Genomic DNA, 144,179 nt, shown 5'->3' with positions numbered 1-144,179 from the left:
ACACTCTGACCTTTCTGTTGTCTTTCACATGAGATGGCAGAGGGAGGTGTGGGACAAACAGCAGGACATTGCTTACATGTAGACTTTAGTAGCCCAGATGGCACAATAATGGAGCGTTACGGTTAATTATTGTGAAACAAGAGTCTCCCATTCACTCTGTCTTAACTCTGGGACTTCTGTTTGTGTATTTTCTATAAATCTGAAGCACCGATCTACCTTCTAACAGGTAAACTTTTGACAGCACATTCTTTGACTTTATCAGGAAAAATATTTGCTTTTGTACTGACATTTTGTGCAAAATAAGGATAATCGATTAAAACCATGAAGACACTCAAAATAAATCTCCTGTGGTGGGAAACTATTGTTACACCCCGGCCTAGGCAACCGGCGTGCAACGCAGGAAAATAAAAATAAGGAAAAAACACACGACAAAAAACCCCACAAAGGCTCTCCACCAAATTCCCAAAACGGAAGTGTCTCAAAATGAAAGTATTGACAAAACCCATTTACAGCTATTTACAACAAACTATTTATTTACAACACGGGAGGAGATCGCGACCATGACATACTGAAACACAAGGCTTAAATACATAGAAGGAGCAATCAGGGAATGGACCACAGGAGGGAAACACAGCTGGGGCAAATTAGACCTGACGAGACAAGGAAACGTAAACTGAACACACTGAGATAACACAGACTTTCAAAGTAAAGCAGGAAATACATGACAGTCACGCAAAAAAACAAAAAACTGACAACACCGAAACGTATCACTATTTTGTGCAACTTTTTTGTATTTACAGTTTTGAGGGATAAACCTCTAACTAAAAATATATGTTAAAAAAACAAAAACGATTTTCAATTTTCTTGTAGTTTATTGCACTTTTTTGTAATTTATGTAATTACTATGCACTTAATGCATACATATTATTAAAATCTGGGCTATAATGGTTGTATTGATGTATAGCAACTTGAAATGCTCCCAAAAATGGCACTACAACATGTAAAAATATAATATAATCTCTGGCGGATGTGGTAGGTCTTAAAGAGTTAAAGTGTCTATATTCACCTGGAAATTGTTGATTTTACACAAAAGAAATTTTAAATGTATTCCAACTTGTTATTAATATACATTTTTAGCCCACATTAGTTTTATTAGTTGAGTATTTAATGAACACTTGATGATTTTCGGCTGTCAACAACCAAGGAAGACAGAAAAGCTGATGAAACAGAAAGTCCAGAGGTTTAGTACGAAGGAAGTGAAGACAGATATCAAAAGGACAAAGAGTGAAAAGGCAGTTTGTCCAGATGACATACAGTGGGGCAAAAAAGTATTTAGTCAGCCACCGATTGTGCAAGTTCCCCCACTTAAAATGATGACAGAGGTCAGTAAGTTGCACCAGAGGTACACTTCAACTGTGAGAGACAGAATGTGAAAAAAAAATTCATGAATCCACATGGTAGGATTTGTAAAGAATTTATTCGTAAATCAGGGTGGAAAATAAGTATTTGGTCAATAACAAAAATACAACTCAATACTTTGTAACATAACCTTTGTTGGCAATAACAGAGGTCAAACGTTTACTATAGGTCTTTACCAGGTTTGCACACACAGTAGCTGGTATTTTGGCCCATTCCTCCATGCAGATCTTCTCGAGAGCAGTGATGTTTTGGGGCTGTCACCAGCCTATTAATCAACAAAAGACCCAGACAGACTTTTAATTCATTTGAAAGCCTGATGCTTAGCCTCGTCCACCCCAGCTGTGAAACTCAGAAACCAGTCTTACTTGTTATCATCTATCGTCCACCTGGGCCTTACACAGAGTTTCTGTCTGATTTCTCAGGCTTTTTATCTGATTTAGTTCTGAGCTCAGATAAAATAATTATTGTGCGTGATTTTAACATTCATGTAGATGCTAAAAGTGACAGCCTCAACATGGCATTTAATCTGTTATTAGACTCAATTGGCTTCTGTCGAAATGTAAAAGAACCCACCCACCACTTTAATCACACTCTAGATCTTGTTTTAACATATGGCATAGAAACTGAACATTTAACAGTGTTTCCTGAAAGCCCTCTCCTGTCTGATCATTTCCTGATGACATTTACATTTACAATAATTGATTACACAGCAGTGGAGAGTAGACTTTATCACAGTAGACGTTTTTCTGAAAGCGCCATAACTAAGTTTAAGAATATAATCCACCCACTGTTATCATCTTCAATGCCCTGTACCAACACAGAGCAGAGCAGCTACCTGAACGCTACTCCAACAGAGGTCAATTATCTTGTTAATAATTTTACCTCCTCACTACGTACGACTCTGGATACTGTAGCATATTTCTCCTGTTTCGGCTTCCCTTCACTGGCTCCCTGTTAAATCCAGAATTTAATTCAAAATCCTGCTCCTCACATACAAGGTCTCAAATAATCAGGCCCCATCTTATCTTAATGGTAAATGGCCTGTATTTGTATAGCGCTTTTCTAGTCCCTAAGGACCCCAAAGGACTTTACACATTCAGTCATCCACCCATTCACACACTGGTGATGGCAGCTACATTGTAGCCACAGCTGCCCTGGGGCGCACTGACAGAGGCGAGGCTGCCGGACACTGGTGCCACCAGGCCCTCTGACCACCACCTGTAGGCAACGGGTGAAGTGTCTTGCCCGGGGGGACCCGGAGGGGCTGACCAAGGACAAGTTTAGCCAAGGAAACCCAGAGGTCTTCTTTAACCGCGCAGCGCAACCCCAGTAAAACCCACGGAAGGCGGTCAACCCAGTTGCAATCTGTGAGAGAAGCACGGAGCACGGCCTTAAGCAACCAGTGGAAACGCTCGCACATCCCGTTGGTCTGCGGGTGGTACGCAGTGGTTCGGTAGACCTTGACCCCCAGGCCGTCAGCCATGGCAGACCAAAGCTCTGAAACGAACTGGGGGTTCCTGTCTGAGGTGATGTCGGCAGGGGGGCCAAAACGCGAAACCCACGTTGACAAAAATGTCACTTCACGGGTCAGAGAAATCTCAAACGTCAAGGGTTTATGATCGACGTATGCGGTAAAGCTACGACCCTCGAGAAAAAAACGAAAATGCCATGTTGTGAGGTGCAGGGCCAGCAACTCCCTGTCAAAAACACTATATTTGCGCTCACTGTGCCTGAACGTGCGACTGAAAAAGGCGAGTGGTTGCCAGACCGGAGACCCGCTGTCCTAACACTGCGCCCACCGCCACTTCTGACGTGTCACTGGTCAATGCAATCTCTGCCAACGGAAACGGGTGCGCCAGCAGGGCAGCGTTAGCCAGCGCGGCCTTGGCCCCAGAAAATGCCTGATGCGTTCAGGGAGCCAATCAACCAAGTCCTTAGCTGTTTTACCCTTCAAGGCAGCATAGAGTGGCTGCAGCAGGTCCGCAGCTCTGGGGAGAAAGCGGCTGTAGAAATTGATCATCCCCAAGAACTCCTGCAGCACTTTAACCGACGTGGGATGCTGAAAAGCCGAAACGGCCCGGACCTTGTCTGACAAAGGAGCCACACCGTCAGCGGAAATGTGGTGGCCCAAGAAATCCAGAACCGGCAACCCGAACTGGCAGGCTGGTTTTTTTTACGTGGTAGAAATCTGCTGCAAGGACCGAGCGGTGCCATCTAAGGACTGGATGCCACTGGAGGTGCCTAGAAAGGACGTTCTCAATCTGAAGGCCACCTGTTTCCTTGGAGGGTGGTAGGATACAACGATTTGCAATTTTTTTTTTGGATTAACGCTTTTTCTGAGATCTCAGGACACTTTATGTTGTTACTTTTTTCTTTTTTTGGGTCAGATCTGATTCCACTTAACACAAAAAACTGATGCATCAAAAAAGCAAACCAGTGACTAAAGACAATTAACACTTACTAAGAACACTGAATACTAAGTGCACTGAACTGAAATGGACAGCCTACCTAATACATTTACGGACGCTTTAAGTGATATATTGTACATTGTTGAGATTTACATGTTTGAAATGGTCTAAATGTTTTGTTCATATCTATGTTTTGGAGCATTTAAATATTGAATACACTCAAATCACTTTTCTCCCTTTAAGTTGTTGTCAGTGTCTCATTCTGAGTGGAGGGATATTCCTTCTTTAAGTTGAGTTACCACTGCCAGTCTCCTTATGATCCTAACTGAACCCAACAAGAGTAGATTCTCAAATATTGTTTTTTTTCCTTGACTTTGTATGACAGATTACTGTGGATTTGACTGATTTTGGACTACTCAGTTAAAAAGGGTGACAACTAGTGGCGAGCCAGCCAGGAGATTGGCATAGTGGTTTTACCTCCAACTCATATGACACACTGAGTGATACGTTTATTTTCGAAAATGGCACTTGAGCTTTGTGAACGCTTTAGAGTTGATAGCCAGAAAACCCTGCTTATTACAGGTATTGAAAGACATCGCAGTGAACATGATATAACTAATGTTTTTGAAGTCAATGGTAAGATCTCTAACATTGTCAGGGTCCCTGATGAGCCACATCAGCCCGAAGGCAGAACACTTATAGTGTATGAGTCTGAACAGGCTATCTTAAAGATAGACCCTTCCACCTTAGGGGAAGTTGTCAGCCCTGTAGTCCCTACAGTGAAATGGGTTTCCAAAACCGTCAGAGATATCACCCAAGAAGAAATGGGCAAGGAAGTGGCCCATAGATACCTGAAGGAACTTGAGTTTATGGGGGGCAGTGGGAGGGCAGGCTTCCTCAGTATTTTCCAAGGCGAGTTGCAGGCCAGCCCTACCCCCCAGACTGAGACACGATCACCCGTTGACCATAACGTTAATACGACAGCTGACATCATTCCCAATACTGATTCAAGTGAACCCATAGAACCCACAAGTGCTTTCAGCCCACATACTGACACTTTTGCTGGTCCAGTACATGTAGACGAGAGCATCTACAACCCTTCGCATATTCAGAAAGTAGTGGTTGAACATGTTATTCGTAATGAGCCAAGTCACGCACCCCTTGCTCATGCTAAGATACGTACCTTCTCAGGCCGACTTCCACGGACCAACGGTGAAGTCGACTATGAGACATGGCGTACCCAAGTCGATCTTCTAGTCAGTGACCCTTTTCTGACTGATGCCCTCAAAGTGAGGAAGATACTTGAGAGCTTACTTAGCCCTGCATCTGAAATTGTAAAGCCTCTGGGGGTCACTGCGACACCAAGCACTTATGTCACTCAGCTTGATTCAGCCTTTGGAGTTGTTGAGGAAGGTGAAGAGCTTTACATTGCCTTTCTTGGCTCGAATCAAAACAGCGGAGAAAACCCATCTGCCTTCTTGAACCGTCTTCAAAGCCTTCTCACACGAGTCATTTCTAGAGGGGGAGCCCCTCCTACAAATGTAAATGAACTGCTTCTTAAGCAATTCATTAGAGGTTGCTGGGACCAAAGCTTGATAATAAGTCTCCAGCTTGAAGCAAAAAAGAGCTTTCCACCCTCATTTTCGGAGCTTCTCCTCATGTTAAGGACTGAGGAAGAGCGTTGTTTCACCAAGTTGGACCGCATGAAGAAACATTTGGGTGCAACAAAAGCTGCTGCACATGCACACTCAGTTTTTAGTATGCCCACCTTTGGCCAAAGCGCCACTTGCGACTCCTACTCCAACCGACAGTGAAGCTGTGAAACTCGAACAAAAAGTTAATGAGCTCACAAAGCAAGTTGAACAGTTAACTTTAACTCAAAGGCCAAGGAGCACTGCCCCAAGTACTGAACCTCTTGTAAGCGCTAAATCCAAATCTGTGGACCCAAAACCGAATGAAACTGCCAAGCTTGAAAGTCAAATAGCCGAGTTGACCAAACAAGTCCAAATGCTTGTCCAAAGCCAAAGACATTCAACCAAACCTGAGAAATATGAGCCCAAAAATTCTCTAGCTGTCAACACCAGAAACTCACAGGCATTTGCTAAAGTTCCTGGCACACCTAGGGCATGGTTTTGCTTTAAGTGTGGGGAAGACAATCATATTGCAGTAAGCTGCACAAATGACGCTAATCCCACACTTGTCCGAGAAAAGCATGCAGAGTTAAGAAAGAAACAGGCTGATTTTGCTGCACGACAGGCCACAGCCCCGTTTGCTTTAAACTAGTGGCAGCTCCTGTCGTGGGACACCCAGGAGCTGAAACCCTTGATTCCCCCAGTCCCGAGACATTAGCTTGTGGTCCTGAAGTGCAAATCACAGAACCCACTCAACCCATAGACAGCCTAGATCCTAACTTCCTCTTCCCTCAAGGTCTCATAGGCCCACGCTGTGCAGCCTCAGTACTTGTTGACGGGGTACCCTGTGAATCCATAATGGACTCAGGCTCACAGGTTACGACCATTTCTGAGTCTTTTCACAAGATGCACCTTTCCCACCTTCCCATCCAGCCAATACATGCTCTTCTTGAAATTGAAGGAGCAGGAGGGCAAAACGTGCCATACTTAGGTTATGTTCAGACTTGCATTACATTTCCCGAAAACATTGCAGGCAAAGAACAACAATTAGCTGTCTTGGCCCTTGTTGTTCCTGAGTGTCACTTTAACAGTAGAATTCTGCTGTTGATAGGGACAAATGTGCTTTTACGGGTTTATGGACAGTTAGTACATCAAGATGGTCCCAAGTTCATTCGTAAGCTACACTCTAAGCAGTTTGCAACGATTCTTCAACATGTTGCCCAAGTACAAAGAAATGATACTCATTCCTGCCCTGTCATGTTGCATAGCAAAGGGGCAGTGACAATCCCTCCAAGACACAAACAATGCCTAATGGGAAATGTGAGGTTAAGAAAGAACAACCGGAACACAAGTTTTGTTCTTGAGTCGCATGAGCAGTACAAGTTACCAGGTGGATTACTTCTTGAATCGGCTTTAGTAGACATTCCTTTTAATTCCAGCAGTAAAGTGCCTGTCATTGTACACAATGTTAGTGAACATGCTGTTACGTTGCAGTCAAATAGCATTGTCGCTCAAGCTTGTGCAGCCCAATACGTTTCCTCACTAGCATCGAGTCAAACTCGGAATCCTCCAAGTCAAAATGAACCAGACAGCGACAACCTCACATTCAACCTTGATGATTCTCCAATCCCAGAGCAATGGAAAGAGCGAATTCTGGGAAAACTGAGATCCATCCCTGAAGTTTTTGCTCTCGATGACATGTCCCATGGCCACACCACAGCTGTGAAGCACCAAATCAAATTGAACAATGAAACACCTTTCAAAGAGCGGCCAAGGCCCATACACCCAAGTGACAGAGAAGCTGTCAAACAACATTTAAGAGAATTACTGGATGCAGGCATCATTCGAGAGTCACAAAGTCCTTTCGCCTCACCAATTGTTTTGGTAAGGAAAAAGAATGGCTCGATAAGGCTATGCATAGATTACCGTAAACTAAATCTAAGAACTATTCGAGATGCATATGCCCTGCCAAATATTGAGGAGACATTCACAGCTCTGAGTGGAGCTAAATGGTTTTCGGTCATGGACCTTAAGTCCGGTTACTATCAGGTGGAGGTAGCTGAGGAGGACAAGCCTAAGACAGCCTTTGTGTGTCCTCTTGGCTTCTATGAATTTAATAGGATGCCACAGGGTGTTACAAATGCCCCAAGCACCTTCCAACGCCTGATGGAGAGGTGTGTGGGTGACCTCCACCTCACCGAAGTGCTTGTCTTTTTAGATGACCTGATTGTGTTCTCAGACACATTAGAAGAGCACGAATCCAGGCTAATGAAAGTTCTTACTCGCTTGAGAGACTACGGTCTTAAATTATCCCCAGAAAAATGCCACTTCTTCAAAACATCTGTGAAGTATTTAGGGCATGTTGTGGATGCTCACGGAGTCCACACCGATCCCGAAAAGATCTCTGCTCTGAAATGTTGGCCGCGTCCATCTAATTTCAAAGAGCTTAAATGTGTTTTAGGCTTCGCTGGATACTATAGGCGTTTCGTTGAAGGGTACTCCAAGATAGCCAAACCGTTGAATCGTCTCACTGCCGGTTACCGGCCACCGAAGAAGAGAGGCAAGATTTACAAGAAAGAACCACCCAGACTTTCTTACAGTCCCACTCAGCCTCTCGGGGAACAATGGACTCATGAGTGTGAAACCTCCTTCCGAACAATAATCGAAAAGCTGACTTCTGCACCAGTTCTTGCTTTTGCTAACCCACAACTCCCCTATGTATTGCACACGGATGCTTGTCGGGATGGGTTGGGAGCTGCGCTCTATCAGGAGCAAGAGGGGAGGCTGAGAGCAGTTGCTTACGCTAGCAGAGGGCTTTCTAAGAGTGAACAGAACTATCCCACACACAAACTTGAATTCTTAGCCCTCAAGTGGGCTGTGTGTGAAAAGTTCAATGACTACCTTTACGGTTCTAGCTTCACAGTCCTGACCGACAATAATCCGCTAACTTGTGTTTTGACAACTGCGAAATTAGATGCGGCAGGACACAGGTGGCTGGCTGCCTTGTCTACTTACAATTTCAATATTAAGTACAGGGCAGGTCAAGCAAACAAAGATGCTGATGGGTTGTCACGGCGGCCTCAAGAGCCTCCTCATGAAGATGAGGCATTTGTCAAAGAAAAAGCTCGCATTGATGACATGAAAGAACGTCTCATTAACATGCCAAACAATCTTGACCATGAAACGTTTTCTGCCTTGTGTCAGCGTCACTCAGTGTCATGCCATTCAGAAACCCTCTCAGTTGTCGAGAGTCTTGCTATTGACCCCAGCTCAGTCACTGAGGTTTATGGAGAAGACATCTTACCCTCAATGACAGATGCTGATTGGTGCGCTGCACAAAAGGATGATCCTTCTCTCGCTCGTGTTATAGCCCTGTTGAGAAGAGGCTTGAAACCCAGCCCCAAAGAAACAAATCTTGAATCGTCAGATGTTAAACTCCTTCTGAAACAATGGAACAAACTCGAGCTCAGTAATGGAGTGCTTTACAGGAAATTCAATGACAAGAGATTCCCTTGTGTACCAGTTAGTACTGCCCCAAAAGTACCGTGACAGAGCCCTGAAAGGTGTACATGACGAGGTTGGTCACCTCGGGGTTGAGCGTGCCTTACATCTCGCTCGGGCAAGGTTCTACTGGCCACGAATGGCTCAGTCCATTGAAGAGAAGTGTAAGAAATGCTCACGTTGTCTCATGAGGAAGGCCCTTCCCCAAAAGGCTGCTCCACTACAGATATCCAGGCAACTTACCCTCTTGAGCTAGTGTGCATTGATTACTTGTGTATTGAGCCCGATAGTCGAGACACCAGAAATGTGTTAGTATTGACGGACCATTTCACAAAATTTGCAGTCGCGGTCCCGACAAAAGATCAAAAGGCTAAGACAATAGCCAGGGCTCTTTGGGATCACCTTATCATCCCCTATGGTATCCCTAGCTGTCTGCTTAGTGACCAAGGCAAAGATTTTGAATCTAAGCTTGTTAAAGAGCTCTGCACATTGATTGGGACAAGCAAAATTCGCACAACGCCCTATCATCCACGAGGAAACCCGGTGGAAAGGTACAATAGGACTCTCTTAGACATGTTAGGCACACTGGAGGACAAAGACAAGTACCATTGGAGAGACTTTGTTAGGCCATTAACACATGCCTACAACTGTACACGAAATGACACAACAGGGTACTGTCCATACGAACTTATGTTCGGCAGACAGCCGAGGTTGCCTATTGATCTTGTCCTTGGTACTCACCCGGGCAAAACCAGTCCAAAGTCTTACTCTGACTATGTTAAAGGCCTTCGCCAAAACCTCCAAGAGAGTTACACCCTTGCCAGCGAACATTCACAAAAGATGGGTGAGAAGAATAAAATGAGGTTTGATAAAAAGATCAAAGCTGCAGAACTGTTTCCAGGTGACAGAGTTTTAGTAAGGAACGTGAATGTTAGAGGGAAGCACAAACTTGCTAACCGTTGGGAACAAAATATTCACATTGTTGTCAAATGGGTCAAAGACAGCCCAGTGTATGTTGTCAAACCGGAAAACGGAGACGGCCCCCAGCGTACATTGCACAGGGATTTGCTTCTCCCTGTTGAAGATCAGGTTGGATCGGACTCTCAAAATGGGAATCAGAGGAAAAAAAGGACCAGGAGTAAACCAAACTGCACAAAAGGCAACGACAAGGATAATGGAGGAGAGTACAGTGATGAGGATGAGATGAGTGATGAAGAGGAATTATGTATTGGCACATGGAATCCACAAATCATCACAAAAGCTCCTTACATTCAAACTGAGGCAGCTCATCCTAAAGCCCAACAGCAATTGGACAGTCATCCCCCCCCTGTATCATCCCCTGACACTGCTGTACCGGAAACATCCTTACCTGATATTGGAAAACCTGCCTTGACACAACCTGAAGTCTCTAACACAAGTCATGTGGACTATGTTCCTTCCGATGCTAGGTCTTCAGACCATGTGATTGACATTCCCGAACCCAACTTGACACCTACCATGACTGATGCAGATCTCACTCCACCTGAGCCTGCAGTCATTAATGATGATGTTGTTAGTACTGATGCTGGCGCTACAGAACCAGTGAGGTTGAGGCACTCTGACAGAGAAAGACGCCCACCTCAGAAGTTCACTTATGATGAGTTAGGAGAGCCGCTGACCTTGGCTATTAGCTCCTTTTTCCAAACCTTAGGTGTTGCATTCTCCAAAACTGTCATGTCACCTTTACCAGGCCCCAGTTGGTCAACGATGCATGAAGGGACTCATGCCGGTTAGAGGGGGAGAGTGTAACCCATGGTTATTTTATTGCCAATTGTATTCTGTTTTTATTCTAATTTGAAGTGTTACTGTTTTGTTAAATGCTGAGTTTTCCCATGTACCATGAATGCACCATAGCGCGTGCGTGGTGACTTTCTTTCACTGCATCCGCCTGCACGGAGCTAGATGTGCAAAGCTGTGTGGATATTCAGTCCTGTAACGTGTTGCGCTACGGAATTAATGTTTCTTTGAAGAATATCCTGGTGAGTCTCACAGTTGCAGTTTCAGTTGTGATTCATAGTCTAGTTTTTGAACATAAAACCAGTCAGGATACAATGCTTGTCGGAAATGTGATATTTGTCTTAGAACCTGCTAACGATTGCTTAGCTGTGTTAGCCTGTGGAAAGTATGCTAGCGTACCCACATGTGCTCCCTGGGCTAATGCGCTTACATGTGAAGTTTTAGCTAACACACCACGGAGACAATTCTCATGCTTCATGATTTGCAGTGAAATGTATTTTTGTTGTTGATAAATTGTTATTGGCCAATAAGAACTGTATAGATGTGTGAGGAACAAAAGGGATAACACTAGAGAAACACATGTTTTATTTTACAAGTGAGTGATTGCACTGCAAGTTGTGTGCAGTGCAATCACTTTTTTTTTTACGTGGTAGAAATCTGCTGCAAGGACCGAGCGGTGCCATCTAAGGACTGGATGCCACTGGAGGTGCCTAGAAAGGACGTTCTCAATCTGAAGGCCACCTGTTTCCTTGGAGGATGGTAGGATACAACGATTTGCAATTTGTTTTTTTAGATTAACGCTTTTTCTGAGATCTCAGGACACTTTATGTTGTTACTTTTTTCTTTTTTTGGGTCAGATCTGATTCCACTTAACACAAAAAACTGATGCATCAAAAAAGCAAACCAGTGACTAAAGACAATTAACACTTACTAAGAACACTGAATACTAAGTGCACTGAACTGAAATGGACAGCCTACCTAATACATTTACGGACGCTTTAAGTGATATATTGTACATTGTTGAGATTTACATGTTTGAAATGGTCTAAATGTTTTGTTCATGTCTATGTTTTGGAGCATTTAAATATTGAATACACTCAAATCACTTTTCTCCCTTTAAGTTGTTGTCAGTGTCTCATTCTGAGTGGAGGGATATTCCTTCTTTAAGTTGAGTTACCACTGCCAATCTCCTTATGATCCTAACTGAACCCAACAAGAGTAGATTCTCAAATATTGTTTTTTTTCCTTGACTTTGTATGACAGATTACTGTGGATTTGACTGATTTTGGACTACTCAGTTAAAAAGGGTGACACCCGCACCAAGTCAATTTTAGAAAAAATCGAGGTGCCGGCAAGGTGGGCGGAAAAATCCTGGATGTGGGGAATGGGGTAACGGTCGTTCTCCGTGATATTATTCAAACGGCGGAAATCCCCACACGGCGGCCACCATCTGATTTGGGCATCATGTGTAGCGGAGAGGCCCAAGCACTATTCGAGCGCTATACAATGCTGAGGCGCTCCATAGCGGCAAACTCTTCCCGAGCGATGGAGAGTTTCGCAGGGTCGAGGCGGTGTGCGCGAGCAAACACCGGGGGACCGACCGTCGAGATATAATGTTCAACGGGGGACTGTGTAGAAAGGGTGGCAAGCTTCCGCTTCCTGGGAGTCAATATAGAGGAGAACCTTTCCTGGAGTGTGAACACCTCCGAGCTGCTGAAAAAGGCCCAACAGAGACTGTACTTCCTGAGAATTCTCAGGAGGAATAACATCACACAGAAACTGCTGGTGTCCTTCTACAGAGCCACCATTGAGAGTGTTCTAACTTACTGCATATGTATTTGGTACACTAGTTGCACAGGGGCTCAGAGGAAAGCACTCCAAGGGATCATTAACACCGCCCAAAAGATCACTGGCTGCCCTCTCCCCACACTGGAAGTTCTACACAATGCCCACTGTTTTAAAAAGGCCCAAAACATCATAAAAGACACCTCACATCCTGGCCACTCCCTGTTCGAACTGTTGCCCTCAGGCAGACGGTACAGGGCAATCAGAGCAAGGACTAATAGACTCAAACACAGCTGTTATCCAACTGCAATAACACATCTGAATACTACAAAAAAATGTCCATCACGCCACTATTGTGTTAATCTATGCACGGCCTGAAGCATGTGTGTGGGAATGTATGTGAATGTTTTACTGTTACATCTTATTAGTATTTTAAGTATTCTATCTATTTTATTTATTGAATTTTATTGTTTTATTTATATTTTGATATTGCTAGGGATGATGCAATGATCGGGGACCATTCTTCATTTCGTTGTTCTCGTGACAATGACAATAAAGTTTCTGATTCTGATTCTGATTCTGAACCCTGTGCTTCATTGCCGTGTTCCAGAAATTAGGAACAGTCAGTGAAGGGAACTCCAAGAGAAAACGCTGAAAAACATTCCCCGAAGTCACTAAATTAGCCAGATTCAGGGGCTCGATGGCCCAAGTTAAACAGGGTATTGAAGAAAAGGACAGGGCATCGATTAAGCATCTGTTAGCGACATCGACCAGCAGTCCGTGGGCATAAAGAAAATTGGTGCCCAAAATAGGCACAGAGCTAGCGGCAACAACAAAGTTCCACTGGAAATCCCGACCACGAAAACAAGCCGACATTTCCCCAAACGTAACGATGGGAGAGCCATTAGCTGCAATAAGCGGTTTGCAGCCCGCTGCTAAACTGTTGGGGGAAGAAGGCTCTTCTGGGAGCGGGAGTCGACCAGGAAACGTCTCCCGGAGTGCGTGTCTTCTATGAAGAACAGTTTTTCTTTGTCACCAGCGGTCGCGGCCGCTTCTGCGCGCTGGCGGGGCTGTGTCCCAGGGCCAGAAAAGCACAAGGCAGCAGGCAGCGCCGTGCTCGGGCGCCAAAACACTTATGGTAGAAACAGAGGTCCTGTGCTGCTGTGCCGCTGTGCTGGGATCTTTGCCATCAGTGAAGGATGGGATACTTCGGGGCAGGTCGGCGGGGAAGTGGAAGGTGCCGCCGGCAAGGCTGGAACTAGGTCGTAATCATGGAAAGTGAGGGTAGCCAAGAGAATACGATCGCTTCCTCAACCAGGGAGCGATAATCCTCCGCGTCTAGAAGCGGAGAGTTGGCGAGGCCAGCTCTCACGACCACCGGCAGCTGTTGGAGGATGATGTGGACGAACAGAATCCCCCGTCGTCCGGTCTGAGGAAGGATAGCAAGTGCTCCATCACTTCGAGAGGCGTACTGCCACCCAGGCCTGAGAGGGAGAGGAGCTTTTCGGCTCGCTCTGCGTCGGAGAGGGCATAGCACCGAAGAAGCAGCTTCTTAAGGGCGACGTATTTCCCTTGGGTGGGTGGGTCCCGGAGAAGAGTCAACGCACGACGGGTGGCTAGCGGATCAAGAGAGGCCACCACATGGTGATATTTCGTGTCGTCAGCCGAGATGCCGCGAAGGGCGAACTGAGCCTCCACATGCAAGAACCACGATGGGGGATCGTGAATCGTGAAAAGTCCGGCAGCTCAAGTGCCACAGCAAACACAGCTGCAGCAGGAGGCAGAGGGCTGGCAGCCGCTGATGCATCCAGAGCGGAGCCGGTGCCACCATCGGACTGCACCATGTTCGAGTCAGAGTTCACCAATGTGGAGGTAAACACAGACGACACGAGAGCTCTCGATTAACTATCCTCGTTTATTACTCATCACGACACAACTGAATACTTTTCCCTCCACAACACAGCAATAACGCTTCCTGAGAACTGGGTGTGAGTGGAGCCCTCCAGTGGTCCACCACAACAGAACACAAAACATTTATAGAGCTCATCTCGTGACAATACCACAGCGAAGAGTGTAACAGATAAGCTGTCCACCATGTCCACTTCACGCTTTGCTGCTATAAGGCATGAAATGGACCCGTATGCAGAGGTTGCAGTACCGCCTGCAGAAGTTGCAGTACCGCCTGCAGAGGTTGCAGTACCAGCAGATGGAGATAATATATTTATAGCCAAGAAGTTGGTACTAACCAAGGAAGGTATGAAGTACATTCCAGGTTCCTTCTATACCACAAATGATTATTCTAGGTGGCTCTTTAATTGCTTTCTCGTAATTATTTTCATGTTTGGCTTGAAATAAAATATCTCCCTCTGCTGGTACTCCAGATTACTGCAACTTCTGCATGTGTGACCATTTCACGCTTCGGAGAGGCAAAGTATGAAATGGACACGGTGGACTGGTGATACTGGGCAGTAATAGCACTGTCAAGACACCCTTAACAATTTTGACTTTTGTTACGACAGAGACTGCTCTACATAAACCACTCTAGTCTTTCTCTCCTGCTCTGAATAAAACTAAGAACTTATCATTAAATTCCTTGCAGTGCAGCTTAACTGAACATTAATTGTATTAAAGAGCATGAAGAGGTGTGATACTTTATTTCCCATAAGGTATAAGCCTTTTGTTTCAAAGACAAATGATTACAAATGACCATGCAGAGACTCATAATGAGCACATATCATTCATGAGCTCAGTTCACAAAATGACAAATACTGAATTCATGTGCAAACTGACTGCTCTTCTTTTCCTCTTTATGTAATATGTATTGCTGAAATTAAATTTGCAGGTTATTTAATAAGGTGAGATATAACCTCATTCAGGTACTGACACTGAAACAAATTCTTCTTGGCACATCAACGTTTCTAAGCTTAAACATATTCAGTGTGTTTAATCACGGAGCAGTGAATATTATTAACTTTTGGGCACTTATATATTACAGTGGTGTGTGTGTGTGTGTGCGTTTGTGTGTGTGTGTACAGCTTGTGTATCCCCCTCTCACTTTTCCTTCTCCTTTGTTTGATTAATAAGGAAAAGCATGTCCCTCTGCAGCCAGCATTTTTTCTTTGTCTTCCTTTAATGCTTTACATTTACATAAAGTCATTAAAGTCATTAAAACAATGACTGTGATTAGAAATTAAAGGAGCAAATGACCTCTGGCATACACTTTTTGGTTGAATTGAGACAGGAAACTGCAAATTGCTCATTCAAATAATTGCTCAACTACAGTTTTATTATTTAGCATTTCCACAGAACAGTAGTCAGACAAACACCTTTTTCCGGTTCAAAGAGCAAGAAGAGGAAGTTAGAAAAACATCCAACTAGCTGATAAAAACGAAGTTGTCTTCCATGTTGGTTCGATTCAGTCACAGCGTTTTGTTATGCCTGCCTCTGATTGTGAGCTATAACAAAATATTACACTGTTAGAGAAGAAAGTAAAATGTGAATTGTTTGTTGAATGAATAATACAGCCATGCGGTGTGAATTTTGATTCCAATTGCAATGTTAGCACAATGAGAACTGGCTGGTCTGCTTTCCATTTGATTTATTCTTATTGTGTATCCAGTTCCATTCAGAGACTGCTGATTGAAAAGTTGCTGCATCCTTTCGAAACCCAAGAAACTTCATGAGTGACTTAAATGAGCTCCCCTGTAGAAATCCAGGTTAACCCAAACCTGTATCGACTCATCGAACATTAGTTCAGAGCAGTCACACAGCCAAGTGTATTTGCCATCTGAGCAGATGAGCAGATCTCAGTGCCTTCCCACATCAGCTGTTGGCTCATCTGATGTTGCAAATCTCACATATGGTAAGCTATTAAAATTGCTTTAATAACTTACAGTTGATGAACATGTGCTGCTTTGCAACTTGCCTCCATTCTTTTTTCATGCTATGACGAACTTAATCAGTCCCATGTCTACTGTTACTGATGCCTGTTTTGTTCTGTGATGGATCTTGCTGTTGCGCTCCCTGCTAATGGATTTGGACATCACCACTCTTGTCTGTAAGCACATGGGTGAGCGGTGAGGTCCCAGAACAAAGCAATCACACCAAATTACCTTTGATGATCTTTAGATAACAGATGATCTGTGCTGTGCTTATAATTTTGTATTTATAATACAAATAAATCTGTTCAATGGAAACATAAATCACAATCCTGACTGAATACTACACACCGGCTGGGCACATGGACTAAAGGCAGATTTCATAATGTGGATACCATTTTATCTAACCGTTTATGCCAATGACCAAGAATAAGGTAACCCTCAATAGGGTGTTCTTTAAAGCATCTGTAGTCTCTGCAAAACATTAGGTTTTTAGCACTGAATGACACTTTAATTTTAACAATATAATGGACGCATGATATAGCAGAGAGAATTTTTAAAACATGTAAAATTGGGGAAAAAAGGATTTCATCCGCATCATTGATGCACCTCCAGCTGTGTTACTGCCTGGCCTGTCTTCTCCTAAAACTGCCCTGAATGAATCACTTCTGTAGTGGATATGTGGAACATTTGGGAAGGCCATGACAAACCACACATTGAGAAAACATTGAGCAAAATAGTGACACCAGCAGAGACAGTTACTCTCTGGTATTCTGTTATAAATCATTCTGAAATCTTAATTGTTTTCAGCCTTTAATCTTGTTTGAATGCATTTTTGCCTATCAAGTGATTTAGTCAATCTTTTTCCTTAAAGGATGATGATCTGGAAAGCAAAGGCAATGCAGAAGTGCCGAACACCTATATTCTTTTGGATCTACTTACAAAATGACTTAGTCCATAGAAATCTTTCATGATGAATTTATGGTCTTAGTTGTGTCAAATCTTACAGCTCATGACATAAAACTGAACTGGGACCTTATTTGACCAAAAACAGTCAGAAAGTAGGACACCTCACCTAATGCTCATCGAGTGGGAGAAGATACGCGAGAGAAGAGAGAGAGGAGCAGAAAAGTGGAAGAAAAAAAAAGAAGCAAACAAACGGGAGAGCATATAACGAGGATAAAGGAGACTATCCATTAGAGAGGGGGCTGATCATTATGGCAAAAGCCATAATCGCAATTATTTTATTGTAATCTCAGTTATTAACATGATTAGTCATTAACTTTACCAGCATCACACATTTATAGAAGACAAAAAAAGACTTTCTTCAGGGGATTTCCTTTAACTTCACACTGGGTAGTCTAGTAGTGAGTTAGACCTAGATTAGAGGATGTTTTTGACCATAAAGCTTGCAAGGGCAACCGCTCCACAGCAGGACACATTAGGAAACAAAGAGAGGCCAAGACTCCTACTCTGTGGTAGCAGCATGAGATTAGTAATGGGGAGTATGCCACCAAAAGGGACCAGGTGAGAGATTCTCAGAGAATGTCTGTTCAGGAAATGTTAATTATCCTTTCACATGTTCAGCTGATTGTTATTTCTACTAAAACAGTTTTGCAAGAAAAGACTTTGGTGTCTTAGCTTAGTCTTAGCTTAAGATGAATTTACATGTGAGTGGGTTTGGGCTTTATTTCTGTTGTGCAGCCCAGAATGGTGTGCTGCTGAAACCACCTGACAGGTTCTCACATGTCTGCTGAGGGCTTTGGGCATCCCTGTGTGTCTATAGTAAAGCTCCTGTTGGTTGCATAATAGTTTTTCTTTTCAGAATTATTGAGGCCAATGTGATCCTGGGATCACTCTGTAGTTATAAAATCATTTACAAAATCAATTCATTTTGCCACAGATGAACTTCCATTAAGAACTTGACATCTATCTTGTATAAGTAACACAGATAAGTTCCAACTTAGTATAGTGGATGGTGTCCAGGGGGATCGCCTCCCAGATCTAAACCACAGCATCACTTAGCACCTGGTCAGTCTTAGGTGAAACCTGGCAGCGTCGGATGGACAAAAGATAATGTCACTGAGGTGTTTTACTAGATTTAGGTCAGATGAGGTATCGATTCCTTCATCCTTCGGGAGCTGCTGCATACTTTCGTCACATGAGACTGGATATTCTTGAGCACATGGAGGAGGCCAGGACCCACTGCATCAGTGGTGAGTCTGACAGTGGCTCCAAGGATTCATCCGAACATCTATTGGTAGTCAGGGTGCCGTTGCCTAGCCTGTAGAGGTCCTCCTTGCACAAAGGAGCAGATATTGGTCCCGCTGCTGGGTTAACGATCTTCTGTGGCTCTGTCCGGCTTTCCTACAGCTCTCTTGTCTCTTGGATTCTCCTTCATGCACTTAAGACTGTAAGACTGTGCTGAGAGACACAGCAAACCTTTTGGAGATAGCATGTATTCATTTGCCATCCTAGAGGAGTAGGACTACCTGTGCAACCTCTGTAGGGTCCAGGTATCATCTCGTGCTATGAATAGCAATAACACTGACCCTAGCCAAATCCAAGCTAATGGGAAAAAAGTGTCAGGAAAAATGAGGAGGGAAAAATTAACAAAATAGTCTGGGTATGGCTCTGAACTGTGGTCCACCTATGGGTGACTGAAGATCTACAGAAAGCATATGATAGATGCCCAAGGTCAAACTTTAGTACTGTATGGGGAAATCAGAAGTGGCAAAGAAGTATGTGAGGCCGGTCCAGGACATGTATGAGGACAGCAAAACATGGTGAGGTCTGTGGTAGGAGTTGTAGATGGGTTCAAGAAGGGGGTGGGAATACATCAGGGATTGGTTCAGAGCCAATCTTTTGTGCTATGGTCAATCACAGGCTGACAGATGAGATGAGCCAGGAGTCTATGTGGACTATCCGGATTATTCGTCCAGAATTGCTGTGCGTTGCTGACCTACAGCAGACAAGAGCTTCTGGACATCTGGACTCATAACTCCAACAGTTTTATCGCCGATCTCCGACTCATCCCAGAGATCTCCAGAACACCGGAGGCTGCCCACTCTCCCCGGCCAGGCGGAAGTGCACGCAGACGGCGCCGAGATCGTAAACAAAGGCGAGGTAGGCGCGGAGGGCTACGGGCTAAGCTAAAGCTAACACCACACCGGCTGCCTTTACCCAGTATTTTCCTCGCCAATGTCCGTTCTCTGGCAAACAAAATGGATGAGATACGGCTCTCCATCACTAACAACAGACGGATTATGGACTCAAATGTCATGTTTTTCACCGAAACATGGTTGAACAACAGCTGCCCGGACAATGCTATCGAGTTAGCAGGACACACACCGAGCCGACAGGCTAGCAGATGACTCCGGCAAGACCAGAGGTGGAGGTTTGTGCATTTATATTAACAATGCTTGGTGTATGAACTCCACTACTACTGAGAGTCACTGCTCACCTAATGCGGAGTTTTTATGGTTAAATGCAGACCTTATTATCTCCCCAGAGAACCCACTTCGATCATACTCACTGCCGTGTATATACCCCCGACGCTAATGCTAGGTTGGCCATGAAAGAACTTTCTGCAGCCATTAACAAACACCAGAATAAACACCCCGAGGCTGCTTTTATTGTTGCTGGCGACTTCAACCACACCAACTTAAAGACAGTCCTCCCCAGATTCCACCAACATGTCTCCTGCCACACCAGAGGAGACAAGACTTTAGACCATGTGTATTCCAACGTGGCTGGAGCCTACAAAGCCACACCCCTCCCCCACATTGGACAATCGGACCATCTCTCCCTGTTCCTCACACCTAGGTATTCACCACTAATCCAACGTGTGAAACCTGCTGTGAGGACAATTAAAGTGTGGCCATAGATGCACACGCCTACAGCACAGCCAGGGCTAATCTAAAGAAGGGCATCAAAAAAGCCAAACACCATTACAAAAAGAAGGTAGAAGAACACTTCTCCAACTCCAACCCCCGACGCATGTGGCAAAGACTCCAGACCATTACAGACTACAGGACCACCAAACCCTCCCCCACATCCTCTGATGTCTCCTTCCTCAACGAGCTCAACAACTTTTATGCTCGTTTTGAGCGAGGGAACCCCACAACCACAACCAAAGCAGACGTGACACCAGACCACCAACCTCTGACTCTCTCCCCCACCGATGTAGGAGCAGTGCTGAGCAGGATCAATGTCCACAAGGCTGCAGGTCCTGATGGCATCCCCGGGCGTGTTCTCAGAGCATGTTCTGGGGAGCTTGCAGGAGTGCTCACAGACATATTCAATCTGTCCTTGGCCCACATTGTGGTACCGGCCTGCTTCAAATCCACCTCCATCGTCCCGATACCCAAAAACTCCAACCCATCTTGCCTCAATGACTACCGCCCAGTAGTACTCACCCCCATCATCACTAAGTGCTTAGAGCAGCTGGTCCTAGCACACTTCAAATCCTGTCTCCCCCCCACCCTGGACCCCCACCAATTCGCATACCGCCAGAACAGGAGCACAGAGGATGCAGTCTCCATCGCACTGCACTCTGTCCTCTCACACCTGGACAGCAACAACACCTACGCTAGAATGCTGTTTATAGACTTCAGTTCAGCATTCAATACAATCCTCCCCTCACAACTCATCAGGAAACTGACAGACCTGGGCATCAGTTCCCTCATCTGCAAATGGTTACTGGACTTCCTGACCAACCGCCCCCAACATGTCCGGCTGGATAACCACTGTTCATCTACAATCACGATGAACACCGGTGTACCACAAGGCTGTGTGATGAGCCCTTTCCTCTACTCCCTCTTCACCCACGACTGCAGACCTGCTGATGGTTCCAACACCATCATTAAGTTTGCAGATGACACCACGGTGATTGGCCTCATCAGTGACAACGATGAGGCCGCCTACAGGGAGGAGGTGGATCGTCTGGCTGAGTGGTCCGACAGAAACAACCTGCTGCTTAACACCGAGAAGACCAAGGAGCTCATCGTGGACTACAGGAGGAATGCTGACCCACATCCACCCATCCACATTAAGGGGAGGGCTGTGGAGCGTGTGAGCAGCTTCAAGTTCCTGGGAGTCCACATCTCCGAGGATCTCACCTGGACGACCAACTGCTCCAAGCTGGTCAAGAAGGCTCACCAGCGCCTCTTCTTCTTGAGGACTCTGAGGAAGAACCACCTGTCCTCAGACATCCTGGTGAACTTCTATCGTTGCACCATCGAGAGCATCCTGACCAACTGTATAACAGTCTGGTACGGGAACTGCTCTGCCTCGGACCGGAAGGCGTTGCAGAGGGTCGTGAAAACTGCCCAGCGCATCACCGGAGCACCACTTCCTGCCATAAAAGACATCTACAGGAAGCAGTGTCTGAAAAGGGCTGGGAAATCATCAAAGACCCCAGTCACCCATCACATGGACTCTTCACCCTCCTGCCCTCTGGGAGGCGCTACAGGAGCCTCCGGACTAAGACCACCAGGTACCGGAACAGCTTCTTCCCCACAGCTGTCAGACTCCTGAACTCTGCCTCCTGACATCTGACCCACGTTAACACATGGACTGAACATACACACACCCACAATGGACAACTGTACCCTCAAACACACAATAATAACATGGACTGAACCACCACTCACAACCACCAGCACTTTATATAGCCTCTGTAGGAATTATATCTCACTTATCTTAACTGCACTACTGTATAGCTCTGTGTAAATAATCATTCTGTACATTTGATAATTTTTAATCCTACAACTGTTTACAACTTGCATAGTTCCCATTTCTGTATAGCTGTATATCTCAGATTCTGTAAAGTTATTTATTTCATATTCTGTATAGTTTTTCATATTTATATCCTGTTCATAGCCTGTACATAGCTTGTACTCACTACAGCCTGTACATACTTATAGTTATAGAATATTCACAACATACTTCATACCGTGTACATTATAACATACCATAATAGACCCATTTCTGTAATATACTCACATATCTATATTATTGCTAATATATATTTTAATATATATATATATATATATCACTAAAGCACTTCTGGATGGATGCAAACTGCATTTCATTGCCCTGTACCTGTGCATGTGCAATGACAATAAAGTTGAATTTTATTCTATTCTATTCTATTCTATTCTATGATGTTTGCAGACAATATTGTGATCTGCAGTTAGAGTAGTGAGCAAGTGGAAGAGAGCCTGGAGAGTTGGTGTTATGCTCCAGAGAAAACTGAAAGTTAGGAGAACGGCCAGACAGACAAGACTAGCAAGACACAATACATGTTTGTGAATGAGAAATCAAATCAAATCAAATCAAATCACTTTTTATTGTCACATCACATGTGCAGGCACACTGGCACAGCACATGCGAGTGAAATTCTTGTGTGCGAGCCCCACAAGCAACAGAGATGTGCAAACACAACAACACAAACGAGCAAAATACAAGAATGGCCAACCTGAAACTAATAAATATATGTACAATATATAATAGTGTATGCATTTCTGGATGTGTATACTAAATATTTTCCTACGTGTGTGTGTGTGTGTGTGTGTGTGTGTGTATACACATTTTTACAAATTAAATAGTAAAAAAATAAAATAAAATAATAATAATAATAATAATAATAATAAAATATATAAAATATACAGAGTTGAATATGTGCAAAACAAGTGGCATTTATATACAGCGTGGAGTGCATAATGTTGAAGTTCCAGTAGTGAAGCTGAGGTGTCTATGACGTGTTCAGCAGTCTGATGGCCTGATGGAAGAAGCTGTCTCTCAGTCTGCTGGTTCAGGACCGGATGCTGCAGAACCTCCTTCCTGATGGAAGCAGTCTGAACAGTTTATGGCTGGGGTGACTGGAGTCCTTGATGATCCTCCCCGCTTTCCTCAGGCACCGCTTCCTGTAGATGTCTTGGAGGGAGGGAAGCTCACCTCCAATTATCCGTTCAGAGCACCGCACTACTCGCTGGAGAGCTTTGCAGTTGTAGGCGGTGCTGTTGCCATACCAGGTGGTGATGCATCCAGTGAGGATGCTCTCAGAAGGTGTCAGGTGTAACAATGAAGCTGGAAGAAGCACAGATAGTAACGGTAGATGAGTTTAAATACCTGGGGTCAACCATCCGAAGCTGAAGAAGAGATTGCAAGCAGAGTGGAGTTGGTGGAGACGAGTGTCAGGGGTAAGTTGTGACAGAAGAATACCAGCAAGACAGAAAGACAAGGTTTACAAGATAGTTATGAGACCTGCTATGATGTATGGTTTGGAGATGGTGGAACTGGCAAAAAGGCAGGAGGGTGGCAAAGTTGAACCTCCTACAACTTTCACTGAAAGTGACCACGAAGTATAAGGTTAGAAATGAATACATTAGAGGGACAGCTCAAGCTGAGCAGTTTGGAGACAAAGTTACAGAGGCAAGGCTGGCATGACTTGGACACGTGCAGAGGAGGATAGTGGAAATATTGGATAAAGGATTTTAAATAGGGAGCTGCAAGGAAGAAAAAAGGAAGACCACAAAGAAGACGTATGGAAATATGTGGAGGGCTGGCATGACAGAGGACAATGCTACGGACAAGGTAAGATGGAGTTACCTATCTATCTGTTTATTTCTAAAAGTGGGGTTCATCGGCTCCTCTATGTAGCCTTTTTAATAAATATCTAGTGAAAAGCTGTCTTTTCACGAGGCCCTGAGACCTATTACATACTCCTGTGACAGTCAATTAGCCTGCCTCTCTCTGCCAGTGTTTCTTCCCACAGACACATCCATGGATGGGCTTCTGAAATGCACACACCTCGGGCAATGTTGACATGATATAATCAAAAGATTTTCAAGATATAAATACACTTCAGCAGACATCACCTTATAGCTATAAGGTAAAAAACATAAATAAATAAAATAATTCTGTGTCAGTAAATAGCAGGGCTGCATTTGTAATTGACACATGTGATGAGACTAATAAGCTCCCCTGTGAACTCATCAAAGAACAAGAGGAAGATAATGAGACTGTTTCTCTTTTTTTATAGCTCAATCAGTTTGCCTTTTTATGTATTTTTTCCCTTTTGTTCTGTAACCTTCAGGCTCTCCTTTCATTTTCTTTGTAGGCACAGGTGCATCAAACATGTTGACTAAAAAATTACTCATAGTTTCTATATTTGTGTAGTTCATACATGCAAGTCTTTTATGTGACTGCCTTGCTCACCAGTGACCTGCTTAGGATTATGTTCTGATCTATACCTTTATAAGTTTTAATCATTTGGCAAACCCAGAGGGAATTGTTATAACAAAAGGTCAGTAGGGATAAAATGCATGTAAGCTGGTCACTTTAACAGGTAGTGAAGCCATGCTTGTGTTGTGGCTAAAATGGAACAAAACCACAACTCTATTTAAATTTAACACTTCACAGTCCCAGAAATCAGCCAGGAGGTAAATGGTCCACTTTCTGTGCAACAAACCAAGCCGAGTTCAGGTGACCAACTCCCTGAAGAAAAGCAAAAAATATTTTTCATAGACAGTATCTGTGGCTTCAAGTGGCTTGGCTTCAACTATCTGTGCAATGAAAATAAAGAGGCACTTGGGAATCAAACATCACTTTGGAAACCATTTCCGGAGAGTGAATGTTCTAGACCAAAGGAGGCAAGACTGCTGGATTGTTTTAAAGTGTTAATAAGATGGTGGAGTCAAGTTCTGTAGTAGTGAAGTTGACTCGAAGCTAGAAGAAACTTCACAAGATAGTGATGTCTCTTGACTTTTTCAAATTCAATGACAATAGACTGAGGTGATGGTTTTTGGTAGCCCCACAGAGACCCCCAATGTGCATTTAGATACCTTGGCGCAGTATAATAAGCCAAGTTTTGCAATGCTGGGGTTCAAAGTGGACTCTGAACTGAAGCTTGACAGTCATAAAATCAAGTTTCTTTCAGCTCAGGCAGTTGGCTAATGTAGCTGGTCTGGCTTGAAACTCTGATTGCCGTGTTCTCTGCGTTGTGTTGTGTGAATGATAAGAGGAGTTGACTCTCGCTTTGCCAGCTGGGGGCGTGTTTATTCTCCCAAAATTGTTCAAAAATAAAAATAAATTCAGTACAGCAACTGCATATTACTGGGCTTCTGCATGAACACCTCTCCTCAGCAGGGCCTTTAGGCGACTAAGGTGCAACACAGTAACAAATCTCATCATCAAATCGAGCTACTAAAATACTCTAAAAATATCTATAAATATATATAAGAAATTCAAATGCTATTGCAAAAAAACTTCCAGGTGTTAAAAAATACTTTTGTCTTATAACGCCATGGCCCTCCAGTGCTTACCCATTTTCTTTCTCTCTCTTCTTCATGCTGTGTCTAAGGTGAGCAGCTTGGTCTTCAAAAGCTACAAACATTATTAGCTATAGCCTCTGTAGTTTGTATACAGTGGTCCCTCGTTTATCGCGGGGATAAGTTCCAAAAATAACCCGCTATAAGTTGCCAACTATATTTTGTACAGTTATTTTAGATGTTTTGATTGATTGATTGATTGAATCTTTATTTTTAAGGCTGTAAAAACCCTTCCTAGACGCTTTATACACTTTTCTCAGACATGCACGAACATTTTCACACTTTTCTCTCTTGTTTAAACTCTCAAAGTTCAAACCTTCATAGAAAAATAAGTCCAGTATTATAGAATGAAACCAAAGACACCCGCGGTTGCCTTTGACGGTGCAAAACGTTTCGTCGCCATTGTTGTGTTTGTTGGGGAGAAAACAAACATACATGTGGCACGGCTGCAGGAGAAGCTTGTTGTTGTGGGTGATGTGTGCGGCTGGTAGCAGGAGGGCTGCAGCCGAGTGTGTGGTGAAATAATAAAGTATGCTGAAAAGCATTAAAATATTGTTGGGTCTGCCGTGGATGTGTTGCAGTACAGTACAGCACTTCCGAGTCACTGCTAGCGATCAAAGATTTATGTAAATTTGACAAGCCGAAATCATTCTGTACTGTACAGGAGACACGGCACGAGATTAATTGACACTGGTCTGCAGCCAATCAGGACGCAGAACACAATGCACTGTTTAAAAAAAAAAAAAAGCATGCAAAATTGCACCCCAAAAAAAATCCGCGAAAGAGCGAGGCCAGAAAAGTGAACCACGATTTAGCAAGGGACCACTGTACAAGAAAACGTGGTGCCAAATGCGAGCCATATGGTGCAATAGGGCATGCTGCTTTGGAGAGAAGACACGTTGTTCTCACTTTAGCAAAAATAAATTAATTTTAAAAAATCATCAGTTTCTTTGAAAACTCAGTAGAGAAATGAAATATTGCTATTGCCCTATTTTGTTTATCCTGGTTGATCAACACTGAGGAAAGCAGCTATAATAGAATTGATTATTATCGGGTATATACACAATCTACAAATGGCTGCAGTCCCACGTTCCTGACGTAACCCTGAAGGAAATGTGTCTATCTGGCTGGAATTGAACCAGCGCTTGCCAAGTGAATGTGTAAACCACTACACTATGATATCACCACAAATTTTTCCCTTTATGATGTTTTTTTCTCCGAGCACACCACAGCATGTCATTTACAAAGCAGATGTGTCTGTAGTTGTCTTAAAATGCAGTTTGATTTCAGCTCTGTAGTTTGATTGGTTTTCAGATCCAGTCACTGTCAAACAGGAACACTTGACTGCTTTCTTTGACAAAGAGCAGACTGCTGTGATGTTTTCCTACCTGTTTGAGTCAAACGGAAACGCTTAGAATGATTCAAACAGAGACTCTGGTACCAACATGGTGGATACTCCATTTCAGAATGTTTGAACAGAAAACTAAGAGAAAATAACAAACTGCTAACTGCAATGCAGTTGCATAAGGCTAGCTGCTAAATAGGGCTTTCTTAAATTTTGTGCAGTCAAATCTTAAATATAGTGTTACCTTGGCTAAACTCTGTGCTGCGGCAACCCACTCTAAAGACACTCATTTTTAGTTGCATTAATTTCTTTTCATTTCATATGGTTGTCATTTGATTTATTTAAATAAAAAAAAAACACAAGAGTGTCTGCTTTGCGAGTACTGTTGCAGTTTCATGCTTTCACAGGCAGCTCTCTGTGCTTGGAGGTGAATCCTGCACATGCAAGGTCAAAAGTCGAAACTGACTTTTGATGCTTAAGAATTCTTTAAAATTGGAGGATTTTATCCTGAAGCCTCTACACTCCTGCCCCAATAATCTGTTGCACAAAATTACACAACTTTTATTATTTAAAAAAACAAACAAACAAACAAAAAGCCATCAACTAGGAAAGAAAGCGTGCATTAAACTTGCCAATAAAAAGTTGCTCAGTCTGCAGCAAACTCATGTAACACCACAAACCAAGACTGGATGGGAGTGCTTCAAATTCTGTTGTTTTTAAGATTTTTTCAGTATCAAAGTGAAGCCAGTGATAAATCAGTGCATTCACTGGTACACGGTAAAAACAGCTGCAGTTAAACTGGCAAATATCCCTTTCAATAAATACAAAATACTCAAATTAACTCTTTCATGAAGAACATAATGATTATTCATAAAAAGACAAACCAAGGCAAATATTTTACTTTTTCACTCCATTAAATCTCCTATCCTATATAAGAAAATCAGATTAATAAAATATGTATTAAATATATATTAGAATATAAATAAACAATAAATTGTGATGTGATTTAGCTAAAGTGAATTAGCGCTGTCTGTGGTGTTCACTTTAATGATTGGACAATTATATAGAGTTTGAAGCATATTTTAATGCACAACATTAATACTATTACTCTAATAAAAGTTTCTGTGTGCAGAATGTAAATATACAATATAATGTATTACTAATTTCATATCAGTATAGGACTTAGGACAGGGAACTTTTTCCATATTTGCAAAAAGTTGAAAGGCAACATTTAATCAGAGCATTTTTTTCACTGTTTATCAAAACAGTCAAATTGGCCTAAAATTTAAAAGCACGCATTTATCACTCTATTTTTCACCTTGGCTATTTCCATTTGTTCAAAATTTTCAACCATAAGTAACAGATTACATATGTAGATAAAAGCAGAGACCCCGATTTACATCAGAATCCGTGTGGTCACATGACACACAGACTTCAAATGGTTGTGGCAGCGCTTAGCAGCAAATTTAAATTAAGAGAGAGACCGTCACTTTTTGCTAAGTAATTAATCTATAAATGCATTGATTTACAATATTTTAGAATTGTGTGGTTAAAACTATTTATTCATTTCATCAGTAATATATATGAGTATTTGTCTGAAAAGTTACTGTTACCGAGCCATTGAATGGAATGTATTTACCAAATTTTAAAATAAAAGAATATTCAAACAAGAGACTGTGACTGTAGTCGTGTCCTGTTAACAGGATCCTAATCTATATATTTTTAAAGCAGCTAAATCTCTATGATCTATTGGTAGATAACCTACCAATACATTAGGCATGCGTTACAGTTAATTTTATCTGGGTGTACTGATAGCATAGTTTAAGCTTAAATACCTTACTTTAAAAAGTTCTCCCAATCTCAGTCTTCTGTGATGCTATATCTCTATAGCACAGTTAGCGTATGCTCACATGTTCGTATTGCTAACTTTGAGATCTATTGTGAGTTTCCATGATCTGAGCATTATATTATTATAAATGGCATCAGGATCAATGTGAACTTGACTTAGCTATTATTTTCCCCATGTTCACAAACTATTGATTAAACTTAACCAGAAATGTGTGATTCTTTCATATGCTACTGAGGCCCGTGTTAATATACAAATTGTTAAGTCGCAAATATGCCTTGTTTCTTTTGAGCTCAAACATCCAATCCAATAAACAACGTCAAACATTTTCTAACACCCGTCAGTGTTATTTTTTTCACTCCAATTCTTTTGTATGCTTTATGACACACTCAACTTTGATATATACTGTGTAAAGCTAACTTTTGCAGGGCTTTAAATAAGCACTTTTCTACACATACAGCGGGGCAAAAAAGTATTTAGTCAGCCACCGATTGTGCAAGTTCCCCCACCTAAAATGATGACAGAGGTCAGTAATTTGCACCAGAGGTACACTTCAACTGTGAGAGACAGAATGTGAAAAAAAAAATCCATGAATCCACATGGTAGGATTTGTAAAGAATTTATTCGTAAATCAGGGTGGAAAATAAGTATTTGGTCAATAACAGAAATACAACTCAATACTTTGTAACATAACCTTTGTTGGCAATAACAGAGGTCAAACGTTTACTATAGGTCTTTACCAGGTTTGCACACACAGTAGCTGGTATTTTGGCCCATTCCTCCATGCAGATCTTCTCGAGGGCAGTGATGTTTTGGGGCTGTCGCCGAGCAACGCGGACTTTCAACTCCCGCCACAGATTTTCTATGGGGTTGAGGTCTGGAGACTGGCTAGGCCACTCCAGGACTTTCAAATGCTTCTTACGGAGCCACTCCTTTGTTGCCCGGGCGGTGTGTTTTGGATCATTGTCATGTTGGAAGACCCAGCCTCGTTTCATCTTCAAAGTTCTCACTGATGGAAGGAGGTTTTGGCTCAAAATCTCACGATACATGGCCCCATTCATTCTGTCCTTAACACGGATCAGTCGTCCTGTCCCCTTGGCAGAAAAACAGCCCCATAGCATGATGTTTCCACCCCCATGCTTCACAGTAGGTATGGTGTTCTTGGGATGCAACTCAGTATTCTTCTTCCTCCAAACACGACGAGTTGAGTTTATAGCAAAAAGTTCTACTTTGGTTTCATCTGACCACATGACATTCTCCCAATCCTCTGCTGTATCATCCATGTGCTCTCTGGCAAACTTCAGACGGGCCTGGACATGCACTGGCTTCAGCAGCGGAACACGTCTGGCACTGCGGGATTTGATTCCCTGCCGTTGTAGTGTGTTACTGATGGTGACCTTTGTTACTTTGGTCCCAGCTCTCTGCAGGTCATTCACCAGGTCCCCCCGTGTGGTTCTGGGATCTTTGCTCACCGTTCTCATGATCATTTTGACCCCACGGGATGAGATCTTGCGTGGAGCCCCAGATCGAGGGAGATTATCAGTGGTCTTGTATGTCTTCCATTTTCTGATGATTGCTCCCACAGTTGATTTTTTCACACCAAGCTGCTTGCCTATTGTAGATTCACTCTTCCCAGTCTGGTGCAGGTCTACAATACTTTTCCTGGTGTCCTTCGAAAGCTCTTTGGTCTTGGCCATGGCGGAGTTTGGAGTCTGACAGTTTGAGGCTGTGGACAGGTGTCTTTTATACAGATGATGAGTTCAAACAGGTGCCATTCATACAGGTAACGAGTGGGGGACAGAAAAGCTTCTTACAGAAGACGTTACAGGTCTGTGAGAGCCAGAGATTTTCCTTGTTTGAGGTGACCAAATACTTATTTTCCACCCTGATTTACGAATAAATTCTTTACAAATCCTACCATGTGAATTCATGGATTTTTTTTTTCACATTCTGTCTCTCACAGTTGAAGTGTACCTCTGGTGCAAATTACTGACCTCTGTCATCATTTGCACATTGCATCATTGAACTTGCACAATCGGTGGCTGACTAAATACTTTTTTTGCCCCACTGTACAGTATATTAATACTTAGGGCAGGGAAGCCGAAGTCTTCAGTTTACCAAACAGTCTGTTCCACACTGTTAAACCTAAACACAGTTCTAACAGTCTGAAAAGGTTACAGCCTCTTTTACTTGAAGGAGCTATAAAGCTGCTTTGGTGTCTTAAAGTGCAGGTATAATCACTACAGATTCAGAACAGTACATGCAAAGTAGCAAATAGTTTGTCAGTTACCATTTTATGTGGAAAAAAAAAACCCTTACATCTTTGTGCTTTTTAACATGTTTTAAATTCATAATGCTTCCAGGTCCAGAGATGTGGTCTGATATTTAGTGTTGGAGTTTGCTTCTACTTTGTTCTTACTTTTAATTCCCTCTTGCTGACACTCTCTCTGTGCCTTATTTTCCCTCTCTCTGGGCTTGGTCTGTGGGGTTTAGGCCTTTCTAGCCTGTTAAAAATTGAATCGTTTCCAAGGAGGCACTTGGCTCTCTGGTGAACCACAACTTTGCAGTGAAAGAAGAAATAGGACTTAAAAATGTGTACTGGGTGCCTCCAAAGACACATCTATAAACATGATGCAGTCTCATGTTGCCCAAATTTTCTTGCTTCAATGTTTTTGGGAGTGATGGTAGAAAAAAAACTGCTGCTTCTGTAAAATCCAATGGAGGCTTCTGTTCTGCAATGCGCTACAAGTCCAGTGTGAAACAATGATGAATATTTAGTAAAGAAGTTTGCATTCAAACTGTCTTTTCTGCAAAAACAACAATTTCATGCCATTTTGAACACTTCTTGATAAAGGTTGCTTATCAGTTACAACACCTTAGCAATTTACTCATTTCTGTAACTTCTTTTGACAAAATAACCTGATTGAACATGAAGCAGAAAAGGACATCTTCAGCCTGTTTAGCATTCCATGGTTATTTTGTTTCAGCACTCCTTCCATCATTCTGATCCTTGCAGACAACTTGTAGGGTTAATATGTTAACCAGTACCTATACATTTAATACCCTTCTCATAATCATAATTATGAGAATTCAGCTTATCCCTACCAGGGTTCGCTGGGGGATTGAGCCTATCTCAACTGCCATAGGGCAAGAGGTGGGGTTACCCTGGACAGGTCACCAGTCTGTCGCAGGGCTCACTAATCCCATTAACTGCATGTCTTTGGACTGTGGGAATCCAGAGTACCAGGACAGAACATGCAAACTCCACACAGAAAGGCCGCGGCCAGGTGATGGAAGTCAGACTCAGGACCTTCTTGCTCTGAGGTGCAACAAGGCCTTGTAATTTTCAGCCATTGTTTTCTTTTGTGAAACATTTTGTCAGTACACATCTGCTGTATACAAACAGGACTGTATTCACATCACTGCCCTAGAGCGTTACCAGTGCTTTGAATAAACGATCTGTTCAAAGATCAAGGTGTGCTTCCAAATGCAAAGGAATAACAGCACAAAGGAGATCCAGACATGAGGCTGCCCAACACTGAAAGGATATTTTGGAAAATTAGGTCACGTTGTGTCGCATAATAACAACAACAACTAGTAGACAAATGGGAACTCTTCAACATTAAAATCCATAATACCTGTGGAAGAGAGCCTCCCTAAAGAATAAGTGTTTCTCAGTTAACATAAGTCGGATGATAAGGAGGAAGAAACTGGGGCCACTTCATGAGACGTATCAGAGAGACATCAAGGAATTCTGCCGGGTCTACAAAAGGTCATGAAGGTGATCAACATAATAAAGGTCATTGGTATAAAGGTCAGAACACAGTCTCTTATCATATCAGCAGAAGATCACGTCCTGAACACAATTAAAAAATTATTTTAGGAGTATTAAAAAGAATATTGTTAAAATTTGGTTTAAATGTAAACACCTATCTACCCTGCACTGATTTGTTGTAGCCAACATGATTTTTTTCTCATATTAAGTTGGTGATAAATAGAGCAACAAATCATACTAACAGGACCTTTGTTTCAATCAGACGTCTTTGATGTGATGGTGCTTGCATTCATGCTGCGACCCTCAACCTGGTGAAGCTATAAAGGCTGTTTGCTATGACCGGTTTAGTCAAATCCTATAAAAGGACAAGTAACCAGGTGCCTCACAGTATAAATATAAAAAGCACATAAGCCACTTTGCGGCAAATTAAGGAAGAAACTGTGACTTTTGTTCTACGCAGCTACATACTGCAAACTCAAACAAACTATGAGAAAGTCAAATATTTGAAGAGAGGGTCCCTACTGAGGAGACTTAACTACAAAGCTCCAAGTTAACAGAGTCATTATTAATATTCGGGTATGTTTTATCAGGATTCCCCCTCCTACGCACTGTGTTCACTGATATCATATTATGCTGCAAGTTGTTATGCTTCAACATTCACCAGTTAGATGATCAGACAAAGTGTTGGATAAGGACAAAATGGAAAACATAACAATACTAGCCCAATCAGAACTTATGTTCTATACACTAGCTACAGACACAGTTAAATTTATAAGTATTTGTTTAATGATAACTTTTGTAATTTTGCCTTAAAGTAAAAATACCAAAAGTATTGCATTGACTTCTTTAGGAAGGATGACCAGTTCATACACAGTGGTATGAAAACATGTTTGCCCAATTCCTGATTTCCTCATTTTTTTTGTATGTTTGTCACACATGTGTGGGGATCAAAAGTAATTAGAAAGAAATTTAATTCTAAATATAAAGATTATTTTTAAAATTTGCACTTAAATATTTTTCAGTGAATATGTGCTAAAGTCCAGAACCCATGGCCATTATCATATGCTGTGTCTCTCCCTTGAGATTCTCTACCTTTCACATACACCTTCAGCTGCCTTCAGTGTTGTCTGAACTACATCCGGTTTATTTGCATTGAGAAACTCTTGGGTTGCTTTTGGTTCGTTACCAAGTTCCACTATGAAGGGCTGTCTGATCAGTTTTGCACTTGGTTGTACTTGACTGGAGCTCTTTGCTGCATTAATGCCGTTGTGGTACTGCAGAGGTTTTATGTATTTTTATGTCAGGTGGCTTCCTCTTGACCTGAGGAGACACTTGAGAAACTGGGATGATTGGAAAGGGCTGCAGCTAAAGTCTACTCTGATCAGTAAAAGTTGTCTTGATGCATCTTCAATCATCCAGGTAAGAAAGTCCCTAAAGGTTGATTGAAGAAGTCCCTTGGATGAGTGACGAAATGTTTCTCCCACTGAAAACGCTACGTCCAGATAAACAGAATCAACCTTTTGGAGTATTTACAAGTTCATTCATATCTATTCAATTCAATTCAATTCAATTTTATTTACTGTATATAGCGCCAAATCACAACAAAAGTCGCCTCAAGGTGCTTCATAGGCACAGAGAAAAACCCAACAATCATATGACCCCCTATGAGCAAGCACTTTGGCAACAGTGGGAAGGAAAAACTCCCTTTTAACAGGAAGAAACCTCCGGCAGAACCAGGCTCAGGGAGGGGCGGCCATCTGCTGCGACCGGTTGGGGTGAGAGAAGGAAGACAGGATAAAAGACATGCTGTGGAAGAGAGACAGAGGTTAATAACAGATATGATTCAATGCAGAGAGGTCTATTAATACATAGTGAGTGAGAAAGGAGACTGGAAAGGAAAAACTCAATGCATCAGGGGAAGTTTTAAGCTTAATCTTAAAAGTAGAGATGGTGTCTGTCTCCCGAATCCAAACTGGAAGCTGGTTCCACAGAAGAGGGGCCTGAAAACTGAAGGCTCTCCCTCCCATTCTACTTTTAAATACTCTAGGAACAACAAGTAGGCCTGCAGAGCGAGAGCGAAGTGCTCTAATAGGGTGATATGGTACTACAAGGTCATTAAGATAAGATGGGGCCTGATTATTTAAGACCTTGTATGTGAGGAGCAGGATTTTGAATTCAATTCTGGATTTAACAGGAAGCCAATGAAGGGAAGCCAAAACAGGAGAAATATGCTCTCTCTTTCTAGTCCCTGTCAGGACTCTTGCTGCAGCATTTTGGATTAGCTGAAGGCTTTTCAGTGAGTTTTTTGGACATGCTGATAATAATGAATTACAGTCGTCCAGCCTGGAAGTAATAAATGCATGAACTAGTTTTTCAGCGTCACTCTGAGACAGGATATTTCTAATTTTAGAGATGTTGCGCAAATGGAAGAACGCAGTCTTACATATTTGTTTAATATGTGCGTTGAAGGACATGTCCTGGTCAAAAATGACTCCAAGGTTCCTCACAGCATTACTGGAGGCCAAGGTAATGCCATCCAGAGTAAGAATCTGGTTAGATACCATATTTCTAAGTTTTTCAGGGCCGAGTACAATAACCTCAGTTTTTGTTTTTTTTGTTTTTTTTTGCCTGTCCCGTTTGGCTCTTTTGCCATCAGAATTGTTGTCTAAAGGCAAAGAAAGATGCCCAACGGATTTACTTTACCAAACTGACCATCCCAGCCTTGCCGTAATGGTCCATTTGATTCACCTTTTATTGTTTATTTTATTTTCACTTACTGAATACGGGACAGACTTGACTGGGGGAAAGAAGGGGAGAAAGAAAGAGGGAAAGAGAAACAGCTGAGAAGAGGGACGGGGGAGAAGGGCAAAAGACAAAAACCAACAGAACAGGCAGAGAAAAAAAATGCATATATCGATCACCTGGATCACCTGCTGAGAAAGAAAAAAGAAAGCAAGCAGAAGAGAACAAGAGTAATAGAATAAACAACATCACAAGGATATATGGGAATATGACAGTAAATACTAAATGTTAAACATTATTGTGCAGCACATAAGATCAACAGAACACAGTGTGCTTTGAGGTAGGAGCCAAAAAGGGTGTAGTTTGTGGGTGTGATCACCCGTGTGTACACCTGTGAGCATGGACGCGCTTGTTTTTTGTTTTTTAAAAGGTTCCTTCATGTAATAATCTGCTAGAGGGTGTGGGGGGGCCACAGCCCCGTCCTCCAGGGCATGAAGCAGGTATGGAGGAGATCAAAACTCCAGACATCCAGAGGCCCCCAGAACACAAGAGACCAAGGAAGACCAACAGAGGGGCAGCTGCGCCACTGTCCCGGAAAGAGCTGAGGAGAGTCCCAGATGAGGGCTCACTCAGCAGCCGCGGAGCAGAAGCCAGGGGGAGTTGCAGTGACGCGCCCGTGAGCTCCGCCGGCAGCCAGCTGCGCCTGAGTGACCGAGCCCCAGGCCGAGAGGCCGGGGGCACCCCACCTCCGAAGTGGCCCGAGCGAGCCCCAGGCTCCAGGCCCCGATAAGCGGCCACCAAGGAGTGAGCCGGTGTGTACCTGGACGCCCATCCCCGGACACAAAGAACCACCAACGCACCGATGTCTGAGGGGGTCCGCCACTGGCAGGGGAAGTGGTGGTAGGGGGAGATAGGCCTCCAAACCTTGGAGGGCCTGAGATGTCCCCAGAGAGGTGGCGCCTGACACCCAACCTGACATATAGACACAGACATACAGGCACACACAGATACAAACATCCATTCCCACCCTCATGCTCTCATATGCACTTACTCCACACTCAACCAACGTGGAGACAGACATAAAGAGACTTTGTACACACGATCACACTCCCCAAGCGTACTCTACAAACCGGGTCTAGGTGCCCCTGCCCCTGGAGGGGGGAACTGCACCCAGACCCAGGTGGTGTTTCCCTTTTCCCTGCGGTGGGGGGAGGCAGACCGCCCCGACTCCGCAGCAGCAGGAAGGCTCCACACTCCAGACCGCAGTCGGACGGCCAACTCCTCCTCCTAGTCCTAGCCCCCCTGCTCCAGCAGGTCGCAGAGAATGGGGGTGAGAGAAGACTCCAAACCTCCCTCCACCCGCTCATTGTAATGTTGATGCATGTGTGTTCTAAGGTGCATTTAAAACACAGGAGGGCTTGGAGCTACCTGGCAGAGAGCAGCAGGTAAGTGCATGGTCCCTCCTGCTAGCCCTCAATGTCTACGTGTATTTAAAATTGAGAGGTGGGCAACGGTGCCAGGGGTGGGGTGTACACCCTGATGGTACTTTGGACTCCGTGTATCGTGCCCACCCCCCAAGATCCTCAGTTTTATCTGAATTAAGAAGCAGAAAGTTAGCAGCCATCCAGGTCTTTATGTCTTTAAGACATTCCTGCAGTTTAACTAATTGGTGTGTGTTATCTGGCTTCATGGACAGATAGAGCTGACTGTCATCAGCATAGCAGTGTAAATGTATGCTATGTCTTCTAATGATGCTGCCTAAGTGAAGCATGTATAATGTAAACAGAATTGGTCCTAGCACTGAACCCTGTGGAACTCCATAATTAACCTCAGTGTGTGAAGAGGACTCCCCATTTACATGCACAAATTGGAGTCTATTAGATAGATATGATACAAACCACTGCAGTGCAGTACCTGTAATACCTACAGCATGTTCTAATCGCTCTAATAGGATATTATGGTCGACAGTATCGAATGCTGCACTAAGGTCTAGCAGGACAAGCACAGAGATGAGTCCACTGTCAGAGGCCATAAGAAGATCATTTGTAACCTTCACTAAAGCTGTTTCTGTGCTGTGATGAGCTCTGAAACCTGACTGAAACTCTTCAAATAAACCATTCCTCTGCAGATGATCTGTTAGCTGTTTGACAACTACTCTTTCAAGGATTTTTGATATGAAAGGAAGGTTGGAGATTGGCCTATAATTAGCTAAGACTGCTGGGTCTAGAGATGCTTTTTGAGTAAAGGTTTAACTACAGCCAGCTTGAAGGCCTGTGGTACATAGCCGATCATTAGAGATAGGTTGATCATATTTAAGATCAAAGAATGAATTAATGGCAGGACTTCTTTGAGCAGTTTTGTAGGAATGGGGTCTAAAAGACACGTTGATGGCTTGGAGGAAGTAATTATTGAAGTTAACTCAGAAAGATCAATTAGAGAAAAAGAGTCTAACTTAACATCAATGGTACTAAGAGTAGCTGTAGATAATATTACATCTGTGGGATGATTGTTGGTAATTTTTTCTCTAATGATAAAAATTTTATTTGTGAAGAAGTTCATGAAGTCATTACTAGTTAACGTTAAAGGGATTGTTGGCTCAAAAGAGCTCTGACTGTTTGTCAGCCTGGCTACAGTGCTGAAGAGAAACCTGGGGTTGTTCTTATTTTCTTCAATCAGTGATGAATAGTAAGATGTTCTGGCTTTGCGGAGGGCTTTCTTATAAAGCAGCAAACTATTTCTCCAGGCTAAATGATGATCCTCTAAATTTGTGACACGCCATTTCCTCTCCAGATTACGAGTCATCTGCTTTAGGGTACGTGTTTGAGAATTATACCACGGAGTCAGGTACTTCTGATTAGAGACCTTAGTTTTCACAGGAGCTACAGTATCCAGAGTCGTACGTAGTGAGGAGGTGAAATTATTAACAAGATAATCGACCTCAGATAGCTGCTCTGCTCTATGTTGGTACAGGGCATTGAAGATGATAACAGTGGGTGGATTATATTCTTAAACTTAGTTACAGCGCTTTCAGAAAGACATCTACTTTGATAAAGTCTACTCTCCACTGCTGTGTAATCAATTATTGTAAATGTAAATGTTATCAGGAAATGATCAGACAGGAGAGGGCTTTCAGGAAACACTGTTAAATGTTCAGTTTCTATGCCATATGTTAAAACAAGATCTAGAGTGTGATTAAAGTGGTGGGTGGGTTCTTTTACATTTTGAGAGAAACCAATTGAGTCTAATAACAGATTAAATGCCAGGTTGAGGCTGTCATTTTTAGCATCTACATGGATGTTAAAATCACCCACAATAATTATTTTATCTGAGCTCAGAACTAAATTAGATATAAAGTCTGAGAAATCAGACAGAAACTCTGTGTAAGGCCCAGGTGGACGATAGATGATAACAAGTAAGACTGGTTTCTGAGTTTCACAGCTGGGGTGGACAATGTTAAGCATCAGGCTTTCAAATGAATTAAAAGTCTGTCTTGGTCTTTCATTAATTAATAGGCTGGTGTGAAAAATTGCTGCCACACCGCCCCCTCGGCCTGTGCTTCGAGGTTTCTGGTAGTTAGAATGACTCGGGGGTGTTGATTCATTTAAACTAACATAATCATCCTGCTGCAACCAGGTTTCTGTAAGACAGAGTAAATCAATTTGTTGATCAATTATTAAGTCATGTACTAACAGAAACTTGGAGGAGAGAGACCTAATATTTAATAATCCACATTTCACTGTTTTACTCTTTGGTTCAGATGTGGATACTTTATTGTTCTTTCTTTGTAATTGTTTATGTTTAAGTTGTTTGTTGCTGGTTTTTAGTTTGTTATTTGTCTTTTTTGAAGCTGACACAGTCTCTATCACTACTTTGCCAAATTGTCACTCTTACATGAAAGGATATTGGTTAGGATATTCAAGAACAGCCCAAGAACTACTAATTTGCCAACACAGAATACAGATAAACCAAATACCTTCTGGATGCTTCAACAGAACACTGATCCCAAACACATATTAAAACTGGTTTTGATAAAGCAAGCTAACATTAAGCTTCTGAAATGGCATTCCCAAAGCCCTGACCAAAATCCTTTATGTTTAAACCTGGGTCTGTGCCAGAAACCAGCTAATTTCAATGAACTCTACTAGGTCTGCCAAAGAACAGTAGTCCAACATCCAGCCACAATTATGCCATAAAAGTTTTGATATTGGTGGTTACCAATAATCTTCTGGCGTCATCAAGATGCAATCTCATAACTTGCAATTTACTTTAATAGCTCAAAGAAATCAATAAAAGTCCAAATGACCATATCACTCATGTCCATGTAAATGTCTGACTACAAATGTATAGCTTCTTCTTCCTTTGTTGGTTTATAGGGATATTTCCTGCATCACTCGCTGCCACAACGTTTGGATAATGACTTTTTGATGATGTGGTAGGTACGGTTTCCCCTCATTCCATGAATACACAGCTTATGTGTTGCATAGCTGATCCTTTTTGTACTCCTTAAAAGTCATTGGAATTTTGTCATGGTCTGGTTGAGTGCCTGTATTTTTCCATAGAGTCGGTGGTTCCACCTCTGGGAGGAGCCACCGCATTCCTGCGTGCTGTCCACACCAAGCAGTTGGCGTATAAGTGCAGCGCTCTCAATGACTCTTCCCCAGATCTTCAGCTAACCTGTTTAGTGTAGGCCGTCATAGCTCTTGCTAGATTAATCATAGTGTATTATTGCTACTCACCTGGTGCTCTCTTTGTTCTCAGTTACCCACCTGAGCATCATGCTCCAACAGTAATCACCTTCATTAGGATGCTGGACCCCTCGACAGCTACTCAGCCACAGCTCTTGTTCACTCTACTCACCTGCCTGCCTCCCTGCCTCAATATTTGGATACCTTGGATCACCACTGCTTGGATTCACCTCCGCTCACCCTGACCACCTACCCCTCCACCCCATTATTCCACCTGCAGCAATGACCCTGAATCTACCCGTCCTGTCTGTCTACCCCTTTGCCTCCACGTCACAAAGTTTTTTAGTTTCACTGCTTCATAGTATTTAGTTATGCTTCACGTTACTTCATAGTTCTTGGTTATATTCTAGTTCACGATCGTGGGGCGATCGTGGCTCAAGAGTTGGGAGTTCGCCTTGTAATCGGAAGGTTGCCGGTTCGAGCCCCGGCTTGGACAGTCTCGGTCGTTGTGTCCTTGGGCAAGACACTTCACCCGTTGCCTACTGGTGGTGGTCAGAGGGCCCGGTGGCGCCAGTGTCCGGCAGCCTCGCCTCTGTCAGTCCGCCCCAGGGTGGCTGTGGCTACAATGTAGCTTGCCATCACCAGTGTGTGAATGGGTGGATGACTGGATATGTAAAGCGCTTTGGGGTCCTTAGGGACTAGTAAAGCGCTATATAAATACAGGCCATTTACCATTCACAGTACATCATTGACTTTTCAAGTGTTTCCCCACAGTTTGTAAATAAGCATTGTTGTCACGTTTATCAGTGCCTCCATCTTTTTCTGCGTTTGAGTCCGTTTGCCTAATTTGGCCTTCCGGCCATGACGTTTTCTTTCTGTTCCAGAGCTTGTCTTGACTTCCACATGCCACAATTATGGTGTCACCACATACTCCTGCTAGAACACTCAGATCTGCCACTTATCTACTTCTGACCCAACCCAGATCTCGACTGAAGTCCCGGGGTGACCGTGCGTTTGCTCTGGCTGCCCCGGTACTGTGGAATACCCTTCCTCTCGACCTCCGCGCATCTGATTCCATTGCACTGTTCAAATCACGATTACAAACCCACTTATTCAATCTTGCCTTTCCCTCTAGTTAATATTTCTTTTATGATTTTATATCACGCACTTTTATGCTCATTTAAATTCTTGTTTGCTCTGTACCTGTTGCTTTCCTATGTATCAGTGACAGTTATCTGCTTGCATACTTAGTACTTGCTTTGGTCCTATTTCTATTATCCTTCTCCTATTCTCTATCTTACTTGTTAAGCACCTTGGCATACCCTTGGTTTTTAAGTGTGCTTTATAAATAAAGTTTATTATTATTATTATTATTATTATTATTATTATCATTTAAGGTCACGAATATAAGAAAAACATATACAGTATGAAAATGATTAAAGGCTATCAAATCTATGCTCAGCTTGAAGTGAAAATAAATAGTTGCTTGATACATCATGCATGCAGGTGCACACCTCTTTTAGATACAAGATTAATGTGTTCCTGACTTCTGCAGTGTTAACATGTGTTGCAAATCCCTCTCGACTCGGTATTTGGCTGCACTAGGCTAAAATCAATGCTTTTATATTGTCAGTTGTGTTGTGAAGAAACTATGTGTTTAGCTGTGTTTGTTTTGTCTTCAGAGGCTGAGTTTGAGTAAAGCATAAACATTGTGCCAGTGTCTTGCCTTTAAAGGTCATCCTGCAGAGATGGCGTGCAGCAACTCTTACATCTACAACAATCTGCAGTGATATTGTAGAGAAAATCTATTTTTCTCTTTTTTCTATTATTAAATTAGTGTTCTAAGGGAAAAAATCACAGAAATAGTTTTAGAAGCTCACAGCGGACAATTAATTGTTTACAATGTTTTCTGGTCAAGTAGACCATTCCCTAGAATGTCATAGGACGATATTACAAGACTTGCTTTGCTTATGTGACTGTTTCTCTCCCAGAAAAGGTTTAGACCATTTGGCTAACCACAGCACAAAAGCATCAGACTATCCATATAACAAATTATTAACTAGATGGCAAAAGATGAAAAATTGTTTGTAAGGACTCCTCTCTGCAACTGAACCGAGGGAGCAAAAATAAATGGGGCAATAACAATAGTGGAAAGGCCAAAGGCATCATGGTTTACACCGGAGACTTTAATCAGCTACTGGCAATGTGTACTTTATTAACAACTTGACAGTATCTTGTTGGACCCCCTTAAGGGGTCATTTTGCCTTCAAAACTGATTTAATTTTTCATGGCTGTTACATCCTGTGAGGCTGTGGGAGTGTGTGGGCGTGGTGTTGTCTTCTCCCTCTCCTCCTCCTTCTTTCTTGCCCCTCCCCTTGTCTCTCTCTGCCCCTGCCTTCTCCTTTAGGACACACCTGCTGCTCATCTGCCCTCGTTTACCACCAATTACCCTCAGAGGTGATATAAGCTGGAGAAGAGCAGCGTGGAGGTAGGAGAGGCTTCTGGTGGATGTCCTCTGTGCTGGTCAGTGTGTGATACTGGTTTAGGTATGGAAATGGCCTGCTGCGTGTGACCAGCCCCACTGTGTGTGGCTCTTTGTGAGTAGTAGCAGCGGTGGTTTCCCATAAGTGACGGCGGCCTCCATTAGTTTGCTAATGAGGTAGCACGTTGCCAGCGATCCCTACACGTCTTCACAAAATCTGCCACGTTAGTTTTTGGAACACCCCCACTAAGGAACCTCTCTTTCAACATCTTTAGCGGGCCCCGCACCTCGCGGCCAAACACAAGGGTAGCTGGGCTGAACCCTAAGGACTCCTGCTTAACATTGCGTGTCGCAAATAGTACAAAGGGGACACCCTCATCCCAACTTCTGCCTGTGTCATGGCAGTACTTTTTCAGCATGGCCTTAAGTGTTTGGTGCCAACGCTCAAGTGCACCCTGCGACTCTGGGTGATAAGCACTGGACACAGAATGAGAAATGCCAAGGGAAGTTAAAGTCTGTTTAAATGCTCGGGATAAGAAATTAGTTCCCTGGTCTGTTTGCACTGTTTTTGGGAGACTAAAGGTGGTAAAAAATTTGATTAGCGCCTTAGTAATGTTTGCAGTGGTGATCCTCCGCAGAGGAATTGCTTCGGGGAACCGCGTGGACAAGCACATTATGGTCAATAAAAACTGATTACCTGCTCATATTCTTGGCAACGGACCAACACAATCGACCAAAACATGCTCAAATGGCTCACCAACAGCAGGTATTGGACATAGTGGGGCGGGGGGCACAGTTTGGTTTGGTTTGCCCACCAGTTGACACGTATGACAAGTATTACAATTCTTCACAACATCTGCCTTCATTGCCGGCCAGAAGAAGTGCTGCAGAATACGGTCATATGTTTTAGTTATCCCCAAATGTCCTGACCATGAATGGTCATGGGCTAATTGTAGAGGCCAATGCTGACGACGATCTGCATACAGTATGCTTTCTGAGGGACAACAGTGTGGTTGGCGGTTGGCGAATTCAGCTTACTTAGCTGAGGTAACGGCCCACTTGTCTCATCTGTCCCCTTCACAATGCGAAGATGTGCTTAGCCTACTGCACTCTTACCCTTCCCTCTTTGGTGATGTGCCCTCGCGTACTAGTGTTTGTGAACATGATATCAATGTTGGTGACGCAACCCCAATCAAACAGCACGCGTACCGCTGCCCCATGGGAAAGCGCGAGGTGATGAGGAAGGAAGTCAGTTATTTAGTAGAGAATGGTTTGGCCACAGCCCTTGGAGCTCCCCATGTTTGCTTACGCCCAAGTCTGATGGCACCCCACGTTTCTGCACCGACTACCGAAAGGTTTATGCAGTGACTGTCTCCGATTCTTTTCCACTTCCTCGTATGGAGGATTGCGTTGATAATATAGGTCCTGCCACATTTATTTCCAAACTGGACCTTCTTAAAGGGTATTGGCAGGTGCCTTTGACCCCCAGAGCCTCTGACATTTCTGCATTTGTCACACCCGACCATTTCATGCAGTACACCGTGATGGCGTTTGGCATGAAAAACGCTCCGGCCACATTTCAGCGTTTGATGCAGCTGGTGTTGGGAGATGTGCCTCGGTGTAATGTGTACTTTGTTAAGATTTGTTAGAGATTTTGTTGTGTGGGAAAATCCAAATAGATTAGCACTTTCTGCAAAACTTTGACCAGCCCATCTAGAACAAAGGAATCAGGCCAAGTCACATCTAAATGCATTGAGTTTCTGTCATGATTACCTAATAAAGTGGCTGGTGATAAGCATTTGCAACAGTTTTGGTTTTTCAGTTTTGCCCAGTTCAGTTCGATAGTATAAAGGTGCTTTGTACTGCAAGGTAAGGACCCTACAATGTAAGAGAGAAAACACCAACAATAAGGAAATAATATGGAAAAGGAGCCTTTTAACAGGAAGAGAACTCCAGCAGAAGCAGGCTCAGAGATGGGTAGCCATGACATGGCAGTGGGGAGTGGAAAGATGCAAGTGGAGTGGAAATACTCAGCAGCCTGAGCAGCATCATTAAGAGATAGGCACGGATTAGCCCTTTATTGTCATTGTACATGTACAACAAAATTATGACACCAAAGATGTGACAGAACAGGGCATTACACAGTCATGTCTTCTAGACTGAAACATTCATCTTAATATAAGGTTATAATCTCCACCCTGCATCAGTGTTGTTTGACCTATGCATGTGAAGGCACGTGTTGAATTTTGCATGTAGATGCTGCACATCAGATGCAGCGTTCATATATGCTCAGTGTCCTACACCAAAAATCATGCTACTAAAATGCTGTTTTGGAAAGAAGGATTTTTTTTTATTCATTCATTCTTTGTGTGGCTCGTACATTTGTCACTGTCCACGCGCTCCCTCGCAGTCATTTTTAAGCGAGGTTGTATGTTATGATTAGACTGTAATCACACTGGCAGGGAATTCATTACGGCCTCTCAAGTAAACAATTGTTACTTCAGAATCCAATTAACTAAAGCAAACACACTGCACCAGTTACCATCAGCATGCTGTCTCTGCTCAGTCCACACTCTGAGAAATAATGCGCGCTCCACATGGAGGAGGCTAAAAAGAGCAGTGTGTGACAAGCACTTCAGCACCAATCACATGGGCTGACTCTGCTTTGATGTTTATGCTGCATGCGTGCAAAAGCCTCCATGCAGAGAGAGATACAAGGGAGGGAGTTAAGGATGAGTTTATTTGGCAATCATCCCATTTACTCATAAACAGTAACAATTTTTTCGACTTTGGTTCCTCCGAGACGAGTCTCATGTTGCTCTCAGGGAGTTCATTTGAAATAAGATTTGATTTTAGAATTGACTGTGCAGTCAGAATAAACAAAACATTCACAAAGGTCATCCTGCTTTAACATTTCCTGGTGTGACTGTACACCGGGTAACCCGTGGGGTGCCGTAAATTATAACAATAATAACTGTATAAGATCAAGGTGTGTAAATGTCTCTTACTTTTCTCACAGAATGTATATTTGATAATATGTTTTTCATTTTCCTGTTTTAGTATAACATTTGTTTTTAAATAGTATTTTCTTGCTTATTTTCACCTTGGAATTGCAGAGGGGGGCGGGTTTGTGCACAGTGGAGTAGTGGAGGCTTTAACTGGCTGTGGACTCAAACAGTTTTCTTACCGTGTCTGGCAAAACCAGGGACATTCAGGCTGATTCTGTGAATTCAGCATTGTGGAAATAAATGATGTTTTTAACTACAAGCGGACAAGTGGATTTTTTCAACTGCACAAGGATGCATGTACGGCCAGACTACCAGCTAGTACTTCCACTGTAACAATAATTATAATATTAATAATAAAATGTGCATTTGAGTTCTCTTCTTGTGGCAATCAGAAGTAATGTTTACCGATTTAAATGACCATAAATAACCATATTTATGGTTCTAATGCTTGATTTTAAAACTTTTTAGCTCAGTTAGCACACTTATCCCATCATGACCTAGTTTATAAATTGGTGTGGTGAATATATTTACTGGTGAAAAAAAGGGAAAAAATTTCAGCATATCTGCCTTGCATTTTTCCACCTATTCAACATGTCAACTGCTTTTCCTTTTAGCCAGGCCTGTTGAAGTGCTTAAGGATGGAGGAACTGTCACTTTACAGCCCTGGATGACCAGCTCGTCTCTGTAGTTGTGGACAATGGCTTCGGGGTTCGTTACCTTATGCTTACGCCTTATGCCTACCTTATGCTTCATTACATACTGCCTAGCAGGTGTCACTTCACTGACATTTGCCAATTGGAGAAACAGTCTAACAGTACTGCACTCACACACCTCTCGGAAAAAAAAACAAAAAAAAACTAGAAGTGTCACAAATTATATGGAATTAAAGTTATGCTGTCTGAGACCAGCTGACTTATTTCTTCCCCATCTGGGGTTCAGCAGCGCAGGCTGTAAACACAACACTGGCACACTGCCCTTAAATAAAGTTGGGGTGGCTAAACAGTAAGCAATATGTTGCTAATTTTTAAATTTGACTCACAATTTTGGACTCCAGTCATTATGGAAATAAGATAAAATTGATAAAAACTACTTTATTTTCTACAGTATTTAGTTGGGCTGAGCTTCTTTGGTTAACACGATCTGCTTAGAGAGATTAAAAGGCTTCAGCAGGTAAAATTTTGGAGGGATCATCAGCTATTGCAGGTGCTTTCAATGGGTTCTCACCCAGTTTTCCCCTTGTGGGACAATTAAAGGATTATTCTATTCTATTCTATTCTTGTTTACAGTGACCAAGTTTTCAGTCAGATGTTGTCACACCGTTGCTTTCTGTGTGGCTACTGTGTGGGGTACAGTAGTGCTGTTCTGGACCTCTCATCAACCCTGTCTGCCACTGCAGATATCCTGCAGGGGAAGCTGCAGAGTGGTAAAAACTACTAGTTAGGCTAGCGAGACCAGCAAGGATATCTAGGGTTACACCCCTACCAGATGAATCTGTGCTCTCTGTGTATCCCTTTTCCACTCTATTTTATTTTATTTTTTTAAATTTATACTATATTAACGTTGAAGAAAACAAAAAATAATAAACTGTATAATAAATAAAGTTGTATAAAGTTCAATTAATGCATGTTTGTTATTAATCATTAACTATTACAATATTCAATATTATATTTATTGAGCAAAGGTATTTTGATAATGCTTTTTTCCCCATAACATGGTCCAATTTTGAATCCTTGAATCTTAACACTGTAAAGCAATAGCCATATCATGTTCTGGAGCTATTCTACAGCGTGGCCCATTTATATGGATACACCATAATAACATGGGAATGGTTGGTGATATTAAAGTCCTGTTTGTGGCACATTAGTATATGTGAGGGGGCAAACTCCTCAAGATGGGTGGTGACCATGGTGGCCATTCAGAAGTGGGCCATCCTGGATACAACTTTTGTTTTTTCAATAGGAAGAGGGCTATGTGACACATTACCATCACCTTATTTTTTTGTTTTACTGGAGTCCTCTTCAGTATGAGGGGATCTTGGGTGTTTTTTGTTGTTGTTTTTTTGGTTTTCCAGTAGCTACATACAGCAATCAACCCTCAGAACTGCAAACACAACTATATATGGACTGTTTTGGAAATATTTTTTGCATTAGATTTTCTTGCTGTTCTTTCATTTCTTGATGGAAAAGCAAACACAGTCCTCTCCAGAGCTGCAGATTTGAGACAGATAAGTCCTATAAGTTGCATGCGCTTGCACCTTCTTACACTCCATCACTTACCAGATGATGTCAGTTAAATCTGTGAAGGCTTAAGCTACGTCCACACTAGCCTGTATAAATTTGAAAACGGCACTTTCATCTGAAAACACTTCACGTCCACACTATCTTTTTCAGTATTGAAATGGCCAAAAACGCTTACGTTCCAGTACTGCACATGCGTGAAACACAAGACGATTCAACCTGCCTCATTTCTGTCTGCCACTTATTTACTTTCCGGCTCTTTGAAACATTGCGGCAAAATGTCGAGGAAAAGCACCAAGTTTTTTAAATGGACTAACAATGACGTGGAGTTGTTGCTGCGAGTAACACAAAAGTACAAAGTTGCAAAAGCGAGTGAGAATTAAAGAATTTGAAGAAAAGCTATCTGGAGCATGTACAGACTGATATTAATCTTTAATAGGGCTGTCAAAATTGAGCGCAAACAAAACAACTGCTGTGTAATGCTCTCCGCTATCTTAGTTTAATTGGTCACATGAGTGCATCACATGACTAAAATGTGTCATTGTTTTTGAAAAGTCTCCAGGTTCGCTGTCCACACTGCACGCGAAAACGGCATTTTCAAATGTATCCGAAAACGCCGTCTCGAAGGCCAAAACGGAGAGAAAGCGATGTGTTTTCAAAAGAAAACGTATTAGTATGGACGTAGCCTTAGTCATTCAGGGTTGACAGTTGGACTGGGTCTGTAACACATCTTTGTTTAGGCATTAAAATAGTAAGACATCACTGCTCAGCAGGGCTATATTGAGGCCTACAATGCCCACTACTTCTTGTATCTAGCATACAAACCCTTACATCTATACAAGGAAGATTAAGATTTGATTGGTATTGAGCACATCCTTCCTGCCAAAAGAAAAAAATAGTTTTCATTCCAAAACTTAGTATTGCATTCTCAAAGGGTTACGGTAGGAGCTTACAGCTTACGATAGGAGCAATGCAATGCCTTTTTAGTAGCGAGGTTGAAACTTTCTGTCTGCTGTTGTAGCCCTTAGTGTGGAAGAGTGCTCTAAGTATGTCAAGTTGATACATCTTCCACTCTATGAAGCAATGTGAAGCTTAAGCTACTCTTCATATATATATAATGGCATTTCATTTATGGCAGGTCCTTTATTGGTGTAGATTATTTGCTTTTTGCCATTTCATCCCATGAACAATAACCATTACATTAACCCTACATTGTGATGTGTCATTTAATGTGTTATAAATACACAATTCTGTGATTTTCAGAAACTGTTGGAATTTTGCGATTGCGGCAATGGTTCAAGAGTTCGAGTAGTTTGAGCTAAAAGTTTGGCCTAAAACACGAGTGCAGACGAACAATAGTCTCAGCTGTTTGCCGACTGACATATCTACACATAACAAGAACAGCTATTACAACAATCATATGACCCCCTATGAGCAAGTTAACCACATTATTATTAACACCATCTGTAATATGCTTGCTTCTAGATGGATTTTGTTTTTAGGACTTCATCTACAATTAGGTGGTTTGGTTTTGTCAATACAATTATCAGGGTTGAAACCATGGTCACAAGTTCAAATCAAAGGTCAATTAATAAATACGCTTTGGTCTCTTTGGTCTCTTGTGTTCTGGGGGCCTCTGGATGTCTGGAGTTTTGATCTCCTCCATACCTGCTTCATGCCCTGGAGGACGGGGCTGTGGCCCCCCCACACCCTCTAGCAGATCATTACATGAAGGAACCTTTTAAAAAAACAAGCGCGTCCATGCTCACAGGTGTACACACGGGTGATCACACCCACAAACTACACCTTTTTGGCTCCTACCTCAAAGCACACTGTGTTCTGTTGATCTTATGTGCTGCACAATAATGTTTAATATTTAGTATTTACTGTCATATTCCCATATATCATTGTGATATTGTTTATTCTATTACTCTTGTTCTCTTCTGCTTGTTTTCTTTTTTCTTTCTCAGCAGGTGATCCAGGTGATCGATATATGCATTTTTTTTCTTTTTCTAAAAAATAAAAAATAAATATAAAAAAATAAAATAAATGCGCAATGTTAGCAACCAGCGTTTGAATGATGTGTGATGTTAAAAATACCTTTGGAGTATTTGTAGGGCAGCCTTAAATGGAAATATTCACATACATCTATTCTCTTTCAGTTGTCCTTGTCAGGGTCGAGGACAGAGGCGATATATAATTATAATAATTATTATAGACTGGAGTGTATGTATTGGAATTTAATTTGAAAAATCCAAGTGAAATAGAAAAGTATTTTACTAAATAATAGCCTTTTTAGGCATGTGCACTCTCACAATTCATGCCATTCTGCAATGTGTTTGCCGCCTTGGAAGCAAAGCAGGTTTTGACCCTCTTAATCTGGCTGTTTCATGAGGGTTTGTCTCCTCTGAATAAATTATTCTGACTGAAAACATTAAGAAAAAAAAATAATGACAAAGGGTTTTATTGCGTTTGTTCGAGATGTTATATATCTCTCTTGTGTATCCATTGTGTTGCTCTTCATTTCCTCCTGAAAAAACAACAGCGCACGCATCTGAGTTCACTTTAATTAGATTTAACATGTGTTCGGACAAAGAACAATAGATCTTACAACATTTGCATGACAATGCCCTCTAATTGTTCTTTTGCTTAATTTCTTTTTAATAGCTAAAGCAGCAGTTCCTGATTATATTCAAAATGGATCACTGTCACCAAGCACACTCCTCTCTCCTTCTTGTCTCTTTTCTTTCCCAGTCTCCCTGAAAATTCAACCCCAAATGGCCCACATAGAGAGTTATTCACAAGTATCATTAACCCTCCTGACTCTTCATTGTGTTGTTTTCCCTTGGGGAAATCGAATCCGTACTTGTTTTGATGAAGAACTGCAGCGGTTCCTTTGTTTGGGCCCCAGATGGAGAGAAGCCGATACTTGATTGTGTGAATTTGGTTGTGCCCTGAACTCTGAAGTAAATAGCACTGGATAATGGTCACTTCTCTTCAGCTCTCTAAAGCCTTCTTCTCTCTCCTTTTGCCACTAAACCTAAATAAGGAGCACCAATTTATTGTGGAGTGAGGAACTTGACACAAACTTGATGCTTGTGGCTGAAGGACTGAACCTAAACCCTTCAGCCCGCTGATAGCTGTAGACTAACAGCCACTTCTGCTGTGGACGTGTACTTAGTTTTATGCCCCCAAAAGCTGTTGTAACTTCTAACATGTTCATTTTGTGCAGTTAATGGTGAGGTGTGCAATGGTGTGAGAGTACACACAGCTACTCCCAAGAGCTTGGGTTATGACTGTTATGAAGTTTGCAATGTTTTAAGAACAAAGAAGGAAGGAAGGTAGTGAGTGAGAACTTGCCAGTCTGTTCTACTTCATTATTAATGCCTGTAGAGTTCATGTCAGCTGACAGGAGTGCTCATGTAATGGATGCTGTGAGAACAGTTGATCTCTGGTATTATTTTGGTGTTTTTTTGGAGTCAGATGGCACCATATCGCAGCGATGCTACAGTCACACTTAAAATAGTCAGAGGCCGATAATTATTGCAGCTTGTTGGCAGTGCAATGAATTAGATGGAAATTATTTGCAAATGTTTGCCATTCTGTCTGAGACTGATAGCAGTCAGCTTGTAGACAGGTTGCCTCCGACCACGTGACCTGTGCAATCCTGTTGTGATCAAAAGTGGTCACTGCACCTGCCGTTCACCACAAAATAAAGAAATCAGTGCAATCACTGGGAAACCACCAATTTTCCTTAGTCACATAGAAGTTTGTATCTCATTTTTCTCTACTGTGAATGAGCCACGAGAGAGCAAAGCATCCAGCTATCAGCTAATACAAGCCAGTTTGGTTAGCAGGCCCTACGTATAACTTTACAAGTATTCAATTCAATTCAATTTTATTTATATAGCGCCAAATCACAACATAAGTCACCTCAAGACGCTTCATAGATACAGAGAAAAACCCAACAATCATATGACCCCCTATGAGCAAGCACTTTGGCGACAGTGGGAAGGAAAAACTCCCTTTTAACAGGAAGAAACCTCCGGCAGAACCAGGCTCAGGGAGGGGCGGGGCCATCTGCTGCAACCGGTTGGGGTGAGAGAAGGAAGACAGGATAAAAGACATGCTGTGGAAGAGAGACAGAGGTTAATAACAGATATGATTCAATGCAGAGAGGTCTGTTAATACATAGTGAGTGAGAAAGGTGACTGGAAAGGAAAAACTCAATGCATCAGGGGAATCCCCGGCAGCCTATGTCTATTGCAGCATAACTAAGGGAGGATTCAGGGTCACCTGGTCCAGCCCTAACTATATGCTTTAGCAAAAAGGAAAGTTTGAAGCCTAATCTTGAAAGTAGAGATAGTGTCTGTCTCCTGAATCCAAACTGGAAGCTGGTTCCACAGAAGAGGGGCCTGAAAACTGAAGGCTCTGCCTCCCATTCTACTTTTAAATACTCTAGGAACAACAAGTAGGCCTGCAGAGCGAGAGCGAAGTGCTCTAATAGGGTGATATGGTACTACAAGGTCATTAAGATAAGATGGGGCCTGATTATTTAAGACCTTGTATGTGAGGAGCAGGATTTTGAATTCAATTCTGGATTTAACAGGAAGCCAATGAAGGGAAGCCAAAACAGGAGAAATATGCTCTCTCTTTCTAGTCCCTGTCAGGACTCTTGCTGCAGCATTTTGGATTAGCTGAAGGCTTTTCAGTGAGTTTTTTGGACATCCTGATAATAATGAATTACAGTCGTCCAGCCTGGAAGTAATAAATGCATGAACTAGTTTTTCAGCGTCACTCTGAGACAGGATATTTCTAATTTTAGAGATGTTGCGCAAATGGAAGAACGCAGTCTTACATATTTGTTTAATATGTGCATCGAAGGACATATCCTGGTGAAAAATGACTCCAATTTTCCTCACAGCGTTACTGGAGGCCAAGGTAATGCCGAGTACAATAACCTCAGTTTGATCTGAATTAAGAAGTAGAAAGTTAGCGGCCATTCAGTTCTTTACAGTGGGGCAAAAAAGTATTTAGTCAGCCACCGATTGTGCAAGTTCCCCCACCTAAAATGATGACAGAGGTACACTTCAGCTGTGAGAGACAGAATGTGAAATAAAAATCCATGAATCCACATGGTAGGATTTGTAAAGAATTTATTCGTAAATCAGGGTGGAAAATAAGTATTTGGTCAATAACAAAAATACAACTCAATACTTTGTAACATAACCTTCGTTGGCAATAACAGAGGTCAAACGTTTACTATAGGTCTTTACCAGGTTTGCACACACAGTAGCTGGTATTTTGGCCCATTCCTCCATGCAGATCTTCTCGAGAGCAGTGATGTTTTGGGGCTGTCGCCGAGCAACACGGACTTTCAACTCCCGCCACAGATTTTCTATGGGGTTGAGGTCTGGAGACTGGCTAGGCCACTCCAGGACTTTCAAATGCTTCTTACGGAGCCACTCCTTTGTTGCCCGGGCGGTGTGTTTTGGATCATTGTCATGTTGGAAGACCCAGCCTCGTTTCATCTTCAAAGTTCTCACTGATGGAAGGAGGTTTTGGCTCAAAATCTCACGATACATGGCCCCATTCATTCTGTCCTTAACACGGATCAGTCGTCCTGTCCCCTTGGCAGAAAAACAGCCCCATAGCATGATGTTTCCACCCCCATGCTTCACAGTAGGTATGGTGTTCTTGGGATGCAACTCAGTATTCTTCTTCCTCCAAACACGACGAGTTGAGTTTATAGCAAAAAGTTCTACTTTGGTTTCATCTGACCACATGACATTCTCCCAATCCTCTGCTGTATCATCCATGTGCTCTCTGGCAAACTTCAGACGGGCCTGGACATGCACTGGCTTCAGCAGCGGAACACGTCTGGCACTGCGGGATTTGATTCCCTGCCGTTGTAGTGTGTTACTGATGGTGACCTTTGTTACTTTGGTCCCAGCTCTCTGCAGGTCATTCACCAGGTCCCCCCGTGTGGTTCTGGGATCTTTGCTCACCGTTCTCATGATCATTTTGACCCCACGGGATGAGATCTTGCGTGGAGCCCCAGATCGAGGGAGATTATCAGTGGTCTTGTATGTCTTCCATTTTCTGATGATTGCTCCCACAGTTGATTTTTTCACACCAAGCTGCTTGCCTATTGTAGATTCACTCTTCCCAGTCTGGTGCAGGTCTACAATACTTTTCCTGGTGTCCTTCGAAAGCTCTTTGGTCTTGGCCATGGTGGAGTTTGGAGTCTGACTGTTTGAGGCTGTGGACAGGTGTCTTTTATACAGATGATGAGTTCAAACAGGTGCCATTCATACAGGTAACGAGTGGGGGACAGAAAAGCTTCTTACAGAAGACGTTACAGGTCTGTGAGAGCCAGAGATTTTCCTTGTTTGAGGTGACCAAATACTTATTTTCCACCCTGATTTACGAATAAATTCTTTACAAATCCTACCATGTGAATTCATGGATTTTTTTTCACATTCTGTCTCTCACAGTTGAAGTGTACCTCTGGTGCAAAATCCTGACCTCTGTCATCATTTTAAGTGGGGGAACTTGCACAATCGGTGGCTGACTAAATACTTTTTTGCCCCACAGTATGTCTTGAAGACATTGTGTGTGTTATCTGGCTTCATGGACATATAGAGCTGACTGTCATCAGCATAGCAGTGTAAATGTATGCTATGTCTTCTAATGATGCTGCCTAAGGGAAGCATGTATAATGTAAACAGAATTGGTCCTAGCACTGAACCCTGTGGAACTCCATAATTAACCTCAGTGTGTGAAGAGGACTCTCCATTTACATGCACAAATTGGAGTCTATTAGATAGATATGATACAAACCACTGCAGCACAGTACCTGTAATACCTACAGCATGTTCTAATCGCTCTAATAGGATATTATGGTCGACAGTATCGAACGCTGCACTGAGGTCTAGCAGGATAAGCACAGAGATGAGTCCACTGTCAGAGGCCATAAGAAGATCATTTGTAACCTTCACTAAAGCTGTTTCTGTGCTGTGATGAGCTCTGAAACCTGACTGAAACTCTTCAAATAAACCATTCCTCTGCAGATGATCTGTTAGCTGTTTGACAACTACTCTTTCAAGGATTTTTGATATGAAAGGAAGGTTGGAGATTGGCCTATAATTAGCTAAGACTGCTGGGTCTAGAGATGCTTTTTGAGTAAAGGTTTAACTACAGCCAGCTTGAAGGCCTGTGGTACATAGCCGATCATTAGAGATAGGTTGATCATATTTATGATCAAAGAATGAATTAATGGCAGGACTTCTTTGAGCAGTTTTGTAGGAATGGGGTCTAAAAGACACGTTGATGGCTTGGAGGAAGTAATTATTGAAGTTAACTCAGAAAGATCAATTAGAGAAAAAGAGTCTAACTTAACATCAATGGTACTAAGAGTAGCTGTAGATAATATTACATCTGTGGGATGATTGTTGGTAATTTTTTCTCTAATGATAAAAATTTTATTTGTGAAGAAGTTCATGAAGTCATTACTAGTTAACGTTAAAGGGATTGTTGGCTCAAAAGAGCTCTGACTTTTTGTCAGCCTGGCTACAGTGCTGAAGAGAAACCTGGGGTTGTTCTTATTTTCTTCAATCAGTGATGAATAGTAAGATGTTCTGGCTTTGCGGAGGGCTTTCTTATAAAGCAGCAAACTATTTCTCCAGGCTAAATGATGATCCTCTAAATTTGTGACACGCCATTTCCTCTCCAGATTACGAGTCATCTGCTTTAGGGTACGTGTTTGAGAATTATACCACGGAGTCAGGTACTTCTGATTAGAGACCTTAGTTTTCACAGGAGCTACAGTATCCAGAGTATTACGTAGTGAGGAGGTGAAATTATTAACAAGATAATCGACCTCTGTTGGGGTAGCGTTCAGTGGGTGGATTATATTCTTAAACTTAGTTACAGCGCTTTCAGAAAGACATCTACTTTGATAAAGTCTACTCTCCACTGCTGTGTAATCAATTATTGTAAATGTAAATGTTATCAGGAAATGATCAGACAGGAGAGGGCTTTCAGGAAACACTGTTAAATGTTCAGTTTCTATGCCATATGTTAAAACAAGATCTAGAGTGTGATTAAAGTGGTGGGTGGGTTCTTTTACATTTTGAGAGAAACCAATTGAGTCTAATAACAGATTAAATGCCATGTTGTGGCTGTCATTTTTAGCATCTACATGGATGTTAAAATCACCCACAACAATTATTTTATCTGAGCTCAGAACTAAATTAGATATAAAGTCTGAGAAATCAGACAGAAACTCTGTGTAAGGCCCAGGTGGACGATAGATGATAACAAGTAAGACTGGATTCTGAGTTTCACAGCTGGGGTGGACGAGGCTAAGCATCAGGCTTTCAAATGAATTAAAAGTCTGTCTTGGTCTTTCATTAATTAATAGGCTGGTGTGAAAAATTGCTGCCACACCGCCCCCTCGGCCTGTGCTTCGAGATTTCTGGTAGTTAGAATGACTCGGGGGTGTTGATTCATTTAAACTAACATAATCATCCTGCTGCAACCAGGTTTCTGAAAGGCATAGTAGATCAATTTGTTGATCAATTATTAAGTCATGTACTAACAGAGACTTGGAGGAGAGAGACCTAATATTTAATAATCCACATTTCACTGTTTTACTCTTTGGTTCAGATGTGGATACTTTATTGTTCTTTCTTTGTAATTGTTTATGTTTAAGTTGTTTGTTGCTGGTTTTTAGTTTGTTTTTTGTCTGTTTGGGAGCTGACACAGTCTCTGTGGAGATGGGTTTTTGGGGGGGTAGCAGGAGGAGAGAAGCTGCAGAAAGGCGAGGTAACTCTGCAACTCTGCTTCCTGGTCCCAACTCTGGATAGTCATATTTTGGGGGGTTTAATAAATTTGTCAATATTTCTAGAAATGAGAGCTGCTCCATCCAAAGTGGGATGGATGCCATCTCTCCTAACAAGACCAGGTTTCCTCCAGAAGGTTTGCCAATTATCTATGAAGCCCACATCGTTTCTGGGACACCACTCAGACAGCCAGCAATTTAAGGAGAACATGCGGCTAAACATGTCACTCCTGGTCTGATTGGGAAGGGGACCAGAGAAAACTACAGAGTCCGACATTGTTTTGGCAAAGTTGCACACCGATTCAATATTGATTTTAGTGACCTCCGATTGGTGTAACCGGGTGTCATTACTGCCGACGTGAATTATGATCTTACTGAATTTACGTTTACCCTTAGCCAGCAGTTTTAAATTTCCTTCAATGTCGCCTGCTCTGGCCCCTGGAAGACAATTGAATATGGTTGCCGGTGTCTCTAGCTTCACATGTCTGAGAACAGAATCACCAATTGCCAGAGTTTGACCCCCGGCGGGTGTGTCGCCGAGTGGGGAAAAACGGTTAGACACATGAACGGGTTGGTGGTGTACCTGGGGCTTCTGTTTAGGACTATGCTTCCTCCTCACCGTGACCCAGCCGCCCTCTTTCCCCAGCTGCTTGGGGTCTGCCGGGGAACAGCTAGCGGGGCCTACGCTATCTTCGGCTGCACCAGCTACAGGGGCCTGGCTAGCTATGGGTGAATGAAGGGTGCGAAGCCGAGTCTCCAATTCAGTAATCCTGGCCTCCAGCGCTGCAAATATGCTACATTTGTTACAGATATCATTATTGCTAAAGGAGGCCGAGGAGTAACTAAACATCTGACACAATGAGTAAGAAAGTGCAGGAGGGACAGGTGAAGTAGCCATGGTGCTAACGAGTCGGCTACGAGCTAAGCTAAGCTAGCGAAACAGTACAGAGACAGTGAGTGAATACTTTGGCTATAACTTAGGTAGTGAGTACACAGAAAGTGTGCTTCGGATGAAGCACGTGAAGATTATACTATAAAAAAGAATGTATTTAAAAGTTGTTAATTAAATTGCTAAGCAAATAAGCTACTCAGAAACACCACTGTGTTTGAGCAGGAACAGGAAGTGATACTCTACCGGAGAGCGAGCGAACACCAAGTGACAGCGCCACCAAGAGTCAGGAGTCTGTCTTGGTCTTTCATTAATTAACAGGTATTTCTGTCAGTGTGTTGTACTGACAGAAAGTGTTAAAAAAAACCAACTAATGCAATAATAGAATTGATTTTACCAACACTGAAGCAAAAACGTCTTTCAGATAATTCCATTTATAATGATTTAAATGGCATCAGATTCAAATTAGCTTAGGGAAAACCTAGCAGATAATGAATGGTTACAACTGCCTCTGTCAAAGCGCCCAGACTCCTCAAACCTTACTGGTATCCAAATAGATGAGTTTTGTACCAGGCTGTAAACATGCTTTCTAATATTGATAAGATGACATGAGTCAGCAGAGACTGACTTATTTTAGGACCCAGATGCAAGAGACTGTTTGAGGAACTGCAGCTTGTCTGTGATGGCTTCATTCACCTTGAAAAAGTAGTTAACATTAAAGATTTAAAGTTTAGAATCCTTATTCACCATTTAACATTTTGTTAATCTTTAACAACTTCTCATATGGCTCTTCAGAGCCTCTCTCTATCGACTGGGTCTGCTTATATTCATTTATTTTCTGTTGCATCTACACAAAAGTACAGGAGCCAGTGCAGATGATGGCAGGTTAAGTTGCACAGGCACTATCATTGCAAACGAAAGAAATAACACAATATGAAAGGCCTTGTACAGAGACTGATAGTGCTGACAGATTTAATCTCCGTATCCAAGGCTTCTTAACACTATAGTCAAGAATTAACCAAGAAAATTACATTTTGAGTTTTTAAATGTCATTAATTATGTTTCTTTCCAGGAAGGGCAACGCTTCAGGCAGTAACTAGGTGTTTGAAAGTTTAGTGAACTTTCCAAATTTCCAGCAAATTATGTAAAGTGATGTGGTAACCGTACTTTTTTACAACCCTTTTCTGAGACTGACAGCAGCATAAGAGGATCCTACAGGAGTGCAATTGTCCTTTTTTGCTCTTGTTCAGTAAATGGTCATTATCAGCTGTTATCACACCCGTGGATATCACCATTAAATATCTCTTACACCAAGTAGTAGTAGGCTCTGTAGGCACTTATCAACTCATTTAAAAGTAGTTGCTGAGGCATACAGTATGGTTTGAGTGTTTTCAGACTGAAAGGGCAACAAAAGTCTGCATGAAGAGGGTGGGGGGACATAAATCAGATTCACCCACCAAAATAGATTTGAGTCAGAATAAGGGATGCTCCTGGCAACTCATTTCCTATCTAATTAAACTGTAGGGAAAAAATAACTCTGTAAAAGTCAAAGAACACTCAGGAAATTATGAAAACTGAGCACAATCTAATGCATGACATTGTCCATACAAATGTTTCATGTGTGTTTAAGACTTGCCCTTTGAAACTGTTAATCACGTTATTCGCTAATCAAACCCTATTTTGCACACTTTGCACCATGGATAACATTACCCACACAATGTCAGATAAGTGCTCTGACTGTGGGTAACCAGCAGTTTAATGAAGCTTTGGCCACCAGCTTTTTTGTCAAGGATAACTTGTGTTAAGAATTTGGTTGCACACTGCTGTGGTCTAGCCATTGTGCATCAGTTTATTATGTCAGAGCTTAGATACAGCTGGTGTCTAGATCAAAATCCTGCTGGATTGGGATGGTTTGCGAGGCTATCATTTCTCTTATGTTCCACATTGCTTGTTTACAACTTCCAATCACAGAGACAGAGGGAGGTCCTGCTGTCTGCTAGGACGGCACATTGAATAGCGGTGGGTGGGTTGCTGTGTAATAATATTTCTGTTCCTGACAAGTTTGTTTTTCTCTATCTGTTTGATTAGGTTTAGCGTTATATCCCAGGTCATAATTTTATCCCAGGTCTTTGTTTTCAACTGATTCTCACTATCGTGCTCCTCTGGTTCTTTCACGTTCAGGCTTTTTTTACTATTTGAAGCTGTGTTGCATTAGACAGAGCTGTGCTGTTCACACATCCAGTTCCTACCCTCTTAGGGAAAAGAAGATTTCACTGGAAAGGTCACTATTGCAACAAGGCTATATACTAGTTATTTTGCATTAAGGCTGGACTTTGGGGCATGCACTTTAATTTTAGGTGTCATGAAAACGGGCATGCAGTTGGCAGAGACTGGACCCTGAATGAAAGATTCGGGTGAAAGACAAGCTTGTTTCACACCTGCAGTGTTTAGCCCATTTACCCTTGGCATGGCTTGTTCGTGCTGATGTGAACACAGTAATCGCACTTGGGTGAGGACCAAAACAACTGCACAGAGACCCTTTGGAGGACGAATAATTATAATTCTGTTAGCAGGTCAAACGTTTAGTTTGTAGGAGCTAGAAATTCATTGAATATTACCAACCCCAGGGAAACCATCGTGTCCAAGCATGTCCGAAGTGCCTCAGCAGTTTTATATCTTTCCAGGAATAATTTTATGCTGAATATTTCCATCATTTAGTGGTAAAATAACACATATCTAATGTATTTCAATGTACAAGGGAGGGATAAACTGATCAAAATGTTTTTGAAGGTGCCTGGGTGCAGCTATTCACCCTCTGTTCTAACAAGTCAAATGTTCTTTATTTTATTTTTGTGACATCCTAAAAGGTTTTTATTCATCGTGTGTGGGATGATATTAGTCAGTAGTTAAAGCAAAGTCTGTGTTATAGAAAAAAAGTCATTAAAGGAAGAATTTACTCTTCCATGTCTGAAGAATTACTGATAATTACTGAAGCACAGGCAGAAGTTTTAGTAGTTAAAACATGAGTAAAAATATTTCGTGGTTTATTTTTTTAATATTGTAATTTCAGTGAGGTTCTGTTTGTCCATTAACAATAGTACCTCAAAGATGGAGTAAGGCTTGAGACTGCTGCTGCACGCTAGTACCACATTTGTCCTTTTATTGATGCATCTTCAAATGTTTAGACTTTGGCAATCGTGGGCGATCGTGGCTCAAGAGTTGGGAGTTCGCCTTGTAATCGGAAGGTTGCCGGTTTGAGCCCCGGCTTGGACAGTCTTGGTCGTTGTGTCCTTGGGCAAGACACTTCACCCGTTGCCTACTGGTGGTGGTCAGAGGGCCCGGTGGCGCCAGTGTCCGGCAGCCTCGCCTCTGTCAGTGCGCCCCAGGGTGGCTGTGGCTACAATATGTGTGAATGTGTGTGTGAATGGGTGGATGACTGGATATGTAAAGCGCTTTGGGGTCCTTAGGGACTAGTAAAGCGCTATATAAATACAGGCCATTTACCAATATTTGTACAGTATTAAAGTACAGCAGTGGTTGGACTTGTGATGCCATCACCTGTGCCATTTATTTATTGTGTGTGTGTGTGTGTGTGTGTGTGTGTGTGTGTGTGTGTGTGTGTGTGTGTGTGTGTGTGTTTTAATGTTTGTTCACTTGGTTGATCTTGGTTTCCATAGCAACAGACACAACACAAATGTTGAAACATCTTGAGAGTAGCAGTGATAATGTTTCTGTCTACTGATAAGAGTGGATTAGGGATAGCAATTTGTAATGTCACTGATCTTTTAAAAAATGCCACATGACAGGAAATCAAGTAAAACTCAAACTGTATCTCATCCCATTCTTTTGAGCTTAATTTTTTTTCAACCGTTTCCATTATTAAAATGTAGATTCTTAAAGTTGCATGGATCGAATTTATGTTGCTGACAGAGAAACTAACTCAAGTTATTATTCATAATCTATTATACATTAGAGGTTTATTTTAGCACACTAATTTAGGCTAAACAGGTCAGTCGTGGCCTGTTAGAGTTTTTTGTTTAAATTAGTTTTAATCCCATTTCAATTTTTAGTGTTACGGTTCAAATAAAGTCTTGTAGAATCCAGCAGCTCTTTTTTCAGTTATCTTTGTGGATGTCAGAAGGACTTGGATAACAAGAGTGAAACTTCAGGCGATGAGTTATTAGGGTATTAACAATTAAATTATATTTATGTTCAAATAAATAGAACCAAGAACATGTTTAAAGAACTTTCACAGCAGCTGTTTAACATGGGGATTCAGTCAAGAGTAAATCTGATTTAAATGAAGAACTCTGTGTCATTGAGTTGATGTGACCATAGAGCAGACCTGGTACCAACTAAAAGGTTACGGCTTAGGAGCTCGTGGGTATCCCTGTAGTTGAACTGTCGACAATGGCTGAGGACAGTAACTGTCACGGGCTGCAGAGAATGAAAACCAAGCACTATAAGATATATAAGATAATTTCACAAGTTTATTATCCAGGTAAGCTGGCAGCTGAGCAAAAACAAAAAACAGGATCAAACAGCAGGAGTTGCAGTGACTGGGCAAGCAGATCTTCAGAGGTGATGGAGAGGTTCGTCCACAGATGAGTCCACAGTGGGATACTCTCTACAAGGAAGGACACAAGCTTTAGACAGGTCGTCACTGGACTCTGTGCAATGAAATGGTGTTGACTAGAGGATGCTGACAGCCTTAAGAATGCTTGGAGAAAGGTACGGTAACTGATTAATCACAAGCAGTGTTGGTCAAGTTACTTGAAAAAAGTAATCAGTAACTAATTACTGATTACTTCCCCAAAAAAGTAATCCCGTTACTTTACTGATTACTTATTTTCAAAAGTAATTAATTACTTAATTACTTAGTAACTTTTTAAAAACACGATTTACAACCTGAAGAGGTGATAAAGCGATATATCTTTCAGCCCAATTCTACTTTTTCTGCATAATCCATCATACAAAATGTAATCAAATGGAAAAGTATCTTTTTTTAACTTGTTTTATCAGTTTTAATCTTTTAACTTTATGCATCAAGCAAAAATTTAATTATATGCAACATTCTCTGAGTTGAATAAATGAGTTTAACATTTAAATCTATTTTCTGCACATTCCAGCACATAAAATAAAATATTTTTTTGTTTACACTCAGTCTTTCAAATAGATGCAAGTAAAACACAGCAGAAAATAAATAAAGTCAAAGACTCAGCGGTCCTGTTGCTCTATTTTCACCTGTAAAGCAGGACTGCGGTAGGTGGAGGTTTACCCTGGTGCAGGTGTGCAGCGGTCAGTGGAAGGATACGGCAGTGTCTCTGTGAGTTTCCCATCACGTCGTAGCTACTCGGTGCTTGCTTGGAAGTTTAGGGTTTTTTTTCGCTGTAAAAAGAAGTTTTCTTCCCACGCACGATGGACGCTAATGTTTTTGTCACTTTTTATGGAATCAAACTCAAAGTAAGGTCAGTACTTCCACGCTTTAAATGCTGCACGCTCATACTCTCTACTGCGGTAAAGTGAGCCGTCATTTGTGAGCCGCGGTCAAGCCAGCCGCCTCCTATCCGCCGCATAAATTTCCTTGCGCGTTTACACCAGTCTTTACGGTAGCGCCTTTTCGCTTTATATCCTGATTGAAAGCCTAGACTCGCGCACACGTGCACGCGCGTGAACAGTCACACGCACGCGCGCACACAAATTACAATGGAACAGCCCAATACAGCCATCGTGACAGTCTGGTTGCATATTCAAAAATTCATTAAAAATCATTCTTAAAAGTTGATGCCAAGCTTTCAACACAATCCTCTTCTCGGACACCTACTTTACCTCTGGGCCAGGTTTTACCCAGATTTACTGTAATATTACTCAAAAATCACAGTAAACTCATATTCAGTGCAATACAGTCAATGCACTACAATTATGTTTATTTCAAAAATTCATTAAAAGTCATCCTGAATAGTTGAGGTCCAACTTTCAACACATCCCCCCTCTGGGACACCTACTGTACCTGTGTGCCAGGTTTCAGCCAGATTTACTGTAGAATTCCTCAGAAATTAATGGAAACATTTATTCAATCTAATACAGTCAGTACAATAGAATTATGTCAATTTTCAAAAATTCATTAAAAATCATCCTGAGTAGTTGATGTACAACTTTCAACAGATTCCTTCTCTGGGACACCTACTGTACCTGTGTGCCAGGTTTCAGCCAGATTTACTGTAGAATTCCTCAGAAATTAAAGTGTACTTGTATTCAATGCAATACAGCCAATACACTACAATTATGGCAATTTTCAAAAATTCATTAAAAATCATCCTGAGTAGTTGATGTCCAACTTTCAACAGATTCCTTCTCTAGGACACCTACTGTACCTGTGTGCCAAGTTTCAGCCAGATTTACTGTAGAATTCCTCAGAAATTAATGGAAACATTTATTCAATCTAATACAGTCAGTACAATAGAATTATGTCAATTTTCAAAAATTCATTAAAAATCATACATAATAGTTGATGTCCAACTTTCAACACTTTCTTACTCTGGGCGTCCTACCGTACCTCTGGGCCAAGTTACATCTCAATTCACTGTAATCTTTATCAAAAATTGAAAGAACAATTATATGTCAATGCTGGATGTGTGTCCTTTCAAAGTGACACTAAATAACAGAACTCAGGCACTTAGTGCAGCTGCCGTACCCTACTGTGATGCAGCAAGTTAGTAGGCTCTCAATGGGCGAGTGAGCTGTAGTCCACAAAGAGCATTCTGGCGTAGCTCTGCCGCTGTTCTAGGTGACTCAGCACCGAGTGGAGGGTGATGGCATCTTCTGTGAATCTGTTTGCACGGTATGCAAACTGGTGGGGGTCGAATTCTGGGGGGAGGTAATCCTTGGTGGTGCTGAAGGACTAGTCTCTCAAAGCATTTCATGATTACCGGTGTGAGGGCCACGGGGCAATAATAGTTCAGGCTGGTGATGGGAGACTTCTTTGGTACTGGGATGATTGTGGCTGATTTTAGACAGGATGGGATGGCTGCTTCATCCAGTGAGAGGTTGAAGATTCTGGTGGAGATGAGGGTGAGCTGGTGGGCACATGGTCTTAGCACTTTACCACGTATTCCGTCTGGACCGGCCGCCTTCCTGTGGTTCACTGCTAGGAACACACATCTGACATCTGCTGTCCACTTTTAAATCACGTCTTAAAACCCACTTTTATTCCTTGGCTTTTAACCTCAGTGAGACTTAGTTTCTTTTTTAATGCAGTAGTTATTTAATTAATGATTTCACTCTTCTTTTATTTGTTTTTTATTTATATCTCATGTAATTTTATTTTACAGTTCCAATGTACAGCACTTTGTGTCAGCTGTGGTTGTTTTAAAGTGCTTTATAAATAAAGTTGATGATGATGATGATGATGACGACATCGTGCTCCGTTACAGTGAATGGAGCGGTGCAGGAACCAGGTGAGGATGAGGATGGGAGCAGGGCTGAGGCAGATGAATGCTGCTGTTGTGGTGTTTCAAAGCGGGCGAAGAAGCTGTTTATTTCCTCTGCTATCTGCACACTCAGGTTTTCTGTTTTCACAGTTCTGCCTCTGTGGTTTATGATGTCTATTATTCCATGCCACACCTCTCGTGTGTTGTTGCTGGACAGGTGGGACCCCTTTTCAGGTCAGCTCGAGCAGACCTGTACAGAGATCTGTCAACAGACCTACAGGGAGTGCAGAATTATTAGGCAAGTTGTATTTTTGTGGAATAATTTTATTATTGAACAACAACCATGTTCTCAATGAACCCAAAAAACTCATTTATATCAAAGATGAATGTTTTTGGAAGTAGTTTTTAGTTTGTTTTTAGTTTTAGCTATTTTAGGGGGATATCTGTGTGTGCAGGTGATTATTACTGTGCATAATTATTAGGCAACTTAACAAAAAACAGATATATACCCATTTCAATTATTTTTTTTTACCAGTGACACCAATATAACATCTCCACATTCACAAATATACATTTCTGACATTCAAAAACAAATCAGCAACCAATATAGCCACCTTTCTTTGCAAGGACACTCAAAAGCCTGCCATCCATGGATTCTGTCAGTGTTTTGATCTGTTCACCATCAACCTTGCGTGCAGCAGCAACCACAGCCTCCCAGACACTGTTCAGAGAGGTGTACTGTTTTACCTCCTTGTAAATCTCACATTTGATGATGGACCACAGGTTCTCAATGGGGTTCAGATCAGGTGAACAAGGAGGCCATGTCATTAGTTTTTCTTCTTTTATACCCTTTCTTGCCAGCCACGCTGTGGAGTACTTGGACGTGTGTGATGGAGCATTGTCCTGCATGAAAATCATGTTTTTCTTGAAGGATGCAGACTTCTTCCTGTACCACTGCTTGAAGAAGGTGTCTTCCAGAAACTGGCAGTAGGACTGGGAGTTGAGCTTGACTCCATCCTCAACCCGAAAAGGCCCCACAAGCTCATCTTTGATGATACCAGCCCAAACCAGTACTCCACCTCCACCTTGCTGGCGTCTGAGTCGGACTGGAGCTCTCTGCCCTTTACCAATCCAGCCACGGGCCCATCCATCTGGCCCATCAAGACTCACTCTCATTACATCAGTCCATAAAACCTTAGAAAAACCAGTCTTGAGATTTTTCTTGGCCCAGTCTTGACGTTTCAGCTTGTGTGTCTTGTTCAGTGGTGGTCGTCTTTCAGCCTTTCTTACCTTGGCCATGTCTCTGAGTATTGCACACCTTGTGCTTTTGGGCACTCCAGTGATGTTGCAGCTCTGAAATATGGCCAAACTGGTGGCAAGTGGCATCTTGGCAGCTGCACGCTTGACTTTTCTCAGTTCATGGGCAGTTATTTTGCTCCTTGGTTTTTCCACACGCTTCTTGCGACCCTGTTGACTATTTTGAATGAAACGCTTGATTGTTCGATGATCACGCTTCAGAAGCTTTGCAATTTTGAGACTGCTGCATCCCTCTGCAAGATATCTCACTATTTTTGACTTTTCTGAGCCTGTCAAGTCCTTCTTTTGACCCATTTTGCCAAAGGAAAGGACGTTGCCTAATAATTATGCACACCTGATATAGGGTGTTGATATCATTAGACCACACCCCTTCTCATTACAGAGATGCACATCACCTAATATGCTTAATTGGTAGTAGGCTTTCGAGCCTATACAGCTTGGAGTAAGGCAACATGCATGAAGAGGATGATGTGGACAAAATACTCATTTGCCTGATAATTCTGCACTCCCTGTAAAGTCAGCATTGTGGGGTTTGAGGAGTGTGCAGACGTCGCTGGTCATCCGGTGTTTTTGGTTTGGGAAAACCCGAATGCTTTTGTCCACAGTCACATTTGCAATACAGAACTTGATATAGTCCAGTACTGATCCTGTGAAAGTTTATAATGCAATATATTATACTTTACCAATGTAATGCTGCATGCCAAATCAATTTTGAAAATATCTGTGAATTTTGTATTGAAAAATGCAGGTATCTTTCAGATTTATTTTTATGGTAAATGGCCTGTATTTGTATAGCGCTTTACTAGTCCCTAAGGACCCCAAAGCGCTTTACACGTCCAGTCATCCACCCATTCACACACACATTCACACACTGGTGATGGCAGCTACATTGTAGCCACAGCCACCCTGGGGCGCACTGACAGAGGCGAGGCTGCCCGACACTGGCGCCACCGGGCCCTCTGACCACCACCAGTAGGCAACGGGTGAAGTGTCTTGCCCAAGGACACAACGACCGAGACTGTCCGAGGCGGGGCTCGAACCGGCAACCTTCCAATTACAAGGCGAACTCCCAACTTTTGAGCCACGATCGCCCCGTTTATGTTATCAAAAATGTATTAAAAGTATAAGCATGAAAAATTACAAGAGTGCAATAAAAATATAACCAAACAAGCTTAATTTACAGTTTGAAATACAGAAGATAATGAAAAAATATAAATAACTACCTATTAATCCCCATATCCAAGTATCTTGACGTGTAAAAACAAATTACATTCTTTCCTCAGTTTCTATTAATAAGACTTAAATTTACATGAAATTATTCAAAATTATATACATTATTCATAAGGTGACAAAGAATTCAGAAACAACATGGAGAATGTCTTGATGCATGCTCAATCATCCAGGTAATTAAATCCCTAAAGGTTGATTCTGTTCATCTGGACGTAGCGTTTTCAATGGGAGAAAAGTTTTGTCACTCATCCAAGTGACTTCTGCAGTCTCAGCTGACTGCAGGTTTCCCTAATCTTATAATAATAATAATAATAATAATAATGGATTCCATTTATATAGTGCTTTTCGAGACCCTCAGAGCGCTTTACAAATCCACTATTCATTTACACACGGGTGGAGGCAGCTACAGTTGTAGCCACAGCTGCCCTGGGGCAGACTGACAGAAGTGAGGCTGCCATATCGCGCCATCGGCCCCTGTGGCCAACACCAGTAGGTTTTAGATGAAGTGTCTTGCCCAAGGACACAACGACCGAGACTGTGGGAGCCGGGGCTCAAACCGGCAACCTTCCAATTACAAGACGAATTGCCAACTCTCATTATGCAATGTACTGTTTAAAAGAAAAAACTTTTTTTTTGCCTTGACAACATACATTCATCTTCATTTCAAATAAGTAGTTATTTTTCACACAGAGAGCAATACCATTCTCCAGCCTCTGCTGTCCAAAACTACTCTGTATTCATCTGGAGGCACTGTGTGTGAAACCACTTTAAATAGCTCTCATGCAGGAACAAAGCAATTGTATAAAATGAAGTGAGGGAATGGAGCTATAAATAGATTAATATAGATATATGAAAATAAACTTATATATAGACATAGGAGCACAAGTTTTAACATTAATGTTTCTGGGATATAATAAACAATATAAGCATACAGGTGTCTAAGCAAACATTGTGGCATACAAAGTGATAGTGCAGTGAGTCATGTTTATTCCTGTTCAGTATGTGTCGGACACAAGTGGATGAATTTAAAAGTCTGACAGCAGCAGCAACAACAGACTATGCCTTCCTAATGACTTTCTATCTGTTTACATCTTTTTCTTTGATGCCTGTATCCCAGCTTGAAGAGTCCTGGACCCTTTTTCTAGTCAGTGGGTGTGTGGGCAGACAACTCTGGCTTGTCACCGAGTTGGATTTCCTGGTATTTGTAAGATGGCACTATCTACAAATCAGGACACATTAACTATGATATTAAAAAATGACATGATGACATAGTTCTTGGTCAGTTTAACAAGCATTTCTCAGTTTTGTTCTTTATAGTTCTGTTCATCATATCATTGCTTGTGAGTCCTGGATTATTTGATGATATGTTTACATTATGTATTCTTTTGTTTTCAGTTCCATGTTGCTTTTAAGTGTAGTTCTTCTTCAGCGTTCCACAAGTGGATGGAACACTTGTGAAAACACTCTAGTGTTAAAGCCAGTCTTGTCTTCATGTCTGTTTATGCTTTTGTCTGTGTCAAGCTCGTGTGTCTTAGTCTGTGTTTTAGTTGGGTGGCCTCTTGTCTCTTGTGTTGAGTCTTACTTCCACTGTCTTCTTATTCCCAATGTATCCCTGCTGTGTTACACAGCCGTCTCCAATTCCCCTAATCGCCATCCTATTTATACATTTTGCCAATCTCCCGGTCTGAAGTACATTATTCTATTCTATTCTATTCTATTCTATTTATACAGCACCAAATCGCAACAACAGTCACCTAAAGACACTTTATGTTGCTGGGTAAAAACACAACAATAATACAAAGAAAACCCCAACAATTTAAGTACCCCATATGAGCTAACATTTAGTGTGAGTGGGAAGGAAAAACTCCATTTGAAGAGGTAGAAACATCTGGCAGAAACAGGCTCAAGGAGAGACACCCATAGGACAACATATACACTGTGCAAGAGATACATACTAACTAATGATTAAATGCAGAGAGGTGTATAAACACAGAACGAGCAAAGAAGGAAAAAATTCATACATGATGGGAAGTCAGCAAGAGCCTAGGCTTATTGCAGCACAAATAAGGGAAGATTCAGGGTCACCTGATCCACTATAACTGTATTATTTGTCAAAACTGAGGGTTTTAATGCTAATCTCAAAAGCAGAGACGGGTGTTTGTCTTCTGAATTAATTTAGAATAGAATAGAATAGAATTCAACTTTATTGTCATTGCACATGTCACAGGTACAAGGCAACGAAATGCAGTTTGCATCCATCAAGAAGTATATATTGTAATAGATGTATTACAATATATATTAGCAATAATATAGGTATGTAAGTATATTACAGAAATGGGTCTATTATGGTATGTTACAATGTACACAGTATGAAGTAAGTTATGAATATGCTATAACTATAAGTATGTACAGGCTGTAGTGAGTACAAGCTATGAACAGGATATAAATATGAAAAACTATACAGAATATGAAATAAAAAAAAAACTATACAGAAGTATGAGATATACAGCTATACAGAAATGTGAACTATGCAGGTTATAAACCGTTGCAGAATTAAAAATTATCGTTTTGTACAGAATGATGTGAGCTGCATCCACAGAAGAGAGGTCTAAGAGATGAAGACTCTGATTCCTGTTCAACATTAAAATTCTATACAAACCACAAGTACACCTAATATTCTAAAATTAAAATCTGGATTTCAAAGCTAGTCAGTGAAGACAAGCAAATATGCTGTCTCTTTATAGTCCCTGTCATGACTCTCTCCGCAGCACTTTTGATCCATCAATATTAAACAATTATTGATGCATCGGATTGAGATGAAACCTAGCCCACAGGTACAGTAGGTGTTCCAGAAGAGAAATGTGTTGAAAGTTGGACATCAACTACTCAGGATGATTTTTAATGAATTTTCGAAAATTGACATAATTCTACTGTATTGGCTGACTGCATTGGATACAAGTAACCTTTAATTTTTGAGGAATTCTACAGTAAATCTGGCTGAAACCTGGCACACAGGTACAGTAGGTGTCCCAGAGGGGGGATGTGTTGAAAGTTGGACATCAACTACTCAGGATGATTTTTAATGAATTTTCGAAAATTGACATAATTCTACTGTATTGGCCGACTGCATTGGATACAAGTACCCATTAATTTCTGAGGAATTCTACAGTAAATCAGGCTGAAACCTGGCACACAGGTACAGTAGGTGTCCCAGAGAAGGAATCTGTTGAAAGTTGGACATCAACTACTCAGGATGATTTTTAATGAATTTTTGAAAATTGACATAATTCTATTGTACTGACTGTATTAGATTGAATAAATGTTTCCATTAATTTCTGAGGAATTCTACAGTAAATCTGGCTGAAACTTGGCACACAGGTACAGTAGGTGTCCCAGAGAAGGAATCTGTTGAAAGTTGGACATCAACTACTCAGGATGATTTTTAATGAATTTTTGAAAATTGACATAATTCTATTGTACTGACTGTATTAGATTGAATAAATGTTTCCATTAATTTCAGAGGAATTCTACAGTAAATCTGGATGAAACTTGGCACACAGGTACAGTAGGTGTCCTAGAGAAGGAATCTGTTGAAAGTTGGACATCAACTACTCAGGATGATTTTTAATGAATTTTTGAAAATTGACATAATTGTAGTGTATTGGCTGTATTGCATTGAATACAAGTACCCTTTAATTTCTGAGGAATTCTACAGTAAATCTGGATGAAACTTGGCACACAGGTACAGTAGGTGTCCCAGAGGGGGGATGTGTTGAAAGTTGGACATCAACTACTCAGGATGATTTTTAATGAATTTTTGAAAATTGACATAATTCTACTGTACTGACTGTATTAGATTGAATAAATGTTTCCATTAATTTCAGAGGAATTCTACAGTAAATCTGGATGAAACTTGGCACACAGGTACAGTAGGTGTCCTAGAGAAGGAATCTGTTGAAAGTTGGACATCAACTACTCAGGATGATTTTTAATGAATTTTTGAAAATTGACATAATTGTAGTGTATTGGCTGTATTGCATTGGATACAAGTACCCTTTAATTTCTGAGGCATTCTACAGTAAATCTGGCTGAAACCTGGCACACAGGTACAGTAGGTGTCCCAGAGGGGGGATGTGTTGAAAGTTGGACATCAACTACTCAGGATGATTTTTAATGAATTTTCGAAAATTGACATAATTCTACTGTATTGGCCGACTGCATTGGATACAAGTACCCTTTAATTTCTGAGGAATTCTACAGTAAATCTGGCTGAAACTTGGCACACAGGTACAGTAGGTGTCCCAGAGAAGGAATCTGTTGAAAATTGGACATCAACTACTCAGGATGAGTTTTCATGAATTTTTGAAAATTGACATAATTGTAGTGTATTGGCTGTATTGCATTGAATACAAGTACACTTTAATTTCTGAGGAATTCTACAGTAAATCTGGCTGAAACTTGGCACACAGGTACAGTAGGTGTCCCAGAGGGGGGATGTGTTGAAAGTTGGACATCAACTACTCAGGATGATTTTTAATGAATTTTTGAAAATTGCCATAATTGTAGTGTATTGGCTGTATTGCATTGAACACAAGTTTCCTTTAATTTCTGAGGAATTCTACAGTAAATCTGGCTGAAACCTGGCACACAGGTACAGTAGGTGTCCCAGAGGGGGGATGTGTTGAAAGTTGGACATCAACTACTCAGGATGATTTTTAATGAATTTTCGAAAATTGACATAATTCTACTGTATTGGCCGACTGCATTGGATACAAGTACCCTTTAATTTCTGAGGAATTCTACAGTAAATCTGGCTGAAACCTGGCACACAGGTACAGTAGGTGTCCTAGAGAAGGAATCTGTTGAAAGTTGGACATCAACTACTCAGGATGATTTTTAATGAATTTTTGAAAATTGACATAATTGTAGTGTATTGGCTGTATTGCATTGAACACAAGTTTCCTTTAATTTCTGAGGAATTCTACAGTAAATCTGGATGAAACCTGGCACACAGGTACAGTAGGTGTCCCAGAGGGGGGATGTGTTGAAAGTTGGACCTCAACTACTCAGGATGATTTTTAATGAATTTCTGACATTTCCATAATTGTATTGACTGTATCGGGCTGTTACATTGTAATTTGTGCTCGCGCATGCACGTGTGCGCGGGTATAGGCTTTCAATCGGTACGTAAAGCGAAAAGGCGCTACCGTAAAGACTGGTGTAAAAGCGCAAGGAAATTTATGCGGCGGATAGGAGGCGGCTGGCTTGACCGCAGCTCACAAATGACGGCTCACTTTACCGCGGTTACTCTCTCCCACAGTCGATATGTTATCCATTGTTGATATGCACACAGCTGTTGTCACTAACGGCGCACTCGCTTACCACCTGGAGTCCCAGGCTTCTACCGTTCTACCTTTAAAAGCCGGAGAGCAGTCAAATGCTGGAAGTGGAAGATACGTATATTAGGTTGTTACCTAGGAATTCTGGAGGGAGGGGAGTGGGGGTGTGTGATTGAGGGGGTGGGGGAGCTGCTAAAAGCTGTGAACTTCCCTTTTGTGTTTCATCTTGATGCATTCTCAATCATCCAGGGAAATAAATCTCCAAAAGTCACCAACTTGGAGTGTTTCAGTTTGCCATCTTAGGGAGAAATCAACACACATGGGTGTATTTCCTTTGTTGCTGAGATTTTTTGATAAAAACAGTACAAAAAACCAACCATTTGTACACATATTTACAAATAATAATAAAAAGCGAGTGAGTACATTACAACATTTTCAGCAATCACTCACAATCCTGGCATCCATCACATCCACGCCACACTTTGTTTTGTTGTAAAGGGTGACAGTGTTTGGCTTCCTTTTGGTAGTGTTATCAGTCTGAACCACGCTGTGCATGCTGCTTGACCTTCCCATTGCTCACAATTTGAATTTGTTCACACTGCAGAAGAGGAGACTGCTTCTCCACCGAAAAAGAGAGCTTGTTTGGGGACTGAGACAGCGAAAGATGGCACAGTGTGGCGTGACTGTCACTGTCGTAAGACATTCTCGCAAAAAATCACGGTTTTAGTAACGCAGTAACGCAGCGTTCCTACGGGAAAGTAACGGTAATCTAATTACCGCTTTTGCAATAGTAATCCCTTACTTTACTCGTTACTCGAAAAAAAGTAATCAGATTACAGTAACGCGTTACTGTAATCTCTGATCACAAGTCAGTCAATCAGAGATCGGCTACCAGGTATGTCCGATAAAGGTGAAGACAGCAGATTATGAGGAACTGCCTCCTGAGATGGCTAAACAAAGACAAACACAATAAAAGCCAAAGCTCGGCAGGGCCGTTCAGGAGGACAGAGGGACTTTGACAGTAACATCTGCTCAGACTGCTACCCTGGCAAATCAAACGAGGTTAGTCACAGAAATTGGATAGATGCATAATATTGATTATGAGGCATAAATCAAAGTTCCCAGGAGCACAGTAGCCTCAGTAATGGCAAGATAAACAAATGAAAAGCAAGACTGTAAACTCATTGTTGACTCTAGCAAAGTTTCAGAAGACATCTGCTAGGCTGGGAGACCCTGTCAAAAGCCACAACATTGCAGAAGCAGCATATTAATTAGTGCTTCATATCAGAGCAGCTAAAAGTTTCCCAAACCGCATTTAAAAGATTCTGGCCTCATGAGAGAAAACTTGAACTCTCTTGGCAGAACTCACAATATCTGATGAGATCCATTTAATATTTCTCAGTCCTTGCATGGCTCAACTAAAGCCCAGACTTAATTATCATACAACATCTGTATGCAATCTGAAGACAGCAGCTCACAGATGTTGCCCATGTGATCTTGAAAGTGTCTGTCAGAGAAAAATGGGATACACTTCCAAAATCCAGCGCCTGTGCAAAAATCATACTTTGCAACTGGGATGTGAATGAGAGTTCCATATTTTTCCAGGTTTTAGAAATTTGCAGAAAGATGTTAATACCTGCTGTCACTTTGACTCATTTTCACTACTGCTTGGTGTGGACTGATGTGAAAAATATGTAAACACAAACTAAAGAAAGAGAAATCCATGACAAAAAAGCTCTTAGATTATATTTTTCCCCTCCCTTTTTTAATTTCTAATTTCAGTTTCATGGTATTTATTTTTACTAAACCATAGCAAACAGTTTCAGTGAAGTCTCGTCACAGCATGAATGGCTATCAAGGTTTTCTGTTGTGGTTTTAAACTGCAGCAACTGCTGATAACTTATCATCATTCATATTAAGCAGGTTAGAAACTTGGGATTATCCAAATCATCACTAAGATCACTGTAACAAATTTTGAATGCAGCAGCCAGAATCCTTACACATAAACAAACTGTATTACTCCAATACTGAAGACACTTCTTTGACTTCCACGTCAATACAGAAATTACTTTTAATATCAACCAGTTTGTTCATCAAGCTCTCAATTATTTGGCCCCTAATACATTTCTCACTGACTCACTGTCTATAACCTAGTCAGACTTCTTAGGTCATCAGATGCGTATCTTTGAACTATTCCCAGATTTAGATCTAAGTGTAGTGAGGCTGTTTTCAGTTACTGTGGTCTTTGGAAAAGGCTGCCTGTTGACCTGAGATCAGTTGCATCTGTGCATACATATAGAAACACACAAAAAATGTGTGTGTGTTCTACTACACTCTACACCTATACAGGTTTTAATGTTTTAAATGTTTTTCCATATTGATTTATAGTATAATTAAATATGCTGTATAAATAAAATTGATATTCAGCGCTGCAATGAAGCTCTTTGTGATGCCTAAATGAACAGACCCAAACCTTAGTCTGAGTCTCAGAGAAGTGGGGATTGGGTTGATATGGGCAGGTACAATGCTGCTTAATGTGCTGATCTGAATGACTGGTTTCCCTGTGAATCCGCCACATGGCTCCAGGAATAATGCTTTATTTCCTGATCTCCAATCACTGTTCTCAGCCATAAAAACATATGAGCAGCAATCAAGGACCAAATAGCATGAGTGGAATAATGATAACACCCATACTAACACAGCAATTAAACTTGGGCTTTTAAAGGCCCTTAAATCTTTGTGCTCTCTGGAGCAAAACTGTGTACAGCCCAAACCAACAACAATACATTGTCTGATTCATCTTCTTTATCAGCTGTTTCCCTGACAGGAAAGATGATGTAACTCTTTAGTTTGAAATATTTATGGCAGTTGCCAGCAATTATATTATTATTTAAAATGAATGGGGGTATTTAGGGGATTGTGTCAACATGCGCTCTATATATAACTACATATCAAATTTATTTGTGAGAATAGTAAAAAAAAGTTTATTGTAATTTGTAAACTACATTGGTACACATGTAGTATGTTGTATCACAATGATGGTACAGGGATTGCATAAATAATAAGGCATTTGTTCATCTTACGGTTAATCTGATTAGGAAGAGCTCTGCTGTACAAATAACCAAAGCACTGTCACTAATTCAGAAGGTGTTACATATAGTGCGTAAGCTACTTAATTAGCTGAATACACTTTACCTTTAACAAACTGAATAATTACTCAGATTGTAATTTCTTACTGGTATTATGTGGAAAGGCTGGGGATTTTTCCATGTTTTTCCCACTTCCCTGTGGTTCTCAACCCAGGAAGTGCAAAACATATTTTCTGCCCTTGGGTGGAGTCTTCTTCTCCCAGGTTTCCCCCCTCCACCCGTTTCTCTCCATCTAATGGGTTCATGATGTTAAAGGTCCTTACAGCTATTATGTTGCTACCAGCCAAATTATAACGACTATTGATCTTCTACCTGGAACCATTACCAATACAAACCAGCCACCTGTATAACCACTCTCAACCAGATAGGGAGGCCATAGAGAAATAAATAAAAGACTCACTCAAGATTTCCTGAACACTTTGTGTATGTTTATCTAGATGAAATCCTGATCTTCTCCAAGAGCTTAGAACAAGATTGTATATGTCAACGTTATGTGAAAACTGAGAAATATTAATTCCATGCCTCATCAGTGTCCTTATTGAGCTACATTCTTGAGAATGAATGAAGCCCAATGGGCTTTGCAAACTTGTATCAGAGAATCATTTAAATTACTGTCAAGTTGCAGCATTTTTTACAAACTTGCATCCAGAGCTTTTGCGCCATCTCCAGAAGCAGATCATATCTTCTAGAAAAAAAACCGTTGGTTTGGTTCAGCCAGGTTAGGTGGTCAGTATTCTTCAGCTAGTTTAACTTCACTATATCTAACAATTGATGGTCACAAAATGTAAGACCTTCATCAGTTTCATCAAACTGAGCCACTTGGAGCTCCCATCTGCCCTGAATCGAGTATGCACATGATAGCAACTGGTTCTCTAACCTTTTAATATTTCTCTTTGGTTGCCAACAAAAAACAGCTACAATCTGGGTTTGGAGTTTTGTTGCTGTTCCTTTTTTTCTTTGTCTCTTTTTTTCTTAGGCCTGCTTTTCCAGGCCTAAGAATCTCTGCACCATCAGTCTAACACTATCTATGCCACTGCCACCATGTGTGGAAGCAGGCTAAGGTAGGTAGTCAGAACTGTCAGAATCGACATTTGGTTAAACTTTCATTCCACTTTTGCAATAAACCGTTTAACAGTTGTGTCATTGGCTCCAGTTTGCAGTTAGCTATGACACTTACCAGCTCATCTGTATCTGTAGAGAATGTTCCTGTGTGGCCGCTGCATACACAATCATTGTGATCACATACCTTTATGTTATCAGAACAACAATGATGGATCAAGTAGAACTATTTATACAGATAAATTAAATATTCTGCCTATGTTAGCTTCATTTTCTTGCAACAGTGTAACCTATACAAGCTATAACAACAATTAACATCACTTTTTGCATACTACTTCAGAAAAGAATGGTATCATAATTTGATTTAATTTAATCATAGTGGATTTAGATCTATAGTACTTGATAGGGGAACAGAATGTGAAGTACTTTGTAATTACAATCTGCCTACAACTTCATATGGCGACAACAGAAAAGAGTAAGTTGGGATCAGATCTAATAAGAAGCAAAGCCTCTGAGTATTGCACACTGGCTATCACAACCATATGGCGTGTGTGTGAATTATCACAGGTCAACCGGGAGTCGAGAGCCTCATGAAGTCAGTAATAAGTGAATCCACCAGATGCTCTCAAAAACCTAGCTGAGCATGTCCGCTTCAGTCAACAGATATATCCCACAGCTTGGGCTTTGGCTGGTGCATGTGAAAGTGGTCGATGCACACTTTCCTGTTCTTGAAATACTTGTACCCCGTTTGTTGTTCAGACACATTGCCCTCATAAACTCAGAGTAAAATTCAGTGGCTAGTGCAAGACTTTCGTTGACAGAAGACGCATGTAGCGAAAATCCCTTGGATATATCAGAATTATATTTTTGGTAATATTTTTAAAGGAAGGTGGTATTTGAAGCCCTGTGAGTATTGGCAAAGCCCAGCATTTTTCCTTTATTACATTACATCTCCTCGTATTGATCCTGTAAAACAACTTGAGCTCCTTGACCTTATTTCGCAAACATACGCTGTGACATTGTGCTGGCAAATTAAAATTCAAATCAATCTCCTCGGTGTAAAAAAGAAAAGAGCCGAGAGAGAATGGGAGACCTTAAATAAAAGGTGTCATCTTACCCTGTGAATTTTAATGAAGTGAATTCATCGTCTCTTTCCACAGGGAAAGAAACAAATAGCAGCTGCAATTTATCAGCAAACCTGAATCAAATGTCCCCGGCGAGAGGACGAGGCCTCTCATCAGCACCTTTAAAAACAGCAGCAGCAGGCCGCATGGTGGTGGTGCAGCAGTTGGCACTGTTGCTTCACAAAGGTACTGGGTTTGACTCCATCTGTGCTCTTTCTGTGTGGCGTTAGCATGCTTGGTTTCCCTCTGGATTATTTTCAGTGTTCTGAGGTTAGGCTCAAGCCCCCCGTGATGTTCATTTGGAAGCAAAAGCCTGGATGGATGGGTATATGAAAGAAGGGTTTTATTTACTTATTTTCTTATTTATTAGGAAAGCTGTAGCCCAGGCCTTGAGTGACTATGGCAAATGAGTAAAAAGCTAAAAGCTAATTAAATATTTAATGTTTTAAAGTTCATTATGTGTTAAAACTAGTCATGCGTGAATCATGAACGAATCGTTCAATACTCAAGAATCCCTTTAATGACTCGTGAATCATGATTCACAAGCCCAACTGACTCACTAACTCATCCCCGTTGCTGTTAGCAAACTAATTTCATTAGTAGAAATATATCTAGCTTAATTAAAATTGTGTGGAAAAAAAACAACAGCCAGTTTCTCAACAAAAACATTTCTGCTCTGAACTAGAAGAAAAAACCCCGAGTAGAAGCTCACATCAAGACAATAGCTCCTCACTTCACAGTAGCATCGCTCTGCTAACATGCTAACAGCACATTAGGTCACTAACCCCTCCCTCCTGTGCTGAATCATAGAGCGAACGAATCACTCACTTGTCGTGTCCAAATTCATGGGCTGCATCCTCCTGAGGCCGCATTTGTAGACCGATTACGTCACAGCGACGTGCCGAAGGCTGTCCAAATTCGTAGACTCCTCCGAATGCAGCCGACAAATGCGTCCTCCTTTTCCCCGAATTTGAAGGATGGGTCGGGTGTGTCCTTTGTGGCCCACCATATCCCAGAATTCATAGCGCGGCCCAGCCAAACTCCAGTTTCCGGCAATGGTGGCCACTACTAAGTTTTAAAATTACTCTTACTAATCTTTCTGGGTCACAAAATAAACTTTTAGCATATTTTCAGGTGAGAATGTAGCTGTGTAAACTTCAAATATCTGCTCGGTTTATCAAGGTATCGCATATTTGCAAAAGTGCTTCGACATTTTCGGAGATGTCTGTTACCCACCAGCTCGATAGCTATCCGAGAGCTCGAGGGTCACTGAAGCCGCCGAGAACGGCACAACTCCCGGCACATCATTTTCAGATCACCGCGGACTTTCGCTACTCAGGTTAAACATAATATATAAGCCACTTAGACAACCTAAAAATGTTATTGTTGGGCTTTTTTCAGTGTTTTGTTTGTTCGTGAGTAAATCGGTTTGGCTGAGATTAAAGTTGTTAGATTAGATTAGATAAAATAAAACTTTGTTAATCCTCCGGGTGGGTTCCTTCTTGGTTTTCACACAGCTGAATAAACGTCAAACAGAAAACCGATTAAACAGAAGTGTGAGATGGTCGAGAATTTACGCCAGTGTCCTGTTATATTTTAGATAGCAAGAAGCAGATGGCCGAGTTTATTAAACTCCAACGAGACAGCGGTGACGCTAATCAGAAGGCTAGAGCGTCCAATTTCACAGCCGTTTACTTCCGGCCTACACGAACTTCTGAGGACCCGGCCCACGTAGACCGCGAAGGCCGGGTCCTCAGGAGGATGCTCCCCATGAATTTGGACACGACCACTCACTCACCCCCTCCCTCCTGGCTCACAGCTTCTTCTTCTTCTTGGTTGGCAGCCAGTGTTAAGAAGCATTACTGCCCACTGGCTCACAGCTCAGTGGACATTTAGATGAGAAAATATATATTTGACACATTTGAGGAAAATCCTAATAAAATAAAATAAAAATAAATAAAATAAATGTTCCCTTTAGAAATCTTTTTTTTGCTCTTTTTTGCTCTATAAAATAGTTGTTGTTGTTTTTTCTCAATCACTCATCTTAGCAGCAGGATTTGCATGAAAAGAGAAACAAATTAAGTTTGAGTGAAAATGTACATTTTTTGCACTCTCTGGTCAACTGACTAAGTGACTCAAATGACTCAAAAAACCCGATTCACTTTGGTGAGTGACTCATTCAAACTCGATTCAGTAAAAAGAATCGAATTTACCATCACTAGTTAAAACAGTAGTTGACAAGATGATTTGTTACACGTTAATAAAATGGAATAAAATGTACTTGAGAATGACGCGCACAGCAAAGTCTACTACCCACCCTGCTGAGCATCAGACTGTCAGCCTTGATTTTTTTGTTTGGCATTGGTTGTCAGTGAATTTTGGACCAATCAAGGAATTATGAGGGTGGTGTTTGAGGTTGACCTCCTAGAGAGGTAGATATGGAGAGAGAGCAAACGCGCAGGGTGCCAACTGATAACAATACCAAAGAATAAGTTCTTATTACCTTGGTGAATGCAGAGTTTGCTGTTAGGTTAAGAACTTTGAAGATATCTAGAGGTAAATAATCTGAAATTTGTTTTGAACTGTTTTATCTGTTTGTTCTGCTAATAGCAGATAGCATATTAGCAGCTCACAGTGTGTAATTTGTGTGAGTTACTATGTTAATGTGTATACAGGGTGGGCCATTTATATGGATACACCATAATAACATGGGAATGGTTGGTGATATTAAAGTCCTGTTTGTGGCACATTAGTATATGTGAGGGGGCAAACTCCTCAGGATGGGTGGTGACCATGGTGGCCATTTAGAAGTCGGCCATCTAGGATACAACTTTTGTTTTTTCAATAGGAAGAGGGCCATGTGACACATCAAACATATTGGTAATGTCACAAGAAAAACAATGGTGTGCTTGGTTTCAACGTAACTTTATTCTTTCATGAGTTATTTACAAGTTTCTGACCACTTATAAAATGTGTTCAATGTGCTGCCCATTGTGTTGGATTGTCAATGCAACCCTCTTCTCCCACTCTTCACACACTGATAGCAACACCGCAGAAGAAATGCCAGCACAGGCATCCAATATCTGTAGTTTCAGGTGCTGCACATCTCGTATCTTCACACCATAGACAATTGCCTTCAGATGACCCCAAAGATAAAAGTCTAAGGGGGTCAGATCGGGAGACCTTGGGGGCCATTCAACTGGCCCATGGCGACCAATCCACTTTCCAGGAAATTGTTTATCTAGGAATGCTTGGACCTGGCACCCATAATGTGGTGGTGCACCATCTTGCTGGAAAAACTCAGGGAACGTGCCAGCTTCAGTGCATAAAGAGGGAAACACATCATCATGTAGCAATTTCAAATATCCAGTGGCCTTGAGGTTTCCATTGATGAAGAATGGACCCACTATCGTTGTACCCCATATACCACACCAAACCATCACTTTTGTTGGTCCAACAGTCTTGGAGGGATCCATCCAATGTGGGTTAGTGTCAGACCAATAGCGGTGGTTTTGTTTGTTAACGTCACCATTCACATAAAAGTTTGCCTCATCACTGAACAAAATCTTCTGCGTGAACTGAGGGTCCTGTTCCAATTTTTGTTTTGCCCATTCTGCAAATTCTGTGCGCCGATCTGGGTCATCCTCGTTGAGATGCTGCAGTAGCTGGAGTTTGTAAGGGTGCCATTTGTGAGTAGCTAATATCCACCGAAGGCATGTTCGACTAATGCCACTCTCCAGTGACATGTGGCGAGTGCTACGCTGTGGGCTCTTGCTGAATGAAGCTAGGACAGCCACTGATGTTTCTTCATTAGTGACAGTTTTCTTGTGTCCACATTTTGGCAAATCCAACACTGAACCAGTTTCACGAAACTTAGCAAGCAGTTTGCTAACTGTAGCATGGGAGATGGGTGGTCTCGTAGGGTGTCTTGCATTGAAATCTGCTGCAATGACCCGGTTACTGCGTTCACCAGATATCAACACAATTTCGATCCTCATGAAAGAATAAAGTTACGTTGAAACCAACTCTTTTACCATGTTCAGTTCGGGCAAATGGAACAGAAAGCAACAAGTAGCCATGCGGACGAAGAGAATACCGACCAGCATGTTTCATTACAAGCAGGGAACATATATAAGAAGGCAGCAACCCAAGTATTGCCTTGTATATAAAACTGTATAAATGAGAGTTCCTCCGAATTACCAAAGCAGGCCATCCTACCTGAGAGTATAACTCACAGTGGTGAGTCTGAAATTTACAGTTAGTGATGAACCTCAGAGAAATCAAATCACAGAAGAAAGCCGTTGCTTGGGGGAGCTCGCGACGAGGCTGCCATACTCGGCGCCATCTTGATCACAACATGATACACAGAATTAACTATTCGAAGACATTGAGCAGAAGCATTCATATATAGAATATCACCATAATCCAGCACAGGCAAGAATGTTGCAGCAACAAGCCGCTTCTTTGTATTAAAAGAGAAACACAACTTATTTTGAAAATAAAATCTCAATTTTAACTTCAGGTTTTTCACAAGATTCTCTACATGTGATTTGAAGGTAAGCGAGTCATCAATTAAGATTCCCAGATATTTATAGGTGTGAACCAACTCTATTTTATTACCTTCAAGAGTGGTTACTGATGGGATTGTTTGGGCTCGTCTCCTTGATTTAGAAAACAACACGAGCTTTGTTTTGTCTGCGTTGAGAACAAGTTTAAGCTGAAGTAATGAGTGCTGGACAGCAGAAAAGGCTTTCTGCAAGGAGTCAATGGCTTGGACAAGAGTTGAACCACAGCTGTAAATAACTATCATCAGCATAGAAGTGCAAGTTTGCATCTGGCACATGTAGACTAAGATTGTTTACGTAAATGCTGCTGTCCTACTATGGAAGCATAGCATGAGTAGGGATCTCTTTTTTTCCTCTTGTACTTTCCCCATTGTAGTGTACATTTCAGTGTTTTTTTTTTTCTCTAATGATACCAATCTCCGACCTGTATCCCCATGTAATGTCTGTGCTATATGTGTAAGGTCGGGGGGGGGGGGGTGTCCCATTTCTCTGCAGGGCAACCTGCATGTGACGAATAAAGCTTTGATTGATTGATTGATTGATTGATTGATTGATTGATAAATGATAAATAGAAGGGGACCTAATACAGAACCCTGTGGCACTCCGTTGTGCACTGTAAGAAAGTCAGAAGCACACCATTGTTTTTCTTGTGACATTACATGCATGCTCAATCACCCAGGTAAGTAAGTCCCAAAAGGCTGATTCTGTTTCATAATTCACCCAAGTGACTTCTTCAGTCTCAGCTGACTGCAGGTTCCCCCACCTTATAAACAATACATTTGCACAATAACTGAACTGATGAGTGACAAAATGTTTCTCCCACTGAAAACGCTACGTCCAGATGAACAGCCTTTCGGGAGGTACCCTTTCATCATTATGTTCAATGGTTTCCATCATCAATTCACTATCAGGCTGTGACAACAGACTGCTCTGAAGGTTGTGAGTAAAACTACTGCATGTGCTGACTCTCATTTTGTTTTCCTGCTTGCTTTGCAAGTGAAATTAGTTGGGTGCTACAAAGCTATTAAAGCACCCAAAATCTGGTTTGGCTTTTTTTTCATGTGGTAGAAAATTTATGAAAGGATAAGACAAACATAGCCACTCTATTCATTAATTAATTCTAATCCATTAATTTCTGACTTTGCATTTTGGACAATTTATAATAATACAATTTATACATCAAAAATGACCAAAGGCACAAATGGCTCAAACATAACAGTCATTAGCAGTGCAGTGCCTCAAGTTAGCAGAGGTGAGGCCTAGCAGACAGATGCGCCAGTGAAGGAGGAAACTATCCACAGTGACCATAAATTCTTTTTTTCTTTTTTAAATTTTTAAATGCTCACAAGATGGACATTTTTGAACAGGAAAAACACATTTTTATAGCTGTGGAGGAATCTTTGGTTCTTCCATGTTGGCGTTAATTTTGAGTCAAAGAGAGAGAGAGATACAGTAAGCAGTTTTCAAAAACTGTCAAACTCAGAGTGAATATGGAGACGTGACAAAAAGCCCTTCAGAAATTACTGATTCTTCCTGTTTATTTAATGTGTGCTTGCAATATTGGAAAAAATAAAATGACTTAAAAAAAATCCCACCTCATCGTTCAGTTAAAGTATCCAACTTGGTTCTCATTAATGACAAGACAACTTGACTAATTAATAAGGAATTAAGGTATCCTGTGAGTGTTATCACTGTATGTGTGTGTGTGTGTGTGTGTGTGTGTGTCCCTAGCCAGTTCCTCTAGCACTCCTGCACACGTTTGGACTTTATACAAGCTTGTCTGACAAAATACGGCCCATTTATTAGGTGCTAAGGCTCAACTCTGCCAGCCTAAAATATTTGCACACAATACGAAGTATATTATTACCCACCTGTGCCAAAAGTGAGTGTGTTAGGACTGAAAGTGGCCCAGACATATATCTGGGATTAGTATAAGCAGCATAGTTCAAAAAACAGAAAGATAAAGAAATGGTAACAAACTGACACACAGGGTCAAATGTAAATGGGTTGAAAAGATTAATAGAGTGAGAGGGGTTAGGCATTTGGTCACTGCAGTGAATACTGAAACTGAAGCAAAAGTGATTTCCAGTCAGCGCTCAGGAGGTCTCCTACCACATGCTGACTCCATCACACCCCCCAACAACACATTGATCATTTCGTACTGAAAATGTGTATAGACTTGGTGTTGAATGAGAATAATCCAGTTTTCTTTTTAATGATCCATATAATGTACACTGAACCAAACATTTCCTACTTGTTTGTATTATAGACAAATTTTGTCCAATAAACAGCAGGTACAGCAGATAGAGCAGTATCTCAAATACACCCCAGAAGCAGTAGACAGATGGCAGCATGTTTGTTTTTTACAACTGGTTGTAATTGAGGAGGAAAACTTTCACAAACTCTTTTGGTTTGTTGCCTTGTGAGGCTTGAAAATACTTGGAGAGTGAAAACCTTAAGGCCTGACAACCCAATTAATGATACAAAGTGATGGAAAAGTTACCATTAAAGTCTAAATCATCATCACCTGATATAATGTTCACTGTATCAAATTAGGGAGTTATAGACCAGTAATTGTGAGGAGGGAACCTGTGACCACCAGGACTGTTAGGAGGTGGTCAGAGGAGGCAATAGTGGAACTACAGGGCTGTTTCGAGGTGACCAACTGGGAAACACTCTGTGAGCCTCACGCCGAGGACATCAATGAGCTTACTGAGTGTATCACAGGCTACATAACTTTCTGCACCGACTCCATTGTTCCAGCTCAGACTGTTCATTGTTTCCCAAATAACAAGCCGTGGGTGACTAAGGACATCAAAGCCCTCCTCAACAACAAGAAGAGGGCTTTCAGAGGGGGCAACAAAGAGGAGGTGAGGAAGGTCCAGGTGTTACTAAAGGACAAGATCAGAGAGGCTAAGGACAATTACAGGAGGAAGCTGGAGTGGAAACTCCAGCAGAACAGCATGAGAGAGGTGTGGAGGGGCATGAAGACCATCACTGGATTCAGGCCAACCAACAGCAGGGGAGCTGAGGGAGGTGAGAACAGAGCTAACGAGTTGAATCTGTTTTTCAATAGATTCGACACTACAGTGTCTGCTCCCACCCCCACAACCTCACCTGTAGTCAGCCTGGAATCCAGAGCCACACCACTGTGCCAGCCTCTCTCTTCTCTTGGCGCTGTTGCTTCCTGTGAGATTCCTGACACCCCTCCCCCACCCATCACCTTCACTCAATAGAGATTGAAAATGTGACGTCACTCAGGGGTAAAACCGCAAAGAATTCTGGGAACTCGTGGCAAGAGGTACTAGCGCACGCAGGCTTTCAATTGAAATCAGTTATACAGCGATAAAAAGAAACCCAAAAAATGGCAAGAAGCTGTTGTATTATTAACTGCAATAGCCAGTCGCATGACAGCCACGGAAAGCCGACGGGTAAAGACGTAATCCGATAACAACCGGATTACGTCGTTGAAGAGAAATTGTTCGAGCCATGTTTCCGAAGTAACAAAGAGGCGACGGGTGGCCTGGATTGCAGCCATTCAAAGACAAAATATAACGTCCCAGAACCCTCCAGCTCACAGGTTAGTCTGCTCCAAGCATTTACACGAAGATCAGTCTGCTGTTGTAGTTAATGCGTCATTTTTCTTAACATAATTGGTGAAATAGGTTACAAGCAAGTCTGGCGCTGAACAGAAATTGTCGCGCTATGCTCCTTTGTTTATTGTGCATAAATAGTGAATTGTCCTGACACAATATTGTGTTTCGCTTCTGTTATTACCATGGTACACTGACAAAAACATATACTTTTATTCACAGGATAAAACAGTTGTTTTCTATCACTAATTGCCCAGTACGATTACAGCATACAATATTATTGTCACTGCTACATTTCTGTGATGCGTACCAGAAATTATTTCCACTACTAATTAATTACCGTTGAGCTTAAAGGTCCTATTAATAAACGGTTAACGAATGTGTATTTATGAAGACGATTTGTGAGACTGGTAAACTTATGATACGTACGATGGTCTTTACTTTCTACACGGTGCATTTCAAGGTCCTGTACCCATCCGTCGGTAAACTGTACCTGGGCTTGTTGCAGTGACCTGAAGTTACCAAACTTCACGAGTGTATGCACTCACTCCAAGAACCGTATGGTTATAAATATGAGCGTGGTGAAGTTGGGCAGCACGCTAACGTATTTTGTCCCTCTGTGTGCTCGTAAGGATCTAACACTTTCACTGGTTTGACTTTTCATTAAGTCTGTCTTTGTACGGACCGGCATTGTTCTCCTTCGTTTTGTACATACCTTTTTGGGGGGCAAAGAAAAAGCAAGAATTTATTGGAACTGAAGAATGAACGTTTTGCGGTGCTGAAAATGCTTGCATTTGATGCAGGTACTTGGATTGTTTTGCCACGAGTTACCGGCATGCAATGCGCGAAAGTTACGTGGTCTGTCAATCTCTATACCAGGTTGAGATGCAAATGAGGAGACTTCACTCAGGCAAGTCTGCTGGACCAGACGGAGTGAGTCCCCTCGTCCTCAGCTGTGTGGAGTCTTTCATAAACTGTTTATGCTGAGTCCGAGTCTGCAGAGGGTCCCAGTGATGTGGAAGACATCATGCCTCGTCCCTGTACCAAAGACGCCACGTCCCAGTGGCCCCCAGGATTACAGGCCCGTGGCACTGACCTCCCACATCATGAAGACCCTGGAAAGGCTCATCCTGAACCAGCTGCGACCCATAGTAAGACCACACCTGGATCCCCTTCAGTTCGCTTATCAGCCTCGTCTTGGAACTGAGGACGCCATCATCTACCTGCTCAATCGTGTCTACACCCATCTGGACCAGCCGGCGAGCACTGTGAGGGTCATGTTTTTTGACTTTTCCAGTGCTTTCAACACCATCAGGCCGACCCTCCTGGGTGATAAGTTAGCAGCGATGCAGGTGGATGCTTCTCTGGTGTCCTGGATTGTTGATTACCTGACAGGAAGACCACAATATGTACGTCTCCCACAGTGTGTGTCTGACAAGGTGATCAGCAACACAGGGGCACCACACGGGACTGTCCTCTCCCCCTTCCTCTTCACCCTCTACACCACAGACTTCAGCCACTGCACAGAGACCTCCATCTTCAGAAGTTCTCTGATGACTCTGCGGTGGTTGGATGCATCAGCAGGGATGATGAGACAGAGTACCGGGCTGTGGTCGACTCCTTTGTCACGTGGTGTGAGCAGAATCATCTGCAGCTCAACGTGGCAAAGACCAAGGAACTGATCGTGGACTTCAGGAAGACCAGGAAACACTTGACCCCTGTTTCAATCCAGGGGGTCAGTGTGGACATTGTGGAGGACTATAAATACACATTGACAATAAACTGGACTGAGCTAAAAACACCACAGCACTTTACAGGAAGGGCCAGAGTCGTCTCTATTTTTTGAGGCGACTGAGGTCCTTCAACATCTGCCAGAAAATGCTGAGGATTTTCTATGAGTCTGTTGTGGCCAGTGCGATCCTCTATGCTGTTGCATGCTGGGGGAGCAGGCTGAGGGTCGCAGATGCCAACAGACTTAATAAACTAATCCGTAAGGCCAGTAATGTTGTGGGGATGGAGCTGGACTCCCTCAAGGTGGTGTCGGAGAGGCGGATGCTGTCCAAGATAAAGATAATGTTGGATAACACCTCCCACCCACTCCATGACATGCTGGTCAGTCACAGGAGCACGTTCAGTGAGAGACTGAGATCACCGAAAAGCACCACTGAACGACACAGGAAATCTTTCCTGCCTGTGGCTCCCTGTACAACGCATCCACTTAACACACTGGTTACTGCTACAACTACACGTTTCTTTTCCAGCTATTTATTAATGAGTGACTTATGTATGTATATATATGTATATATTGTACTATTCGTAGTTAGCGTATTGTCTGTCTTGTCTTAATGTTGGTTTATGTTGGTTTATAATGGAGCACTATAACAAAAAATAATTTCCCCCAGGGATCAATAAAGTATTCTGATTCTGATTCTGATTAATAGCTTTCCATCTTTTAATGAAGCTTATGAAAAAGTTCAGTCAGGAAGATCTGCCATCAGTCATCTGTCTGCTTCCCCAGGTGTTTGGTTGCTAGTCTATTAATTGCATCTGTGGCACACCCAAAATGCATGGCCACTTTTGTGTTAATCATTTAATTTAATTTATTTAATTTGTTTATCAGTTATTTTCTGTGGCTATTAATATTCAAAATGACTTTGGTAACATGACCAATTTAACCAGTATATTATTTTGTCGCATGAACTGTACAGAAGGTACAAAAAATGGTGCAACACCTCAGGTGGAACTATTATTTCAAGGCAGGTGCAACCCAGTTGCTTTAGGGGGATGGACTTCCGCCCACTATTCAGATGCAATCTGAGAGGCAAACTGTCTTCATTGCTCCTGAACTTTACCTGTATTTGCAGGTTAGTACCTGGTAAAAAATACTACCACTGTTTGTTACATAGCAATGTTTCATCTCCATGCTAAGTTGTAAAGAAGTAAGACAGTACCTGTAACACTTATGGGCACAGCCGCACGTTTGACCCGCATCAGTCTGAGACAGCGGGGTCAGGCTGCGCAGGCCGCTAGCAGAAACGTCGCGGTAATGTTTTGTATTGTGGGTCGTAGCACCCAGAGCATTGTCTTGTAGGAAGGTCATTGTTTTTTTTTTTTGTTTTTTTTTTTATTTTTTTTTTATTTTTTTTTTTTTTTAAATTTTTATCATAGTTTAAATTTAATGAAGTGAGACAGCAGATCGACCAAAGATCCAGAAAAACAACTCAAATTACATAAAAGTTGCAAACTGATTTGCATTTCATCCTTTGAAATAAGTATTTGTATTCTTACAACCCAGGAAGAATTCTGGTTTCCACAGATCAATCAATCAATCAATCAATTACAGATGAAGCTGCATATAAAGCACACTTCTCCACAGAATCAATTTCTTCCAATCCAGCCTCTCCAGCACCGCGGGCAAAGACCAAACAGCTGTCAAGGGGCTTCAGGGAGAAGACTGTAGACATGCAGAGGGCTAGAAGACGGTGAGAAAGTGACAACTGCTGGTTTTCTTACAGGGAGTGCAGAATTATTAGGCAAATGAGTATTTTGTCCACATCATCCTCTTCATGCATGTTGTCTTACTCCAAGCTATATAGGAGGAAGGTCATTGTTACATCCTGGGAGGCTGTGGGAGTGTGTGGGCGTGGTGTTGTCTTCTCTCTCTCCTCCTCCTTCATTCTGGCCCCTCCCCTTGTCTCTCTCTGCCCCTGCCCTCTCCTTTAGGTCACACCTGCTGCTCATCTGCTCTCGTTACAACCAATTACCCTCAGGGGTGATATAAGCTGGAGAAGAGCAGTGTGGAAGAGGAAGGGAGAGGTTTCTGGTGGTTTTCCTCTGTGCTGGTCAGAGTGTGCTACTGACTTAGGTGTGGAACAGCCTGCTGCGTGTGACCAGCCTTCTGGTGTGTGGCTCTGGTGTGTGAGTAGTGCTTAACTGAGCAGTGATTGCCCATGAGTGACGGCGGCCTTCATTAGTTTGTGTGGCCTGCCTGGATATTGTTTGTTAGCAGCGTTGCTGTCTCTTTCTGTTGAAGCCTTATTGTTGCTTTCTTTGTTGAGTGGTCATTACCTTACATCATATAGATTATTTTCTTTTCATTATGAAGGTTGGTACTCCCGCACACTACTATTTTATATAAAGTTTATGATACAAAGATGTTTTATTGTTAAAGTGTCATTGAGGGTTTGGAAAGTATAAAGCTGTTTAATATGTGAGTGTTAATGACATGTGAAATAGAAAGAAGTTGCCCATGTTATGCAAAAGTGAGTTTCATCTTCAGTGTGCTGTAAATGATGTGTGTTTATTTTTGCTCAATTTCAGTATTCAGAACCGGTACAGTTGTCCACTTTAATTTCAACCAGATAAGAGTGTGGTTTGCTTTAAATACAGTTGTATATTGCTGTAAATTCATTGTAGATTACAGTGGCTTTCAATTGCTTAAGCAAGAGCAGGTGTGTACTTTTGTTTTGCTTTGACTGAGCGATCACATGAAGCACATGTAAAATAGTGGAAAGTGTAGAGTGTGAATCCATTTATTTTTCTACTTGTGACTTTGGAAAAATGGACAGATATGGACACTGGGACTGGAAGAGTCATGCACACATGGATATTGTTAATGCTGTTCATGTTTATTGAAACTTGAATAAGAGACGCAATCTGAGAGGCAAACCGAGTGCACTGTCTTCATTGCTCCTGAACTTTACCTGTATTTGCAGGGATTTCTTCTTTGTTATTGTGGCACCATTCCTGGGGCCCGTAACACATCACTTCCACTTTCCAACACTAAACAACTCAATGCCTACATAAATGCTAAGTCCAGTCATTTCTGCCCACCTTCTTGAACCCAATCAGCCTCAACTCTGCATACTTTAAATCGCAAAGCTCATTTTTCATTCCCCTTGCAGCATTCTTTCATGTAACCCATCTCCTCTGAATCTTCTTCATCTGAGCTGCCATTTTTTCTTCACCTCCACCAGCAGCAAGACTCCAGGGGATCCTGCCCTAATTCCTTTTTTTTTTTTTTTTTTTTTTTTTTTTTGCCTGTCCCATTTGGCTCTTTTGCCATCAGAATTGTTGTCTAAAGGCAAAGAAAGATGCCCAACGGATTTACTTTACCAAATTGACCATCCCAGCCTTGCCATAATGGTCCATTTGATTCACCTTTTATTGTTTATTTTATTTTCACTTACTGAATACGGGACAGACTTGACTGGGGGAAAGAAGGGGAGAAAGAAAGAGGGAAAGAGAAACAGCTGAGAAGAGGGACGGGGGAGAAGGGCAAAAGACAAAAACCAACAGAATGAGCAGAAAAAGAAAACAAAGAAGAAAAAAAGAAAAAAAATGCATATATCAATCACCTGGGTCACCTGCTGAGAAAGAAAAAAGAAAACAAGCAGAAGAGAACAAGAGTAATAGAATAAACAACATCACAATGATATATGGGAATATGACAGTAAATACTAAATGTTAAACATTATTGTGCAGCACATAAGATCAACAGAACACAGTGTGCTTTGAGGTAGGAGCCAAAAAGGGTGTAGTTTGTGGGTGTGATCACCCGTGTGTACACCTGTGAGCATGGACGCGTTTGTTTTTTGTTTTTTAAAAGGTTCCTTCATGTAATGATCTGCTAGAGGGTGTGGGGGGGCCACAGCCCCGTCCTCCAGGGCATGAAGCAGGTATGGAGGAGATCAAAACTCCAGACATCCAGAGGCCCCCAGAACACAAGAGACCAAGGAAGACCAACAGAGGGGCAGCCGCGCCACTGTCCCAGAAAGAGCTGAGGAGAGTCCCAGATGAGGGCTCACTCAGCAGCCGCGGAGCAGAAGCCAGGGGGAGTTGCAGTGACGCGCCCGTGAGCTCCGCCGGCAGCCAGCCGTGACCGAGCCCCAGGCCGAGAGGCCGGGGGCACCCCACCTCCGAAGTGGCCCGAGCAAGCCCCAGGCTCCAGGCCCCGATAAGCGGCCGCCAAGGAGTGAGCCGGTGTGTACCCGGACGCCCATCCCCGGACACAAAGAACCACCAACGCACCGATGTCTGAGGGAGTCCGCCACTGGCAGGGGAAGTGGTGGTAGGGGGAGATAGGCCTCCATACCTTGGAGGGCCTAAGATGTCCCCAGAGAGGTGGCGCCTGACACCCAACCTGACATATAGACACAGAAATACAGGCACACACATATACAAACATCCATTCCCACCCTCATGCTCTCATATACACTTACTCCACACTCAACCAACGTGGAGACAGACATAAAGAGACGCTGTACACACGATCACACTCCCCAAGCGTACTCTAAGCCCCGGGTCTAGGTACCCTTGCCCCTGGAGGGGGGGAACTGCACCCAGACCCAGGTGGTGTTACCCTTTTCCCTGCGGTGGGGGGAGGCAGACCGCCCCGACTCCGCAGCAGCAGGGAGGCCCCACACCCCAGACCGCAGTCGGACGGCCAACTCCTCCTCCTAGCCCCCTCGGTCCAGCAGGTCGCAGAGAATGGGGGTGAGAGAAGACTCCAAACCTCCCTCCACCCGCTCATTGTAGTGTTGATGCATGTGTGTTCTAAGGTGCATTTAAAACCCAGGAGGGCATGGAGCTACCTGCCAGAGAGCAGCAGGTAAGCGCATGGTCCCTCCTGCTGGCCCTCAATGTCTACGTGTATTTAACATTGAGAGGTGGGCAACGACGCCAGGGGTGGGGTGTACACCCTGATGGTACTTTGGATTCCGTGTATCGTGCCCTAATTCCTAACACCGCTGGGATTTTATTCTGCTGTGATGGGCCATCGCAGTGTAATCTCCAAATAGCAGAATTCTGTATCTCAATAAATCAGTTACCTCTAATGATCTCTCCTTATTGAATTACCCATGTAGTGTAGTTGATAACAAAGTACCAAAAAACAACCACCAGAAATGAGAAAGAAAACATACAATGCATTAGAGATCATTTTGGTCATTTTGTTATATATCCACGAGGCAATACCAGAAACATGCAAGAGATAAAGTGTTTAAATCTCATTCCCAGATCCCATTTCATCTCCATTACTCTGTTAACTCAAGATAATACTTGGCTACTTGGTTGAACCTGACATAAGAAGTGATCAGGGGAGTTTGGATGTATTAAACACCTTTGGCCACACAGTACCCACATGTAGTAAGATAAAGCTGTCCTTGAACTGACAAAGTTCAACTAGAGAAAATCTGTATCCTCTCTAAAACAAAAGCTTTTCAAGCAATGCCCAATTTTGCCACATTCAATACATATGTCCCAAATAATAACTACAGCGTGGAATGGTGTTGAAGAGACTTAACAAGACTGTATTTAAGGCTTCCTGTTGTACAGCTTCTCTACGATGTTGTTAGCATTGTTCAAGTACACTGGCCATATTAGTTTTGTTGGTTAAACCTAAACAAGCTGGAACTGAAAGATGGTTTGAAAGAGGTGTGAAAGAAGCCATCTATGTCCACTGTGAACAACCATCTTTGAACAGTTCTGAGATCCTTCACAGACGCCTTAACGCCCACTCACATCTTGGGCCATCTGACCTCAGGAAATCACTGATAGAGTGGGGCTAGGTTTCACAGCAGGTTCACCCAAAACCTTAGGTGATCGTGACCTACACCCGTTTTCACACGTTGGCTCGTATGATTAGGTTGAGGATCAATAGGAGGTTCACATCCCTCTTGGGGGGACACTACAAAGAAGCACGAGAGGCAGTCTGTGTGATGTTTCATGTCTGTGCATGCGTTTGGACTTGTGTTTTAATTTATCCTCAAATGTTGCCAGGTCTGACCCAGTAAAACTGCAGTCACGACTTACAATGTTGCTAGGGTGCTTTATGAATGACTTTAAAATATCTAACTTTAATACAACTTTAGAATATATACGCCTGCAGTAAAGCCTTTCAGATGTTTTCCTTTTCCTATACACAATTTCTTTTTGTTTACGCACATGTCATCTCTGTAAATTCTAACTTTGCATCAGAACGGATGAAAAGCAACCAGGTCATTTAAATTCTCCTCTCATTATAGTCTGGGAGACACAGATAGAGAGGTCCAATTTACATTTAGATTGTTTCAGCAGAAGTAAATTAATCAACACGGCAACCCAGCCAATTCACTTGTACAGAATACCTATAAGAATGGCACGCATGCATATGTGTATATATACATTTTCATCTTTTTGTATCATGTACTGTATTTTCACATGTACATGATACAAAATGAGGTGAATCATATACTTTGACTCATCTCTGTTGATCAGGATAAACCAATGACAAAATCGACTGAATCAGCTGTGAACACCACGCTGTGAATTCTTCGCACAGCAGCGTGGTCAGTTATTTGTAACATTTAAAAAAAGGCTTTTATCTGTCATTACCATGGCATGGTCAGGGCTTCAGCGTGAGTGCTTCAGAGTTTCAATTTGCTGTGCTTGATAAAAGACTTGTACACCTCTATGACTGATCATTCAACATGGACATCCTGAAAAAGCACACCAAGGCCAGTGTGTTTTTTTTGGGTACTGATCTTGTGCAGAGGACCAGTGCAGTCCTCCTTTTTAACAATTCCCCATGGTGTTAATCTGAACGCTGCCAAAGTGCTAGCTGTCTTTCAGTCTCATGTTGGCCTCCTTCACTTGCATGGTAAATGGTAAATGGCCTGTCTTTATATAGCGCTTTACTTAGTCCCTAAGGACCCCAAAGCGCTTTACACTACATTCAGTCATCCACCCATTCACACACACATTCACACACTGGTGATGGCAGCTACATTGTAGCTACATTGTAGCTACAGCTGCTCTGGGGCGCACTGACAGAGGCGAGGCTGCCGGACACTGGTGCCACCGGGCCCTCTGACCACCACCAGTAGGCAACGGGTGAAGTGTCTTGCCCAAGGACACAACAACTGAGACTGTCGGAGCCGGGGCTTGAACCGGGAACCTTCCGATTACAAGACAAACTGCCAACTCTTGAGCCACGATCGCCCAAACACTGTCTAAGTACACTTTTGTCATATTGCTTGGTCTTGTAATTATCCATTAAAAACAGTTCATGCTTTATACAGAGAAAGTCCTTTAATAAATGTCCGGCAGCTGGCTGTAGATATTTCTGGATTACATATTGAGAGTTCAGTTACCAAATGCAAAACTTGGGATTCTTTTATCTGCTTAATTTGTTATGAAATAACAAGGAAAAGGTCAAAATGGGGACTATGTGAAAAAATGTCCCTAATTTCTCCAAATTTAATCAAATGCATTTGTCCACTGTGATGGTTTACAGAGAGAAAAATTAAAAAAATAAAAGGTGTTACTATCCACTGCAATAGATGTGACTTACAACACCGAACTGCAGAGCTCATTTTGCAATCTTTGGTGCTTACATGTGTGACTATTTTGTCTTGTGTAAAGAATTGGATGGAAATTAATGGTGACACCATGTCTTAACGATATGAAGACAAACATGTTTTGATGGACGAGCATCATTCCAAGATCTACGTACTAGGGGAGCAACGATACACAAAATTCACGGTTCGGTTCGATACTTTGGTGTCACGGTTCGATAGTTTTTCGATACAAAAAATGTTCATGATTTTTTAATTTGTCATTTATTAAAATTATAAATATATATTTTAACTCAAAAGTACAGTTTTTAAATTTAATGTTGCTGAAACAACAAAGTAATAAAAAAATAAATCTATCTGATGGAGGAATCACTCATCTTTGGAAAAGAGAGTTTATTACAGAGAAATGTCTCTTTCCAAAATAAAAGCTCTACTATACGCTTCTTCTGGGCTATATTCTCAGCAGCATATTAAACATATCAGGTCCCCATAAGGAGAATCATGTGCTAACGGCTGTCTAAATGACTCGGGTAAAGTTTGTAGCATGCGTGCTTGTTGTTTTTGTCTGCTTCCACTTGTCTTTGCACTAGGATGCTGTCGGAGTAAATGTGCAGTCATATTTGTTGTGTTCCCACTAGTGCTTTCAGGTTAATCTGAAATGACGTTAACGCCACAACACGGCAAATCTCCGTTAACGAGCTACCGCGGATCGCCCGTGCGTGGGGCTGGACGGCGTCAACACGTTAACGAGCTAACTGTGCTAACACACTAGCTCCCACCCATGTAATTGAGCATTGCGTGGCACATCCAACATACTGTTTTACTTTAGTCCATGACGCGCTTACCTTCAGAGTCATACTTCACATGAAAACCAAAATAGTTCCAAAGGCCAGATCTGAATGAGGGTGGGGGAGGTTCAATTTGCCATCTTTTTTTCCTTTTTCTTTTTTTTTTTTTGGCCTGTCCCATTTGGTTCTTTAGCCATCAGAATTGTTGTCTGAAGACCAACAAGGATACCCAATGGATTTACTTTGCCAAATGGATCATCGTGGCATTGCCGTATTGGTCCACGAGCGATCGTGGCTCAAGAGTTGGGCGTTCGCCTTGTAATCGGAAGGTTGCCGGTTCAAGCCCCAGCTCGGGCAGTCTCGGTCGTTGTGTCCTTGGGCAAGACACTTCACCCGTTGCCTACTGGTGGTGGTCAGAGGGCCTGGTGGCACCAGTGTCGGGCAGCCTCGCCTCTGTCAGTGTGCCCCAGGGTGGCTGTGGCTACAATGTAGCTTGCCATCACCAGTGTGTGAATGTGCGTGAATGGGTGGATGACTGGATATGTAAAGCGCTTTGGGGTCCTTAGAGACTAGTAAAGCGCTATATAAATACAGGCCATTTACCATTACCATTTGATCGATCTTTGTTTTTATTATTTATTATATTTTCAGATGTTACAGACGGGACAGACATGAGTGAGGGATAGGAAAGGGAGAAAGAAAGAGGAAGGAAAAGAAAAACAGAAGGGGAGAGGGACAGTGAGAAAGGGGGGAGAAAAAAAAAACCTCCTGGATCACCTGTTGAGAGAAGAAGAATAGAAAACAAGCAAAAAAAAAACAAAACCAAAGCAACATACTAAACACAACACCATCGCATTAATCTAGCTAAGTGTAAACAGGAGTAAATACTAAATATTCAATGTTGTTGTGCGGCACGCAGGACAGACAGCGCACAATGTGCTTTGAAGTAGCAGCAAAGAAAGGTGTAATTTAAGTCTATGAGCAGTGAACACCCGTGTGCACACCTGTGTGGATCAGCGCGCTTGTATTCAAATGGTTTCCCCATGTAATGGTCTGCAAGAGGATGTAGCGAGCCATAACCCCGTCCCCCAGGGCATGAAGCAGGCATGGAGGAGATCCAGGCCCCAGACATCCAGAGGCCCCAGAGTGCGAGAGCCCAAAGAGGACCACCGGAGGGGCATCGTGCCACCCTCATGGGAAGGGCTGAGGATCCCTAGACGAGGCGTCACCCAGTAGCCACCGAGCAGAAGCTAGAGGGGGCTGCACCGGCATGCCCACCGGCTCTGCCGGCAGCCAGCTGTGGCAGAGTGAACCGAGCCGCAGGCCCAGAGGCCGGAGGCCCGAGGGCCCCCTGCACCCCGGAGGAGGCCTGACCGAGCAACAGGCGCCAGGCCCCACCAGGTAGCCACCGGGAGTGAGCCGGTACATACCTGAGTGCCCAGCCCCGGACACCAAGAACCACCAATGCACCGACCCCTAAGGGCATCAGTCACCGGCAGGGAGTGTGGTGAGGGGAGATAGGCCTTGGAGGGCCTGGGAGTTCCCAGAGAGGTGGAGTCTAAGACCCGACCTGACATATAGACACAGACAAACAGGCACACACAGACACAAACATGCATTCCCACCCTCATGCACACATATACAAACACTCAGCACTCACCCAACGTAAGGATTGACATAAATGGACATGTACACACAATCACACTCCCCAAACATACTCTAAACCCCGGGTCCAGGTACCCTCGCCCCCAGAGGGGGAAACAGAACCCAGACCCAAGAGATGTTACCCTTCCCCCCGGGGTGGAGGCAAGCAGACCGTCCCAGGCTCCGCAGCAGCAGGGAGGCCAATCGGACAGCCAACATCTCCTCACAGCCCCCCCGCCCCGATGGCTAGCAGAGAACGGGGGTGTGTGAACACCCCATACCTCCCTCCTCCTGCTCATGTGGGAGGAGGGAGGTATGGGGTCTTCACACACCCATGTTGCAATTTGCCATGTTTGCCATGTTGCAATGAGCTTAGCTTCTGTCTTGCTAGCTTGCGCTGCGCTCAGTGGATCTGCGCTCGACAGTGCAGCCTAGGCGGAGTAGTCGAACGCAGATCCGCTGAGCTCTCAACACAGACAGCATCGTCAGAAGGAAAGTTGATAAAATAAATTAAAAAATTTGTATTGTTCGATACATATGCATACCAAACCGAAAGCACTGTATCGAACGGTACAATATCGATACGAGTATCGTTGCACCCCTACTACATACACGTGACAATGTAATGGGATACATTTTACTAATACTTTAATATTATCACAGGATGACTTTTGGTGGGACTGAATACAGAAGTGTGGGCTTTGTTTCGAGGACATATAAGCAGCCTCTAGAGAATAAGGAACCTAAGCTGAGCCAAGCCACTAATAACACTCACAGTAGTGCTGCTTCACTGGGGGCACATAATGCACACAAAGACCCAGGGAATCTAGGAGATTATTTCTGTCCTGTGCAGTTATTCATTCATAAGTCAACTCCAGCTCTGACGCCACTATATTTCAAAGCCAACAGAATCCTGCTGCTGTGAAGTGCATTAATTGATTAATCCAAATTGTCACTAGGTGTGAATGTGAGTGTGAATGGTTGTCTGTCCCTGTGTGTTAGCCCTGCGACAGACTGGCGACCTGTCCAGGGTGTACCCCGCCTTTCGCCCTATGACAGCTGGGATAGGCTCCAGCGCCCCCCGCGACCCTGAAAAGGATAAGCGGAAGCGAATGGATGGATGGATGTTATTTTAATGTTAGTCCTGCAGACTTACACCCAGGAGCACTGCAGCACATATGCCACTGATCCTGGGGTCATTTTGGCATGCCCTAAATGGCCAACTGATAATTTAGGAATCAGGAATGTGTTGATGAACCTCATGTGCCAATCTTAATCCATTTCTCTTTGACTATCACCAGCAAAAAGGTACATTCAGCCACATTTCCATATATAGTATTGTTTGATTAATATTGCTTAGGTAATGTACAGGATGGGCACAAACATACAATATGTGATTATTTTATGCTGTTTAAGCTGAAAAGAGATCACTTTTATTTTGGTCTAATTTTAATCAGGGTTGAATTTTTATCTCATTTCCAATGACTAAGCTTTACTGGGTCAACAACATGGGTCAGACCAATATGACCAATGTACCTGTAGTGTCAGATTTATAATCAATTTCTCTGATTTTGCAACAACGTGCACAATGATTTGTAAAGCATTTCCGAAGTGTGACTTTCATTGCTTTTTTCTTAGCATGTATATACTCCATGATACTAAAAATCCAGCGGCATATCACCTACCTACCTAAATTGCCAGTGCATCTGCCAAAGGTTGTGATTAATGTGACCTAAATGTCTTCTGAACTTTGATCTTTTGGGCTGATTAGCAGAGGCTCCTCCAACTCCTCCACAGAAATCTGAAGTACATCAGGACTTTAAAAGATCCATCTGCATACTCCAAACTTAAATTATGCATCAACACCAATGAATTTTTTAGTCACAGGCTCATCATGTTTCACTCTGTCTTTCATGATGTGAGGAGCCTTTTGGTATACAGACAGCAGGCAGAGGGCCTCTGTCGGTTGCACAAATTAAAGTGAAAATGTATCTTTTGTATATTCAGACTGTCACAGGGTGCCACAGCAGGGTTTTAGATTTGTATGCACAATTCAGTATGTATGGTACAGCTTCTTTAAGTTTTCTTTAAAACTGCTAAAGCAAAGGAACGTTCCAACTGGATTTATGCAAATGCTCACAAACTGCTCTAGATGTATGGAAAATAAACAGTGCTTTTTTTTTCATCAAAGTGCAGCACGTCCATTTATGGTTTGCATTTTGAAGGGCAACTGTTTAAAACGCTAGTGAAAGCTGGAATACTGAATTCTGTGCCGATGGACCCCCGAGTGCCAAAAACAAAAGTGAAGAACATGACTTGCTGACAGCAATGCAAAGTATCGAGGTATGCTTAGCTAGCTGTGCTCAGGAATCCCAAGTTTATGATAGGGCTGTGCGATATGACCAAAATTCTTATATCCCGATATAAGACGTTTATTGTCCCGACAATGATATAACAATATATATAAAAAAAATCTTATATTTTCTGTAAATTCTGCAAATCTCGGGAAACTCAACTTGCGTGAAGTGTTCTTAGCTGGGCGTCGTGTACCTGGAATAGAGTTTTTTGACCGATGCATGAAACTATACATTTTCAGACATAAGTTGTAACAGCCGCCATTTTCTTTGTGAGTATTTATTACATGGCGTTCTAATGTTTGAGTCTAAGGTTGATTTTGAGCCCTTGCTGACTCTTTTTTTGCTTCTCCTCCCTAAACTCTCTTTGATTACTCTTTCACGTGATCCTTGCGTAGGTGGTAGAAGAGGTTTGTCGTGTTTGAGTCTGGGGTGGGGACCGGTTTCCTGCATAATTTCCACAGTTTTCTGGTCCGTGTCAGACTTTTCATAACCAAACCATGTCCATGCCCGTCATTTAGAAATAAGGTCCTCGATTTGTTTTGACTGGTCCTTCTGTTTGTCATCATTTCAGTTTATTTTGAAAAATTTCAACAGGATCTTCAGCTTTATTGTGAACGGTTTATGTGGGAAATAAACAAGCGGACGGTGGCTGGTTTACCACCGTTGTCACTAACGACAACGAGTAAAAACCGAACTTTAAGAAAGTAATATAGCCACTACAGTGACCATCAAAACACTGAAAAAATATTGCCGTAAACATTGTTATTTGCAACACCACGAAACAAACGACAGTGTAATAATAGACATTTTCATATTGAATCGTTATATCGAACAGCCCTACTTTATGCTGTTATTACAAATAAAGGATTGATATCCAAATCCACCATTTGGATAAATGAGAAAAAAACGGTTTTCATTTATTCTAAATGTTGTTGTTTGATTTTCTAAGGATACAGTTCGTTTATAATGCATCCTGTTGATTAAGGAAATAAAATAGAATAGAAATAGAAAACCCAAATTAAAAAAAAAAACAAAATATGAAATGTTCAGATCATCATGTTTTATCAATTGTTCGTTTTTGATGATATAATCTATAGTATGACTTTTACTTTAACTTCATATAAACTAAAATTATATACTGAAGAAGGCTTATAATACTGCTGTAACACAGGATTTCAAGATTTTGATTTACAATGTTTATATTTTGAAATAAAAAATAAATAAAATTAGTTTTACATTGACAACTCTTAAACACTTTGGAGACATTTGCTTCCTCTTCTCAACATTTAATTCTGTTAACAAACAGACCATGACAGAAAACAATTGCCCCTGTTGTACTTGCGTTACATTGTAAAATAATTAAACTCGCTGAATATCATTATTTAATTTCAACAATTTGTCTTCTAAACGTAGAAGTAAACTCTGCCGCTTTAACATCGCTGTAGTGCAGCTGCGCATCATTTCGCGTGAGTTTTCAGCACAGTCGTATTCTACAGCGGAAGATGTCGGACTCGGCTGAAGCGAGTGGCTGTTTTATGAAGTGGAAATATTCCCGTCTCTTCACTTTTCTGAAACAAGCAGACAAGAACATTACAGTAATATGTAAGCTATGTCCTGGGGAGAAAAAACTATCGGCCGCTGTTAATAGCACGAGTAATCTACTGAAGCGCCTGACACGAGAGCATAGACAAACACTTCTGAGCGATCCTTGTTCATCATCCATGGATAACACCGCGGCAACTCCTGCTAAGCAGGCAAAACCTGATTTTACTTCAGCAGCACAGAAAGTGTCTGAAGGTGAGCTTAAAGAATGTTTGCAGGCTACAATGTGGAAGAGATGCTACCTCTGCATACTGTAGAGTCTCCGTCTTTTAAAAAAATGATTTATTATCTAAAGAGTTTAATTTCTATTGTTTGCCCACTCTAGGTTTATAGGGATTTTAAAAAGTATTTAGTTAAATTACTTATTGAGTAATTAAGTTACTTTTCTGACACAGTAATTAGATAAGTATTTTAAATACAATATTGACTAAGTAATTAGTAATTAGTTATGAATTACTTTTTTGAAGTAACTTACCCAAAACTGATCGACTGGCACTTTCCAGAGAACAGCAGAACTGGCAGGCCCACCGCTGGCGCCCCGTTCTCTGCACAGATGAGGGCGGGTTCACAATTTCTTTTTGTCAGCTGCTGGCTGGTAACATTCTTGTCTTTCTTTTCATCTTTTGCTGGGATTTATCTTGAAAAGTATCTGGTGAATTAAAAACAACAACACAGTAATTTATAATCAAATAAAAGTTTTTATAACTTAAAAATAAAACAAAAAAAAAACACTGGGAAATTGAAAAGAACAAGATGGTGGTCTGAACGTTCTTTCTGTACCACAATAGCGTGTTTAGCCCAGCAGGGTTGGGTTTGGGTTTTCTTTTCCTTTATTTCTCTCTCCTCTCCAACTCTTGTCAAGTGGAGTTATTGGGTTGGATCTGCCGCTCGCAGGCAGTCTTCTTGCTCAGGCCAACCTTTCTGCACCTGTACTGAATGAAGTGATCAAGTCTGGTGTATTTTAAAGGTATAGTCAGTTGTTTGGTTCTCGTGTTTTCTAAGATTTGCTTCCAACATTCTCCAGTATCCCACTGTAATTTAATTTACACCATAAAACCTAAAACGATATATTACAAGAAAGATGTGTATAGTTGAATCGGATCATTTTCAAAAAGCGGTAAACTGAAGAGAGTTCTTGAACTAATCATGACGTACAGACTGATACACTGCTTCTTATCCCACTGCACTGCTTTGATTGGTAAATCTGCACAAACTGAATCCTGACTCGATGTCCTGGAATGTTAGTTATACATACTTTTGGACATTGTGCTTTAGTAAAATGTTGCTAATTTTTGTGCTATATTTGGTAGCAAACACAACAAGTAATTACAGATTAGTTCATTTTTATCCACTGTGTGAAAGTAGCTGTTTTAGCTGTTCTCCCTTTAAGCTACCCTTCTGTTGATATACATGCATCCATCCATAAGGCTGCTGGTCCATTGCAGTGCTAACAGAGGGAGACGGGCCAGCATTCACTCGCTCACAGCAGTTTATGTGTAAAGTAACATTTCACATAAAAAGCTGTGCATAACCACAACTATGTTTGTCACAAGGGGAATTTGGTTTTTGCTTAATCTCAATATTATGACCTTCTACTGCAAATGGAGATATTCACCTTTAACTTTTATTGGATGGTTTGAATTGTTGGTTTCACTATAGAGTGTTTTTCCCCAATGATATCATAATATTAGTAAAGACACTAAAGGCAACATGCTATTATAAAACAAACAAAAACCCATCCCATGCAGGTTCTCAATGTTTCTCACACCAAATAGGTTTGGAATATTCTATCCATGTGAAAGTAATGATCCACCTTGATATTGCAATTCTATTACGATTCACACAAAAGCCCCATTATCGGCCACAACAAGATGTGATGGAACAGTGTGTGTTCAGCTTGCAAAATGATGTCTGGAACAAACTGGGACTGTGTTCGACCAGCTAGGAACAGAGTGATAATGCTCCCCCGTTGTGCGGGGTGAACACAGATAGGTGGTACATCTGAGACACCATTCATCACACCTAACTCCACACACGCAGGGAGAATTTATAAGCAGCCTCCAAAGTTTCTTTTTCAGCCTAACTGGTAGAAAGGGTATTTAATGCCAAGCCTCTGTGAGTGGAGCCAAGCAAGTTGTGCTCTCAGAAGTGTGAAAACCAAAATCAATCAACTATTCCAAAATGGTGTACAACAGCACAAGAAAACAATTACTGTCGTATCTATCTCTCCATCCAGAAAAAGAAAGAAGTTTGTGAGGGATACTGTCTCCAACAGTATTAAATACTGAAGACAGCGTGTGTGTGGACATGATATATATATACAGTCATTTCTAATTGATCACATATTGATAAAAGTGTGATTAGCAATCTAATTACTTGACCAGCTGCAAACTGGTAGTCTTCTAGTTTTATACCTATATAAATGCAAAGTTGAGTGCCTTTTATCATTTTGAGGTAAACTGCCATCCTGTAGCAACTACATCACTATTTGTGGAGGAATTTGAAAAATTCTGTTTCACATCTAAGAGGTTTTGGGTGGACTCTGAATGTAAATAATGTTTCTCTTTAATGTAAACTTGAATACTTGAATTTTGGTTTAATATCTGTGCAATTAAACAACAACTGGTTTGCAGATTATCACAATTAATTGGCACATTATCCCAGACATAATACATGTAACTGCAAACTTGAACTAACAGCAGACTCGATCGTATTAGTGTCTAACAGTCCTGATGTTGCTTTGAAGACAGCAACTGATTTCAAGTGGTTGCAGATCAAAGACAACTAAACTGCAAATTCATTGAACACACTCTCAGTGATGTTGGTTGGGTAATTGTCTCCAACCACCATGTGGCAGGGCGTGGTCTGTGATGCTGCTGCAGGTGAGATGGACGCACCTGCGCGGCACCTGCAATCACGCCTCGCCGGCATAAAAAGCTGTTCTTGCCTGTGGTTGTTGTTAGCGTGTATTTTGTTCACGTATAGCAGCAACCGAACAAGTAGTGTGTGGAAGAAAGATGCCGAAAAGCAGTAAAATGTCATCAGGTCTGTCGTGGTCGTTCACACACCGTTTTGGATAATGTGACTGTAGCATCAGCAACGATGCTAAACGTTTAAGATCTTGTTTGCAAGCAGTAGTTGTTAACATTACTGGCAATATCACTGATGGGATTACAGACAATAAACACGTTCGTTTGTGTTTGAAAAGGTTAAAGAAGATATAGTTGAGTGAATTTTGCCTATCAGTGGATGATTACTTTCACACAGATTATCTGCTATTCACCTGGACACATTTTTAACAGATGTTTACCTGGCAGTGTTTTGAAACGTGTCTAAAATTATAGCTTTACCTAAAAAGGCAAAAAAAACCCTGATTTTTTTAAATAGTAAATTGTACACCTCAGACCTTATGGTTTCACAGACGTAACTTTTCATCGAGACAGGAGCTATCTTTATCTTTATGGCAGATTATAATGTTTTTAATGGTAGCTTTTCTGAGAATATAAAAATAACTTTTTGTGCTTCACTATGGAGTTGTGGTTTCAGTAATTATGTATTCTGATCATTTGACTTGCATTGTCAAGGTGACCTGTTAACAGGGAGGACTCATACGCAGGGCTCCAAGTGAATACGGTGCATTTATTTACAGTGAACTACAGTGAAACATAATTCTGATGGTCAGAGCAGTTTGAGGGTCCAGTCTCCTCGAGTCTGGATCCAAACAGTGACACTATTCTCCCAGAACACACTGCCCTGTCTGCTCACCACTCGGCGTCCTGCACAAAGGAACAAAAAGGTGAATAAACTTTGCAGAACATCCAAAGAGTTGGAGAGGAGCTTCACTAACTGCTGCTAGTACAATAATCCTGCGAAGCAGCTAGAGTCGATCACCCGTTGCATTGGGTGTGTTTGCTTCGCAAGGCAGGGAACTCCTCCGAATCAATCAGCATATGTCCACACACATACACACACAAAAGGGGAAGGACAGAGAATGAAGACACAACTGGGGAGACTGGAAATAGAAAGGAAACACAAACATTGCCTAACCTAATAAGGAACACAGTGTAGAAACAAAGGAAAGCTAACATAATAGAGCAAGAAACCATGAACCAGAAATGGAGATTGTCACATTATTACTGATTACACTGTCTTTAAGATGGCAAAGGGCAACGGCTGTTTTAAGGAAATGCTCCGCATATGTTCCTACTTCAGTTTTGACTGATGCTTTCTCGCTTGTTCTGTCACATCTGGAGTCCTGCACGATCATTTGATATGTGCTGCATAAAATGATCTTAAAAAACAACACTTAGAAAAAATACAAATAAAAAATGTCAAGTTATGCAGAAGAAGAAGCCCGATTAGTTCTTAATTCAGTGGATGATAAACTAAAACAAGTGTTCTGCTATTCATGCAAGCATACTAATAGAGTGAAAGTTATGTCACAGTTCCAGGGTTTTTTGTGATAAATTCTTAAATATATGGGTGAATGTGAACCCCAAGGAGACTAGGTGTGCTCTGTATTGTACAGCGAACTGAAATATGAATTAAATTAACTATGTTAGATGCTGACCATATGTTTGCTAAAGAGTCGCTTATAAATACAACAAAACTGAATTGTCCTCTAGGTTTCAGAGCAGTGATACAGTGAACTGTATCACAAGAGTCCAGAGAGCAGGTGTAGAAGAGAGACGAGTGCAAGAAGGAATGAAAAACTCCAAGGAAACGATAGCAGCAGCAGCAGCAGCAGCAGCACTCGGGGCTTTGCCTGTTTTCTATGCAGACAGCTGCACTCTGAACATATGCTCCAACAGATGGAGGTCCCAAGGTGACTTTGCCTCTGAGATATAGCCACCCGCCTCTGGTATTCTTAGCATTTCTGATTACCTGTTGAACAGAAGAGACTTTTGCATGTGCCGAGTGATAAAGTGCGTTCCAAATCAAGCGGTGCCTCTCACCTTCCGCAGAGACAGACTGCTTGCCCTCAGCATTTTTTGCAAAATGCCAGATATTCTAGAGCGGTAAATTAAACAGGAGCCATTTAAAATTCATAACATTGTGGAGGGGAAAAATGAACAAACGCAGCCATTAAGACATTTGTCGCAGCCTTTGCTGGTCCACAGGGGGCAAAGAAGGAGGGGAGGAGAAAAAAAATAAGAGCTGGATGCCAAATGCTCAATATGAGAGTGGGATAACCATTTAAGAATGACAGATAAGTGATTTCTGCAGAATGCTTCTGCTCAGTTGAAAGAGAAATTTATCTGTTGGGAAATTGTTTCTGCAAGGGGAGAGAAAAACATTAACTGAAGAGCCCTGCTGTTAAACGACAAGTACGCAGAGCTTTTGTTTTAACTTTCATGATTGACGAGACACAGCAAAGCTGAAAGTGGAATGTCATTAAGAGATCCCAGAGAAGCTGGAGTGGATGGAGAGGGAAGTGTGAGGTGAGAAAAAGGTGCAGAGAAATGCATGCTTGCACACACACACACACACACACACACACACACTTTCTTCTCTCTGACAGGAAATCTTTTGCTTCGCTCACCGTGTGGTTTTTGAGTGCCAGCGTAGGGAACAGGCTGTGTTAAAGCTTGGAGACAGCCACTGCAAGTCTCTGCCTGGGTGGGAGGGAAGTTCATGTGTTCTGTCAATGCCAAATGTTTTTCTTCGGCCTGTCGCTTAGATTAAAGTGGGCCAGCACCTTCAGTCAGTTTCAGACGACCTTACTCATACTGCATCACTGCCAGCTGAGAGCAGGCTTTAGCCATTTTAACATACACACACACACACACACACACACACACACACACACACACACACACACACACACACACACACACACACGGCAGCCGTGAACTTTTCTCAACATACCCAACCATTAGAGGTGAATGTAAGAACACAAATATATGGCACAGTCAAATTGAACGTTTTAGTGGTTTTACTTTGTCAGTACCTTGTCTAATTGTGCCAGCAAATGTGTGCTTGGCGTGGCCCCTACACACCTTACTCGGGCAGCTGCCTGACTCTACCAGTTTTTTTTCTTGAGTTCTTTGTGGGTGCATAAACTGTTTCCCTGAGAATGATTAAAAGCATACGTTAAAGTACTTTATTTTTCAGACCATAAGGTGCACCGGATTATAAGGCGCATTTTGTGAAACAAAACAGTCAGATAAGTCAAACTTTACTCAACTCATTCTGCTTTCTTTATGAATTCTCCCCCTGCTGCTCTATTTCCACGTTGTTGCAGTACATTAATGACTAACCTCGTATTGTGGATGGATTATCTCAGTTGTTCTCCTGACTGAAGTTTGGTCCGTTTACAGCATCCTGCCATGCGATTGCATTTGTCCCTAACCATCGGGAACCCTCACATTAGTGAGTGAAAAAATTTAGCATTCATCCTCCTGCTTCACTGTGTTTATGTTATGCTAACATAGCTGTGTCGCTAGCGATCACATAGCACATCATTATATAGCAGCTAGCCCAACTTCAGTAACCCTACAAACGTCACTGCTGTTTAGTTTTCTGTCTTCATTTATGTTGGAAGTGATAGCAGAGCTGTACGTTTGAATTGTTCAGAAATCTCTCAGTCAGAACATGCTATATCATGCTTAGGTGGAAACTAGCAAGCTAACTTCCTGCTAACTTCTAACTCTGTTAAATTTAATAAATTCTGTTTTCATGGATGCCTGGATGTTAAACTTAATTGTTACACCTGGTAAAGCAGCAACACTGATCATTTTATTAAAGATGAAAGAATTTAGACAGTTTGACTTTGGGACCTGAAGCGGACGGAGTTAAGGACCCAGATTACTCCGTGAGGCTCCTGACTATGGCAGTCGTAATCCTCAGACAATCCATCAAGCGGTGCGGCTTCCTAGCTTACCAAAGTCGTACTAAAACATAAAATCGGTTTGAGGTCAGTAAGCACAACCAGAATTCATCATAAGGCACACTGTCGATTTTTGAGAAAATTAAAGGATTTTAAGTGCACCTTATAGTGGCCTGGAAGTCTTACTGTCAAAGTAGGATATGTCTCAATGTCTCAAATATGACACAGTGGGAATTAAGGCGTTAAGATTTAAGATTCACATTTGTCAGAGGGTTTGAGAAGCACACTCATACAGAGACCTACCCGTTTCTAGCTCGGACTCTGTTTCCACTCACAGGTTCACTTCTCTCTCTCCGTCTTCCTTCACCTCTACCAGAGTGTGATTTGAGCACGAGCCAGTGGAACCATACCTTCCAGGCTGTCTCTCCTTATCTTACATACACAGTATGAATTGTGTTATCAACTTGTGTTTGTGCTTGTGTAGTGTCCACACATATATTGTAGCCTGCAATTATTCTAACTAATTGAGGTGGAGTGACAGCAACCAGAATTCCATTCTTTTCTATGTAACTCAGTCATTTAGCACTTAGCCTGAACGGCGTTCTGCAACTCCAGCCAAAGGCAGCATAGCACAGATTCCTATCTTTGTCAACAAAAAGCACTGATTGTCTCACAGAGAGAAAGATGTAGAGAGAGTGAACATGACAGAGTGAGCATGCTTGCAGTTTCTGGTTGATTTTAGATTTGCTGGAGTGAAGATAATCAGCTTTCATTCCCCCCCATCTCCTCTTCCACACAGAGAATTAGAGGATGGAAAATTGGGAGGAAACAGGTAGACGTTGTAATTATTTGCCTCACTGTCAAAGACATTAACCATGGCTGAGAAAACAATGCAGCTTCAGTATTGGAGCAGAATAGGAAGCAGCGATTTAGTCGCACACTCATTTTCAGTTGCAGAAAGCTGCGCTCTGCATCACGTCACGCTGTTCAGCAACTTCACAGAGCTGATTAGTGTCACGACGAGGCAGCAAGGCTGATGCAACTATCATTACCTCTCTGGTTGATCTCTAAAGCTTTATTCAGCTTTTCAGCTTAAACACAAAGGCTGGTTTGGGGTCAGTATGTTCTACATTTGCTGTGACAAGAAAAATGCATTATGTACTAAACAACATTAAAAATAGGATTACAAGTGGCACAGTGACAGTGGTTAGCACTGTGGTTAGCACTTAACTAACAGCAATGTTCCTGGTTTGAACAGCGTCGTCGGTCTCCTCGGGCCTCTCTGAGTGGAATGAACAAATACCTGTGTGAGTGTCTCCTGTAGTGTGATGTCATACATGTTGTAGGGATGGTTGTAAATGTGTGTGACTATGTGTTCGTGTGTGGATTAATCAGGTAATGACTTGCAGGGTGTATAGTGGGCAAAATGATGCATAACAGCAACCTTAAATGAATGAGTAATTAAGTCCTAGACATAGTTTAATATAATAATACAGTATATGGGTCCTCCGGACAACTTGGTAAGCTATACCAAAGTCCTCTGTTCAGCTTTGTTTATGTAGCACTTTACATTGTAAGGTAAATGCACTACCATAGTGAGAAAACCATAACAATTATACAGTCCTCTATGAGCAAGCACTTGGCAATCTTTGTAAGGAAAAGACTTGAACATGTAGAAACATCTAGCAGAGCCAGGTTCAGGGATTGACAGCCTGTCATGACCAGATGGGGTGAAGGGAAAGGGTGAAAATGGAAACAACACAAAAGACACACCATGGGAGAGAGAGAGATGGAGTTTATTGGTATATAAACACCTGGGGAGTAAAAAGAGCTGAGTGGAAAAACTGGAGACGTACTAAGTGCATCATGGGAAGCCCCCGAGCAGCCTAAGCCTATTGCAGCATAACTAAGGGCTCTAACTATGACCTTTACCAACAAGAAAAGTTTTAAGGCTGTTTTTAAGAGTACAGAGGATGCCTTTGTTCCGAATTCAAAATTATGCAATATCTTTAAAAACAAATTAATTTCTAATAGTTTTGTGTTATTCGCATAAGTAAACTTAACGATATTCTTGCAGATTTCACATTAATGAACTATGTTTTGCTGATGCAGAGCAGGCTGTGGCGTCCATGCTTACTGTTAGGTTAGGTCAGTGGTCGAAATCATGAATTTAAATATGACCGCTTGCCATTATACCACCTTTATATAGTTAGGAGTTAGAAAGCACCCATAATAGCTCCAGTGACGCCTGGACTAAATGGTAAATGAACTCTTATATAGCACTTTTCTACTCTACCTCAGCACTCAAAGTGCTTTATACAACATGCCCCATTCACCCATTCATGCAAGCACTTTTTTCTATGCTTATGTACTTTATGTCTAACATCCAGACACATTCACATGATATTTGGCATGCAGACTGGACCAGCAAGCAATCGAACCACCAATCTTCCAATTAATAAATGACCTACTCTATCTCCTGAGCATGGCCGCTGATAAACTCTGTATTGATCATGTGTATAAACTCTGTTCTTGACACTCAAAACATAATTATTTGCTTACAACCCAGAAAACAGATGTGTGATTAATGATGTGATAGGATATGCTTCAGTCCAGACCGTGACCACCTCTTGTAGTAAATTTGATGAGGTCATTAGAAGCAAATAGTTACAGGGGACTACATCTTGTATCACCTAAGTAATATTCATACATAAAAATTCAAATCCACGCACTGCATTGTACATTAAAACAGGTAGTTTTGATTGTCTTTTTCAGAAGAAATTAAAGAATATTTTGTCTCATTTAGTTTAAAACATGAAAATCCTGCAGCTGTGTCAGTTAGCTTGGTTTGATGGAGGATTGATTTGATAAATACTGACAGAAGTAAAAGTTTACTCTCGGCATAAATTATGATACGGTTTTCTACGTTCCCTATTTCTTCACTAGAAATTCACTAATGAGATCATATGCTATTATACAGCTATACAGCTAGCACAAAGAGCAGTGGTGAAAGTGGGCACCCCTGGCATGTGTCGCTCAAAAGCATCAATGCTAGTGACATCAGATTATTAGTGGAAACCTGGCTTATGGGGTTGTGTAAATTATCTGTAGCCCTCAAATGGCTTTTCAACATCTGAAACTTCAGTGTCTTCAAACACTCAATAACCATCTAACATGATGAGGCACATTTTTACAAAACCGTCCTGATCTAGATTCATCATTGCCAGAAGGACAGGATACAGTCTTCTCGCAAGGAAGCAATAATCTTAGTAACTATTACGTAGTGAAACAACCTTTATGATTGTGAGTGATAACCATGTCAGAAAGCTTCTTCACATAGCAAACAATTTTGTTAGGATAAGTTAATCAATATATCACAAAAAAAAAGAACTTATGATAATTCACAAAAAAAAAACAAATCAAAAACAATTCACAAATTACTTATTACTTAAAAAAAAACATCTGTGTCTTCATTATTTTGTTTCTTTTTGCTCCACGACCATGTGTACATAATTTCGTTCCACCTCATGTTAACATGTGATGTGAATGACAATAAAGCTCCTTGAATCCTTGAATAGGTTTAAATGCTTTACATATTGTAACAGTTTCTTCCTGCTCTGAGTGTGAGAAAGGTCCATTTTAGATGATCAGTCTAATTTAGGATCTGTGCTCTAATTGAATTCCCCAACCTTGAGGATTTTCTTGGGTGAAGAAAGAATTAATGAAAAACACTTTAGAAAAAAAAAATCAGGACTGTCATGGTTATAAATTGTGTTTAGAAACTCTGCTGTTTGGAGGGCTCTGAATTAGTGGCTAGCGTGTTTTCTCCTGCCTCTATTCCTTCCATTCATTCTGTGTCTTATGGGCCTTTTTCTAGTTACCAGTTTGTGTCCAATGGCAATGTTTGCCAGAAAGTTGGGGATTTCTGCACACTATTCACTCCACTCTGTGATTTTATGCAGCCTACTTTTTCATGGCTAAGATGCTGTGGTTGTGGCCAATGATTTGGATGGGCGGATGAATACCTTTGGAAATATATTGTAGGAAGCTGAAATGTTCCATGTTTTGATAGCATGCTCTTCTAAGTGCTGTGTAGATTGGGCTAATGCCTTTGGGCACTGACAGCAACATTTAGTTGTGGTAACTGCTGCTTGCTTGTTAATCTTTGCTTAATAGGTATAAGATGTGCAAATCAAGACACGACAAGGTGAAAATGAAACGAGATAGTATGGATGATTAGAAAATTAAATTAAAACCGTTTTCATTAAGGTGAAAGCTGAAGGAAAGCTGCACTCTACAAACACTTATAGAAGCTCTATGCTCATTTTCTCTCACTTCTGTTCCATTTCCTCCTGTCACCACACTACTTTGTATGTACTTAAGGTGGTGTTTTGATGGAAATCTTGATTACTTAGAAGGAAACTTTTCATCTTCAGTTTCAAGCTAAGAAACATCTCTCTAGGTTTGGATTGCAATCAGTGAGCGATTGTCTGACAAGGCTGTAAAGTGAATACTAAACAACTTTCTGTCATTGTTAACCATATTAGAGATGGACCTGGACAGGGATACGACAAAAAATATCTCAGGGGCTGCTGATGTTCCCAAACAATAGCCAAGAGCCTTGTTTGTTGTTCGACTCAAGACTTTAACAAGAGATTTGTTTAAAATGATTCGTTAAATTCTGCTAGCGGCCTCTACAGGTTTCACAAATAAGTACACGCACAACATCAGACAAAATGAGAGTATATGTGTGTAAAACAATGTCATTAAAATCAATTGGTAATGTCAGAAACTGTGATGTAATTCATAGTTAATCGTTTTCAATTCATTTTTGACAGGTGTGGGTTCTCCCTAATCCATCCCAAAACACTTGTCTAAATAGATGTTGAATGTACAGGATGTATCCATATTTGCCCGTTTGAAATTTTAAACTACACAATTTAAATTTAAGTTTCACATACAAAACTTACAATGCTGACAAATGCTCAATGTGTCCCCCCTCCCGACCCACATCCGTGCACGGGTCGTAACAGCTCTTTCTTTTTTCTTTTCTTTTTTTGTTTTTTGCCTGTCCAATTTGGTTCTTTAGCCGTCAGAATTGTTGTCTGAAGACCAACAAGGATACACAATGGATTTACTTTGCCAAATGGATCATCACGGCCTTGCCGTATTGGTCCATTTGATCAACCTTTGTTGTTATTATTTATTTTATTTTATTTTCAGTTGTTACAGACGGGACAGACATGACTGAGGGATAGGAAAGGGAGAAAGAAAGAGGAAGGGAAAAACAGAAGGGAAGAGGGACAGTGAGAAAGGAAACTTAAAAAGAGAAAGAAGAGAAAAAAATATCCTGGATCGCCTGTTGAGAGAAAAAGAAAAGAAAACAAGCAAAAAAAAAAAAAAACCCAGAGCAACATACTAAACACAACACCATCACGTTAATCTAGCTAAGTGTAAACAGCAGTAATTACTAAATATTGAATGTTTTTGTGTAGCAAGCAGGACCGACAGCGCACAATGTGCTTGGAAATAGCAGCCAATAAAGGTGCAGTTTACGTCTATGAACAGTGAACACCCATGTGCACATCTGTGTGGATCAGCGCGCTTGTATTCAAAAGGTTTCCCCATGTAATGGTCTGCAAGAGGATGTAGAGAGCCATAGCCCCGTCCCCCAGGGCATGAAGCAGGCATGGAGGAGATCCAGGCTCCAGACATCCAGAGGCCCCAGAGTGCGAGAGCCCAAGGAGGACCACCAGAGGGGCATCTGTGCCACCCTCCTGGGAAGAGCTGAGGAGAGCCACAGATGAGGGGTCACCCAGTAGCCACGGAGCAGAAGCCAGAGGGGGCTGCAGTGGTGTGCCCGCTGGCTCTGCCGGCAGCCAGCTGTGCCAGAGTGAACCAAGCTGCAGGCCCAGAGGCTGGAGGCCTGAGGGCCCCCTTTGCCCCGGAAGAGGCCTGACCGGGCAACAGGCACCAGGCCCCGCCAAGTAGTCACCGGGAGTGAGCTGGTACATACCTGAGTGCCCAGCCCCGGACACCAAGAACCACCAACGCAACAACCCCTGAGGGCATCAGTTACCGGCAGGGAGTGTGGTGAGGGGAGACAGGCTTTGGAGGGCCTGGGAGTTCACAGAGAGGTGGAGTCTAAGACCCGACCTGACATATAAACACAGACAAACAGGCACACACAGACACAAACATGCATTCCCACCCTCATGCACACATATACAAACGTAGGGATGGACATATATGGATGATGGACACAAAATCACACTCCCCAAACAAATTCTATACCCCAGGTCCAGGTACCCTCGCCCCTGGAGGGGGAAACAGCACCTAGACCCAGGAGATGTTACCCTTTCCCCCGGGGTGGAGGCAAGCAGACCGCCCCAGGCTCCACAGCAGCAGGGAGGCCCCGGATCCCGGACCCCAATTGGACGGCCGAACTCTCCTCCCAGCCCCCCCGCCCCGATGGCCAGCAGACCTCCCTCCTCTCGCTCATGTGTAGTGTTGCTGCGTGTTATTCTAAGGTGCATTTAAAACACGGGAGAGCATGGTGCTGCTGCCAGAGAGCAGCAGGTGTTAGCACGGCCCCTCCCAAGAACCCTCAATGTCTACATGGATTTAAAATTCAGAGGTGGGCACCGGCGCCAGAGGTGGAGTTGAATACACAGACCGTCCACTGGACACCGTTAACGTGCCCACCCTCAAGGCCCTATATGTATGTGTTATGAGAGTGTGAGTAATGTGGAAGTTGTGGAATAAAATTGAGGCACAGGTGGCCAGAAGGGAACAGAGGGAGGGGGGGAATGCCTCCCCTGCACCCTGGTGACACACCCGCACCCAAAGGCCCTACTTGTGTGGGTGGGTGTGTTGGAGCGGGAAGAGGGAGGCAGCTGGGGATGGGGAGGAAAAGAAGGGAGGGGCTAGATGCCCCTCCCTGGGGCCAGCTCCCCCGCTGACCCCAGTAGGCACCCCCGTCCTTCGGCACCCACCAAGGCAAGGGAGCCCAGGCCCATTCAGACCAGGGCCTACAGCAGCAGGACCGCCCAGCCCCACAGGACCCGGGGTAGCCCACCCGACCCCACCGCAGAGGAAACTGTACCCACCCTAACATTCAATCATCTCCCAGACTGCACAAGATGGTAGACACCCAGGTTAAGTTTATTCTCCACCCCTCCTATGACTCTCCCCCACTTGCAGAGTGGACTCCTGCAAGGATGGAACAAACTCCCTGTCAGTTGAAGAGCCCCCTAGTTAGGCCGATGCGCCAGAGGCCCCCTGCACCAGGGCTGAGCCCCCGTGCACCCACCCGCCCTCAACCTCGGCGACACACCAACAAGGACCCCAAGGCCCAGCCAGAGCCCTAGCACGGAGGCGAAGCACCCCCGAACCCCAAGCCCCCACACCTGCCCCAGATCCACTCAGGGGCAGCCAGGCTACCAGGCCAGTAACCTATATCCGCCAGCACAGACTTTCCCCCAGCCCTGCTGCATGCAGCCACAAGGAGAACACCCTCTAAGAGCAACCAGAGCCACTAACCAGGTTATGACCACAACCCCTGGATTAAGCCCTCCAGGGATAACGTCCATAGGGATTCTCCAGACGCCCTAAGCCTGTCCCTACCTCCACATCAACCACAATGGCGAAGGCGGGACCAAACCACAACCCCCCACCCCCGCTAGGTGATGGAGCCGATCAAAGGAGCCCAGAGGGATTGATCTAATGTGGTGGCAGCGGCTGTCTCGAGAATAACGAGATCTATTAGATGGTTTCTATATTGGCTAAAATTAAGATTATTTTTATTTAGAGAGTGGGAATGAATAAGAAAAGAGTGTAGCGGGTTCTTGTCTGGAGTGCAGTCAATATAACCACGGTGTGGTGCCGGGGTCATGGTAAAGCTGTCCGTCCATGTAGAGCCGGTCCACGGCGACGACAGCGCGGGAGCCTCTCTGGATGATGCTACGTCGAACTGGGAACAGGACCTTGTGTCGTTCCAGGATCTCTTTGGGGAACTGGTCGTTCACGCTGAAGTCCGTTCCTTTCAGCTCCCTGCTGCGACTCTTCACCTGCTCCTTCTGTTTGAATTGGCCAAATTTGGCCACAATTGGACGTGACCTCACGGCCCCCAAGCGATGCACTCTTTCGAAGGCGATGTGCTTTACGGTGTCCTCCGGCAGCTCCAGGTGGGTTTTAATGAAGCTTTTCACCGTTGCCTCTGCGTCCTCTCCGGCAGATTCTGGAATACCAGAAAACACAAGGTTGTCTCGCATGCTACGGGCTTGTAGATCGATAACGGATTCTTTTATTTTTTTTATTTTCTATGTTTAACTGGGTCACGTTATCGGTGAGAGATTTGACCGACTCCCGTAAGCATGGCATTTTCAGCAGCGAGCGTTTCCACCTGCTGCTGGCTGAACTCTAGGGATTCTCGCAAGGATTTAAATTCCCAGGGACAGCCTCGCATCGAAACTGGACAATCACTTGTCGATTGACTCCAGGATGTCTGCAATATCTTTGCCGGCAGGCGATGTTGTGCCGGGGGAGTCTGCCGGGCGACATCTCTTCGATGACGGTGTCTCAATTTTGGCCGGGGAAGATGCACTCTGAACCTTCTTCATTACTAAATCTTGAAAACAGCGGTCGATGTAATCTTGGAGAGGGTCTAAACTCTCCCCGTTGTCTTCCAGGGTGTTAGAGATGATAGGACAGATGTTGTTAGTTATATGACAATTGGTTAGTATATTTGGTAATACTGAAGCTTAAAGAAACTTTGTTAAATTCTACGCTACCATTGGCTTTTTTTTCCGCCAAATCTCCGGCGTCTGATGTCACCTACAACATGGGTCGCTTACCTTTTCCCGTCACTTCTGTCACTTCTGTTTCTCACAGCTCTTTCTAACAATATGTGTTTGGATCATTAAAAGCTAACAGCTGCAAAATTAATTGGATGATTCTTTCGAAAACTCTGGTGCTGTGTGAAAAATGTAAGCACTCAGTATCGATAAGTTAATGCTGTGATGTTTTTGGCTGTGACACTTATCGGATAGTGCATAAATGTTATGGGACGATGGTCATAGTTGACATGAACAATGAAAAACATTTCAGCCATAGACTCCATAGTGTAGTGGTTAACACACTGCCTAAACATGAAGTAGGTCATGAGGATGCACTAAAGGATGCAAAAAAGTTCCAGCAAACTAAAAACAACATACAACCCTTCCCTCACAGTACAGGTTATCCTTAATAAACACAGATTAGGAGAAATTTTATAACCACGTGTTATTTTATAAGTACCCCCTGAAAGCAGCTCTGAGCCACTGGGGCAGGACTAGGGATGGGTATTGATAAGATTTTCACAATTCCGATTCCATTTTCGATTCTGTTTAACGATTCGATTCTTTATCGATTCTCTTATCGATTCTTATTTTTAAAAAGAGGAGAACACACAGGTCGATTAGCTTTGAACTTTGTTTTATATCTTATCTTTGAACAAGACAGAAATGTAGGAGTAGCATGACCTTACAAACCCAACAGTGAGATCTTAAGCGATCCACAGCCTACTGCTCCTCGATGGGGGGCCACAAGGACCCCAGAAAAAAAGAAGTTGCAAATAATAATGAAATAAATATTCTGTTATAGCAATAACAAAGTATAACATAAATTATTCAGTGGCAATTACACAAGAAAGTCCAGTAACATTCACACTCTCCTTTTTAAAAGTATATATGAGCTGGGCACTCAAAAATAAAACTATATCAGCCAGCAAAAAATACAATCAACTCAAGTCCAATGGAACTGTGCACTGTGCAATTCTGCATCCATCAACTATGGAGAATTAAAAATTATTTTGCAGAAATATAAGCATATCTGCTTTTTCAGGAAGGATACGTGATCTTTCTGGACTTATGGTCTCTCCAGCTGTGGAGAACACCCTCTCAGATGGGGTGGAGGATGCCTGCACACACGGAAACCTTCCAGCCAGTGCTGACAGCAGGGGCAGTCTTTCTCTTGCTCCACCACCATAGGGCGGCGTTATCCTTGCAGGGGATGGGGGTTAGGCTTCTATATAGCTGGATCTCCTGATCCACTCTCTGGGCCAGGGAAAGAACGGGCTGTCGTTGTTGGAATGACTGCAGCTCATTGTCCTCTTCTTCAAAGAGTTCCTCCAAGGCCGTTTTTTTTTTTTTTTTTTTTTTTTTTTTTGCTTTACTGGTGGCGCCTGAAATTAAATGGACATGATAAAAAATTAAGCAAAAAATGAGCAATCCGTTTGGCTCTTGGCGAAGGCGGTCGCACTTTTCTCCTCCTCCTTCCCCTTATCTTCCCTGCTTAGCCTCTTGTGTCCTTGTCTTGTCTCGTGTGTATTACTTTCCCTCGAACAGTCTCTCACTGTCGTTCTCTAAAACCTAAAAGAGAATTATGGATTTGATCAACTGGTCTCTGAATGCTATTGACACCCTTTTCTCAACGAGAAGTCTGGGTTCGGGAGAGCCCGAGTGCCCTGGAGGGACTTTCCCTGCTGGATACACGATGGACGGGTGGCAGAACTGGAGGATCATGTGCCTGGCGGGATTGTCGATTGAGGACGCTGAAGATATCTATCTATTCGGAACCATGATAACAGGGTTCTTGCTGATCGGAGCTGGCTTGGCCCTGGCTTATCGGAGAATTAAGAGAGCGGAACCGGCTGTTCAAACCCCCCCAAGGCTGCCCGCTGGAATTGAAGCAATGGGACGAGGCGCGACCTCTCACAACGAACGCAGCATGGTTAACACCTTGGAGACGCTTACAGCTGCCGTGAAGACTCAAAATAACACCATTGAGCATATGATGGGATACATCAGAGAGAGGCCTGCTCAAAATGAGACCCTTGAGCGAAAGTTGGATCACATCACCGAACGGCTCACTGCAGTTGTGGGGTCTCAGAATCAGAAGAATGACAACACCACGGACCAGAAGTTTGATGCCATACAACGGGAAATTGAGAGACCAGTGTCGGAGTGTTACGGTGTGTTCACACCGAACGCGATGGGCGTGTGAAAAAAGCCCCAAACGCCCCTAACTTGACGCGTGCACATTCGCACCTCTACGCGTGTCCAAGAAAAATCCATCGCGCCCCAAAATATCATATTTTAACGCGCGTGAACCGGAAATGTGGGAGGGATGTGGGAGGAAGTTTTGCAAGACCGGTATCTTTGCAAGATGGCAGCTGTCGAGCTAGCGCTTGAAGAGAGAGTCTCCCTTCTCTATTTACTGTGGAGAGCAGAGTAGCGGCGTAAAGGACATCCTTGCCGTACCTGGGTCCATCAGGTCCTCCAGAGGCGTGAGCAGTTTAGTGAGTTTCACCACTTGCTCCAGGAGCTGCGCCTGGATGACGGCCGATTCCAGCGCTATCACCGTCATTCACTCGGCCAGTTTGAGGACCTGCTGTCCCGCGTCGGTCCCAGAATCGCCTGCCTAGACACCAATTACAGGCGCTCAATCCCACCTGCAGAGCGCCTGTCCGTCTGCCTGAGGTTAGTAAAAGTGTTTAATACGGTAGTCCTTTATTGATACCTGTGCTAATATATGCTAAACCATCCATTTATACACTGCTAACATGGATGTGCTATGCTAACAGTGAATGCTCTCGGTGTTTACTGAAAGCAAACTGTGGTACAAAGACGACTGTTTGTAATATTTCTAGTGATACTCAGAAGCTCTCATCAAGCCCCGATTTAATTCGATTTATGCTGTTATCAGTGTTTGCAATGATAGCATGGCTGTGGTGTCCTATCAATGTATGCGCTCGGTGTTTGCTGATATCAAACTGTAGCATTAGCACCACTGAGTTAACCTTGTAGTGATACTCACTCCTTTTTATTTAGACCTGGTTTAATTCTGGGATAGTTGAATATTTGTATATAATCCCTGCAGCTGTCAGACTCTATACAGGGGTCACCAGCCTTTATTAAAACAGAGTTAGATAAAACTGTGAACAGTTTGGTTCATCTTTAGTTACATGGTTCTATCTTGATAAGCTATGTCTTATCACAGATTAATTTTTAAAAAATATTAATGATTTAAGCAAGGAAAGGGCTACATGTCAACATCCAACTCTTTATTTCTATTAATGTCTTACTTCATTCCTGCCTGATTGACATGTTTAGGAATTATGAGTGATTGGCTCACTGTAGTGGCAAAAGTTGCTACCAATCAAATTATGATATGTTAAAGTTAAAACAAAACACAACTGTTTTAGATATTATCTAATATACATTTTGTAATTATCCTTATAATTACAAAATGTTTTATGTAAGATTTAAGTTTTGTGATTTAAATCTGACATCACAAAAGTATTTTGGAATTTGAATAATGTATTTTGTAACTGCAGTACACATAATACTGATTTTGAACAATTTTGTCCAGGTTCCTTGTCACCGCGGACTCCTTCAGCACCAAGCGTTCAGTTACAGAGTCGGTGTGTCAGATCACCCCCCAGGCAGCGACGGCCATCTGGGACTGTCTAGTGGACGACTTCATGGCTGTGCCTTCACCTGGAGACTGGCGGTCCATCACAGAGGGATTCCAGGAGCGCTGGAACTTCCCTCTGTGCTGTGCAGCTCTGGATGGGAAGCACGTCCAGACAAAGGCACCCCATATATCATATAGGAGACACACACATTGATATACACTAAATATTTATTTCATTTCTTTTTTTGTGGTGCCCAAATTTATGCACCTGCTTGATTTTGTTTAAACAATTATTGCACACTTTCTGTAAATCCAGTAAACTTCTTTTCACTTCTCAAATATCACTGTGTGTGTCTCCTGTATGATATTTAACTGGTATTTTTTTTATTGTAACAACCAACGATTTATACAGGAAAATGATGTCTATTAACAAGGTTGCCCAAACTTCTGCATCCCACTGTATCAGTATATTTTGTCATTAGTATAATATGAAATAAATTCTACATGTGTCAAGTCGTGTGCCAACATTTGCTGTGTAGTAGAACTGAGACATTAGTCATTATAAAAATTTATTTGAAATAATATTAAAATTCTCACACAGAAATACATTAAACATAAATATATAAAATATAAGTATTTACAGAGAGACAGGAATAAAAAGGACCAGCTGCTCTCCAGAGTAGGAACCAGGCTGAGGAGGAAATGCTCCATTGGAGACTGGTGTGGCTCCAGCTCCACCACCGATGGACCGTCCTGGGACCCGTCCCTCATCTGCCTCGGAGCCGTCCTCCCCTGTGGGCCTGTAAAACAGCACAAAACACAAAGAAATGAGAAGGCTGCTACTAGATTTTAATTTCAACATTGAAAAAAACAAACCAAAAACAGGATATAATCAGATTGGTTGTAGATCTTTAGTAAAGGTGATCACAGGCAATCCCACCGACTAAAAAGGTATCAGTGCTTGCTGTACATACCTGTGGGTGCAGCAGCAGGAGCTCAGGGACTGGGGATGCTCTGCTGCAGAATCAGTTGGTTCTATCAATACAGTATTAAATGTTAACAGGTTGAATATAATAATCGTAGAGTAGACAGTGGTCCCTCATTTATTGCAGCAGGGGTTCTCAGAATAACTAGCCCCTGGCCACGCACTTTATACACTGTTTTCCACACACACACATGAACATTGGTCACAGTTCTCACAATTGATTCTCAAAGTGCAAACCTTTGTAGATTGCAAAACGTAAAAGTATTATTATGCCGCGGTTTGTCTTCATCTGCCTGCCACTTTCGTGCGCCTTTTTCCCTTGCGGTGCAGGTGTCTATTTCCGAATGAGGCTCATAGTTATGGGTGTTTTTGTGCTGTTTTTTCTATTGGACGTGATGGTTATCAAAACCAAACATGATAAATTTGGCAAGCGCAGGAGATTTGTCAATCAGGCTGCAGAATGCAATGCTGTACGGTGCAAAAAAAAGAAAAAGAAAATCAAAAAAAAAGAGGCAGTGACAGATGAACAGCGGGACCACTGTGTGCTGTTTATTAATAAACAATAAAATATATTCTTAAATGACAACATGCCTAAAAGCAGAACGGTATTTGTACGTCAGTGGGAAAATAGCGGTGGCTTGCTAGCTTTTGTGCGGCTTCCCCGGGTCAGTGAAAACTTTAGAGAAAACTTAAGAAAAATGAATGAACTTACCAGGTTGCCCGATCTCTTTACATATCTTCCTCCAAGCTCGGTCCTTTATATTCCTGTCTCAGTCCAGAAAGCAGCTGGTGTCGTACGGCTCCGGGTTGTTTGCTACGGCATTGATTAGCCTTCCTTCTATTGAAGAATAAAGGGTTTTGGCTGGATCTGCCCCTTTGAACTAGGTAACAGCCACGTCACCAGGCTCCTGATTGGTTGTTGCGGCGCGATTTGACGCTGGAGTTCAGATTTTTCCAACTCGAGCGGGGGACGCGAAACGCGTGTATGCACAAAATGCAACACATAAACTCACGCGCGTGTTTTTTTTCGCGAGTCAAACGCCTGAAACGCGCGTGAGTGTAGCGCGTTTCAGGCGTTTTGGCGTTTTCGCGACGCAAATCTGCTTCCGAGTTTTCGCGGGAGCCGCAATCGCGGGTCAGCGCGCCTTTCCATTGACTTTACATGTAAGCCTGACGCTCCGCCTGCTTCTATCGTGTTCGGTGTGAACACACCGTTAAAGATCAGCTTTGAAATTCTCCTGAGCTGCTCGCATAAAAGAAAAATCAACAACATCAACATGCGAACACCACGGCGCCAGCTGCACGGCCCAAGGCTGGAGCCGAACAAAAACTCCCTGATAACGACTGTGTGATGACTATTCTTCCCATTCCATGCAACGCCACCTGGGTTGGCTAGCAGACTGTTTACTTAGCCTGATAGGGCGAAGGACACTGTCTCAGCTGAACTATGGACACGCACACACATACACTTACACTGATAAGCACTCACACATCCCCCCTCCCCTTCCAATGCCTTCGATGCTTATTGCCTCCTGGGAACACGGCGGGTCTGAGCCCGCGCTGGTGAGTCGGCGCAGTGGCAGGATGGCTGCTGTGTTGCCTGGGATTACTCCTTTTCCCTACCCAACCCTGTTGCTGGTCACGTGCTCTATAATGTTGTGCTGTGGCCATTTATGTGCTTTTTTTGTGCAGAGGAGTTTTTTTGTTTCCTGTTCTCATGCTGTCCTCCTGTAGCCCAGCATGAGTAGAGGTCTCTGTTTTTTCCTCTTGTACTTTCCCATTGTAGTGTACATTTCAGTGGTTTTTCTGTAATGCAACCGCTCTCTGACTTGTATCCGCATGTGATGTCTGTGTTGTGTGTGTAAGGTCGGGGGCGGGTTCATTTCACTGCATGTGGCGAATAAAAGTTGATGATGATGATGACATTTAAATTATCATCACAATGAACTAAACTTACACAGTCTTCTTCATCCTCGTCTTTGAACAGCTCTCCCTGTGTGTCTCCTTGCTCCAGGTGCTTGAGTAGAAAGTGGCAAATAAACAAACAAATCAAACTAAGTACCACAGATCCATAGATGAAAGGTCTCACTCTCACAATGGAAATGTGCTACAGTGACAGACACCGTCATATTGAAATACCTCATCTGCTCCTGCCTCTGTCTTTGCTGCAGTTGCTGCTTCCCTGATCCTGTAACAGACTTCATCCTTATCCACTTTGGATTTAAATCGGGGGTCCAAGATTGTGGCCTCCTCCAGGAAGCTCTTGATATCAGCATTCTTAAATTTTTAAGAGGGAGGAAAATGTGACATCATGACAATCCTTCAGTATTTATAACTGTTATTTTATTTATGATAAATAAATCATCAATTGTACCTGGTATCGTTTGGAAAGATCTTTCCAAATGTTGTACTTTATGCTCCTTGTGAAGGCAGAGTCATCTTCTTGTACGGTGTAGTGTTGCTGTAGCTTTTGCAGGATGGGCAAAATCTCACCACAGGTCGGACTTTTGTCACTGGACACTGCTAGTGTTGAGGTGTAGTGCTTCCGCAAGAGTACCACAAACTCCTCTGCTTTTCTTAAGTCATCATTGCCCATTGTAGCCAGTCTGCAATATCAACAAAGCAAAAATACAACAGATATGTTGCATAAAACAAACAAAAATAAAACCTGAGTCCAAATTAAGCCATGTTATGATTATTTTTCAATACCACTCACCTTTCCTTTTCTATGGACTTTCTTATACGTGGATCGATGGCTCCAGCCTGGATGGCAGGAAACTGCTCGCAGAATCTCTCCATCATCAAATACAAAGAGTTCCATCTGGTCTTTACATCTAGGAGCAGCATATGCTTGGGCAGCTCTGAGGGGTAACGCGTTCTCAACTTAAATGCTAATGTAAGGTCCCATATGGTCCCACATATCTTAGTTTATAAATTTAATTTGATCATGATCTAATGATTATAATATACACAATCTTAAAAAAAAATATTCATTATGCTTACTGAGCAACTCTTGCTTCTCCTTCAGGACCACTTTTGCCATGTGGGACCTCTTCATCCATACAATCACAGAGCGAATTCTTGCCGCCCAGTTGGAAATGGCAGCACAGTTGTAGAGCTTCTGAGCTCCAAGGTTCAGGGTGTGTGCAAAGTATGGAAACTTGAGAATTTGTAGCTTTTTGACAGCTACATCCATGTTGGCCGCATTATCAACAGTGGCTGCCACAACCTTGTCTTTGATACCATACTCCTCCAAGATCTCATCAATCTCCTCTGCTACAGCTGTCCCTGTCTGTGCCCGGTGGTTTGGTTTTGAGGACTTTTTCATGAGTCTGGCCATTCCTGACATAATGCAGCGTTACTGTGAGGTAATGATCTTGACAAAAACTTGTCCATCCATCTGCAGTGATGGCTGCCTTCAACGTGTTTCAGCAGAGAAATCAGATTTGCCTTTTTGACTGCATACCAAGCAGGGATCAAGTGGTTGGTTAAACTGTCTCTGTTTGGGGTTTTGTACTTAGGGTTCAGAGTCTTTATCATTTCTCTAAAAGATATAGAAATGGAAACGGATGAAACATCTGGTAAGAGGATAAAATGCAACTTTGACATTCCCTGACTTAGCCTACAATTAAACACATTCACTTACCGAAACTCGGGGGCATCTACTGTGGCAAAAGGGTGCAAGCCTTTTACAACAAACTTAGTCAGTGCTCGGTGACATTCGTCTATCCTGGCCTGTGTCATTTTACTTTTCCCTGCCTCTGTGAAAGGAGAAGCCACCCGTAGACTGCAGCGAGAACTGCCAGCATCTGAGCCAGACAGACTCGTCATGGTTATCTAAATGCAACGCAAAGTAACCCATATGGAAAAGAAATAGTAAAAACATATATGATTTACTCATGAAAGTGGCCACTTTCATGAGTAAATCATATATAAATCATATAAGGCTTACATGATTTACTCATGAAAGTGGCCACTTTCTCATTACATTCATATATTTTTTAGTAAGTATACTCTTAGGTTTTGTATTGTTGATTGTCATTTATGCTTAGAAATATTTAACCATATATGCTTAGAGGTGTATAATCAATTGTGTAGTGATAGTCTGCAAACTTTGTGTGTATTAGAGAGCACTCTGGGAGCACGAGAAAGGTCGTACCTTGTCTTATTGTTTTATGGTAGGATTAACGTAGCTACGTCTGTTCTAGTCTAAGTGCTTTAACTGCTGGACTTCCTCACCATGTTATCTAGGGTGAACCATCTAGGGTGAGGGGGAGGCTACCCTCTTCCTGACCAAGGATGTTTGCGTTTGTGCTTTTATGTTATAGGACCCTTTGATCAGCAGTACACACACACACACACACACACGGTACTCTTTGTGTGTATGTAGACGTCATATGTTAATGAACCTATGCATATTCATGTAACCTCAATAAAAGAGCGGTGTTACGGGAGAACGGTCGAGAGCAACTGGGGTCAAGCGAAGGAACGGCGTCTGTCCGGTTCTCTCCCGTGCACGAGAAACATGAAGAACTTTGCCTACTTCGTGTCTTGCTTGCGGTGTAATTATATTGTCTTCAACGTTCCAGCGAATAGGTTCAAGCTACAAACCTATCATTAATTGGTCCTTCGATGCCGGAGCCCTGGAATCTGCATTCACCGAGGGGAGGAGGGACACGTTGAAAGACTGACGTCAGCCAGGAAGTTCCTGTGGATTAACTGTCTGTCTTTTCTCCTTGATGAGTGACGATCGGCGGGATCCGAGGCTGATATTACACGCTAAGCAACACCAAGTAAGTTGAGAGAGCGAATCTATAACCGCAGAACTGGGTTAGTGTCCCGAAAAAGAGTTTTTGGTAAAATCGCCCAAAGGCCTAAGCGTCCGGTGTGTGTCCGGTTTTGAAATCACCCTGGGTGTGTGTCCCGAGCGTCCCTTCATTGGGTTTTGTCGCGCGACTGGGTGAGGGTCCCAAAATTGGGTGAGGGTCCCAGAACTGGGTGAGGGTCTCAGAACTGGGTGAGGGTCCCAGAATTGGGTGAGGGTCCCGAAAGATTGGGTTAGTGTCCCGAGCGGTCCGGTGCGAGTCCGGATTAGGCCTATTTTGTGTTGTTGTCGTTGTCGTTGTTGTCGTTGTTGTTGTTGTTGTTGTGTGAGTGTGTGCGGAGCAGAACACGTGGTCTGTGACGTCAGCAGCTGTTGTTGTTGTCTGTTGTTATCATGGGTTCCTAAGCAACCAAGAGTGAGTCGGAGGGAGACAGACGTTGCTGGACTTTGCTCCTGGCAGCACAAAGTATTTAAATAAAAACGAAAGAGAGCGACGGCTCCTTAGCTGCGCGCGTTCACGCGAGCACGGTCGCGCGGGTTTCACGCGGACCTGAGCCGTGCGGTTAATCGCAGGCTTATAAATGGAAGAGATTCAAATGTTAGAAGTTTTCAGAAAACACACCAGCCTTGAAGAGCGTGCGGAGAAGGCCAGCCCACATCAGCAGCACTTGAGATGTGCTTTGGTGAATGGCTTTCCCCCCACCCCTTGCTGACACAATGTTTATTCTTTAGCTTGCCCTGATCGACAACAGCCTGTGTGCCAGACCATAGATTTAATTGAGGTGGATAATTGCTAAAAGTAATCTGCATTAAGCTTAGGGGTTGCTCAAATTCAGTATAATGACATATGAGGTGAAGCGATATAGGCAAATATTTAAACTAATAATGTGCATAGAGGCACTTGACCTGTGTGAAAGCCTGTCGTCTTATTATGAGCCATTGTTGAGATATAGAGCACACCTGTGAAAACAACTAATATGCTGAACCCTGTATGAAACATCTAAAAGTACATGATGGAGAAGCTGAATTGAATATGAAAGTGCAAGACTTTGCCACTGTGTGGCAAAGCATGCGACCACTGTGAGGTTGCGTTGCGTTTTTTTTTTTCTGAGCTGATGAGCAAGCTACACATTATCAGATCGAGAGCTGTCTGAGAACTCCTCGAAGAGAGAGAAATAGAACTATGATAACTATGATAAGTAAATATACAAGTTTCATTATATAATTTTTCAAGGGATATTATATGTGTTTTCACTCTTGTATGCTTTTCATACAAGTTTCATACAAGACAGATAAAAACTTTATAAGATTTATATATATCTTTTCCATATGGGAATAGCAGGTTTTGTAATAAGGTAAATCGCGCTAACATAATATGCAATGCTAGTTGATTAGTTACCTGCAGTATTAACGGGAGAGGACGTGGAAACGCTACCGCTGCTGTTGCGTTGAGCTTCGCTAGTCCGGAGCGGATCAAAAACACAACATTCGTTAAAAGCAATCGCATGTTTTTTGAGCAAATGCTTTTGCATATTCGTAGTGTTTCCTCCCTTTGATGAAATCTGTACTTTGCAAGTATTGCCCTGTTGTCATCCTGTCTCATAAAGTATAACCAAACTTTTGAGCCTTTGAGCTGCTTAGGCGCCATGTTTCCTACTGGGTAAAAGACGCTACTCAACGTGATGATGTCATTCGGGGCAACTGGAATCGATAAGGGAATCGTTTTTAAATATGGCAAACGATTCCAAGGAATTGAAACAGTGGGAACGGGTTCTCAACAAGAACCGGTTTTCGATACCCATCCCTAGGCAGGACTGAGATTTTGGTAGCTGTTCTGTAGTTTCTGGCACGTCTTCGTCTTCGGGTAGTGTGTCTCAAAGTAACATGAATAATGGTTGAGCTTTCATTGTAACTAACGGGCTTATCACGTACTGTAACTGGATTATCAGTATATACACTTCTCAAAGTTGTTCCCATTCATTTTTTTCCCCTTTCATTCCGTTCTAATGCTGCAGCACACTTTACATGTATTCAAATACCAATGTATGTATCCAGGTCTTCAAAATGTTCTTTTTCTTTCTGGATTGTTATGAAGAGTTAACAGTGCTTCAGCTGAATGTCACTCAGCTCCATTTTGAGTACTCAGTAAGAAGGACTAGATGTTACAGTCCCCGATAATGCATTGTGCATTGCTTTAGATGGAGAGACTCTTGAGGGATGGCTGTTATGAGGAATGGCAGCCCAGAAACTTTGTCGGCAGCATGCATCGTTGTGTGCCTCAACTTTCGGTCTTTTATCCAAGGTATATGCCATTTTCCTTCCTTGGTTAGGTTTAGGGATTAGAGATCTGATCTAGCTTATCATTTTAAAATTTGGGACACATCGTCAATAGTGGACCTTGGATTCAGTGAACATCATTAGGACTGGTATTGGTATTCCTGCTTTGTGATGTACTTTCACCAGGTATAAAATAACTGTGAAAGTAATTTTATAAACAAGATTATATATCCCACATCAGTACTGGCACTTGATCAGCTCACAGTCAGACTTTAAAGGAATGTTTTTATTCACATCACTGTTAGTATGTGTTGCTGCATAAGAGTCTAATTTAGCTAGATGGATTCATTTATTCCCATTGCGCATTTTTGTACAACGGAGCTCTTTTCGACTGCAGTCTTTTTCACAGCAGCATGTAGAACAAACAAAATAAAAAAGGATTAAAAAGGACATAGAAGGTGTTAAATTGGCAATTGCGAATTTGTTTCATTTGGATAGTGCAATTATGAATAAATAAATAATAATAAATAACACTCAAATTACAGACAAATTATGACAGTGAGTAGCTCTTGACATAAAATAAATATTCAGAACAAGCACAACTGTTAGTTATTGACCTTGGCTGTGACTTCAGGATTGCCTCAGCGTTTCAAAAATAGATCTAATCAATCACAGTTATGTCATGGTCCTGGGCCATGTGGGCCCAGTATTCTTAGTTTTCATGTATTTTTGTATTTTGTTCCTTATTTAGGCCATGTTTTCTGAGTTGCCCTGTTGTGTTGTTCCCTAAGTGTTTTCCCTTCATGGCTCTCTCCCCCCTGTGTGCCCTCTATGTATTTATGAGCCCTCGTCTCCCTTTGTGGTTGTTTCATGTTTCCCCAGCCCGTTACGTCTGTGTTTCCCTGTGCTCTCTCTCCTCCTGTCTGAACCTCTGTGCCTGTACATGTCATGTTCAGTTCACCCCGCCCTGTCTCGTTATGATTATCAGTGTCACCTGTGTTCCCCGTGTGTGCCCACTTTCCTCGTTTACCCTCTGTGTATTTCTGTCTGAGTCTCCCTCTGTTCGGCGTCGCGTTCTCCCTCATGTTGTGTGTAATTCTCCCCGTGGTTCGGTTCCCTTGTACAGTTCATGCTTTAGTTTTCCCAGTTTTAGTTTATTTGTATTGCCTCCCGTGGCCAGCAATAAAGCTGTGTTTTTGAGTTTATCCCCGTGTCTGCGAATCTGCATCTTGGGTCCTTCCCCTGCCTGCCACACAACGTATCATGACAAGTTAAACCAGGTCTGGCAATTAGGCTGTTTTTTCAGTGTCTTTTTGATCTAACAATGATATGTCATACTAAAACTCCAGGTTCTGTTAAGTTCACTGCATGTTCTTTGAGTTGAAATTTAATATAAAATAAAAATGCTTCAGGGTAATATAATGAGGTTTGCTAAGAGCTCTGCTATTTGCAACCTCCAAAATCACAGAAATAAACGCATGGCAAAGCTATGCCCATGTTGTATTGACTTTCTATCAAGGAATAAGTGGTATATGAAGCTTATATGTCAAGAGCTTGACATGTCCCAGAAGATTGAAAGAAGCCAGAAGGGCCGTTAGCATGGATGATCCCATGAGTGAACCCCTAAGCAACTGGGGACATTAACAACATACTAAGCATGGAGTAGATACTGAGACAGCAGCCTAGGAAGTGAACGACTCCAAAGGATCATACAAAAAGCAACGACCTTTGGCCAGGAGATACAGTTGTTCCATGAGAACTTATTGTCTCACTTTATACAGCAAATCTCATTCATCCAGTAACCTTTATATAGAGCTTTTATTTAACATTTGCACATTCACACACATCCCAATGGAGTCGAGGAACAATGCACTGACCTTCGCTTTGTAGACAAGCTAGTGTCCCACATAAGTCAAATCCCTCCCATGGTCATAGATTTGATGATGATCTAATCATAAAATTCCATCTAATTCAATTACATTGTATGCATATAGCGCCAAATAAAAAATAGTTCTCTCAATGCACTTTATATTGTAAGGTAAAGACCATAATACAAAAAAACCCCAATAATCATATGACCCCTAATGACCAGACAACCGTGCTTTGGCGACAGTGGGAAAGAAAAGCTCCCTTTTAACTGGAAGAAACCTCTGGCAAAACCAGGCTTAGGGCGGGGCAGCCATCTGTCACAGTCGGAGGGGGGTGAGGGTAAGAAGACAGGACAAAGACAGAGAGCCAGAGATTAATAATAATGGATGCTTAAATGCAGAGTGGTGTATAAACACATATTGAGTGAAAAAGAAACACTCGGATCTATTGCAGCTTAACAAAGAGAGGGTTCAGGATCTGATCCGCCTAATCCAGCCTTAACAATGTGCTTTGTCATAAACTAAAATTTTAAGCATAATCTAATAAAGAGGGTGTCTGTGTTCTGAATATATCTTGGGAGCCCGTTCCAGTCCCTGGAAGCTGAAGGTTCTGCCTCCCATTCTATTTTTAAATACCCCAAAAACCACAAATAAGCTTGAAGTCTGAGAGTAAAGCGCTCTATTTAAGAAAAGATAGGATCTGATTATATAAGACCTTGTATGTGAGGACAAGGATTTTAAATTCAATTCTGGATTCAACAGGGAATGAAGAAACACCAGTATATGAGAAATATGCGCTCTCGTTCTAGTCCTTGTAAGTATTCTTGCTGCAGCATTTCAGATCAACCGAAGGTTTTTCAGGGACTTCTTAGAACATCCTGATAGTAACGAAACAGAATGTTTCTAATGTTAGACATACTGACTTCAGGATTCCCCACAGTATACAATAACATCAGTTTTATCTGACTTTAAAATAAAATCAGAGATCATCCAGGTCTTTATGTTTTAAGAAATCCCTGCAGTTTAACTAATTGGTCTGCACTTCATGGATAGATAAATTTGGGTATCATCTGCATAGCATCATCAAATGTATGCTATGCCTTCAAATGATACTGCCTAAGGGAAGGCTGTATAATGTAAAGAGAATTGGTCCTGGTGTGTTCCAGCTATAGGAGGGTCACACTCCTCAGCCTCCCTGGGAAAAGCTATGCAGGGCGCTGGAAAGGAAAGTCCGTCCGTTAGTCAAACCTCAGATACAGGAGGAACAATGTAGTTTTCGTCCTGGGTGCAGAACACTGGACCAGCTCTTTACCCTTTTGAGGATACTTGAGGGTGCATGGGAGTTTGCCCAACCAGCCTACATGTGTTTTGTGGCCTTGGAGAAGGCGTTCGACCGTGTCCCTCGGACTGCGCTGTGGGAGGTACTTCGGGAGTATGGGGTGGCTAGCCCATAGCCCATTGCTACAGACCATTCAATCCTTATACAATTGTTGCAAGAGCTTGTTCCACATAGCTGGCAATAAGTCTGACTTGTTTCCAGTGGGTGATGGACTCTGCCAGAGCTGCCCTTTGTCACCGATTCTGTTCTTAATATTTAAGGACAGAATTTCTAGGCGTAGCCAAGTGGCGGAAGGCTTAGGTGGTCTCAGAATCTCATCCCTAAGTGGAGGAGTTTAAGTGTCTCAGGGTCTTGTTCACGTGTGAGTGGATAAGGGATTGGGAGCTGTCAAGGGGAAATTGTTTTTATATACTGTAATGTGATCAGCTTCATGAAATGTGCTTTTTATTGATCACTAAGCAATCTACATGTCTATGTGACTTTTCACCTAATAACTTTTTGTGATGAACTTATTCAGCTACTAAACCACTTCCTGTTTTCAGAGAACAGTTAGATGTAGAGAAGAGAAACCTCAGCTCTTTCCAAGAATATGCAGATGTAGAAAGGGAAAAAACTCATTGCTCTGAGTGTCGTTGTTATTTTTACACACACACACACACACACACACACACACACACACACACACACACACACACACACACACACACACACACACACACAGAGACATAAGACAAGTATAAATAAAGAACGCAGGCAGTGATGAGACGCAGGTCGCAGAGTGTGCGTCACTGCCCACGCGTGTAAAGACAACTGCAGTGTTTGTGTTTTCTAACTCAGGTGTCTTAGCTGAAGAACTACGGGGTGATTTAAAGAAATCCCCTGTCAGGAGCTCAACAGATGGATTGGTGCTGCGGCTGCAGTGATGCCCACGCTGTACTGGTCCGTCGTTATGAAGAGGGAGCTGAGTGTAAAAGCGAAGCTCTCAGTTTATGGTGCATCTACATCCCACCACTCAGGCCATCCGGGAGGGGCTCGGAGTAGAGCTGCTGCTCCTCTACATTGAAAGGAGGCAGTTGAGGTGGTTCTGGGAATGTCCCACTGGGAGGAGTGGCAGACCCAGGACATGCTGGAGAGATTATATCTCTTGGGTAACCTGGGAATCCCTTGGTGTCCAGATAAACTGGAGGAGGTGGCCGGGGAGAGAGAGGTCTGGGTTTCTCTGCTTAGGTTGCTGCCCGCATGACCCGACCCTGGATAAGCAGAAGAAGATGGATGGATGGGAAGATACTGAACCCAAAGTTGCACCATGAAATAATTATAGTGTTAATGTTAGATAGAAAGCATAGGTAAGTAGGTAGAAAAAGTAAATGCGATATGCTTTGAGTGCTCAAGTAGGGAAAGCACTATAGAATTACAAGTTCATTGACAATTTTCTTCCTCTGTGTAACTTCATGCACAATTTCACCAGCAACACAAAACGGCAAAATCTCAGCTATCTGTTATTCCCCCACTCCTCCTAGTCTGACCACCATGTGCTCTGCAGATAGAGACACTGAAGTTCCAACTGCAGTGTCGCGAGATTAAAAGTTAGCAACCACATCTAAAGCCCTCCAGCAGATCCTGTATTCAATATCCTCTGTACTTTCTTTAGCTACAGTACATTTCAAATTGAAGTGAACTGACATGAACCTGAGAAAGTTTAACTGCAAAGATATCTATTATATTATAAAAACCTTCTTAATCATCTTAATAACATTAAACATCTTTTACAACCAGAGTTGCAGTTTATTGTTTGAACACATTTCGTTTAGATGAAGTGTAGTTTACTGGTTTATGACTGTAATTTTTATACTTGTCACAAATGCTACCACTGACTTATAAATAATGCACTATCACTTTTCTTTTATAATGAGCTGTAATCAAGTCATGTCCATGGGAATCAGTTTTGAAATGAATACTATCATTGTATGCATTTCATGCATCAGCCATGCTTTGCTTCTTTAAATGCACATATGCATATCTTTTTGCACTGGTAAGTATTCACCATAGTCTTGAATCCAGTGTGCCTCTCCCATTGGCTATGTTGCTTTGTCAGCTGGCCATTCACGTTGAACTTTAGATGAATTGTAAAAATCAAAGGAAGCTTATGACTTTCATCTATGTTACATGCTACAATAGCGGTGTCGGGAGTTAGAATTTGATTTTCAGTAATTCTTGTCAAACAGTAATGACTGTTTGACATTTCCATTCTTGACCTGTCTTACTGGAAATTTGAAGACAGACTATTTCATCCCTGTGTTCACTGGGCACACTAATTCATAATGTGGTATAGGTCCCATGTTGAGGTTATACTCCTTAATCAAGAAGAGAACTAACACCCTGTACCATACACCAAACCATGCAGTGCATGCACTTGATCAGCCCTAGTCCTAACCTGACTGAGGATAAAACTGGTAAATGCCACGCCTGCCACTGCACTATGCAAAAGTATCAATGGCATCAGTTGCTACAATCTTCTGGGAAAAACGTTGGCAAAGACGAGAAAATTAATAAGAGTAATACTTTGTTGACCTGACTAGAAACTAATTAAAAAAACTAAAAGGCTGCCTTAATTCAGAAGTTAACAGCAATAAACAGCCTGGTTGATATGAAGAACAATCTCGCTGCTAAACTGTCTGCAAAATGTTAGGACAGTGCAATGCATCCTGAAGGGCTCTAACATATAACACGGGCTTGTGACTGAACTTATCCGATTATTACTTAAACCGACAGGAGATTTAGAGATTTGCATGAAGGGAACCCATCGCAATAAATGCCAAACTGAAAGATAACAGAGCCCCTCGGAGAGATTGTTGTTCACTTTTTTTGACTGTTGTATATAAAAAAAACAGCCTGGAAGCAAGAAAGAATTGTATGCCAAGGATTGAACATTTACTTCAAAAGAGACTGCACAAACGAGCTACACAAGAAATGGAAAGTCTTGTGGGATGTGATAAAAAAGCTCAAAGAAAAAAATATGAAGGTATAGTCTGCATATCCTGTTCTGTTACAATAGTTCCTGGATGCTGTACCTGTGTTCAAGTAGATGGGGATTTATGCTGGATGAAAGAGGGAGCCCTGACTCACAGAAGTTAGCCCACTATAATGAAGGACATTGAGAAGAGTGGCTTCGTGAAAATGAAATAAAATAGCTATTTATTAATATTACAATTACAATTTTTTACAAATGTGTCTCCAATTAAATGCAGTGTTATAAATAAATCACCATGTATTCTTCAAGTTGTAGTTAAACGTGAAAAGGTGTTGCGCTTTCAATAACTGCTTGGCAATCCGAATGTTTGGAGACAAGTTGGTGCAAACTTAATACACAGTGATGTCAAAGCTGTGGAGTTAATGCAGTTTGAGTCCTTCTGTCAATAGATGAAAACAGGGAAAAACATGTATTAATAGAATTACTATTTATTTTTTCAAGAGTCTCCAGTTAAATCTACAAGTTTTCCTCCAAGTTGTAACTCCAAAGATGAACATTTGCTGTAAACAAACATCAAATAAATTTATTAGCACACAAATGATCAACCTGGTAGCTAGAACAGCATCAATCTCTATAGTTGAAAAGTTAAACCATTTTAGAATTACAAAAAAACGTAACTTTCATGGTCAAACTCTAATGGCCAGTGTAGCTCTCTTCACGACGACACAGACACAGGTCGGTTCTTTGAAACGGGCGTTTATTACTTGGGCCTTCTCTCCTCAGCTTCACCATCACCAGTACGCCGATACGCCATTACGCCAATACGCCGTGAGAACTCGTTGTCCAGAAAAGAGGTCCTTAAGTCCTTGTATTGCCCTTTCTTTTAGTAAACCTTTAGCTTAAATCGCTTCATGAGAGACATCTGCTCCCTCGCAGTCCATGAAAAGTCTCGTGTGCTCTCGTTAAGGGTATTCTCACGAGACACTAGCTCTCACCTTACACATGTACATTTCAAATAAAGACATTTCAACGCAAACTATATATATTCATGAAATTATGTAACTTATTATAAATCAGTCATCTACATCATGAAATCCACACAGAACATTTTAACAGCATTTACACTCCCACCAAAATCACTCATTGACTTAAAATGAGAGATTTTCCTCAATGAAAATTATAAGGAAGTGATGTGTGAGTGTACATTTAAGTGTAGGTCATTTAGCTTTACGTGTGTTTTAGGTGGCCTCAAGTAATGTAACTACTTTGTGAACAGGCCTCTCAAGGAAAACTGATTTAGTGATTGGTTTTCCCTTATCAAAAGTAGTGTCACTGAGCAGAAGCTTTAGCTTTCGCACCTTGCCATCTGCGCTGGGCAGGGCTTCCACAACCCTTGCAAGCTTCCACTGGTTTCTTGGTGCACTGTCATCCTTTAATATTACAATGTCATCTGGTTGCAAGTTTCGTGACAGCTTCTGCCATTTCTGTCGTTGTTGGAGGTTTAGCAGGTATTCTCGTTTCCATCGTTGCCAAAATTCATTGGCCAAAAACTGCACTCTTCTCCACCTTTTGTGCAGATAGAGGTCTTCTTTGCAGAATTGTCCAGGGGGTGGCAGAATTACAGATGATTTCATGGTTAGAATGTGGTTGGGAGTGAGGGGTTCCGGACCAGTAGGATCGTGAAGATGCTCGACACTTAGTGGCCTGCTGTTGATTATGGTCATTGTTTCATACAGAAACGTTCTTAGAGTTGTGGTGTCAAGTCTGCTGGCGGACTTGTCGAGCATAGCTATCAGGATGCTTCGGATTGTTCGAATCTGGCGTTCCCAAACTCCTCCCATATGACTAGCTGATGGGACATTCAGCACAAATTCACAACCAAGCGCCCTTGTACGGTCTTGATCCATTCCTTCAAGCAATTCAGAAAGCTCCTTTCTAGCACCAACAAAGTTTGTGCCTCTATCACATCTTAGCTGGCACACGGGTCCTCGAATAGCTATGAATGATCGAAGTGCATTCATGAATGCGTCTGTTGTCAAATCGTCAAGGGTTTCTATGTGAACTGCTCTAGTACATAGGCAGGTGAATAACAATCCGTATCGTTTCAACTCTCTCCTTCCTTCCTTCACAATAAAGGGGCCAAAACAATCAAGCCCACAATAAGTAAAGGGGGGAGATGTCTCAATTCTCTCTCCTGGTAGATTTGCCATTTGTTGAACCTCAGTTGTTCTTCTGTATCGTCTACATTTTACACACTTGTAAATGTGTGAGGAGACCACACTTCCACATCCTAGGACCCATATTCCGCTTGCGCGCAACTCGTTCATGGTCATGCCCCTTCCTTGATGGTGTATAAGCTCATGATGATGTTTGACCAGCAGAGCTGACACATGAGATTTTTTCGGAAGAATCGCAGGATGCTTTACATCATGGTGTAAGGCTGACTGAGACAGCCGTCCTCCCACCCTAAGAACATTGGTTTCGTCCAGGAAAGCATTCAGCTGGCGTAGCCTGTTGTGCCTGCTCAAAGTGTGTTCCTTCTTGCCTCTTATTTTCTTTATGTCTTCAGCAAAGGCGTCTTCTTGTACGAGTTTGATGATGAAGATCTCTGCTTCTCTTCGTTCTTCAAGATTAGTCGACTCATTAGTTCTCGACTGAAATCCCTTAAACTCTCTGACAAATCTCTTGAGCCTGGCAATGGCTCTCACCACTCTGGACCAGTCAGAAAATTTAGTTAAACGGTTTACCATTGGATTCTGTTCTCTTGCTTTAACTGCATGAACATGTGCTCTCCGAAGTTCAGGATCAGTAGCCTCAACTTCTCCCACCATTCCCACTTCATGTGGGGGATTTTGCTGCCAAAGGAAGTTGGGTCCTTTCAGCCAGCTAGATTCTTTCATTTGAACTGCAGTCAAACCTCTTGAGGCTCCATCAGCTGGGTTGTCTTCAGAGTTGACATGTCGCCATTGTTCAGGTTTTGTGCTAGATCTTATTCGCTGGATGCGGTTGGCCACGAATGTTTGGAATCTTTTAGCATCATTGTTCACATAGCCAAGGACCACCTTTGAGTCAGTCCAGTAATACTCTTGCACATTTTCAATCTCCAGCTCGCCTCTAATGATATCACCAATGCGGACTGAGGTCACAGCTGAAGATAACTCAAGCCTTGGGATGGTTGTTAGTTTGGTAGGGGCTACTCTTGCTTTCCCCAAGACAAGTGAACAACTTATCTGTCCTGTTTCACTCACCGCTCTAAGGTATGAGCATGCACCATACCCTTTGAAGCTTGCATCAGAAAAGTTGTGAAGCTCATATAGTGAGACTTCACAACTTTGATGGAAGGTAGCTTCTTGGAATCTTTAGAACTGCCAAATGAGGCAGATCTTTGAGCCATGACTCCCATTGTGGCTGGATGTGCTCGGGGAGAGGTTCGTCCCAGCTTACCTTGTCTCTACACAGTGTTTGAAGAATCTGTTTGCCGACAAGTAGGAATGGAGCCACGAAACCTAGTGGATCATAGACTGAGGCAACAGTTGAGAGAACGCCTCTCCTTGTCAGTGGGTTTTCTTTTACCACCACCCTGAACTGAAATTCATCCGCCTCAACACACCACTGAACTCCAAGTGCTCGCTCGATATGAAGTTCTCCTAGAGCCATGTTTAGATCTTTGGTCTGAACACATTCTTGTGGTGGAATTGTTGCAATCACACTCTCATCGTTGGATACAAACTTATGTAGCCGTAGATTTCCTGTTTTGCACAGAGCTCTTGATTCCTTTACCAGGCGTATAGCTTCAGCAGTCGACCTTACACTTGTCAGGCCATCATCTACATAGAAGCTTCTTTGGATGAACTTAATGGCTTCTTTGCTGAACTTGCCTTGGCCTTGTGAAGCTAGGTATTTCAGTCCAAAGTTGGAGCAACCGGGGGATGAAGCTGCCCCAAAGAGGTGTACCTTCATCCTGTACACTGAGGGTTCAGAATCCAAATCACCTCCATCCCACCAGAGGAACCTGAGATAATCTTGATGTTCCCTTGCAACGTGGAACTGGTGAAACATTTTTTCGATGTCGCACATTATGGCTATAGGACCCTTTCTAAATCGACACAACACACCAACTAATGTGTTAGTCAGGTCTGGACCTGTCAAGAGATAGTCATTTAGAGAGGTTTCTTGGTAGCGTGCCGAACAATCGAAAACCACACGGATCTTCCCGGGCTTGTGGGGATGGTAGACACCATGGTGTGGTATGTACCATGCTGGCTGGTTGTCTAATTCAGACTGTGGCACCTTCTCAGCATCTCTTCTACTTATGATTTCATTCATGAAATTGACATAGTCCGTGTAATATTGTTCATTTCTCCTCAGTCGACACTCTAATGAGCTGAGCCTGTGAACTGCACACTGTTTATTGTCTGGAAGATTAGGTTTGTCTGTCTTGAAAGGAAGCGGAAGTTCATAGTGGCCATCTTCCTTCTGTCTTATTCCAGCTTTCACTTTAGACAGAAAGAGGAGGTCCTCCTGAGAAACTGGATTATCATCTGTTGAGTGATCTGTGAAATCTGATTCAAAAGTCTTAATTATGTCAAGTGGGTTGATCTCTTTGACTTGAGTCCTGCACGCAAAGTGCACTTCCTTCTTTAGCTGAACTGATGGATGCACAGTTGGTGTCACTTGTCGTACTATGATTCTATGACTGAATCCTATTGGATCGCTGTTGTCGCTTGCTGAATGTGAGCAACCAACAATGCTCCAGCCCAGATCAGTCCGCTGCGCATATGGATGATTTTCGTCACCAGACAGGATCTCTCTTGGGAGGAGGGCTCGTTGACAGTTGTAGCCTATAAGAAGGCCTACTTCGCAATCCAACTGTGGTGGAATCTTTTCTGACAGTTGCTCTAGATGTGGCCATTTTAGAGCTGTTTCAGAGGTAGGAATGTGCAGCCTGTTTACTGGGATAAATTCTCTTGTGAAAACAGGTGGTAGTGGAATCCTTTTCTCTGAGTTGTATCCTCTCACTTGTAGACCTGTCAGTTTCTGACATGGAATAACTGTCGACTTGGCAGACATTGTGGACAGTCGCAGACTGACATTCTCTCTGTTTGTGTTCAGGCCTTGAGCTACTTCATCTAGTATGAAGGTGGTATCACTCTGTGTGTCTAAGAGTGCATAAACTAGCAGTTCTTGATCTGGCTGCTTAATAGATGACACCCAGACTGGCAAGATAGAAGATGTTCGTGTGCTTAGACCCTCTTGAATAACTCTGTTGGAAGTGGCTGTTGCGGTCCTTTCTGTGGTGTCTGCCTTGTCCTTTGAAATTTCACTTGCATTTAGGTGGATTGGCCTTTGACGTTCCTTGAACTTATCGTCATGCAAACATGTTGGGTGTCTCTTTTGGCATTTCTCACACGTGCTTTTGTTATCACATTTTCTTGAGTGATGACCGGTCTTCAAACATCCAAAGCAAAGCTTCTCTGTGTGTACAAACTTAACACGATCCTGAACTGTCTTTTCTGTGAAACTTCGGCATTTGTCTAGGATGTGTCCTGTCCTTTTGCCGAAAACACATGATGTAATACTGCTCTGTGTTGTACTTGTGGTCAGAGTCTTTGCTTGAACTATTTGGCTTCGTAGATGCCTTGGTTTCTCGCTTTCAACACTCTTAAGTGCTTGTATTGAGGAAATTGGATCGCAAGCAAGATCTGCTTCCTTTGATAGGAAGTCAACAAACACCTTGAATGGTGGGTACTCAGCTTTCACTTGTCTGACTTCCATCACTTTGCGATTCCAGCTGGAAACCAACCAATCTGGCAATTTCAGCAGAATCCTCTGACTCTCAGCGCAGTCATTCAAGACCTCCAGCATCTTGACATGAGACATGGCAGCCTTGAGAAAGTCTGCAAATTCTCTTAGCTCGCAAGCATCCTTAGAACCTATCTTTGGCCATGCATGCAGCTTGTCTCTGAGTGACTTCCCAATTAGGAATGGGTCTCCGAAACGTTTCTCTAAAAGCTTCCAGGCTGAGTCATATGCTGCTTCTGTGCCCAATAGAAGAAATCCTTCCACGGCCTTCTTTGCTGTGCCACCTAAGTACTTTCTTAGGTAATACAGTTTTTCATTCTTTGGGATGTTCTTCCTTTCTATTAATGTTTCAAAGGACAGTTGCCAGTCTTTGAACTTCAAGGGATCTCCTGTAAACACCCCAGGCTCTGGTGTTGGGAGTCGGTTTGCACTCATAGCTTCTACTAGTGCATTGACCAGATCTAAGCTATTCTGCTCTTGAGGCCTCAACACTGAGGCTGGAGGAGACTGAGGTAGCTGTTGTGGACAAGGAGCTTGACTTGTGACTGCTAGGGATTGAGGAATGAATGGGGGACTTGATGCATTGAGAGAATGGGTTGTGACTGGAAGTACTGTGGAGTCAGCGACTCTAAGCTCTGGCAGTACTTCACTACCATACAACAAATCAGTTGCTTCTATGTTTTCTTCAGCTTCATCATAGACCCTCACTAGAGCTCTCGCAGCATTTAGCTTCTTTACTTCTTCTAGGCGTGCAAGTTTTCTACGTTTATCTTGGATTGCTTGCTGTCTGGCTAGGTTCTCAGCCTCTAACATTTGAAGTTCTGTTTCTTCCCTTTCTTGCTCCTCCAACACTGCCAAGACTTCCTGAGTTGCAGCAGCTTCAGCTACAGCCTCTATTCTTTTGACAGAGTGGCTGCTAGAGTGGGTAGAACTACATCCTTGACGAGACAGTGGTCTAGAAACAGAACCTGTTGAGCCTAGAACAGATCCAGCATCAGGCCAAGACTCTTCATCTTTATCTGCTTCATGACCTTTAAGCTGTCTCTCCGCTCTTTGAATAATAAATTCTGAGAATGACATGCATGTATCAACCCTGCGCCGCAGGTCTGGTTCAGGGGTTTGCGTTTGACGCAGCTCCTCATAAACCACCTTTACATCAGAACAGGTGCTTTTGATGTTCTCAATAAGCTCAGTTAACTCATCCTTAGAAGCATCACCACTTAATAACTCTTTGCCTATTCGTGCATGACACCTCCACTTCTCATAGATGATTTTGTATTTGCGTTGAATGTGCTTCAGTCTCTCATCTTGGTATGCTCTTCCCCTTTCTGTTAGGGTACGCGCCCTCTCACTTCTTCGAAGCCCCTCTAGTTCTGCTGCAGATTCAGTGACAGTAGCTTCAGCTTGAGCGGATTGTTCAGCATCTTTATGGCAGGTCTCTCTGCTTATGTTAGACATGTTGAGATTATAGCAGTGTGATTGTGCAGCTATTAAACTTCAACTAGATTTCTTCTGGACTATGTGTAAGTGAAAGTTGCAATAAACTTAATTTGAATAGCCAGTAAGGTTCATAAATGTATGTATGAGTCTTCCAACACACTGTTGACTTCAATACTGAACTTAAGTTTCAAACAGACAAGAACAACAAAAATCACCTTATCACAAATATACAATAACAGTGTAAATGTACTTAGAAATACCTTAAATCCTTATCATTTACATTACTAAAGGTTTTCAAGTTTTCACATCAGTATAGTACTCCTTTAAAATTCACATAAGGTGCCCTTTAAAACTCAGCAAATTTTGTATAACTCAAAATTACTCATAACCTGTGAGCTTGTTAAATATTTACTTGTTTGTTCTATAAACCTTGTGATGTACAACAACTATAAATGCAAACACATTGGATTAATCTCTACATTAAGCCAGCAAGAATAACAGATGAGTCCCTTAGTTGCAATTTTCACATTTAACCACTTCTCACACCACCTTAACTTCACTTTTGTGGTAGAGCTTCTCCTGATCTTAAACGTGAAAATTAGCGCTTTAACTCAGTCTAACCACCGTTGTTTGTTAATGCTGTGCCGATATGCGTTATGCACTCTGCTTATCTGACGTGATGCACCGGATCCGCGTCGTTTCGTCATCCGCGGCGATCCTGTCCTCTCCTACCCGTGTTGAGCAGGCGAGTTCTCACTGCAGCTCTCGTCACGACAACACAGACACAGGTCGGTTCTTTGAAATGGGCGTTTATTACTTGGGCCTTCTCTCCTCAGCTTCACCATCACCAGTACGCCGATACGCCATTACGCCAATACGCCGTGAGAACTCGTTGGCTGCCTGTCCAGAAAAGAGGTCCTTAAGTCCTTGTATTGCCCTTTCTTTTAGTAAACCTTTAGCTTAAATCGCTTCATGAGAGACATCTGCTCCCTCGCAGTCCATGAAAAGTCTCGTGTGCTCTCGTTAAGGGTATTCTCACGAGACACTAGCTCTCACCTTACACATGTACATTTCAAATAAAGACATTTCAACGCAAACTATATATATTCATGAAATTATGTAACTTATTATAAATCAGTCATCTACATCATGAAATCCACACAGAACATTTTAACAGCATTTACAGCCAGTTAAGCATCACCCCAAAAGTCAACCTATCCACATAGACTTTCATGTTAAATGCCCTGTTTTATGTTGTTACAAAGCAA

At 42.2% G+C, this 144,179-nt stretch overlaps 1 protein-coding gene across 1 annotated transcript; it reads right to left on the bottom strand.

Annotated features, from left to right (window-relative positions):
- Positions 1-64,311: 64,311 nt before the first annotated feature.
- On the bottom strand, positions 64,312-125,796 carry LOC146625014 (uncharacterized). The gene is made up of 7 exons (XM_085363244.1): positions 125,393-125,796; positions 125,106-125,250; positions 124,764-124,995; positions 124,529-124,666; positions 124,347-124,406; positions 64,517-64,663; positions 64,312-64,437 (listed from the first exon to the last, which is right to left on the bottom strand). Exons 1-7 carry the CDS (start codon positions 125,736-125,738, stop codon positions 64,312-64,314), a joined length of 1,194 nt encoding a protein of 397 aa, XP_085219370.1. The 5' UTR covers positions 125,739-125,796.
- Between the last annotated feature and the right edge of the window lie 18,383 nt (positions 125,797-144,179).

This window comes from Diplotaxodon limnothrissa, linkage group LG9, assembly GCF_057381915.1.
Source record: "Diplotaxodon limnothrissa isolate DT_005_m linkage group LG9, D_limnothrissa_male_GT1.1, whole genome shotgun sequence".
NCBI lineage: Eukaryota > Metazoa > Chordata > Actinopteri > Cichliformes > Cichlidae > Diplotaxodon > Diplotaxodon limnothrissa.
The sequence above is the reverse complement of the archived record's forward strand: the minus strand, read 5'-3'. Positions and strand labels throughout refer to the sequence as shown.

Coding starts and splice junctions, on each gene's coding strand:
- LOC146625014 (XM_085363244.1), bottom strand. CDS start 125,738: ATGTCAGGAATGGCCAGACTCATGAAAAAGTCCTCAAAACCAAACCAC. Junction 124,996..125,105: donor AAGTCCATAGAAAAGGAAAG/GTGAGTGGTATT, acceptor TTGATATTGCAG/ACTGGCTACAATGGGCAATG. Junction 124,407..124,528: donor CAGAGGCAGGAGCAGATGAG/GTATTTCAATAT, acceptor TTTCTACTCAAG/CACCTGGAGCAAGGAGACAC.